We start from the raw sequence: 125,797 nt of genomic DNA, 5'->3' as shown, positions 1-125,797 counted from the left end.
ATGTGACAGGGAGAATCACAGAATCACAGAATAGTAGGGGTTGGAAGGGACCTCTGTGGGTCATCTAGTCCAACCCCCCCGCCGAAGCAGGGTCACCTACAGCAGGCTGCACAGGACCTTGTCCAGGCGGGTCTTGAATATCTCCAGAGAAGGAGACTCCACAACCTCCCTGGGCAGCCTGTTCCAGTGCTCCGTCACCCTCAGAGAGAAGAAGTTCCTCCTCATGTTCAGACGGAACTTCCTGTGCCTCAGTTTGTGCCCATTACCCCTTGTCCTGTCACTGGGCACCACTGAAAAGAGAAGGTCTGGGTGATGCTCCCAGAGCTGGCCTGTGTTTCCAGGAGGCTCTCTGCCCTCTTCCCCCTCCTAGGTTAGAACAGGAGGATCCCGCCGGTGTGTTTATCCCCAGTTACACTGAGTGTGTCTGCAAGGCAGAGCTGCCTCCAGACTGCCGTGGCCTGGCAGCACGGCGACTAATGACTTGCAGACCTGCCGAGGGAGGGGAAAGCAGAGTCCTGATGGGTTTTCCCAAACACTCGAAGCAGGAATCATGAGCAGCCATGTCATCCCTTGGGAAGAGTGGAAGTGCTGGAAGTGTGATGCAGTTTGAAGGCGGCAGGGGAGAACCCGAGGCAGCGCCTGGGGTGTGCAGCACTTGGGTTTCCCCTGCATGCTGGTACTACATGGTATTCACAGCTGGGACGAGGTGCTGAGACATGGCAGCTCTTTCACATAGCCTGCAGCATGGGCTACCCAGCCGGAGCTTCTGACCTGGAAATTTTCCTTTGCTGCTGGGCCCATCACAAGGGCAGGAGAGATGTTTGTTATCTTTTGTCTGGTGGCGCCAGCAGTTGAGCAAGAGGAGCGGGAGGCGGGCTGCCAGCGTCTGTATGCGTGCCATCCGCAGCTCCCACCTAATCCTGCTGGGCGGAGGACTCACAGGCTTGGTAACGCTCCTGGTGTGGTGTATCTCGCATTTTGTTTCAATGTAATTAGTCTGAAATGGGAGCAAGGATGTAGCATCTTCCACCTCAAGCGGAACCACCAAAGATTCGTTATGCTCCCAGAGCAAACGTGATTTGTGGGTTTGGCTCAGTCCTTCCTAAGTGGTGAAGCTAGCAGCTCCAGCCAGCGTGATCGGCCCCAGCAGCTCTCGGCCATGCAGACCCCGCAGCTGGGCGGCTTGCAGGGCGCTGGGAGCGTGGGGGTCATGGCTGCTGGGTCAGTGCCGCAGCTCCTGGTGCCTATGTTCAGGCAAACAGAGAGGAACGTGCATGATGCCAGGTGAACAGAGCAGGGTGTGTGCTCATCAGCCAGACTTCCTCACTCCCTGCAGCGCCTGGGATTGGTGCAAGTAGATTTACTTTCCCCACAGCCTCTCTGGTGGCTTCAGAGGGGTGGGCAAGCCTAAGCTGCAAGGACCACGTGGGCAGCACCGTGGGCTTGTGGCTGGCACGGTGGAGTTGGTGTTTTGCTGGGCGCAGGAGAGCATGGCACATTGGTTGCCTGTGGCTGAGGTTTTGGGAGATACGTGTGAACATCATTTTTGCCACAGCAGAGAGTGAAATGGGAAAAACCCTCCTGGGCTGCTGTGCTTGTGGCGGTGCTGCAGGGGCTGGGTGAGTCACCTGAGGAAGCACAGGGCACAACCAGGCTCAGAAGAAAGTCCGTATAGACTTTCTCATCCCTAAGCGTCACTGTCAGGGCCACGTTTTGATGTGGGGACAGTTATTCTGAAAGCATTTGCTCAGAGTGCCTCAGGGTGCCAAACGTACGCAGGTCAGGGCCTTCCCTGGGGACCTTCGGTGACAAACCCCTTCTCTGCAGTTGTGTGCAAGGAGGCCAGGCAACGAGGCCAGGATTTCTGGTGATCGCTCCTGGACTGGCACAGCCTGCCTCATTCTGTCCCAGTGCCACGGGCTGCCCATATTAAAGGCTTCATTTTCCTTTGACCTGTTGCACAGTGCAGGGAAGGATGGGCTTGCACTAGAGGTGTTTCTAGTGTGTTTGAGCTGAAGGGGGGGTGGGGGAAGAAATTAAAAAAAATGCTGTGTGAGGTGGCTGAGGGCTTTCCCCACCCAGCCAGCAAGCATGTCCTCCTGCACCCAGCTCCTCTGCCCAGAGGAGCCAGGCTGTGGCCCCGCCGCTGTAGGCAGGTAACTGTCATAGAGAAGATAGACACGAAACTACTCAGCTCCTTCTGCCTCACCCAGAGCCAGAAGGGTTTTTTGAAAACAAAAATAAAGGGGAAAATTCAGTCTCCACCCATCCGCCCAATTTGGCTGGCAAATCAAATAAAACAGTCTTGGAGCTGGCACCACCGGAGCAGTGAATGCCAGCTCCCAGCCTCTCACACGAGGTGTCGAAATAAAAGGAGATGAACAAACAACCCCCAGGTGCCCAGGGACAGCAAACTGGTTTTAAGATGTTGGTGGGTTGTTTTTCACCCACGTGGTGAGACCAGTCCCTCATGTCCACCCCCAGGACCAGGCAGCTGCCCCCCATGGCACTCAGCCACCTTTGGGCCATGGACACATGTTGCTGGGGCTCCATGAGAAGGGCTTCATGCAGAAATGCGTGTCACCACAGATGGTTTTTGTGAGCATCCTGGCATGCGGCAATGCAGCCAGTGACTGACAGCATGGTGAAGGGGATGTTAGGCTTGGGTACCACCTCAGCTGTGCCCAGCTGCTGCGGAGAACCCCAGGGGTGGACCCGGTGCCAAGGTGCCCCACGGCAGCTTGGGCCCCCGCCCTGGACAGGCACACTTGTCCTGTGCATGTCCAGTTACTGCAACTAATATGAGGCTTTTAAAATACAGGGCATTTTCTTCAGCCAAAACTCCCCTGTTAGAGCTATGTACGCTCAGTGGTGGCTCTAGTTTTGCTGTGAATGGGCCTTGCCACAGGTGAGGCAGAGATTCTTGCAAAATTTGCCACAAGGGTCCACATTATTCTCTCTATGAGGAGGATCATAAGAGAGTTTCATCTCCACCTTTGCTACGGTCCAATTAAAGCACTGTGAGTAGCAGCGAGGTGTCTTGCAGGGCATCCACACCTCTTTTCAGCTTCTGCCTCACTGCAGTCAAGCCAGCTAGCTTTATTTCTTGCGCTGGAGCTGCCCAAAGCACACTGGTGGCAAGCAGTGGCCTGATTTCTCACCAAGGAAGCAGGTGCCAACATTTAGGCCAGCACTTCAGCCAGCATCGGGTGCGGACGCACTGCAAGGAGGGGATGGTGATGCTGGGCTGTACTGGGAGGTCAGCCAATGTTTCTGGCATTGCTGGGAGCAGCCAGTCCAGTCCAATGCAACAGGTTTCCCCTGACCTTGGGAGCAAAGCCACCCTAAGGCCATTGCAAAAAAAGCCATGTGTGATAAAATGGATGTTTTTTCTGGTGTTTTTCCCCGTGTGCCAGAGCCGTTGGGCTCGCATGCAAGGGAGCGCAGGAGCTGCTTATCAGCTCACCCCATCGTGGCAGCAGACTGATGGTGCCTCTGCCATCTCTGTTGTTAATCTCATTTCAAATATAGGAGGGGTAGAAGCTAAACTGAGCTCATATTAATTCCCCTTGCCCTGCCTTGCTCAACCTAAGGAAACACCTACAAGAACTGCCATTGTCATTATCCAAACCACCCCTGGAAACGATCATTAGCTGAGTTGCTCCTTTGCCAAGTGTGTCCACTCGCCAGCCCGTTTGCCCACAGGGCCCTCCCGTTGCCTGCTCCTGCCATGGCACGCACTGCGGTTGCCTGCACCCGTGCTCTCCTGCCGCAGCCTCGCACGCTGCCCGCTGCTGCCCAGCTGGACCAAGGCTGAACCCTGCTCCCCCGGGGCTCATCGACGCTCTGCCGTGCCCCAGGAACAAGGTGAGGGTGGCCAGGCAGCTCTCCGAGTTGCCTGTTTGTTTTCTCAAGTTACTCTAGTGTGCTGGACTTATTTTTGGCAGGTTTGGATGGTGGCCAGAGGGTTGGGACATGTTGACATTGCTGATTTTTTTCTTTATGATTTTTTTTTGCATAACAATGTTTTGCTAAATGAGAAGGAAACAAACCCAGTGCCAGCTTTCACCATGTGTTTAAAATGAGATAAAAGTAATGCTGGGCTGGCCATGGCATCCACTAGACCTGTGGAGACAGCAGTTTGCTGGTGCAGCATGTGGTCCAAGGACAGACGAGTGACCCATGCACAGTACGCCGTGCTCTGGGAGGATATGGTTGTTGGTTTTGGGGTGCTAGGGCTATCACTGGCAACAAGGCACCCTAGACAAAGGGCCTGGGTGCCTGCTGTGGAAATGGTGTGGCAGGAGGAAAAGCACACATATACATGTGCCCATCCACACCTGGGGAAGAGCACAACGTCATGGGACCTGGCCAGGGTCATACCCTGATGTACAGACAAGCAGCATTTCTCGCAGGAAAAGGTGGCTCTTCTGGTGGGGTGTGGGCATAGGAGCAGTTGTGGAAACAAAGCATTCTTCTTTCCTTTTTTAATATAGTTCTTCCCCAGAGCAGGACTAGCCCATTTTTAGCTCACTGCCAGCACTATTAGAGCTGTTTTGTTCTTTTTCCCTCCAGGCTGGGCAAGGGTGTGGACAGGAGGAAGCAAACTCTTTTTTTAATGACAGGTTTTCATGGGAAGATGTTCAGCTGCCTGGGAGTGCTCAACTTGGCTTTGCCCAAGTTTAGCCAGGAGACACGATTGGTGCTCAGCACAGACTCCATCTCCTTTCTCTGCTCACATCTTTCCCCTGGCCAAGTCCCTGCAGCCCACAGGCTGACAGCAGCTGTAATGCAAAGGTGACAAACCAGTGCAGGCTCTGCTCTCACCCATGACCAGTGCTTCTGAGGTGGGGAGACCCTTGCGCAGGGACGGGTCAGCCTCAGGTGCAGCAGCTGGCAGGGATGGTGCCACCCAAACTGCCCATCACTGGGACAGAGACCAAACAGCAGGGTGGGGAGACGGCAAGAGGGAGGCAGCTGCATGGTGGGATGGAGAACAGGGTCTTCAGCCAGGCTGGCTGCTTGCAGGGCTTGCCACAGCGTCTCCAAGGCTAATCAAAGCTGCTGTGTTTTGGGCTGTCAGTCTAGATCCTGGGAAATAAAGTGGACATACAAAAGGTCCAAATACACCATCTTTCATAAGCTTATCACGCCCCAGGTTGGAATCAATGGGGATTAGTCATCATCCATGGGAGTTGCTGAAGACTGGCTTGTCCACATGGGCATAAGCTTCCACAGCAATACTGGTAAGGTTCATTTGCTTAAAATTCATGCCTCAAAAAGTCTTGCAGGCTGGACATACCCAGGTTTTACTAGACTGTAGCCACTGGTCATAGTGAGCTATACATATTACAGCCTGTGGATTCAGGAATTTGTAAATACTCACAGGTGAGGTTTCAGGGATGAGCTTTTGGCTGGAGGGAAATTTTCAGCAGCTGCTTTTAGTAAGGCATTTACAGCCCGAAGGGGCTCAGCCTCAGGCTTTCTGCTGGCCTCCATTGGTGGTTCTTTGCTTGTACAAGGTGTTTTCCATACTCCTACCCTCTGCATGAGGCATTGGGGTCCTTGCTGGGCTACCGTGACCCCTGCTAGCTGCTGCTGCTCCCCACACCTCGGTGCTTTCGCTGCCACCAGCTCTGCACGCTGCGCTGCCACATCCCTGCCAGTGAAGTGCACTGATTCATCTTCTCCTTAGCAAAGGCATCCATTTCATCTGTACTTCTTCCTGAAACATTACAGATATCCCGTTGCTGAAGGCGTGCCTGTGGCACAGACCAGGGTCCTCCAGTCCCCCCACAACTCCTAGCAGCAGCCTTGTGCAAGGGGCAACCAAACCTGGCTTGAGCCCACTTCAGCGTCAAAACTAAAACAAAGCTCCGTGCTAGTAAAGATCCCCTGGCATTGAGTGACATGACACAGGGCTTCACTTTCACAGCAACAGCCACACCCAAGTTTTAATTCTATTACATTTCCTTTATGAGCTGTTTTCTTTTTTTCTTGTTGACTGTCATAAATCAACCCTGCTAATCCCACCCTGCACATAGTGTTAAGAGGGGCACAGCAAGAGTTAACAAGGAACTAAGACATGGTTGAAGCATCTCCATCTCCAAACTGCTCCTATTGCCAGTGGTAGAACTGGGACAGATATAACAAATGGCCAACACGTTAAGCAGGTTGTGGCTCCCTTCAGTAGCCAAGCCTTGGCTAGAGTTGCTCAGAGCTGGCTCAGGAGCCATGAGGCTTGTTCTGAAATGTGCATCAGCTTTATTCTCAGTGGTGTGACTTCAGGCACTGCCTCCTTAGGGAGCTGCTTCTGTTGGGGCTTTGGGAAGCAGCAATTACCAGACTGACAGGGCAAGAGAGGAATAACCAATGTGAGCCAATGTAGCAGGAAGCAAAAATGTTAGTGCACCACGTTGTCCCTGGAGCATCTTTGTCCAAGCAGGAGTGTACGTGTTCAGTATTGCTGTTAGCTTTATTTTTTCAGGGATGCAGGTGCCCTGTGGGCACTCTGGATGTGACCCTGACAGTGCTGGCAGATGCCAGCCCGCTACATCAAACCTAAGAGTTAAAAATAATTTCTCAGAGGCCAAGTCACCTTGGTGGCAACCCATCCCACTCAGATACAGAAAAGATCCAAAAGCCTATACTGTATTTTGGTGCGTGTCCCAAAGAGCTCTGTAACTTGCTCCTGCGAGGCTACAGTGTGCCAGTAAATTTGGCAATCACCTCTGCTGTTGCAGCAGAAACACAAATCTACTTCTGAGCTAGATTTTGCCAGAGCAGAGAGCTGGAAAAACAAACAAATAGGAAAAGTGCTTTTGACTCACTGCATTCCTGTTTCCTCGCTTCAGCCTGGCATGGACTGCAGGCAGGTCTCGGCAGCAGAGCAGCGTGGTGAGTGGCACGGCCCAGGCAGCCCGGAGTCTTTCGCCTTCTTGAGGATTTGGTGTTCATGTTTGCAACTGAGTCCCAAAACATTGCATCCTTCTGGGGCTGCTCCACTATTCTCCACCAAGGCCATTGTTTCACCAGGAGCCAGCCAGCACCCTGCTTTTCTCCCCAGCCTACTGCACACCCCAGCAGCACACAGGGGCTGCGACGCCCTCCTCCTGCTCTCCAAATTGCCTGAAGTGTGCCAGTGGTGCGTAAGTTGTTAGGTGGCTGGATGCAGAGCAAAGGAGATGGACAGGCAGGCAAATGCACACACGTAGCTTTGCTTAATCCTGTCCGCATTGGTGTCTCTGATGCTTCTCCAGTATAGGGGATGTGTGCTCTAGGGACTGGGGCAGGAATGCCTGAAGCACCACCATGAGACAGACCGCATACCCCTCAGTCCCCGCTTCTAATATTTGGCTAAAGAAAGACAAAGACAGGCCCAGATGTTGTGTTTATTTATTTCCCCTGGATTTAGACACAGCTCTGGCTAACCACCACAGCAGCAAACAAGCCCCGACTTGCGATGCCCTCCACCGCCTCCCTGCAGGAGGAGCTGCTGGTGGGGTCCATGCAGCCCCCAGGAGGGCAAGGGCTGCCCCGGGCTGCTTGGAGGGGGCAGCTCGGCTGGACGCGCTCGGGCAGATGTGGCTGTCAGGGCGGTGGCAGCACAAACTCGTGCTAAAGGTGCAGCATGCAGGACTCAGGCCTTGGATGCAACAGAGTGGTGCAGACAGAGAACCACACAACTGACATTTCAGACCTCCAGCTGCCCTCCCCTTCTTCCCTCCAGCTTTTCCTCTGATTATTTTAAAAGAGGGGGGTTAAGCATTTACAGGGGTAGCATTTAAGAAGGGAAGGCTCTCTGAGGGCAGAGACATGGGGGCAGTTCTCTGGGGAGCCAGCACAATGAATCTTTTCAAGAGTCTATGAGGAAGGGAGATAAACTCCAAGAAACAAGCTACACCGGTGGCTCAGAAACCCTCAGCGCTTTCTGCCCCGCAGATGCCACATTGGAGGAGGTGCAGCAAATGACCCTTCCATCATTTTCTAGGCAGTAACGGTACCCCCCCCCCCTCACAGTCTGGGCATTTCTTCTTCCAGATGTGCCAAGTTCTCCACTGTCTTGCCCAGGACCAGCTTTTGAGGAGGTCTCTACAGAAGGACCATCCCTGTCTACAGCCTTTGCAGCCAGAGACTGAATGAGAAGAGGGTGCTGCTGAGCCTGGAAGATTTGCATTCGCACAAGCTGCATGAACAAAGAGAAAGGACAATTCCCTGTTGCAGATTTCAAGTCCTGGGAATGCCACAGCTGGCAGAAGAGAAAAGGACTGAGAAAGTGCCAGTGCAGGAGGGAGCTGAGCAAAACTGCTCAGGGATGCAGACTCCAGACAACGTTGTTGCAGTGCCTTCTGGAGAGACAGCAGCCTTGCAGTAAATTCAACAGTAAAGATTGCTGCAACCTGCCTTTTAGGAACTGCTTTCTAGTAGCAGAAGCAGCTGTTGGGTCAAAATCAAAGCTGTTCCTATACCTGGGATGTGGGCAATTCTGTGACTTCAGTGCTCGTTCTGGTTGAGGTAGGGGATTCTCTGGTCCCAAGCACAGGAGTTCATTTAATGGTGGTAGTGGGACAATTTACTAGCTTAGCAGTAGTTACTGGCATAGTAAATCTCTTGTGATTGATAAGCAACATGTGCTTTCACTGCAACACCCTCAGATCAGGTCAGACATACTCCTGAGCAAACAGATGCTCCCACACCATGAACACATCCGCTGGTTCTGTGCTGTCCGGATGGGAAGATGCAGCCAGGACATCTGGAGTACAAAGCTGCACCGTGATCATCCAACAGCATGGCACTGTAACACTCCTGAGCCTTTCAGCTGCTTTCCAACATGGACCTGGAAATGACCACTTTTAACCTTGGGTTTTACCAGCAGCAGCACTGGGCTGGAAGCTCAAAGGACGTGGTGTTTCTTTCATGCGTCCCAGGCCATTAGCAAGAGCAGGGATTGAACATGAGTGACAGACCCTATTTCACCAGAATCAGTTACAAATCAAACCCTTTCTTGTCTGTGCAGAGCTCATGCCCCTGCCCAGCAAGTGATTTCTGGATGCTCTGCTCAGAATTAATGCCCAAACGCCAGCATTGCATGGCTACAGAGAGATAAGCATTTTGCTAAGACCTGTGCTTTGCTTTGTTTTTTCCCTAAAATACATATTTCAAATGGTGAAGGACTCTGAGATGGAAAGGACTGACTTGTGCTCCAGTTTCCCACATGGCAGCACTGCCCGTATCTTCAGCTAGCACTTCGCAGGGACAGGAAGACTGGTCTGTTAGCACACCTGAGACATTTCTCTAGCAGAAGCTAGAGAGAAGCAGCTATTTCTTGTTGAAGAAGGAAAAAAAGAGGTCCTCCAAGGGGGTACACTGGGCCTGAATGAGTCCTGAGAAGTTCTAGAGAAGAACAGGGAATGCTGGAGGCAGCAGGAGATGCAGGAAATGCTGGCACAGGGACGAGGGGTCTCAGCAAGAGCTGTGCTAAACACAGGAGAAGCACACCTGAAACTCCACAATCATATTAACCTGTTAATTTATACAGCAGCTCTGTACAAAAATAGAAGGGTTCTAATAAGATTAACAATATTAAATAAATATTTAATAGAAAAAGTCTTTGGCCTAGTTCATAGCTCATCCTTTGGATTGATACTCATTTCACTGGGTCCTAGATGCTCCTGGTCCAACATTGCGATCACTTCATCTGCCTGGATTCGCTCCTGCAAGAGGGGAAGGAAAAAAACCCATAAGAGCAGAGCTTCAGTGCCTACTCTCAGCTTATTCACAATGACTCAGCTGGGAGCACCTACAGCAAACACTTTATCCGAGGATGAGCAGTGTAGCTGAGAGGACAAGGGACAGCCTGGGACTTGAGCTGGGATTTGCTGGGCAAAACTAATCAAATCACTTTGCACCTCAATACCTAATTCCCTTCTCCCTCCAGAGGCTGCAGTGTTTGGGGCAGAGCTGACGTACTCCAGTTCCCTTTTCACACTTCACCAGCACACACTGCCACAGTGTACCCTCCTCCTGTCCCCTCTGCTTGACATGGATTTCCAGCTCCCTGGGCAGGGCTGATGGCGTTCCACACATGCACCAAGCATGGAGGCATTTCAGCTAGTGCCAAAAAGCAGAGACAGTAAAGTGAAAATAAGCTTCTCCCAAAGCCTTGCAGCCCACCTGCATCACAAGGTAAAGGCGTAAGGGTTTTGTTCTCCCCCTGCATTTAGAGTTGCTTGGTCTTTTATCTTTTATTCTTATAGACCAGAATTGCTACCAAAGGGAGACAGGGGCTGGTACATCAGGCTTTTAAAACAGAATCTGGAGCTTGCCTGGTGAAAGGCACCACAGCCCACATCTCCCAAGGCATCCAGGTGCCCAGACCCGCGGACTTCAGGCTGCCAAAATGCCTTTGAGGTCCCGGCAGCAGACGGCTGTGGCGGATGTCACCATTCATCAGATTGTTACCACGAGGTGTCAGAAACTGCCAGCCCAGCCCTGCACAGAGCCCTCCCACACCCCATCAGCACCCCCCAGCCCAGCCTCACACCCTGTGGGCCCAGGGTGATGGATGCCCAGGAGCCTGGCTGGCAAGGAAAACCATTTGGTCCCGTGGCCACCAGCTCATGTCCCTGTAGTGCAGTGGATGGGAATGCTGCTGTGGGTGGTGCAATGGGGGTCAATAGATGTGCTGGGACCAGAGGCTGAAGGTGGTCCTGGTTCCTCTGGGATGCTGGGTACCCCACAGCTCCCCTCACATCACAATGGGGGGACTCACCAACTCTCTGTAAAGTGGGTCCAAGGTGAACCAGAGAGCCACGGCGCACCGCTGGCCTTTGGTGACCGCCTTCACGCCATGGGGGTTCTCACCACCCGATGAAAAGCTGATCATTCGCCCACACTTGGGCTTGATGGAGGCCTGTGGGAAAACGGGTGACACCAGGGTGTCAAGGAGCAGCATGACTGCACGCACTGGCCCTGTCTGGGGTCACCATGGTCCAGGGCCTGGGGCCTTACTGGGCATCTCTGCATTGCCCCAGGACCCAGTGAGCTGCTCTGGAGAACATGCAGAGCTGTGGGCATGGCCACAAAAACATGTGGGGTAAGTAGGGAGGTGTGAGGCTTGATCCTGATGTGCAGACATCATGCAGAAAGGAGATGATGGCATGGAGTCCTTGCAAAGCCTGCAGGTGACCACCTACAGCAAAACAGGGCCACAACATAACTCCAGGCAGGTTCAGGTTAACCATGGCACAGGCTATGAAATTCCTGCTTCTCCTCTCTCCTGAGTCCAGAAGCAGTATCCTGCAGGACCTCAGGGGTAGAAATGTCAATCAAATCAACCCTCAGGCACCCAAGGTAGATGCAATCTACCCTCCAGCATCTACTGGACTCCAGAGCCCCAGCATGGTGCCCAAACCCTCTGTCCAACCACGGAGGGGATGCCCAGCTTCCCTAATGGGCCCATGCAGAGGTGGGGGCTCGTGCCTGAGCCCTGTCCCTCTTAGAGACTGATGTCCATTGCTGTGACCCACTCTGGAGCAAGAGACCTGGGCCAGGCACTGCATATAAATGAAGGCATCACTTCATGTCTGGCCACGAGATGGGGTGGGAGTTCTGTGGTCCTCCAGTCAGGGAAGACTATCACCCATCCCTCTGCCTGCACAGGGGTGGTGAGAACCCCTGATGTGCAGGTTTCCTGCTCAGCACAGCCCCTGGGAAGGGAACTGAAGCTCTGTACACCTCTGCCAGCAGGATTTTGTATGGGCTGTTTGCAAGGTAGGAGCCACAGGCTGCCCGGGGAAGCCCAGAGCCTCTGAGCATGGGCTGCCGAGGAACAGTGTTTGGACCACAGCATTGACTTACTGTCACAGTTTTGGCATCCATCTCAGTGAAAATGAACTCTCCTCCTTCGAAATCAGCATTCATGTACAGGAGTGCACTGTGGGAAGAAGCAGGAGACCCCCCGTGAGGTGAGCAGCGGGGAAGGCTCAAGGTTGAACCCTGCCTTGGGGACAGTTCCCACATTGCTTCACAGAGACATGAGTGGGGGACTGCCAGAGGGGATGAGGCCCCACTCTAGGGCTGACTGGGGCCACCCAAGCTACCCCCATTTCACAATTTCAGTTGAGAACTAGGAGATCTCTCCTTGGCCAAGGAACAATTCTCAAAACAACCCCTGGGTCCCACCAGCTCTCACCCTCCTGTTTTGCATCAAAACACCTGACAGAGACACATCGCCGTGGGCCACAACTGGGATCTCCTGACCCTAAAATATCACAGACCAATGAGAGTTAGTTAAACTCTGGTTTGAAGCTTAGCCACAATGCTTGCTGCCAGCAGAAACTACCTGCTGGGTCTCATTTCTGCCACAGCGGGGATATACCAGCTTTAGGTCTGTGAAGCAAGATGCCTTGCTTTAGGGAGAGCACCTGGTAGCCCTTGGGAGCAGCTCCCCCTTCCTTCCTACCTGTAATCCCGAAAGGTGTAGGCAGGAGGCTCCTTCCAGCACTCATTGGCCTCAGGGTCCAAGAGGCAGTTGTCAGCATGGATGGGGTGGCTCAGGTCGTTCCTTCTCTCCTGCTGGCCTAGGCAGGACCATGTGAAGGAATGGGGAAGGAGAAGGGGATGAGATGGAAATGCCATGCTTTGTGGGGTCCATCATGGGGTGGGAGCCTGCCCTGACCCCAGTCCAGATGGTGTTCATGGGTGAAAGGAGCAAAGGAAAGGCTGGGGAGAAAAGGCAACATGGCAACGAGGACTCAGATATGCACAGCTCTGCTTGGTCCTTACTGCGGGGAAGCCAGATGGAGAGCTGGGGGTGGGGTGGAAAGGAGATGGGACAGTAAGAGGAGGCAAGAGAAGAGGGAGGAGAAAAGAGGAAGAGCTGGAGACATGAAAACCAAGAGACATCCCAGAAAGGAGCTTCTTCAGGACAGCGGTGCCCACTTTTTGCTGCTGTGGGGATGGTGACTTTGCCCAGCCGTTGGCCGCCAGTTTAAGCATCAGGCAAACCAGAGATACTCTCAGGCTTGGGTCCCCCACTCGTAAAACCCGCTGTGGGGAACTGAAGCCCTTCTGGCCTCCCAGCCCTGCCCTGCCGCCAGCCCCCAAGCCCTCACCAGAGAGCGCGGTACGGCACACCAGGTGGGTGTAGGAGAAGTAGAGTGTGGAGTTCAGCATGAAGTAGGACTCGACGATCCTGCGAGCCTTCTCGCTGATGTCGTAGAAGAGGCGGGCGCTCTTCAGCGGGACACGGCCTTCATAGCCATACTGGACAAGGAAAGGGGGCAAGAGAGGGTCAGTGCTGTGCATCGGCTGGGAGGAAGGGCATGGAGGAGGAGGAGGAGGAGGGAGCTGTACCTTGAGGGCTTTGAGGACGGTGGCTCCTTCAAATCTCTCGTTCGGAGTGTGGGGGGAGGTTTTGCCCCTGTAACCGTCTCCAGCTAACATGATCCCCTGAAAGGCATAAACATGGGTGAGGGGTGAACTGGTTCCCCAGGAGAGGGGGAGCTGCAATGGAAGCACCTGGCACCCTCTTCCCCAAATCCCCCAGGACTGCATACACCGGGACAGGTGAGTTGGGTGGGAAGGCACCACAGTTCTCCAAGAACATGGTCCATTCTGAGATGCTAAAAACAGCCACCCACCTCCCAAATGTGGATATTCAGGCACCCTCAGTCACTTCCCAAGCTCAGTTAATGATGAATGAGAAGGCTCAACGTGGCTTGTGGATGAGCATCCTTTGGGGTTGTGTATAGCATGGGGCAAAGAGCTATTTCTGCACGGGCTCTGTCTTGCAGCATGTTTCTAAGAATAGCCCAAGATGCAGCAGCAGCTCCTGTGCTGCAGTTACGGGTGTGTTGTGGGGATAAGTGTCTGACTGCTGTCCATGGGCATCCTGGCAACAGTTGCCATGCTCAAGAGTGAGGCATGAGCCCAGGGCCTCTCCAGGGGCTGATCACACCTTCAGCTCTCACAAGCCAGATGCTGGGGAGAGCATCAGGCACTCAGCCCACATGGCAGTCATGTCCTCCCTCAAGGGCACTGCCTGCTCACATTGGCCACCCTGTGAAGCTCTCGGCACTGCTCCTCTGAGATGACGTTATCCAGTAGCACTCGCTGGGTGCCGTTCAGCTGCTGTGAGTTGTAGACAAATTTCACGTCACTGTAGAGAAGTGGACCTCCTGATGGAAAGAGAGACACAAAATGACCCTGCTGAACATGCCCTGCCTTCGCTGACATCTTGTACCATGGCCAAGGGCCAGTTGGTGTCACCTGGATGTGCTGCCAGGGAAAGAGCTTTGTAGCAGAGAGCAGAGTTTGGCCTCACATCAGCAACAAAAGAAACAGAAGCATAGGAAACACCTGCAGATAAAATCAATTTGCTGCAAGAGCATCAGCATTTTCCGCCTTCTCATTAGCTGTCCTGCAAATGCAAGGACCACAGCCTGAAAATGCCAAAACCTGATGGGACATGATGAGAGACACAGACACTGGCTAACCTGGCTCTCCTGCCCAGCAGCCAACATCAACGGAAGCCTTAATTTTCCATTGCATTTGTTCTTTGTGGATCTTGCTGGCTTGGCATGAAAAGCCACTCTCTGCAACTGTCATCAGCAAGGCGTTTTTTTTGTCTTTTGCCCATGTAGAAAACCTGACATGGTGCTGAGATTGCAGCAAGCATCACTTGTGCTCCACCAAGATGGGGGGCTGGGAGTGGGCAAGCCAGAGGACCCTGAGGACAATCCTCCACAGAGGCAAAGGAGCTGCCATGGCCATCCCTGCCATCCCTCACTCACCAATTCTGAGCTGCATCTCTCTGCCTGTCAGCAGCCAGGGGCTTGGCTGTGTTTTGCAGGTGCCAGATAGCATCCCTTTTAGCCTGAAGAAGAGAAGGCTGAGAGGGGACCTTATAAATGCTTATAAATATCTGCAGGGTGGGTGTCAGAAGGATGGGGCCAGACTCTTTTCAGTGGTGCCCAGCAACAGGACAAGGGGCAATGGGCACAAACTGAAGCACAGGAAGTTCCAGCTGAACATGAGGAAGAACTTCTTCACTCTGAGAGTGACGGAGCACTGGCACAGGCTGCCCAGGAAGGCTGTGGAGTCTCCTTCTCTGGAGATATTCAAGACCCACCTGGACAAGGTCCTGTGCAGCCTGCTGTAGGTGACCCTGCTTTGGCAGGAGGGTTGGACTAGATGACCCACAGAGGTCCCTTCCAACCCCTACCATTCTGTGATTCTGTGATTGGAATATAACCGTGGCTGGGCTTGCACACTGCCGACCCTCCGCCTGGTATAAGGCAACTGAGCCTCGCCAAGTGCTGCGTGAACAGGCAAAGAGAAGAGAGAGATTAGCTCTTTATAAGAAGTTTGGATCCATCCCCATCAAATCTGCCTGATCACAAAAACATGGTGAGGCCAATAAATCACCACCTTCTAAAGCCCATCCCCTCATCTCTTCAAAAACAGAGAATGCAAGAACTGGCAACAAACCTAAACCAGATGTTTTTTCCAGGAGGAAGGTGAAATGTATCTAAATTGTGGGAAAAATTATCTATTGTCACGGAGCCACAATAAAGCAGGAAACATGGACACAGAGCTCCTCTTACCAAGTGGCACAAGGAAACTTCTCTGTTACACCACTTTTACCAGTACTATTTTTGCTGACCGCTGAAGCACACTGTGTGTTTTTGGAAGGTCTCCTTGGCCTATGGAGGACTTGTAACCCTGAGGGCAGAGCCCTGCCACTAGCCTACGACTTTATTTCTGAAGAGTTGTGTTTCTTGGAAACAGAAAAGATGGGATGTTCCTCATGTTGCTCGATAATAGCATTTATTATAAATGCAGCTGGATGAGAAACATGACTCTGAAATCCAAACTCCTGGCGCACTCCAGCTGAGGGCTGAGTTTTCCAGCTCAGATGTTGCTCTTTCCCAGCCGTAGGCACATGAGGAATGAACCTGGCAGGCATCACTCACCACTTCCCCACTTTGTTCTGTTCCTCCCCAGGAACCAGTGGGGGCTGCCCTGTGCCGTGAACATCGAACCATTCTCTCACACCAGCAACGCAATGAGCTCCTGGCTGCCTTCCTCGCCCCCACCACCTCTAAGGACCAGCAGAGAGCGAGACCTGTTTCCCGTGTGTATGCTCTGTGAAAAACACCCCAAAGAAATTGGGGAATTCTTTGGACTTTGGCGAGTGAAGGAATTAGTGGAAAGGAGGAAAGAGGGGGAAGAAAGGGGGAGAGGAGAGCAGTACAGAAGAGTACAAAATGAAAAGGCGCATTTAGTTTTCTCTTTCGGCCTTTTATATTCTTTTTCCAAGTGAAAAGAGAGAAAGAATAACAGACAACAGAGAAAGGAAGCAGCTGGATGGACAGAAATCACATTTTATTTTTTAATGGCTTCAGTTTTCTTTGTAAACCTGAAAACATTCTGCAACTAAACCAGAAAAAAAGCATAGAGAGAAGAAAAAACAGAGAAAGACACACACTAAAATTATTTAGTTATACAAGGAAAACAGGCCAACAAATATAAATCCACCAGCTCTTGGTTTAAGCAAGCTCTTCAGGATCTTCATGTGGTATTTGCCTGTTTTATATATGGCTAGAGAAAGGATAACAATACTCTGAACAAGACACTGAGCAGCTGGAGACAACCTGGGCCATAGAAAGCTGTGAAATTCCCCAAAAAGCATGACCATCCGTTGCATTGCAGGGAGGTTTAAATGCTGCTGCTGTGGAGGCAGGCCCACTAGAGACACAAGACACCTCCCGGCTTGAGATCCCTTTGTTTTGCAGTGAGGAGCATGGTATTTGGCCACAATATAGTTTTTCAAAATCATTATGGGTAAAATCTTGTCTTTAGTACAAAATGTTATGTTATTTTCTGTGGCTGTCGAGAATGTGCTGAAACCAGTTGAAATCTCTGTTGACAGGCTTTAAAATCAAGTGATTTGATGTAAGCCAAGACATGAAATCACAACCCAGCCTGCAAACAGAAATGGTGTGGTCCAGTGCAACACATACAGTGTGGTCCAGTGCACTTAGCAAAGCATCAGGACCAGAGTTCCCAAAACTTAATGCCTCCAGCATACATCCTTCTGCAGCCTGGACAACAGCTAACATTTTAATCTTAAAAGCACCTGGGGGAAAATCTCCTGTCTGTTGGTGCCACCTTCTCCGTGGTGAGGAGGAACAAGCCTCCCAGCTCTGCATCTCGGGGCTCTGCTCTGAGCAGCTCAGCAGGTGGGAAAAGCAAGTCTAAGAGCAGAGCAGTGCTTGTGGAATCCAAAGACCAAGAAATGCTATGGCAGCATCAAAGGCTTCTCCATCTCTTAAACAAAGTATCAGCCCCCTCCGGGAGGACTGGCCCTCATTGCTCAGCTGCGAGCCTTTGCAGTCTGCAGTCTCTAGCAACAGGAGAAAAACCTTCTGATTTTGCTGAAACATTTTCATCAGACTTACCTTCCCTCAACTCTCGATCTGGTTTTGGCATGGGTTTCTTTGCCAGGGACAGCCGCGGCCCATCCTCTGGTTCACTGCTAATACTTGATGGGACACTGAGGAGCAAGAGAAAAGAGGAATGTCATGACTTTGGCCACAGGTCTCCAGTTCTGGGAATTGTGTTGTTTTGCACTCCTTGGTAATCAATATATGAAAAAAATGGGCACATTGGTAGTTTGTACAAACGCCACAACTGTACAAGTGGAAGCCCACACCCTGTCCCATGGAAAAACGTGTTTTTATGGTAATGGGAACAATGATTTCCACCAGCAAAGCACAGACACCAACTAAACCTGAACAGCACCACTTGTCTCATTGACAAGGTTCCCTCTAGACTGTCACTGGTTTTGAGGCACTGGGCTAAAATAAGGTGCTTGTGGGAACATTTGTATTGGTAAGGGGCAAATGGCCCTAATTCAGCCACGATGGTGTGCTGCGGTGGATGGGCAGCAACCCCCAAGAGGCAGGCGTGTATCCCAGCACAGGCACGTCCCCTTCACATCCCTGCTGTGGGGACCAATGGGGCTGCGGGCGCAGGCAGGGTGATGGTGCTCACCTGTGCTCATCCTGGCGGGCGCCGTACCTGTTCCAGTAGTTCTGCGGGAAAAGAGAGAGGTCGTGCTTCTTAATTTAATGTTCCAGCCAGGGAGCTGCCTGCTCTGCCTCATACCCAGGGACATCAGCCAGCCTCTCTGGTATGGATCCATCCCACACAACTTCAGGCAATTGTCTGGGGTGGCCAAATGGAAATTTTACCCCAAAGTGGCATCATATGATGAGTACAGAAGGCGGCCAGCTTGTCCAGCCTTCTCTGTGCTACCCCACCACCATGGCAGTGGCCGAGACATAGCCAGGCACCACATCAGGAGAGCTGGATGAGGCTGTGTCTGTCTCTCCTTCACTCTGGGAACGGCTACTTCCTTTACTTTGCCATCAGCTTTTTCCCATAGGGAACAAACCGGGCCAAAACCCAGCTCCTGAGTGACCTACATGGGACTTGCTTTACAGGAGAGAGAGGGAAGCTGGTCCTATAGCTGTGAACTCCTAAAGGTCCTCGCCATAGCAGACCCAGGCTTTACCGGCTCCGTGTAGGTGTATCCAAGGCCGGCCGCAGCCACCTGCAAGAGGTGAGATTCCAGCTTATGGCGCCGCAGCAACGTTTTTGCTTCCTGAAAAGAAGAGGAGAAAGGGAGTAGTTGCGTGTGTACCTTTCACAAGACAAAGTCAGTGCACCTCTGCTTCAAGAGGGGTTTGCTTTTCATGCAACACCACAGACTCCTATGGGGCAAGGGATGCTTGGGTGATGCCTTAGAACAACCCTGGACACAGGAGTGAGCCACTCACTACATTACAGAGGAGAGGTTTTCAGCAAGTCATTCAGGAAGGTTGAGTCCCTAAAATACATGTCCACAGCTGGCAGGCAGTGCTGAGCACCCTGGAAAGCCTCTAAATGTCTGAGCAAGAGGCTGGCCAGAGGAGCCGCAGCTGCAGAATGGGTAGCAGGTTCAAGCTGGTGGAGCAGGGACCCTGGCTGGGCCGTGCCTCCATTGCCCCCTGCAACGCGGAGCCCATAGCATCACAGCCTGGGACACGCTCAGGGCACTGGGATGGGGACCACAGAGCACAGGTAGCTGGAAATCGTCCATCAGAGGGCCTTTTTTTGAATGAAAAAGTTGTAAACAAAACACCGGGTTTTCTCCTAGAAAATTACTTTGCAAAGCAAAAATCCAATTTTTTTACAGAAAATTCAAAACACAAAACAATAAAATGTTTTTGTCAAATTCAGGTTTTTCCTAGATTCACCTTATGAGGAGAAACAATAATTGTCCAATAATTGTTTTGTTTTTCATCATTTCCCTTTTCTTTTTGAGCATTTTACCTAATTCACTTGATTTTCCTGGAAATCAAGGAATTCCCAACGGAATGAAAAATCCAATTCCTGCCTGCCCTCTGCTTATGGTGCAAGGGGAATGAGCCTCAGCAGGGCTGTGATGAGACAGGAGGAACTTCTCCTCTTGTGCATCGTGAGAAAGGCAGGCCCAGGGCTGCAGATAAAGGCTGCCCAGACTGGAGAGGAAGCCTGTCCCACTGGGTGACTGAACCCCTACTGTTCGGTTGCTTGGCCCCAGCCGAACACTGTGACAGCAAAGCTGCTCCTTGCAGAACAGGCTGACCGCTGAACTCCAAGTTCAGTGACTCGAGAGTAATGCTGACATCCCAGCCTCCCTTTGGGAAAATATTTCTGAGCCCTCTCTTAACGGAGGTTGCCCTCTGCTCAGTGCTTCACTGCATTCCTCCTCCAGGTCTCCTCCCGAGCATGGAACAAGGGGAGGGTTGATGCTGAGGCATTCGGTCATTGCCCTTCCTGCCCTTGCTTGGGCTTGGTTAAGCTGAAGTCCCCATTTAAAGAAGATCCTGACCTCTAGCTTCTGCCCCACAACAGTGACTCTGGACTTGCACCCTGATAATTAGCATCGTCAGCTAGACCAGCATCTCCTCGTCCGTTTTTAAAGTGGTCCCACTGTGGGAAAGCTGCCAAGCTGCTTTTATTTCCAGTTGATAATTTTATTAAAGCCTTCCACCAAGGGTTTGTAGGTGACACTCACTCTCACCTTTCTGGGTTTGATGGTATCTGGATCCATCGTACCTTCCAAGAGGCCCTCATAATAACCTGCATTCTCCAAGACATCTTCATCGTCCGGGTGGAAGAGGAGGTAGGACTTGGCACACTCCAGGGCTTTTACGTAGTCACCAACTGGGAGGCAACACAACAGTGGTCAGGAGGGTCTGGGAGGTCACAGCCCTGCTAGCAGTGCCGGGGGCTTGCGCAGAGCATGATAAGGCAGAGCCGAGGAGGGAGCCTGCAGAGAGACTCAGAGCTCTCAGCCTGAGCTCTCCATCAGCTGAAGGACAAGCCCGACATTCTACAAGTCTCACTTGATGCAACTTTGTCTTAACCACTCCATTTCACTAGCAGGGAAACTCAAGCACAGAGACACGACTTCTTGGCAGTCATGCACAGGTCGGATGGTATCCAAATTGGATCCAATTGGATGGGCAGGATGTGGATGCTGTCTGGCAGCAAACTGCCTCTCTCGTGCAGCATCTCTCAATGCTCCAGAGGGTTTTACCCACCACATTAAACTTCTAATTGGGCAGAGGAATAAAAAAGCCTGTATACCACACACGAAATGCTGCTGACTCCTCCAGCTTTCTTCCCATTGCATTGATGAATGAAGAAGCTTTAGGTTTGAGCAGCAATTTTGACCCTCCCACTTTCTGCCTTTTTCAGGAAAGAGCTCTTAGCACAAGCCTGAGGTAGCAGAATTCTGCCTAGATTTTCTTTTATGTAACAGAACATACTAAAATGCCATATCGGACCATACAACTGGCAATATTTTATAGCACTGTCCACTCCTGATATTTCGCAGTGTTGCCAACTCCTGCAACTTCATTGTGAATCTTAAAATAATTGGTAATTAGCAAAAATTGGCATCTTGGGATAAACTTGGGCTAACTTGCATTATGTCTTATATATTAACTTAGAAAATCTATCAATTGGCTCAGGAAATATGAAACATACAAATCCCCAAAACTCTAATATCAAAGGCAAATGAAAGGACCCTAAACAAGCATGATTTATTTAAAGAATTATAATGTTTAAGCTTAAGGTTGGGCTTTTAAAACTTGACTGATGATTGAAAACACTTTTAAAACAATACTTAACTCTGCATTTCAGTGAACCTGAAAGGAAAAGGACTTTCAAAGAGATAAGTTCCAAAGTCCTTTGCTTCCTAACTCTTTCAGACCATGCCACTACATCACTGTAGCACAGACATCATGGAGAAATATCTTGATTTCCCCATGAAGCAATTCAGACTTCTACAAATGTATCAAAACTCAGCAAGCGCGGAACAGAAAGCCAGCCTTTACCTCTGTAATAGGCAAACTGCAAGTAGTCATAGTGGAGGGGAAGAAAATTTTCGATGGGCGAGATACGGCCCGAACGCGTGGCGAGCTCTCGGACGCAGTCGTGTTTGCAGGCCAGGACTTGCATGTAGTGATCTGCCAAGAAAAGGAGCAGATGGTCAGAACTGAGAAGGATGGTGATGGTGCTGAGACGATGGCAAACAGAGGTTAGATCTCCGCAGCTGGAGGACATGCAACTCACGCTGCTCTGGTCCAACAGGCAACTGTGCATCTATTAAAAGAGCTCCTTCCCAAAGCCAATGGAGAGTTGCAGTCACATTTTTGTCCCCCTTGAGAAATGCCTTCCTCCTTCTGTCAACTGTAGAGGGAGCCTGAGCATCTCTTTTGTGCGCCGGGAGCTGCCGCCTCTGCCCAGGACAGCTGGATGGGTGCAGGGAGGTGCGGGTGGCAGGTAGCTCTGCAACCCCAGGAGCCAAACCGAAGGCGAGGACACCCACAGAGCAAGCGGAGATGTGAAACAGGGTGGCCACATGTGCCCCACGAAAGCCACCTCCACACTCCCTCCTTTCAGTTCATGTGTAATCCTTTTTTTCTGCAGCAAGAAAGATCCGGAGGGCACTGGGAGGCTTAGATACGAGGGGTTGGTGCTGCTTCCGAAGCACGGCCAAGCCAGGCACCTACATCACTAGTCTAAATGGTCTAAGGTGCAAATATCGGCAGCAAAATCACCCTGTCTGCTGCTTCTCAAAGCTGAGATACCTCCCAGGGAAAGGCAAGCACGTGGTAAACATCTGCCATCAGCAAAATTTCTGAATTGGTGGGAGTCCACAATATAGGCGTTGTATCAGCTATACAATTTTGAAGCCAACGCTGACATCTGATTCCACTTTGGAGCCTTTGCTGCAATGTACTTACAAATCTACTTTGCTTGCTCTGTCTCTGTACACCACTAAAAGGCTTAAGACACAAACACAGGCTTGAAAAAAACATGTGCTCGGCTACCAAAGCATTTCTCAGAGCTGCCAAAAAAACAGACTGAGGAATTTGCAATGAAATCAAGTGGAAACTCAAAACGGTCCCCATTTGCTCTGGGCAGGTAGTCTGAGTAGTTACCTGATTTACCATACACATCCAGGGTATTACATTAAGGAAAGCAAGTAGAAAGGGACATAAATAATTTTGTTGTAATTTAAACCTATTTAAGCATCCTAGACCTGGAATAATCCATCACTGAGAAGCACTGCTTTTTTTTGGTACTGTCAAGGTGCCCTAGAAACAGGCCATATAGACTGGAATCAATTCACTGAAATGTATCTGTCCCTGTGGTGGACAGGTGAGAGCATTTCAAACCCATGCAGCAGCACAGCAAACCAGCCTGGGACTGAAAAAAGAAATGCATTCTGAACAAACTTAAACTCTCTTTTTTCTTGGTGTATTAGCATCCCATCCCTCGCTGAAACATCTGGGATGAGTGCCACGGACCCAGGGGTAAATGCTGGATTATGCTGTCCTGTAACAAGCCGCCCCGTTTCCTACAGGAAAGCAGGAAACCTGATTTTCCTCCGTGTGCCGTTGCTTTGGGTGCCTGAATGGCCCTGGGGGTTTTATTCCCAGGGATATCTGGCCAAGCCAAGTCACCGGTGCTTGCAGTGACTGTCTGACTTGTTCTCACCCCCAGGTGACGTGCTGCATTGAGGACCACCACACCATGACCATGTCTACACTCTGCAGGGTCCAGCACAGAAACACCTGCTTGCTGGGCTGTGTGCGACGTGCACAGCATAGAAACAATTTACCAGAGACCAAAACCTGTTTGATGAGCAACAGCTTTCAGTAAGAAGAAAGGTGGGTTTCCTTTGTCATTGAAGGCTGCTCTTTTGGAGGGCTTGATATGGCACTTCGTGTCGTGGTCATGGCTATAAAAGCAGGAATGATCAGCTGACAGCTATACTGGTACCAAGTCAGCCCTTACAACACTCCTCATATTTTTTGCATGGGTAAATAAACCCGACAAAGGCAGCTTCCCATCTGGTATGTTGGTGGTTTCTCATCTTGGTTGTTTCAATTAGATTTCCTGTCTCAACACCAGCAGAATTACATAAAACCAAAAAAAAAATCTGCATCTGAGTGAAGTATTTTCCACACAAGAAGCAAAACTCCAGAGCCTGATGCAACTCCAAGACCATGAGCAGATCAATAAGATTTGTCACCAAACAAACCTTAATTTATTGCTCTTGTTTCCCTTTTGACTAACTAAATGTAATCTCATTTCTACTGAGAACGAAACATTTTAATCCACTCTGGCTCAGAGTCACACATGCAAATCTGAAGATTACATAGCAATGTTCAATTCTCTCCAGAGATTTCAGTGAAGATCATAATTACGTGGGCCTCTGCTAATGACAAATCCATCCCTTCGGATGGGGAGGAAATCTATGTGCTGAGCCTTTTTGGCAATTTTTCTAGCCATCTGGAGCATGGCCAAGAGTACTCTGCTGCTCTCTTCATATGCACTGAAAAACAGAGGAAATACAAACAGGGGCCAGCAATGTCCAGATTCCAGTGAGGTGTGTGAGACTGTGTGCAGGGCAAAACCGAGGCAGTTTATGTCAAAGCACCTGTCTTTCCAGCTCCTGCAGAAAGCTGCAAATGCTCCACACATCTGGAAATGCAATTCTTCCAGCACAGCTTCTATTCAGGATCAAAATGAGATGTTCCAGCTCCCTATCTTCTGAATTTGCGTCTTCTAGCCTTACAAGTGTGTCCTGCAGCATTACTCACCAGCAGCAGTGATGGGAGGGAAGACATTTCACCAAATCCAGCCAAAAGCCAAAACTCAATAGTTAAAAGCATTGCAGAGCCAAGGGTGATAATCCTAAAGGTGCAAAAAGATCTCACCTGCAATAGCTTCATAGAGGCCAGCCTTATATTCCAGGTACTCGTGCTCCTCAAATCTCTGTGGTCCCTCACACATGATCTGACAATCTTCATCCTCGGAGTAGTACCCTTTCAAAGCACGCTCCAGGAAGTCAATGGCCAGCTCATACTCCTCTTTGTCATAGTGCCTTACTCCGGCACTGTAGTCCTCCTGTAAAGTAGGTAAGCAGAAGACAAGACCGTGAGTAGGCTATGCTGCTCGGACCACAGCATCCTACCCTTGTCAGCTACAGGTGCTTCTCCAAAGAAGGTACAAGCAGGCAGGGAGAGAATGATCTCCTCAGGTATCTACCAGGTGGAAGCGATTGTACCAAACCATGTTTTAGCCATCAACAGACTTTTGGACCAGTGAAACCTTGCAAACCTGCTTAAATGTTCTTCTGAACTCCTCCATAATTAGGACATCCTCAGTGCCACTGCTGGACTATGCATTATGTGAAAAACCACTCCTTTCCTTTGTTTAAACCCTCCTAGGCAACAACTACGCTGAATGCCAAGGGAAAAGACTGCACCGAGGCAGACCTGTCTTAGAACCTCCATTAATTACACCAAATGGCCATTCCTGCTTCCTTGCATCTTGGAAATCAGAAAGTTGGGGGTGGCCCTGGCATTTGTGTTGGCCTTTCACTTTGTCACTCTCCTGCCTGCCACCCTGCACCCTCAGCAGCACAGTCACTCAAGTGCATGTACCCTGCCCAGGTGGGAGAACCCAGCTCAAAAGAAACACACATAAGCGAAGATCTGTCCATCAGTGCCAATGGAGGCATCCATCAAAGCTGCCTGCTGGTGTGGGTTCACAGCTATGGATGACCCCACAGTTCCCTGAAGAGAGGGACCACGTTCAGGATGTAGCCATTAAACAAACAGCAGAGAGTACCTTGAAAAAGCAGGAACTTGCTTGCCTTACATGAGAACTCTTAAAGGGAGAGTTTGTTCTGCTGTGTTGTAATATCCACTTCAACAAGAATCTCCTCATTCACAGATGATGCTTTCCTGGCCTCCTAAGTCTCTTCTCTCCAGACTGCCTGACACTTAACTTGGGCACCTCTTTAGCTCTGACTCACCATGTGCTGCTTGGCCTCCCGGTCAACCAAGCTGACCTTCCCTGCCGTGGTCTTGTAGTTCTCGATGTCCTGCTGTATCTCCATGTGCTCAGGGTTTGCCATAAAGAAGGTGTGAGCTGCATTTGCTGCCTCCTCCAGCTTGTTCAGCTGTAACAAGAAAAGAAAAACCAATTGATTTGGTGATGCAGGACAGTAAATATGTCCGTTTATGCTGCACCCTCTGACACCCTTTTGACTCCACTGGGCTAGGCAGTGATGGGTTAACCGAGGAAAACCTGAAACACTGGTGCTAAAGGAAGCAGCTGAAATGAAAGGAAAGCCCAGCGCAAGGGAAATTGGAAGAGATGGACCTCCCAAGAGCCAGACAGGTAACTCATCTGTCTGCAACATGGTCTATCGGTTATTTGGTCCAGCCTGTTCTACAGCTGAACATCCTCTGAACTCAGCTATTTCAAACCCCTGCACAGTACCAGGTGGAGAGATGCTTTTGTGAGATGTGAGACAGAGCAGGCAGCTGCTTTCCCTACAAGCCTTGAAGGCTGACTGATGTCCAGGCTAAGGGCCTCTGCCTGTCAGTGGGGACCTGGGATGATTTTTTAAGCTCAGATCTGTATAGCTGCAAAAGGCCAGGCTCTGCTATAGTGGCAGAGATATCAAGTGGAGTTTATCTTGGTATATCAAGTTACTTTGACTGTAGACATTCAGAACTGAGACCAGACATTAGTTTCACCCTGGAGAAAGCCTCCTAAACAAACAAATGCCAGCGCTAAACATGCCCACAGCAGCTGCCCGGAGTGCAGTGAGCAGGACAGATGTTCAGGTGAAACATCTGCATGACCTAGCAGGAGAGAGGCCACTTCCATGATAATGCACTTACTCCTGAAAGCAACCCAACTCCACAGAGTACCAGCAAGGTGCAGAGCTGTGCCTCTGGGATACGTCTGCAGGCTGAGCTGGCTCACCCGTGCTTGTCAGCCAGGACCAGGCTAATGCTAGCCCTGGCAAGGCTGTGTCCAAGTGTTCTCCTTGACAGTGAAACCCACACTGAGCCTCATGCAACTGCTGCTAGGCTCCTCCTGAGGCACTGGAGACAGCGAGCTCAAGCATGTCCAGACTACACTGCTGTCATGGTATGGCAGCTCACCTGCAGAAGCCCACACACACACACTCACTGGACAACTCAGCTGGCAAAATGACAAGAAATGAAAAAGAGACTGCAGAGAAGCATGAGCTTCACACCCTGTTATCTTCTGCCTGGAGCAGGCCACAGAGGCCAGGTGAGGTGAGGCCGTGGTTGTCCTCAAGACCCTGCTAATCCTCGTGAGACAACAGCAGCTTCCTCAGGGCTCCTTAACACTGGATTAATACTTGCCTGCACTTAACAAGCATCAGCTATCGCCTGCCTTTCAGCCAAGCCATGAGAGGCACCCAAGATGTCTTTCAGTGAACCCCTGTGAACTGCCTAGTACCCTGCGCTTGTCAGGGGCTCAGAGAGAGCATACAAACACTCATCACCAGGCAGGCGTATAATAACTAGTTTAATCTCTGACATCTGATTATCTTCAGAGATGTGGTTGAACTGTCAATTGTCTGAGCACACTCCTCTTCAGCAGCTCTGCAGCAGTGTTTGCAACTATCTTTAAAATTAGAATACACATCTGATAACACATAAACTCCTGTTTCACCAAGTGGGATTGACATCTGGGTGAAATCACGGGACTTCCTCCTTGAGAGATGCCCCTGCATATGTATATCCTATGGCAATTTTGCATGCGTGACTTCTGAGAGCTCTGCGGTGAAATACTAAGGGAAAAAATGCAAAGGGTTTGCTCAGGCCACATAGTTACAGCAACAGCATGGGAAAAAGCCCTTTTTCTATGCCATACACTGCTCTGAGCAGGAATAGCTGGAGTGGAGAAAGAGCAACAGCTTCAGTTCTGCTGGACAAGGAGAGTTCCCCCGGAAGCACTGAGTCCACACCAAATCACTTGGCTAATCTATTCCTATTTGGAAAGTGGAGCTGTCTGCCAGCATTAATAAAATACCCCTGTTGTTTAATTGGCAGAATGATGCCTCCTTTCCTACTGGACGTAAAGCTTGACAAGACTCAGGAAAGTACAGGGTGAAGACATGCATTATTTTTTGCAAGGTAACCTTGCCCAGCAGTGCGGAGGGAGCGTGTTTTGACTGCCAAGGAAGCAGCCAGTGCCCTTCGAATCTGCACACTTCAACACAATTTCCAAGTGGCAAATATTAAAGAATTATGGTAACAAGTTTCTCTTGGCTTTTCCTCAAAACAAGATGGAATTAGAAAGTGTGGCAAACTTCTGAAAACAATTTTTGCATTAAAAAAAGGAGATAGATAGATGACAATGATTGGGAGCCCGGCTTGAAGGTGCAGAAAGTGAGGAAGATGTGGAACATTTTGGGACACATGCTGAGCCTCCTGGCATGTAGCAAATCCCCCAGACAAGAGCCCAGGGCTGTCATCTGCACTCCAGGGCTGTTTAGATTAGCAGGAGTGCAAACACAGACTGCAGAGCAAACAAGGGGGCTACCGTGAGTCAAACTGGTGGCAACTGGAGACATCACGGCTGTTGAAAATCACTGGATGAGCTTGTCAGGGATGCCTGGGTGATTCTAATAGGGAGACACTGAATGAGAGCAGACACCCAAATCTACCAGGGGATTTGTGAAACTGTCACTTTTGTATCAGACGAGTCATTCTGGACACACTCTGACATTGCTCGCTGGGGCATGGAGATGTTTTGAAAGCAAGTGCCTGGATACATGAAGACCTTTTGGAGGAAAAGCCCCAAAAGCCATCCCCGTGGGGCCAGAACCATGCCAGGCTGGTGCTCTCCTAAACCCCCTCTGCCTCTTCTGCTGCTCCAGAGAAGCCAACATTGCTCGTGCAGTTCCCAGAAAGGCCAGCGCAGATCTGGCCGAAGAAGCATGTGTGAATACTTCCAATAGGAATATGAAAGCTCTGGTCGGACTGCATCTCAGCCCGCTCCCCAGATTTGCCCTTCGAACAGCAAAGCACCGCTGTGCTGCAATGCCCACAGAAACGCAAAAAATTTGCCTTGTGTAAACTTCAGAAAGCTTTCAGGAATAGCTCTGTGCTGACAACATACGCAGGAAAGCCAGCTATTACTGCAAAAACAAGATCTATTCCAGTCCTTCGCTTGAAGTTTTCCTAAGGACACCACTCTCCAGAATAACCCCTTAGCTTCCCAGTGGGTGAGCAAAATGACTGTAAGAAATTTTTATCCAGGACAGCACCAGAGCATCTTGCAACAGAAATTTTCAGGTCATGCTGAGTGCAGGTGAGACTGCTGCTGCAGCTGGTAATTAGAGAGGTCGAGATGGGGCAAGAGGTTTGTTGGAGACACATGAGCTGATGACCTGATCCAGAGGGCTGCTACTAATCCACTATTTGAGCTGCTCGGGAGAACTGCATTCTTCCAGCCACACCACAGATTTCTATTCACAGACAGCATCCTGTCTGTGCAGACTTAAAAGGGACCAAATGCATCTCAGCAAGGGCACTGGTCCCTTGAGACACAAGCTGCAATAGCCTGTTGTGGGATGTTCTTTTTTCCTTTGGTTCTAGCTCCTTTTCAGAAAGCTGTCAAAAACTGTGACAGATCCTTGGATGGGCTTAGTTCTTCCTGGATAAAATCCACCCCTGTGAGATGGGAAGAATCTGATTTCTAGACACGACAGAAAATCCCTTGAAACAAGGCTCATACTGTGTGTAGTCCTCCTGGCTCTTCACAGCAGAGATGATCTTTGGATTTTGCTAAGTGGACTCAAAGCAGAACATTTCAGCTCCACACTTTTCAATTTATCATGCTGCATATTCGCCTTAGAAACATTCAAGTAACACAAAGAAGCCAGCAGCTGCTAAGTTTTGGGGAGTTTTTAAGTGGATGCATGTATATAAAAGCAAATTCCTAACTGGTAAGACACATTCAGAGTCTAGCACTGACATTAATTATGAAATACTCTGGGGAAACTTTTGCCAAAACACTCTGAATTCACAGGGAATGGGATACTTTGGTCTTTAAAGGTCTGGGCTGGGACTCAGGACACCTGGACTCAGTTCCTGGCCCAGTCGCAATCTCACTGTGCAGCTATTGGAAAAAAACATTTTGTTTTCTTTGTGCCTGATTTTCCGCTGTTTTAAATGAATAACAATAAAAACAATAGCATTTCTCCCACAGGGTAATAATTTAGTTTATTTACATGGCAAGCAAGGGACCATAAGCATCCGCAAGCACGTAACACAAGGGGATTTTGATCTTTGTACAACCATTGCTGAATGAAAATCAGCAAGGAAAAAATGACAACTGTAGAATCACAACCTTAGTACGTGCTTTAAGGTCTGCTTGTTCACCCCACTGGAATGAGACGGCTGGGCTATCACTGCAGCTTCGCACCAAACCCTGTGTATTTCGGCCAGAGAGGACACACGAAATCAGAACTCCAGCACAGAGAGCACTCTGGGAACACCCTGTCCATTTTGATCTTACCATGCCAAGGGCTAGAGCTAAGAAGGGGAAAACACCACACTTAACTCCTTCTGGGTTTTGGTGCTGAAAAATATTTTTTTTCCTCGTTCAAACGTTAGGAGTGTTTCATTTCACAGAAAACCAGGAAAATTATTTTAAGCAGCAAAACCTCAGATTAAAGAATTTCAGCAAATTGCAAATGCTTGGTTTCATTCCTATCTGGGACAGTGCTAGCCTGGACTTCAACAGGACTGTGACTTCCAGCCTGCGGGAGTGGCTTGGATTAGGAATGCTGTTTTAAGTGGAGCATTAGACAGGACCAAACGCAAGCTGGAGAAAGGACCTTGAGAGAACCTCACGAGCGCCACTATAGAATCAATGCCAATTCCCATTGAGAAGCATTGGGAAAACCCCTTATGAAGCTTTTCTGGCTGCATGATGAAACATGTAATTTAGTGTTAACCATCCCTTAATAGCTCATAGTCATTTTGGCACTTGTCAAGCTATGTATCAGCCAGTACACTCTATGCCGACCAATCTAATTTGTACCTGTAAGGCCACTGTCACGCTTAGGAAATAAACTGTCTCACTAGAATATGTCTAACTTGCCGTTTCATTTTATCATCACTTTGGCTGCTGTGTCCCTCAAAAAGGAACACAGCAGATTCATCTCATAGCTAATGCCCACCCGAAAACAGCTCGGACTGGCTCAGCTCCACATGCAGGCACGTGCTCTGAATTCACACCCTCACTATTTGCAGATGAATGAATTCTGACCAAAGATCCTCTCGTGCCAAAATGCTCAGCAAGCTTGCATAAACCCCTTGCCCCTTCCCTAGGAGATACACCGCACAACAGCACCACAGTTTCAGCTGCAATGACCCTGAACTTGCAGTCCTTAAAGTTTGCTCTCTGGTGCTTGGCAGTGGGGCTAAGGGAATGGAACAGGCATCGTGCCAGGTCTGTGAGACATCACACAGCTTTACAGTCTGCTCGTGCAGCCGGGGACACAGTGCTCCATACCCCCACCACTTTGCTTACATTGAACGCTGACACAGGGCTGTTTATGAGGGGAAGCAGCTGTAGCCAGAACATCTACAGGTATTCAGGTGCTCCCAGCTCACTCTGAAGTTTTCACAGCAAAAACAAGGATAAAAGAGGTGCAAAAGTCAGAGGACTTTAGAGAGAATGTCACCAAAGCAATATCAATTCTCACTGCCTGAGATAAGGGGTCACAGGGTATGATATAACGAAGACCTCAGACTATTATTGATGATGATTCCCATTTCATTGAACATATTATCAGATATTGGTAACTGTCATGCATTCTGTGTGACTGTCTTAATCCAACCTGTTTCTATATTAAGGTATCTTCAACACATAAGACATAGCTCAAATTATAACTTTTGTGAGAGGGGAAGAGAAGTAAGACTTCTACACTGGAAAATGTGTCAGATCCCTCAAAACCCCCAGCATTTCTTGCCATGCCAAGACTGTACCTACCTGTACATAACCTCCATTAATTGCTGAGTGCGTAAGCCTGGCACGGAATATGTGAGAAAAAAATTAAACCATTCGGCTGACCTAGAAACCAAAGTCTCAGGCCTTCAGACAACTCCTGGTTTGCTGAACAGATATTGTTTTTATAAAATTTTCCATAGCTCCACTACTGCTGTGTTCTGTCAAAGGCTTAGTGCACTGGGCTCCGCAGAGAAGGGAGGATTTGGAGTCGGTGAGCACAGATAACAAGGGAAATAAAAGGTTCAGTGTCATGAAGGATTAATCTCGTTGTGTCTATGCAGAGCTTACTGCCTGGGTGAGTAGAAGCAAGTAGCAGTGAGACGGCTATAAATAGCACGTGACCTCATCTCAACTATTTTATTATTGCAAATGGAAAAGGAAGGAATTCTCCAGAGAAGTTAATCAGGAAATGTTCCCTCTGCTGATGGGATCACACATTTGTGGACAGATGCTTGAGCTGTCTACAACCCACAATGGCACCCGCTGACCCTGCAGAAACAGTAAAATTCACGAGCAAGGCAAGCACATGGCAGAAAAGGGCCTTTGTCAAGTGTAGGGAATAGGTGCCAGGTGACAGAGATATGAAGCAGCCTTTGAGTTCATTAACACATCATCCCCTGCTCTCCAAAGAGTTTACCAGTTTCTTGTCCTCTAATGGAAGATAAATAGTAATGGTCACCCCTCCTTGCTACCACTGTGATGGAGGGAGAGATTTGATACCTTCCTGGAGGCTCCACATGCATCTTTTCAGAGGTCTTCTCCATTTTCAACATGCAGACAACCTCCAGTGTGCTTTGGATGGGTCCTTTCAGACCACTGCAGTGTGGCTCGCTGTGTGCTGCTGCTCACCAGTCGCGCTGGAAGACCCAAATCCAAACCAGAACAAATCTGGAGAACTGGCACAGGGAAAACTTCTCACGAAAAAGGAAACTTAGGAAGGGTTTGGGGTTTCTTGTTATTACAACAAGCAATTTTTTAGTACACAAACATATGTGGATTGGTAGGTACGTGGTCAAAAGAGCTGACTAGACATTGAATTAGTCTCCAGAAAGTGGCAGATACTTCGAAATTTAAAACCAAACTGAACAAACTGCTTCATTATTCTTCATGGAACAAATTCTTTCAATTAACCAAGACAGAAATTGGATTTCCGAACAAAACTCTCACTTGGGCCATGCTGGCAGTATTTTACATAAGTGTACACACGTATGTGCCGAGCAGACTGACTGCATCCCCCAGCCTGAAAAGGCCATTTTGCACTGAGAAAGCAAATTAGGCTGAGACATGTCCTTCCTTCCCTCTCTGACATGCTCCTCTTAAACTGGTCCTGGGCAGGTAAGGATGAAGATTTTCACACACTTCTGGCTGTGTGTTACAAGCTTCAGTGCGCACATGGTGTAGCAAATACTGCACAAGGAGCAGGGCATTACTCACAGCAAGTGACTTGCTAAACCACTTCCCAGTAGGAAGGACCCTTCCCACATAAATCTCAAACACGTTGAGGCATCACAGGATTCATCTGTGGAGCAAGCAGTGGGAAATGTGTTTGTGTTTACTGAATCTGCAATGTGACTGATTACGAAAAACACTCCAAGCCAGATTTTGTCCTGTGTAAACACTCAGTTCTGTCTAACATACTCTGATGACAGTTAAGTTGTGTGTGAAACAGCATTTTCAACACAGAAAAATTCCTAGAGTATGCTCTCCTGGCAAAAAACAAACCCCTAGAACTGGGTTTTTAAAGCTTGTGCAAGAAACCCCTTGTAGATGGGATTCTTCCCTTCTTGCCAGTACATGACAGCCGAGAGCACAGACAGGAGCTGGCAGTACACAGATTTCAGCACACTACTCTGTACAAAAAAAAAGCATCTTCTATCAGCAGATAGCTGGCCAGCTGTCCCCTTCCCTCCAGCTGCATATACACAGCCGTGCCGCCAGCACACGATGGCCACACCACAGTCAGGGCTGCAAAACACCCTGGACCATGGGAGGGCTCTGAGCAGCTGCTCCAGAAGCCGTGTCTGGCTAGAAATGGGCTACTTCTCTATTTTTAAGGATGCTAGCATAATTTGAAGGCTAAGCAAGAGCTTCCCTTATAATTTTCCTTGGAAGAAGTGGGATGTATTCAGCCCTCAGGAATCTGTGCAGATGGTTACCCACGAGGCTCCTATACCCCAGAGCTCATCTCGGTCAGGTAATTAGAGATGAGCCAGTGGCCCTGGGAGATGAGTAACATGGGAGAAGTAATACACTTACAGACTAATGGCAACAAGCAGTGCTAGATACTAAAAGGCAGGGGGGTGTAAAGCCAGGCTTTCCAGAGCAGAGGCTTTCTCATGCACGTCTTTCCTCCTGTTGTTCTAGCACCCCTGTGGCAGCCCCAGTCGCTGCACACCTGGGAAAGTATCAGTCAAAGATTAGCCTGTGCGTTTTAAGCTAATGAAATCAAGCAGCTGGAAATAACCAGTACATGACTATCCCCTCCTGATGGACCACCAGCAAGAGTGCCGTGGGCCACAGCCTGTTAGACAAATAAAGAGGTTTCATCTGATGTATTGACTGATAACAGACAGAGAGGCAGGTGGTCCCCTGCAGAGAGTCTCAGAAATACCTGGGAGGAGAGAGGTAAATCTTGCTAATTCCACCAGCAAGGAGCAAAGGAGCCCTTTGCCTGTGAAAACATGAAGGTCAAGGCTAGAATGCTTCAATCTGATTAAAGCTAAAACCTATTGAATGTTTTTAGAGGAAAAACAGAAAAAAACAAACTTGGCAGGCAGTTAAAACGGCCGGGGGGTGCATCACGTAAGTGTGAGTCACAGGAGGATGCAGACAGGGCACTCTCCAGCAGCAAAGATGTCACGGGAACACAACAATATTCTGAGTTTCCACAAACTCTTCCAACCTCAGGAACCTGAAGGCATTTGATTTGAGCCAGAAACAAAGCAAACTCATCTGTGATGAAAGAACTGATGACACAGAAATGGAATGGGGGATGCTTGGGAGAGGATCACTGGGCAGCGCTTTTGCAGACAGTCTTACCATGTCTAAGGTCCCAACACAAGTACAATCCACAACACAGAGTTATCAGCACAGAAACAAACTTCACAGTGTTTATTCTAAGGAGGACGAAGGCCAAAGCACATTGCAACACGTCTCTATCAAAAGACTTCCCATCAGTAAAGGATTTAATTAAAATAACAGCAACACACAACCTCCTCTCCCAATGAGGGGATGGGGAGTTATACTCTTGTGACTGATTAACGAATACTATACAGGTGACAGTGAATAACCTGGGAGCTCTCCCTGACAGGCAGATGCCATCCCTGTGCCTACAAGAATAAGGAAAAGCAGCTTATTCTGGCAAACTTACGGACATCAGTACTTCTGCCTGGAAAGGATCGATGGCATTTCTGTGGTATGTTTGCAAGTATGCAGCAATGCAAGTTGGACAATGGATCCAAAATTAACAGAACTGTCATATATTCCCTGTTTTCCATATTCTGCGATTTTCCTTCTTTTATGTATCTTCCCTCCCTGAGACCCATAAAGCAGCAGCTCTACAGTTTAGATGTGAATTTTCTCTAGCATCTTGCCTCCCTGGACATTGCAAATAGTCGAGCTGCAGTGATTGATTGATAATACCAGGCACTGAGGCAGGCTCCTAACTAAGCTGTCTCCACATTGATATCTCTATAGAAATAATTACTAAAACACTTAAGAAAAACACAACAGAAAAATCCGAGACGAACAGAAAAATTCTTACAGCAGAAACTCTCCTCCCTTTCCAGGGTTTAGCAATGGCTCAGCACCTTTTAAAAGAGCCAGACATGATGAACTGTTGAATGTCCTTTGGGAGCCAAAGTCTCCTGTGAAAACGCAGATGCTTGTTCGCTGTTACTCAACATCATCCAAACAGCTACACGTGCCTCTAGCAAATGCCTTCCTGAGAGGACGCATGGATTACTTGTGACCATCCTGGAGCCAGGAAGCCACACTGATCTGGTGATAAAATGATCCTCCTTTTTTTTGCAGCCCTTTTCTGGTAAATAAGAGTATTGTAAAATGGCTTATCTAAACCTTGTCTCAAGCCTTAAGGCTGCCTCTCCCTACCTTTCCCCTGAGCCATAGAAAGGTCATCTCCTGAAGAAGGTACTGACTGACCCTGATAGTGATTACGGTCAGTTTCTTTTATTAACACCAGAGCATCTGTTTGAAAAGCAGAGTGCATAGCCCTGAGGGTGGGCTGCAAGCAGGTCTGTGCTATCTGAGAAAGGGTTGTTATCTCCCTCTGCCCTGAGCCACAATGAGACAGCAAAGGGAGAAGCAAACAAACTGTAAATCCCAAGGAAAAAAGAGACTCATAGCGTATCATGCATCATCCCCTCACCCAAACCCTTGACAGCCTTCAAGGAAATGGTTTTAATTACCATGTTTTTTTCCAGACACAATGTTTCTGGAATGCCTTTTCCAGGGCTGTAATCACAAACCAATGGATCATGACTGGCAGCTGCTGAATGCTTGGAAACCATCATGATGGTGATGAACATTAGGGCACTTCAGACCTGATTAAATAAATCATCAGATCATCATTCCAATTCAACATGCATTTTGCAAAGACTAAAGAAGATCCGCAAATCAGGGGTGGGCTCTGCTCACCATAAGGGGAACTGACTGATTCCAAGGGGAAGCAAACCGAGCTTATGCCTTGGGTGACTTTGGAGAAAACTGCTGTCTTTGCAAAGAAACTTCTACGCTGATCTAACAGATTCATCAATACTGGGCCAGCATCAAGGAATTGTGTTTATTTTCTGCAAGGAAGCAATGCTTGTAGAGAAAGGGAGGGAAGTGAAAATGTATCTAGAGTTCAGCAGTATAATCTCAGCTGGTCTGAAAAGCAAGGGTAAGGTCTTGGCAAGGGGCACTACCTTTACCAGCTGCCAAGCTAGTTCAGGCCAAAGGTTCACGTATTCCAGGAACCTTCCCCCAACACTGGCCAGGGGTGGACACTTGCAGGCAGAGCGTAAGGACCTGACAGGTACACAGTGACCCTCACACACAGGGTATCATCAGCGAAGGCAGCAGTTTACAGGCTTCCTGAAGCAGGATTTGCGTCTGGACCACCATGCTTAAAAGCCACCGATGGCCCTATCCTCTGGGGAGCTGTGTAATCCTTTCTGGAACATATGTATACAAGCTGCAATAAATAAGGGATTTGAGAGATTTTAAGACATCAGTGTATTATTTTCACCAGAGTAGATGTGTGGCTGAAAAAGACCTACCGCTAGGCTGTATTAGGCTTTTCAGAAGACGTGGAGGTTGCTATAAAATAGACCTGCACACACGTTTACATGGCTGGACAGCAAGAGTCATTGCAGCACTGCAAAATTCCTCAGGTTCCTCCAACATTTGTTGCACTAAAACTCAAACCCATGTGAGTAAAGCAGGGATGAGTTTTCCCACAAAAATGCATCTGCTGAAATGAAGGCAGATGAAATAGCGCAGGGGAGGGGGCCCACAACCCACCCTCTCAGCCAGGACACTAAGAGCACATCAGGTCTCAAGGGTGATCTCTTGGTGGACAGGATGAGTATGCTGACATGAGACTGATTGTGCTGATTTCGCAGTGGAGCAACTGCCAGACACGTTCTCAACAAAACCAGACCCTGCAAACTCTGGAGGAGAGGTCCTCTTTGTTAAGAGCTTCTAACTGCTGCAGATGAGGTCGACATATGGTACGACAGCATGCTGAAGAACACAGCTTCATGCGCTTCCATCTTCAGTTTATCCAGCACTACTGAAGAAACATGTATTTCATTTGGAAAGGATGTAATTCTACCCGTGCAAATGTGACTCTTACCCTACTCCAGCTCCCCAAGCTTAGATGAGCACTGTTACTAATTTGAGAGAGGAACTGCTAGCTTTGAGACAAGAGTAACACCAGTCTCCAGAATGACACCTCCGACAGCCCACAGGCACGAGATGGAGAAGTGTTTGCTGCTGCTCAGGCTCCTGGTGCAGCTCCAGCCTCTCCTGTGGAGTTACACCAGGGCGAATTTGGCTTGTGCTTCAGTGAGCGAGGCCACATACCATTTGGACAATTGCCTCCATACATGACACACACCACAAGTCTCAGCTGGATTTGCTGCTTCTGAAACAAAAACACTTTGCTCGCTTTCCCCAGCCGTAGCTTGGTAATCATTACTAAACACTTATCAACTAGACGGCCTTCATTTCCTGAGAGTCTGGACCTAATTACACCAGGAAACACTTCGCTTTTTCTTCAGACACTGAGAAATGTTGGTTTCTGAGCCCTCCTTCTACAAAGTCAAACTTTGCTCTGATTAGTAGAGGGGAGGGGAGGGGAAAAAGTGCAGCCAAATCTCAAAAGGCAAACTGCAGCGATTATTCACAGAGATGCCCTGGCTTCACTCTACCTTATTAATAATAACAATAAAATGTCACAGCTATTTCATCTCCTCTCCCTCCCTTATTAATCTTAGCTGAGCCCTGCGAGGCCCCTGCAAAGAGGTATCATTTTCCCCAGCTTGCAGGTAAGGACTCCGATGTCTCACGGCAAATCAGAACCAGATCTCAGGGTCGCTGGCTCCTAACATCGTTCCTCAAAGGAGCGAAACAAGCCCCCTCGGCTCTGTTTCTCTATCAGGACATTTGATCCAGCGGTGGGACGAAGGAGCCTTTGCCAAATGCACTGCGCACAGAGCAGCACTTTCAAATTCCTCCTTTGTGCCACGGGGCTGGCTGGGATGTTGAGTTACAATAGCCTGCTTGTAATAGAGCTCAGAATATCGCCATCAAATCAAACTGTTGGTTAATTAGTGTACAAAAAAAACCCCTACAAATGCACAGTAATGGAGTTATAATGCCAGTAGCACCAAATCGTGAGATCTGCTGCTGGAGCAGCATTAGTTTTGCCCTGTGAGCTGCCCAGGAGCTGCTGTCCGTCCCGGCGGGTGGCCAAGCAGGGGCTGTGGGTGCTGCAGTCGGATGGGAACCGCTTACAGCAAACCTGCCTGGGTAAGAAAGCGGAGGAACACTTGTACTAAGGGGTTGTGCTTCCTCCGACCAAGGTTTCCAGGCAGTCTCACTAAACTTGTTGTCCTGGCTTGGGAAAGAGCCTACAGAAAGGCAGAGCAGAGCTGTAGGCCCTGCCAGTGCTACAGTTTTCCCTTTGCAAGAGTTGATGGAATAGCATAAATGTCAGCTCCCAGTCTGGCCAGTGCAAATGCGGCCCAAGGGGTGACCCAGGAGTAAGTGGGCACAAGTCTCTCTGAGAGCAGCCAAGAGACGTGCCCTCTGCAAAGGGCTGAGCAGCTGCACATCCCACATTTCTGACTATGACCTTCACCTTTCTTCTTCCTTGAAGCCAAAAGCTGGAAATCAGACACAGAGCTATAACCCTGGACAAGGCCAGTTCAAGGACTAGACTCCTGGGGACTGGTATCACAGAATCACAGAATGTTCGGGGTTGGAAAGGACCTCTGTGGGTCATCTAGTCCAACCCCCTGCCGGAGCAGGGTTCAACTAGAGCAGGCTGCACAGGACCTTGTCCAGGCAGGTCTTGAACACCTCCAGAGAAGGAGACTCCACAAACTCCCTGGGCAGCCTGTTCCAGTGCTCCGTCACCCTCAGAGTGAAGAAGTTCTTCCTCATGGTCAGATGGATCTTCCTCTGCTTCAGTTTGTGCCCGTTGTCCCTTGTCCTGTCGCTGGGCACCCCTGAAAAGAGTTTGGCCCCATCCTCCTGACACCTACCCTTGAGATATTTATAAGCATTTATTAGGTCCCCTCTCAGCCTTCTCTTCTTCAGGCTGAGCAAAAAGGAGGCTACAGCATGAGATCCAGCCCTTCGCATTGATCGATCCAGCATTGGTGACCGAGCACCAGACTGGAAGCACCAAACAGCCTGAATGAAACAGCTGAGTTTTTTTGCACCACTGTCCTCCCTGGCCTCTCTCGCAAACACGCTGCCAGTGATGCAGCTTACTTATAACCCACAGAACACAACACACGTGGCTCAGAGATTACAAGAGAATACAAGCACATGCTTGTATTTCCTTGGCATGCCTGCCTGGACTTTCCCTGCAGATCCAGCACACCAGGGAGGTGCTGCAGGCTCAGGATGCTTTGGCAAAGCACCTCTTACCCCCGGCACATATTCAGTCCTGACCCTGCAGCTCTGCCGTGCTTGTGGCAACTCCTGTGGCCCCTCAGCAATGCAGGTCTTCCCATTTTGGGCCGGAAGATGGTACTTTCGGGAGCACAGTGCTTTGCCGTGGGGGAAGAGCTTAGTCCTTGGGCAGGGAGGCTGCTGAGCCATTACTGCTTGCTTTGCTCTGCCTGCTTGAGATGGGAAAAGAAGCTGCTCGGGGCGGCTCCAGCGACAGATGGGCAGCCCTCCGGAGAGGGAGCCCCGCCAGCAGCTGCGGGATGAACAGCAGCCCGGAGCCTGCGGGGAGCCGGACACGAGCATCGCACGGCGGTGTACACGGGCGGTGGTGGCTCTCGCAGGGATGCTGGCAGGGATTCCCCCCCAAGCACAGGCTGTTACTACTCACAGCGCAGACACGTTCTGCATCCCGGCTCCCGGCTGCAGCCGCACCACTGATGTCAGCCTGGCGGGCTGAGACACGTTACCCGCTGTCTGGGGCAAAACTGTTTTCTAGTACGCAAAAAATGAGAAGCTGTCTGCCCTCGCGGAGGACACAGCTGAAGTCATGCTCCTGCCAGAAGCCAGTGTTTTTTGAGCACTTCAGAGGGGAGTCTGGGTTTCTGCTTTTAATTTCTGGCTCTGGTTCTGACTTACTGGGAATTCTTCTACCAGCCACCGAGCTTCTCCATGACTCAGTTTCCCTGTGAAAGAGAAGCACAAACCTTCTGGACCTGGCTGCTGGGAGGCTGATTGACAGCATTTAAATACCTCAGATGACGTTTCAAGGCTTAAGACATTGCAAGATTTTTCTGTTGATTTTAAAATTATGCGCCAGTCTCATGTAAGAGCTCACTCAATCCTTCTAAGTGGCTCTTTGTCACTGTTCCCATCCACACCCTGGTTCCTCTTTGAAAGGCAAATACCATAAAAGGCTGTTTACAGAGACTGAAATCTAGAAAGGAGAAGTCAAATAGGGTCAAGCTCACTACAGCTTTGCTGCCCTGAGCTGCGGCCAGGGAGGGGTGGCTTCCCACTCTCCCGCGATCTGTGGAGAACAGCAGCCCTTCTGTCCAAGGAGCCTCCAACGTGGGTGGGTGTCTCTTGCCCCTTTGCAAAGAAGTGTTTCATCTCCAGTGGAAATAGCTAAGATGGAAAAGGCAGATGATGCCAAGATTAAGTAAGAGAATTAGGAAAATAGCAAGCATCCCTAATCAATCACACTTGGACAGTGAGGGTTTTATGTGCACAAGGACTTCACTTAAATTCTTTTTTGCTTTTATCCACAAGAAAGAAAAAAAAAAATATCTGGTGGCTGAGGAAATTGCCAGATGCTCATTCACCCTTGTTTTCTGCAAACATTTCCATTTTGTTGCAAACCCAGGAACCCTCAAAAAAGAATTTTTTGCTGTTTTTTTTAGAAAATAAAACCTGCAAGCAACTCCAATGACAGCACATGACATGGATGAAGGCAGAGGAACTCTGTCATCTAGCAGACTTCATGCTGCTAACTTTTCCCTGGCCTGGAGCAGCAGAACCAAAATGGTCGCTCTCTCACTGTCTGGTACCAAGTCTGGGTTTTCTCTGGCATGGAGAAGAAAATGCTTAAAGATACAGATACATCAATGCAGGGATTTTTAAAAGAAAATATGGCTAACTATATTAATAAACCTTATTGGTAAGGATCCTAATCATCATCTGATTCACAAAGGTCCTTACACTTGGTTAAAAATGACCCAGGGCCACAACTGAGAGGGGCAGAGAGTGAAACAGAAGGCAGCCAGGTAGCCAGGATGTAATGACATCCTACAGGACTCATCCCAAACACCTGGGTGGAAACCACAAGCCCTGAGAATTCCATCACAACCAGTGAGAAGGATCTGCACTTTGCTTCTCAGTCCAAAGACAGAATCAACCAGAACAACAGTAGCCCCTTAGAAACAGCTCAGGGGTTATTCCAGTATTAACTTTAAAAAGACATCACTTAGGAAATAATCTATAACTTTGTACCCCATCGCTCATCAGATCCAAAGGACACTTGCTCAGCCTGAGTAATCCACAAAACCTAGAGCCTAACCAGCAGGTACAGCTTCCCAGAAAAACTAAACCTATGTTCCGGTTGCAACAGGCAATGGTACACCACAGACCATGCAGCGAACGGTGGGTTTCCTGGACCCCGCACACCATCAGGCACTGCTAACAACATCTCAAAGCATCCCATGCTGCAGAATGTGGGAGCTGCAACACTTTCCAACACCTCTGTTCTAAACATAAATTTACAGCCAGCAGTTGATGGATTAAATATGAGGGGGGAGACCAAGACACAAATCTATTGTCTCATTTACTCACTTAGCCTCTTGGCACATACACCTAACCATAACATCGCATTTAATTTTGTTTTTGCATTTAAAAAGAATAACTTTGGAATTGCTTTCCACAAAGTCCTTCTGTTTGATTTAGTGCACAACAGCTGTTCATTTCAAGAAGCTGTTGGAAAAACATTCATCTGCTCCCATCCCAGACTATTGTCAAAAAGGCAAAGCACACTTCTAAAATTAAAAAAAAAAAAAATAAAATAAAGATGCTTTAAAAAGTACAAATACAAAGAACTTTTGACAAATGTGTTTTGGTCGTTGCTGAGGCTAATTCAAAATATAAATCACCGCAGGTGTAACTTCATTGGAAATATGCAGCCTTCCATCCAAAATAAATCTGGGTCACAGGATAAAACCCGCACGACCTAAATCACAGAATCACAGAATGTTCGGGGTCGGAAGGGACCTCTGTGGGTCATTTAGTCCAATCCCCCTGCCAAAGCAGGGTCTCCTACAGCAACCTGCACAGGACCTTGTCCAGGCGGGTCTTGAATATCTCCAGAGACGGAGACTCCACAACCTCCCTGGGCAGCCTGTTCCAGTGCTCCGTCACCTTCAGAGGGAAGAAGTTCCTCCTCATGTTCAGGTGGAACTTCCTATGCTTCAATTTGCACCCCTTGCCCCTTGTCCTGTCTCTGGGCACCACTGAAAAGAGTTTGGCCCCATCCTCCTGACACCCCCCCTTGAGATATTGGTAAGCATGTATTGGGTCCCCTCTCAGCCTTCTCTTCTTCAGGCTAAACAAGCCCAGGTCCCTCAGCCTTTCCTCACAGGAGAGATGCTCCAGTCCCCTCACCATCCTTGTAGCCCTCGGCTGGACTCTCTCCAGTAGCTCCTCATCTTTCTTGAACTGGGGAGCCCAGAACTGGACAGAGTACTCCAGATGGGGCCTCACTAGGGCAGAGTAGAGGGGGAGGAGAACCTCCCTCGACCTGCTGGCCACACTCCTCTTGATGCACCCCAGGATCCCATTGGCCTTCTTGACAACAAGGGCACACTGCTGGCTCATGGTCAGCTTGTCCCCCAGTACACCCAGGTCCCTCTCCACAGAGCTGCTGTCCAGCAGGTCCACCCCAAGCCTGTACTGGTGCATGGGATTGTTCCTCCCCAAGTGCAGTACCCTGCACTTGCCCTTGGTGACTTGGTTGGCAAACAAAGGCACGGGCAGACTTGCATAGCTAGCCTCAGTACTGCATTCAGCCCTCTGGGTGACTATTTACAGATGCTTCCTATGATGACAGCAGCCCTCCCCTCCTGCTCTTCAGGAGTGCTCCCCTGGCACAGGACGCTCCTGAGATGAAGCACGGCTCACCGAGCTGAAGCCGCTCTGCAAGTCCACACAGCAGGGAACAAGGCACAGGTCAGTGTTTTATTGCAAAGCCAGCAACATGTGGCACAGCAGGGCTCAGCCCTGAGCCTATTTCGGGGCCCTGGGCCATATCCGCGAGCCCTCAAAGTCTGGCAGAGCGTTCTCAGCTCATGCTGCGGCACAGGGGCATGCAGCAGACACATCCTAGGAATGATGCAAATGTAAAAAAAAAAATAAATAAAATGGTTTCCAGTGACAGCAGCAGAAAGCGCTCTGGCTGCCAGACCACAAATTAGCTGGAGACATTTCTCTCCCTCATCCCACTTGACACGAGACCCAAGCCAAGCTCCTTCTTCAGCAGCTCTCTTTCTGGTTTAGCATGAGACTGTCCATATGTCTGACACCTGGTTGCACATAGACCTGTCCTCCAACTGGCAAGGTGAAAAGGCTCTGATTTATGCGGCACTGGTGGCAGCAAAAGCACTGTCTTGTGATGGGTCAGGAGGGACAACACCAACCTCCAACTTTCCAGCAGCCCCAGGCTGGATTTTATACCAGGCCAACAGCAGCAGCAGCTTTCGACTCCTCTGGAAAAACCAGGGATGGTTTGAGCGAAGCACCAGGAAGGGTCAGAGCCCCATTTAAGCTTCTCAATACCCTGCACACCTTGGTTTGCCTGGGCATAGAGGCAGGACAGGGTGGGCATCATGCTACAGCTCAAGATTCTAACTCTCCTTCAGGTATGGGCTGAGGGCTGCCCACTGTTCCTGGACACCTCAAAACAGGGCTGCAAGGCAATTGCTGTATCTCCCTCGTATGCCATATCACACGCTTTTCTCTTGTGCCCAGCAGGTCAACTGGCTTGCAAGCACTTCTGGTCCCAGGCTACACAGGCAAAGAGGTCAGACTTACACACCCATTAACTGCACAGAAGAATACTCCTCTTCATCAGCCCTACCACAGAAAGGCTGTTACTTCTGTATCTGATGACAGTGGTCCGAAGAGCCAGCTCAGAGCAGGACCCGCTGTTCCAGGTGGCCAGTGCAGCTCCGAACACATACAAGCAAGCGGGTAACTCCTTCTCCCATGCCAAGTCAGCTCAGGGCTTTAAGATGCCCTCACCTCACCCTGGAGAGCTCGTGAACAAGGTTAAGCGAAGGTGCCAAGAGACCAAGTCTGGAAGAAGCGGACAGTGAGGAATGAGAGGGATACAATAAAGCTTAGCTTTTGGGAAGCAGATGGGCCCAAATCATGCAAGAAGGCTTTACGATCCCTCAAGCAGGAAATAAGTGATGACATACTGTCATGTTGCTGTGTCAACAGCTGACACATCGCAGCAGGAGAATTTCACGGACTCCCACGTTATTTTAAAAGCTCTCTTCAAAACTGCAGAGCTGTGGCAGAGGAGCTTCAGGTCTTGCAGAGCAATGGCTCTGAAGAAGACCCACTGCTGTGGGAGACCTAGGTCCCTCAGGAACCAGTCTGTGCAGACGATCTGCAGCCAGCAGAAGGCATCTGGGGCTCACCAGACGGCTGCCGATACAAGACCAAAGCACCAGCCTCCCTTCCCTTTCAACCTCCAAGAAAACAGTATTCTGACCCAACGTGTGTTCAAAGGGTTCATTGTTGTCTGGCTGGCACACATGACGTTTGAAGCTAGCCTGGAAGTCCTCAAGGTTGTGGACAAAGTTCTGCATGTCTCAAGCAGGCTACAGCACTTCTGAGAGTCTCCTTTATCCTTAAGAGGGTCTTTTCATTTGCTTTTAACATAATGCCCCAGAAACAAAACATTCCCCCTCCTGCTGCTCTCCCTCTTTTTCTTGTCAGAAGCAGCCACTGGCATTTTCACTGACGCAACCACCCGGCTGTTTTTCCAATGGTGTTCATATTTACTTTCTCTGCTTTCTTTCAGCAGTGGGACTCAGGAGCCAAATCCTGGAGGACTGTCCCACAGGGTCCTTGCCGTGCTGGAAACCAGGAGGGATATCTCCACGAAACCTTGGATTTCATAGCGCTGCCAACTGGAACTGTGTCTCTGCTTCCAGCAGCGGGTTTGGCACAAAGCATATGCTCAGATACCAGCAGGAAGAACAAAACCCATGTTCCCTGCGACCCTTATGGAAAGGCTACCCCTATTCAGCTCAAATTCTGCAAAACCTATTAAATCTTTAAGGAACAGATTTGTTTACAATCTGGTTCCATTTTCCAGGCCATGATGTTAGAGATCTCTGCGTAGATGCATCTCCCACACAGTTTTGCTTTTCAGAGTGATCCTGCCTTTGGGACCAGTTTGCTGGAGTTATCAAGTGAGCACACACAACCCTCTCCCCAGAAAACAATGTGTTAGGAAACGGTCTGGGCTCATACATCAGAGTAAGCTTTTTTGCTTGCTAACCTATTGATTTACTGACATCAGGAAAGCCTCCTCCCACCCCCCCCTTTCCAGGTTAATGCCCCTATCTCCTGCAGCCAGCAGATGCACGCAAGCATCATCAGCAGATCTGCCCGGAACCAGCTGCTGTGCTGCTGGCCAAAGCAGGAGGCAGGATCCCAGGCCATGGCTGTGACTCACTCTCCTGGCCCTGCCAAAGAAGTAGTTCTGGAGCAGGGAAGTGACAGGGAGACTTAGATTAGCAAGCTGGTGAAACAAAATGAAAGAAAATCCTCCTCAGCTCTCCTTGCTTGGGTCCAGCAGGGAAAAAGGGGAAAGGATGCACAAAGCACGAGAGGTGTTGGAGCACGGCATGGCGCAGCACTGACACAGAGATGGGCTCTGACCGAGCAACCTTTTCTTCCACATGAGTGAAACACCCTTTTCAACATTTTACCACCTGCTCTAATGGAGCGATGACTGTGCCCATGCTGCTGTTTGGCACACAGCATGTGAGCCGATGCGCTGTACAGCCATGTCAACATGCTCTGTAGGGTGCTGCCAACCACACTGGTGCTGGGTGGGTTTCCCTCAGGACCCTCTGGCATAGAACACTGGAGGAAGTACAACATGCTATGAATATTTCCCCCACCACTACATATAAGGCTGAAAGCTTCTGAGTCCACATACAGGTGCAGGAAAGCATCAAGACTTAGAACCACTTCAGTCAATGGCAAATCTCCTAGCACTAAGGGGGCTCAAGATACAACCACAGGTAAATTGGCCCCAAAACCAGATGCTCCAGGTTTGCCTATTCCTTCACAGCCACTCCCCAAGCCCTCTCTCAATTTGGCAGATTAAATCCAGCTGTTCCTTACATACTGACTACATGGCTTGCCACTGTGCTAGCCGGGCTGGCAGTCCTGCGGTAGCACAGGCATGGGTGCACAGCAGCAGGCAGGATGGTGCTCAGCCGACAGCTCTGGTCCCCTCCAGCTCACGCTTCTCCCTTCTTTGCCACAGGGACCCTCCCGAGAAAGACACAGTCGCCTCTGAGCATCATCTTGGACAGGCTGGGTCGCAGGGGTCCTTAAACACCTTCTGCCCTCTGTGGCCAAGAGTTAACTCCACAGCTTGCTTAGATGGTTATATCAAATCTGCAGATGGGGAGAGGGGAACATTTTAAGTTTCCCAGTGAAAAATCCATATTGCTCTTACTGTACTTAGAGTACCATAATAAATGTCCCTGACAAGGCTTAACCATGCATTTAGTGGCAAGGAAGGGTTGGAGGTACAGCAGATCAGTGTGAAGCACAGGCCACAAACACTAACAGAAGAAATCTGAAACTAGGACAAGTGCCCTGCCCATAAATCACATCACTGCTGTGAAGAAAGCCAGAGGCATGGTGATGATGGTTGAGGCTGGCATTGGACTTGTAAGAGAATTTCCTTCTTTGTGCTGGTTTAAAGCAGACCCCATTTTTCTGGCCCCTCTGGTCAAGATCTGCTTAAGCAAATTAAATATATAATGTGCTATTAATAAAGATTAGAAAAAAATATGAGTGCCAGTGACTTGGACTTAGAACCATCACACTGACCCAAGTGACCACTGCGGTAGGACCCACCCAGCCACGTCCACAGCCTCAGTGCACATAGAGCTGAGAGGGGTGCCTGTGGCTGCAGTCAGCACTGAGCATAATGCCAGCCCACAGCAGCATCACTGTGGTACACACGATGCCAGGACATGTGCTGGTAAGCCCTAGGAGCTCCTCTAACAGGACTTTGTGGCATCAGCTCGACACCAGTGAGGACAGCGTGCAGAGTAAGCTCAGCCCTGACCAGAGAAGTGCTGCATCTCCTCACCTGCCCCAGCTCCCAACATAAACCCAGACAACTCCAGCATTTGCCAGTATAACTTGTAGTTTAACATGCAAAATAAATCACAACAATTAATTGCACCTCTAAGCATCAGCAGCGAGAGTTTCCAGGGCAGAACCTTCCCCTACTGATTCTCCCAACCAACTTTTAAGGTAAAAAGCTATTATTTGGACTGCTGGGAAAAGACAAAGAATCACTCGGGTTGAATCTGCAAGCCAAGCAGAAAGTAAGCTTGGCCATGGGAATGGGCCTGCACCAGCACCAGCTCTGAGCTGATGGATTAAGCAGACCCTTGTTTTGGGGGTTCAAAGTCAATACATCATACATATCCCAGAGTAGCTACAACTAAGGCAAACTTGACCCCTCTTCCTGCATTTTTGTCCCTGATCCAGGATGCTTCCTACAGGAAGATCCATTATATCCTGTCCCACACACACACACTTCGCCCAAATACCTTCTTTGCCAAGTTTCAGCCCACGGATGAGATTTGGCAGCCAAGTTAATAACCCAGGGAGGTGTCAATTCAGAGTGAGGAGGATGACAAGGTCAGGCTCACTTTTTCTCGAAGCCTCCTGTGCTTGGTAAGTGGGAGAAGCACCAAGAACAGGAGGACAATGCCACGCTACGGCCCTTGGGAAATCCCACTGCACAACCAGCTGGGCAGGCTGGATCAGCTCCCAGGCAGGCAGGGTAGATATTGTCAAGGAAAAAAAAAGGTCTGAGTAGGCCTTTCTACCACTAATAATATCAATATAGCATATGCTTTTATTGTCAGTCTAGCAGAAAATGAAACGGTGCAAAAAGGAGAAGGCGCAGGTGAACTGGAATAATGTGGTATCGGCAGGAATGACAGCCAAGTGCCCTTAATGCTCAAGCTTTTCTCTTGCACATCGGGAGGTCTGTGAGGTGCAAGCTATCAACTCCTACTCGCCACCCCATGGGAATCCTCCCACGCTCCTGCCTTTGCATTGCTGGTAAATTGGCAAGTGTCTCCTCCAGGCTACAGCAAGTCCCTGGAAAACATGAGCCGGATGGTCCTCTCGCCCACTCTGATGTGCTGGAGGAAGGACATCCTCACTTTCTCCCTCTGAGAGCCATTAAAGTGCACTTGCTTCAGTGCAAAGGGGAGCAAAATCTCTTTTGGCTGGCATTTAACCCCGATAACGGATTGTGGCTCAAGAGTCTCATCCGTAGGCTCTCAGCTCTTAAACCAAAACCTGCAGAGGTCATCTCCTTGCTGCTACAGAGAACGACAGCTTACACTTTGCCAGACTTCGATGCCTTGGCTCCCCCGTGCTGGATCCTTCACACCCCACCTGCCCCACAGCCCAGACAGAGCTGGGGCTCTCTGGGGCAGGGAGGGTTTGGTAACATGCCTGTACACTGATTAACAAACTAAAGCACTGACCTTTTGTGACTCCCCACTGCTATGGCAGCAAAAATAAATACAAGCAGGAATACCAAACAATTAATTGAAGCAACTTATTGGAACTCTCTGAAGTGTTCCTAAATTAGCTTTTTTTTTCCCCTGCAGTTCTTGTGCAAAACCCAGAGCACACGATAGGAAGGAAGCAGCATATATATAAGAGCACATAGCTAACAGGTGCCCTGCAGTGGGGGATAAAGGCACTGTAAATCTTCAGGATGATGTTTCCAGGCTGCAGCTTCCTGAAAGCATTAGAGCTCTTACCACCTAAACACACAAGCATGCTCTTACACAGCAGCAGGCATGTTGTGATGGCATGCAAAATATGTACAATGTTTGTACAGACCTACACGCACTTATATGTAATGCATCTATCATAACAAGGGCAAATTGTATGCCTGGAGTCAGAACTAGCTGGAAAGGATCAGTTTTGAGGTGGTGCGATGCAGCTCAGCTCCAGAACTCAAAGAGCTGGATAGAGTCCAGAGGTATTTTTCCTTTTTTCTCTCCGTCTCCTCCCCCACCACCCTTACCCTCAGGAAAGGCTGAATATAAGTTGTCTGCTAATTCACAAGAATAACTGAACAAACTGGGCTGCAGCAGGGCTTAGCACACTTCTGAGCTCAGCTGCCCTTCAACCCAAACCGGCACCAGCAGCGCTCAAGAAAGCGACTGGAAACACCCAGGCTGTAAGGCTCAAACCTCAGACTGAACCCACAGCCCAGCGACTGCTGAAGTGGCTGGGATGGTGGCCAAAGGCTCGGTGAGTGACCAACGCAGATCTGCCAGTCTCTGTAGGAAGGGGGCTACAACGGGTTAAAGGTAAGGACACTGGCGGCTGTGGGTGAGCAGGTTGATGGAGCTGGCAAACGCCTGAGCCCTCCGCTTCTCTGGGATGCTAAGACCACATGGCTTTCGGTGCTTGCAGTAGTCTGTGCAGAGAATAGATGCTTTTTCCATACCCAAACGAAATTATTTCCTTGCTCTCAAGGAGAAGACACTTCCCTCCCACACATCCATCTAGTTAATGTACATTTACAGCTCCTCAAGAGAAGGGAGAGACCAGGGACCCCCATCCCACTTGGGCTGCTTGGCACTTAGCCTCCCATGAGCAAGCAGCCCCTCTGTTGCTGCAGGGCAGCCCAGCAGAGCGGGGTCCCCTGCGAGGTGAAGGGCAGCAATAGGGGCCAGCGCCCGGGTGGAGCTGACTGCTGGGAGTGCTTCAGCTGGCTGTGCCAAGCAGAAAAAAAGAAAAAAAAAAAAATAGGAGGCTGGGGAGGTAGTGTCATTAAGTATCTGACAGCTGGAAAATGTGAGCAGCCATTGTTCGCAGCCCCCCTACAGCTCCTCCGGCCAAACAAGTCTGCTGAAAGCAGCAGTGACAAAGCATAAAAATCAAGAGTGGAAACACTGACTCCCCTCTCCACCCTGCTGCTGCCACCGAGGGAACGGGATGGCTCTGAGCCCACCCTGCCCCAACTCTTGGGCCCATGGCTTCCCCATGCCCCCTGGCCCCTGGCTTGCCCCCCCTTGCTACTTCGAGGCAGACTCCAAGATTCATGCCCAGAGGCTGGGGGTGCTTTCTCACCTCTCACCCGCTCAGAGCAGCTGTGCTCCATCTCCACACACATCTCCATGGGGGTGAGCAAACGGCTCCGAGCGTGGCTTCTGTCCCCACTGAGCTGCCGCAAGGAGGGAAAAGGCAGGCCAGCTACACCCCACATCACCAAAAACTCAGAAGCATTGCTCCTGCCCCTTCTCCCAGCTCCACTGATGAGAGATGCTGGAGACCCTAGGAACTGCTGGACACCAGCTGAAGCAAAACTAGTCCTCTGCAGCCTGAGAAATGACCCTTACCCTGCTGCTTCAGTGTCCATGAATGTTTTAGCATTGGCTCCATGAAAAGAGAAAGAAATCCAAACTTTAAGACATATTCATGAGCTTCCACCAGCCAGCAGTGCTCAAGAACTCCAGGGATATCAACAGCTTATTTATCCCTTAACCTGCAGCTACTTTCCCTTCCAGTAGGTGAACCTGAGCCCACATCGTGCTCCCCACGCTCAAGCTGGCCATCAACCTGCTCCCAGCAGCACCCTGAACCTCCCCCATCATCAGACTGATCTGGTGCCAATCCAAGTGGGACCATGCTGGAGAACACCGCAGGGAAGAACCTAGATCTGGGGAGAAGATTTGATGGCAACATTTGGCTTTTTTCCTTTAAAGCTTCCAGAGGAACTTCATCAAAAATTCTTCACAGTCTAATTCTGAAAGTACAAAGCTTGGGCACTGAAACTATATCCACTTCACCTCCAAAAATGATGGGCAAATAAACCAAAGATTCAGTTCCAGGAGGTACTTTCAAGCAACTCCAGCTGGTCTGACATTTCCATGGGTGAGGCATAGACAAATGTTGTCCGACTCTTCTTCCTAGGTCCACACAGCTGACTTCAAGTTTGCATCTGCTCACAGGCAGGCACCAGGCTCCATCAGCCAAAGTACTCGAGGGAACCGCTACTGGTTCAGCTCAATCTACTCCACACTTCAACAAGTGTCTTCACAGCAGCATGAGAATTAGAACTGACCTGTGTTCATGCGTAGCTGCTCTCTTTCATGTTTTGACTGGGTCCTCCTGCATCCCACATCAATAACAAACTCGTAACCTATCCACCATTTTTTCAGTCCCCCCTGCAAGAAGGCAACCAGCAGTTGGGAAGCAGAACTTCCAAGAGATTTCATTCTCTTGGTGGAAGCAAGTAGCTTTAACTATTTTGCAATAACTAGCCACTAAGAACAGACTCTAACCACATTGTTTCGGCAGGCATAAGCACAGCTCCTTCCCTCTCACACCCCTGAAAACTCCTGTGGAAATGTAAAGGAGGACCTTGCATGGTGTGCAACTTCTGCATTACCAAAAAACATATTCCCCAGCACATCCTGAAAGAGACAGCACGTAAAGGGATGTTCAGCTCAGGCTGAACCCACTGGCAGGATACAGAAAGTACCCCCATGTTTCAAGTAGTATCCTTAGAACATCTGACAGCATATCCACCTTCCAGGTTTCAAGCCAAATAACAGTGCAAGTAATGATGCGATGGCCAGCCAGACACCCACTGCTGCTTGGTCACAGAGGAGGAATTATTTCTAGGCACAGCAGATTTGCCTCTTTCCTGCAAATTTGCCAACTACTGGGTTCTTGGAAAAGACCAAGGTGGGACTATGCCTCCTCCTTGTGCTTAGACGCCGGTACAGACCCATTCTAGCATGCAGCACAGAAAACAACTCTACTGCAACCCTGCAACTTGAAGACTCAGATGCTGTTTAAATGGAATTGCGAAAAATGGGGTGAGGTAATAATTGAGAAGAAACCTAGACTTCTGACTTGATCTTTTTCACCTCATTGTGTCTCTGTGACCTGGCAGTGTCCTTTAGGAGTCTGGTGACCATGTTTCATAAGCAATCGGTGTCCTGGAGTGATAACACACAACGAGGTATCTCATTAGCTTACTCATGTGGGTCAAATCCTGCAAAACGCTGAATGACACCAATTTTCCTTGACCTTCAGAGCTCTTTGCTCAGCACCTCATCAGATGATACAACTGCAACAGACCTACAGCAACCGCACATGTACATAACACACACACACATGCAATAACAATAACTGAGATCCCAGAGACATTCATTTTCTCACCGCTTCCTCTGCTGAGTCCCACACGCTTCCACAATGAACAGGAGGATTCTGATCAAGGCAATTCACATGGGTATAAGCTACATTTTCCCTGGCATCTTTCTCACTGGAAACTCACTAATTCCAAAAAGAGCACCGGAGCACCTCACAGCAGCTTGTTTCAAATCTTTTGTGTCTCCTTCCAGACCAGCTGCCTTCCTCTCACTTGCCTTTGTCCAACTGGAAAACACACATTTAATTACATTCATTTATGCTCAAACAGGCCTACTGAAAAATAAGTGGATTAAAAGCTGGTCTGGAAAAATAATTAAACCCTATTGTGGCACAGCGCAGCCAGCGTACTTGGGCTGTAATGTAATGCAGGCAATGGGAATTCTCCCCTGCAAGAGGCATTGGGAATTTAAAGTTGCAGCACCGCCAGCCCTACTACCTGCGATGCATTTAGCAGATGGCAGAGACCCACAGCCTCTTCCCTCTACCTTTCATCTTCTGTTCCAGTCCTTCCTTTCAAGTTTAAACAGCCCTTTAACCACTGGAGAAGCTCAGTGCATTTCTGCAGATGGATCTAAACTGCTCTGTGAACTGGCAAGGGTAGGAGCTGCGCATGTTGATCTCTAGGCAGCAGCACAGTACACCCACTCATTCACACCCTCACTCACTTCACTGTCATCCAAGGTCCACATACGCATATTCTGCTCAAGCGTGGCCTTTCCATCACAGCAGACAGTTAATGCTATAAACGAGCTGGCTGGGAGCTGGCTACTGAGTTTGAACATCAACAGCTTCCTGTTTGCGCTTCCCACCGGCGAGCGTAGCCAGGCCAGCGCTGCTCAGCCTCCAGCTTCCCAAGAGACGACCCCGCCGTAGGCAGTGAAGAGACCAAGACCACGCAAGCCTCTCCCACCTCTAGACCTCAAAAGTCCAGTAGCACAAGGTAGTAAAATGCTACCGAAGAAAGAAAATCCTACAAAATCAGAGCCAGAGAGTCAGAACGGTGAAGCGTCAGGCATATCCACCCCAGGGGCGCAGACACATCTGACAGTACATAACACACACTAACCACACACCTGGAAGCAGTGGGACGGCTCAGTCCAGACATCAGGACAACGCAGCTGGGATAAAATAAGCACATTTCCAGGATGGTGCGCTGAAACATGTGAAGTTCTGCCCGGAGCGTTTCTCAGCTGAGGGCGCAGCGGTACGCAAACACAACCGTACTGCTTCCAGACCCACGCAGGTGACTGCACGGTGCCGCGCTGCTCCATGCTGACTTGCTCGCCCAGGTGCTGGCTGCCCCAGGACGCCCACTCCTCTCGTGCTCAGAGCAACCAGGGGAAGAGCTAGAACAAAATCTCCAGGTGTTGCAAAGGCCAACACCTGCCCAACTCATTTATACCATACCAAGCTGTCGGTTCTTGGAGTTGCCTCTGTGTGGGGAAGAAAATAAGGGACAGGAGAAAGGAAAATTCATAACAGCTTTTGCAGCCCAGTGAAAAAGTCCAGCAGCATTTTGTAGATCATTAAGACCCGCACAAAACCACTTTGCTCCAGGCTTCCTCTGAGCTTTACCCCTCCCAGCTTTGCTTGCCTCCCTTTCCTACCACAGGCAGAATGCAGAGCTGGCATGCTCTTTCGTTTAATTAAGCAACAGTAACAGCAATTAGGCAACACATTTTTAAGCGGTTCTCTCGAAGCTGAGCTTGCTGTTCCTTGGGATAAAGGCTGGCTCCAGCATTAAGCCAGCAGCTGTGTTCAAAGTGCCAGATCACTGGGTCAGAAAGAGGAAGCTTGATATGTAAACAGCCTTGTCACTAATTACCCCTTGCCTTTGAGTGAATTGCCATCACTTAGCTCCATTGGAGCTGCGACTTCCTCAGAGGCAGGGCGAGCACGCAGCGATGCTGCGAGCAGGAGTTTGACTGATGGTTAAATCAGAGCCTGGGAGACATAATGGGAACAGCCTCGCTGAACACTTAGTGTTGTATAAATCCAGCCACCAACAGCCATGGAGTGGTCCCTGTCCACAAGGGCTTGGAGGATTTATTCATCTGCCCCACAGGCTCTGGGCTGATGTTTATTACAGCAGATTGCACAGGACAGAGGTTTCTTTTCCGAGTCCTTTGTAGCTGTACTCAGAGATTTGTAGCTGTATTCAGAGATTGCTGCTCCCTCCGAAACTCCTCGGGAGGGACCTAGCAGATCAGGGGGAAGGGGAGGACTCTGTCACGCTGGCAGAGAATTGCACCCAGCTTTCCTCCTTGCTCCAGCGGGAACCAGGGACTTCATGTGATTCACGTGGTACTGAAAACATGCTCCAAAATTCCTGAGAAAAATGCTGAGCGACTCTCCCACAGACAGCGCTCAGCAGCTGCAAAGTAAGCAATGTCTGGGGGACGGCATCCGAGGCACCACAGCTCCGGCTGTGATCCGCCGGGAAGCAGCATGGCTCCCCAGGCAGCACCACCGCTCTGTGCCTCCTTTGCCTCGGCGTTCGCTGGGACATAAGAGCAAGGCCATCTAATCTATGTGTTCAGAGACTCTGCAAGAAAAACTCAAAGAAATTTCCTGTTGTTTTTTTTTTTTTTTAAAAAAAAAAAGTAGTGGCTGTTCCTTCTCTGCTTCAATAAGGACAAAGCTTGCCAAGGGCACGCAGTAAATCTATCACACACACATGCTCCTCTTCTCTCAGCTGAATATTTACAAATTTCTAAAGTGTTGAACCTCTTCAAGCCATTCAGCTTCTGCTTTCATCTGCAATATCTACTAGTGCTTCTGAGATTTTCCTGCAGTTATCCCAAATTAATAAAGATTGGAAACTAGGCTTCATCCATAATCCTAAAGGTCAATTACATCATTTTCTTCAATATGCCAAACAAGCAAGAGGAAAACAAACATATGGAGTTTTCCAAAGGAAGATGAATGAAGAGCTCTGTCCCAAAGGAAATAAAAAGCCCTAAATTAAGAAAGATAACTTAAAATACTTCTTCCTATCTGTCTATATAGTGGCACCACATGCAATGCCTGGGTGCTAGCAAGATACTCCGAGGTACTCAGGTTTTTTCTGTATTTCCAAGGGGTGGTAAAACATACCTTGATATTTTGGGAGAATACCACCATAAAAATTTTGCATTCAAAATTAAATGCAGCTTTGCACATCTAAAGGGAGTTTGGCAGCCCCAGGACAGCCTCAAGAGGCTTCTCACCCAGTCCAGTCCACAACACCCATGTTATGCTGAGAGCACAGCTGCCAGGGCAGATATCTCACCCAGGGAATGGGGAGGGCTTCATGGCCTGAAATCACTAAAAACCAAACAGCAAGTTCGAGATTAAAAGTCACTTCACTGGATAGCCACCAATGTGGGCAGCAGCATGCACCGCATGTCCTGTGCTCCACAGGTTGCCCCATTTGCCCCATGTGGTAGGCATCTCATACCACTCCTTGGGTTCAGTTCCCAAGGAAGCGATGCGGAGCATGGAGGACTTGCCTTAGCTCTGAGATGATGGCATGCAGCCTCCCAGCTATCCAGGGATGGAAGGGACATGCCCCACCATTCGCATTTCAAGGCTCCAGTACCAGCGAGGCAAAGGCAGAGCCACATCTCCAGCTAAGAGACTGGCTAGTTCTGCCCTTGCCACTCGTGCAGCCCAACAAGGAGATGTCAAAAGATCAAGTGAAGAGAAAAATATGGTCACCAACAGTTCTACACACGAGCTATGGTGCTGCAGGACAAAGATAATCAAAATTAGTATTAGTGTCCTGAGGGCACTGCACACAGCTGGAAAGTTGAATTTTCTTGTTCCTGCCAAGGCAGAAAAAAAGTCCAGCATCCCTTGGTAGCTTCCAAAAGAGTCTCTTTTTCTAACCTTCCCCATTTCCATCTATACGTGACCAGAGGCGAGAAGTGGCTGTGTGTCACCACTCACGGACCACAACCAGCACCCAGTCCCATGCTCCAGACCCTGCGCAGAGACTCAGATCACAACCCCCACAAGCACTGCTCAGGCTCTCGGTGCAAGATATGGAATCATACTCCAGGTGAAAGTAGACTATGGATTTATGATACACATTTGCAAGCTGTGTTTTCTCGGCAGTTAAAAATAATCAAATATAAAGAAGCATCGTGAAAGCTTCTCCAGGGACCTCACTTTCTAGCCAGACTTCAACTCTCAAAGTAACATCCCTCATTTCTAATTCATGTACAGCTTCATAGCCTTTAACAGCACTTTTCCCCAGATCTGCACTCTCTCTTCTGCCTAAAGCACTAATTTCCATTACCTCAAGAGGTATCAAATTCCAAACCTTTGCTGCAGCTTCAGGTTTTCACACTCTGGTTACAGACACCTCATTAACCTCCCCACATCTGGTCCAGGCTACACGGTGTTTGTTCTGCAACACGCCAGAATCAGTCAACACGACTGTCTGATTACATACAGGCTCCAAAATGTCTCATGTATAAAAAAACAGAAGAAATTAAGCAGATGGCCTGCAGAGCACTGAGAATTGCTATTTTCTTCCTGGAAAACTTCTGGCAACCCCAGTTCCAAAAATAATACTAGGAATAGCCCTCCCATGTGGGAAGGAAGCATTTTCTGAAAACCTTTGATCTCTGTGTTCCAGAGGAGGGAACTGACACATTAATTAAAACATATTGCTGAATGGCGTTGCTATCTCACATCACCGGGCAAAACCAAAGCGGGTATTTAAACATTGGTGGCTGGTTCCTGATAGAAATTTACTGTGGTTTTTTTGTGGTTTTTTTCTCCCCAGGATCTTTTCTCAATTAACCAAGCAGGAACATATCAGTTCAACTCTTGCATAATCCCTACTGTCATCTCTCCCCTAAATCACTGCTTGTCTCCTACTAAAATTTGTTTCCGACAGTTCTCACCCAGAATTTTATGCAGGTTTGTATCTGCCCTTTTTTAATATGTATGTATTATGAAACTTTCCAAATATAATGAATTTATCTATGGAGACAAGCCTCATTCTACAAGTGAGGCACTGCGACCCTGTGAAGCGCGGGCATGCACTTGGTGAGAACTTCAGTGGTTTACATCCAAAGAATAAATCCAGGCAGTCGACACTCCAGCATTACCCCAGAGTGCCCCAAAACTCCCCATGCTACATGTGACACCCACAAGTGACCTTTTCCCACGTAGATTTCATTGCAAGCCAGAATTTACAGGAACAAACGCCTTCCAGACAGGATCTCCTGTATGCACCCTCTTCTCCATGACCGGTCACCACTCTCAGAGAACATCTACGAAGGACACCCATTCCTCCCCAAATCTTTACCTAATCAGCATGAAGGGCCCTTATCATCTAATCCCTCCTCATGAGGAAGCTTCCTCATTTTGGAAACAGCATCTTCAAGTTATCACTGGCCCCTTCTCACCGTGCTCCAGCATCAGCAGAGCCAAGTCCCCAGACACAGGAGCACGTTGCAGAGCTCACGTCCGCTTACAGAATTGCCTCTTAAAGGCCACAAGCTGACAGCACTTGTTTGGATTCCTTTCTTGGATCAGACCTTGCTTGAAACCCTAGATTTTCTTCACTTCTTCCACTTTTCCTTCTGTAACATGAAGCAATATTTTTTCCCCTATAAAAAATGAAATTGGGAGCATACAACCTTAATTTCAAGGTATTTATGATTTTTGGCCCATGCAGTCTCAGAATCATCCTGCCAAGCAGCACTTGCTGCTTGGAAGGCTGACAAAATGTGCTCAACCATAAACAAATTAACTTTAACTTCACTACAGGAAAAAAAAAAAAGGAAACAGGAGGAAAAAAAAAAGGAAACAGGAGAAAAAAAAAAAGGAAACACGAGAAAAAAATAAAAGGAAACACGAGAAAAAGGGAAAAAGGATGATGACTCTGCTGCAGAGTGACAGCACACTTACAGGCCGGTCTGCTCTAATGTACCAGCAGCTTATGGCAAGTACAAAGCCAAGATGAGAGGAAGACGGGTTATCGGCTCTCTTTGGGGTCAGAAATAATGGAATGAGAGGGAAAAGGTGGAAAACATCTGCGGTTTTCTAAAGAGCTCAAAGAGCTTCAGCCCAAAGGAGCACATATTCTGTGTGACTTTATCCATAGACGTGATTGTAATAGAGACGCACGAGTTGAGCTGTTTAGTGATGCTTACATCTGAGAAGGGATTTAGGAAAGCTGAAAGTCAGTTACCCAGTGTGGATAGTTGGAATTTGGCATAGCAATCTGACCTATATTAAGTTTCCATCCACTTGCGTACTCCTTGGAGGAAATTCTTAACCACTGTTCTGGTATCTTGTGCTTCCAGTTTGTAAAACAAATTAATTTACAAAGAACCTGAGTTACCTCAGAGGAGGAGAATGATGAGAGGCTTCCTCTGTCTGGATCTGATAATCCATTACCCAGTGGAAGGGAATTTACTGCTAACAGTGACCACAGGACACTCAGTAAAACACTAAGGAACTCCTTGTCTTCAACAGTAGTTGCAGCTTCATGGTGCTGCACAGTGGCTCAGACCCCGTGCTATGATCGTATCCATTAACCAGCTCCCTGCAAGAGGCTCCCTGAATGGCATCCGCTTCCAGCACAACACCCTGCAGCTCTGCCCCTGCTCTCTGGGCTCCTCCTTACAAACTGAGCCACATTTTCCAATTTGCTTGACAGGCAGCATCTAGCATCTCCCATGTCTGCTGGCACAGCAGAGCGCACACGGCTGTCGCACCGCACACGATTAAGCAAGGGCTCAGCACCATGAACTCTCTTGCCCTGAGAAATGGAGAATCCCACTGCAACACTGAACAACAGGAAGTAATCCCACTGCAACACTGAACAACAGGAAGTATTAAATCAGCATCTCCTCTGGAAAAATACCACAAGAAACCACCCACAGGACTCTTGTGCTCTTGCTCTTTTGGCCCTGAATACAACCTCCTCAGCAAATTAACCATCTCTAACAGGAAATACTGCCTTTGTCTGTCCTGTCGTCTCCGAAACATCTGCGCATGCTGTCAGCGTCCTTGAGTAGACGCCATTGCCCCTTGGTCTGTATCTGTCACAGGTCCCTCAGAAGGAAGAGCCCCTTCCACAAGTATTCTCCTCCAGGAAAAAATACCTGCATAGTTTTTAACCCAGCCTTGGACTTCCAGAGGATACATCTGCACGGCAAATAATCTGATTTCTGTAGAAATAGAAGTGCTAGAATAACTTGAAGAATGTGGGCTGCTCTTGCAAACAGCATATCTCCCAGTAACGTCACTCTTAGCAGTCCCACTGCAGGACACGAGCAGCAAGAAATGCAGTCTGTGCTTCAGGAAAACTGAACACAAGCTGAACAGAGTGGCAGAGTTAGGGCTGGGGGGGGAGGGAAGAGAGATAAAATGGCTCTAGAAGTTCTGGCCCAGGAGAAGGGCTGAAGTTAGTGGATTTCCTCAAGCTGGAGTTCAAAAAACTGAGAGCGGAGCTGAAAAGAGCCTTCGAATGAATAAAAGGCTGATATGTAAAAAGAGGAGCCAGGGTCTCTCCACTGGTTTAGCTTGTACCATGCAAAATATTTATCTAGGTGTCAGGAAAAAAATTTCCAACTTCAAGGACTAGCAATGTCAGGGACACTTTCCTTTGGGAATTCAGGATTCTTCTCCTCAGGAGGATTTTAAAAACGTGATAAGTATCTGGCATGTACCTATCTCGTAGCAAGTGGCTGGACTAGGTAAGTTTTCAAAGTGCCTCCCGATCCAACATTTGCACAAATCTGTAACTGCAGAACTAATTTAAATTTCTGAAAGATCTTGAGCACTTTTAGTTCAGAAAATTTCCCAGGACATATGATTTGCCCAAGCTCTTAATGAATCACTGCAATAGCTAACTGTCCTTAATATTAGTTCCAGCTCCCAGGAGACCCTGTTACGGGTTTCTTGAGTGGACCACAGAGCTTTCTTCTAGTATTTTGATTTTCCCACACTGCTCTGTGACCCCTCCATCCCACCAACCCCCCCATCCTGCCTCCTTCCCCCACACAAATACACATGCACGTTATTAATATGGCACAGAAATCTATAGATCAATTATCTGTAATGAAAGGACAACTTAGATACCCTGCCCTACACAGTAAGCCCCCTCTCATCTTTGTTTCTTTAATTGTTTTTTCAGGTCATTTTAGACTTCTGAAGGAGTTGACTGAGTCACCAATAAATCAATGCATTTGAACGAGAGGCAGGAAGGAGGAGGTGACAATTTCAGATCAAAGGCAAGGTGGCAAGTTTTCTTGTCAAGCATCATTAAAGTCCTTGCTGAAGGAGCTGTGGATACAGCACTTCTCTGAAAGTTCAGAAGCAATCAGACAAATTGATAGAGGAAAAATCCAGTTGAGGTTGTCACAGGCACAGACATCAACCTCAGATCTAGGCTGTCCCACAGCCACCAGTCCTGGAGGCTGGGGAGGCACTTGAGGCAAGTGTCACAACATTTTCTCTGTTCTTCTGTCCTTCCTTGACTGCCCAGTGCTGGCCACTCCTAGGGACCTTTACTCCAACTGGATACAGATGCTCCTGTGTCAGTTGCCTACAAACAAAAAACAAAAACAAACCTCCCCCTTCCACTGTACCATTAATCATCTGTTCTCTAGTGCACACAATGTTACTAAGAGTAACAGCAGCAATAACAAAAAGCCTGGGACAAATAGGTTTTCTCATTAGAAAATCTAAATGTGGTTTCTGCACTGTATGTCAATAGTCTGTTATTGCAAGGAGCTTCAAAGGAGCAGAGTTGCAGGGAAGAGTTTATGACACATCTGGTATGGGGCTCGAGTTTATCTGGAAGGGATCTTAATCGAAACAGAAAATTCCTAATTAAGATTGGAATCCCTAACAACCTTCCCAGCACCCAAACAGGAAATTCCGGGTGGGAAACTGCTTCTCTTCCAACTCTGCCTCCTCCTGAAACTAGAAGTCAAAGGAGGCCTGTGTTGGCCAGGCAGCGTGTCACCTCTGATTCCGTGCTGCTCCTTGGCACCCTATTGAACCCAATGGTACAGACCAGGGAAAGGGGAAGATGAAAAAAGGTTGCTTGACTGATGTCATGGGTATTTTTGAAAACACAGGAGCAGAAAATCAATCTGTAGTGCAAGATCAGTGCATCAGGCATAGGCAGGCAGCCACTCATGTACCAGCGCTTTCATCAGCCTTCTCCTCGGCTGGTACCCCAAGCTTCAGCCTAACTTACTGCTCTCCCCCAGAGTGCTCGTAGAGCCTCTAACTGTTTCCTCATGCTGGGATATTTCAGCTGAAGCATCTATTGCGTGAGCAGCATCAACAAGTTCCTTGATGAAATTCAGATTAGCACTTCACACCTTGTAGGTGTTGTGGTTTCGGCCGCGTGGCGCTTTTGTTGCCGGTGGCAGCCGAAACCAAAACAGTAGGATAAAAATAACCAAAGGAAACTGGGATTCAGCCCAAAACACACTAGACAATTCACATTAGCCAGGGGATGATACACCTGTCTCATTTCCAACTCTTCACCTCCTCTTCTCCAGCAAGATAAATGGCAAAGAAAACAAACCAACAGCATCTACATATTTCTTCTGCAAGGATTCAGTGTCCATGAGACTAGTCTGCCTTGGCTGTGAGCTGTAAAATAAACCAGAGTTCTGCTCTTTCTCAAGGGCCAAGATGAAGAGGCTGTGTACAACGAAGAGTGAAAAAGCCCACGAGACTACATTTTCCAGGCTCCATTCCAGGCTGGTTGCTTCTAACTGAAGTTATGAAAGGTATAGCTACCCTCTTCCTGGTAACAATCTCTTTTGGACAAGTGTCACAATGCAGGGACCTTCTAGCATCTTCCCCATCTGCCTTTCTGAATGAGCACCACAGTAAGTTCCCAGCCCAGCAAGTTTTCCCAGCTCCAGATGCCACAGCACCCAGCATCACAGCCTGAAGCATCAGAGCCAGAAAGAGTCCTGACTCCCTGAGGCTGAAGCAAGAAGGCGATCAGCTCACCAAGAGGCCTACACCAGCATTTGCCTCTGGAACTTCATTGTGAGGTTTATGGCAGCCGTCAGTGCTTGGGGCTTCTCAAAAGTTAGTTTGTTGGTGTCCTACAGGATGAGATGCCAAATTTCAGGCTCCTGATTTCAAAGTGGTGTGACCAAATGGTTCTCAGTGAGGGTTTGGTCCATTCTGTGACTTTCTACACAAAGCCACGTTGGTATTTCTACTCTGACCTAATCAGTGTCTCTTCCATTGACACAGTGCCAGTACAGCAATTCTCAATATCCCAGTAAGGCGTGAAGAGCTGGGAGCAGTTCCTGGATTCCATACATCACAGGGCTTCAGGTGATGAGCTCCTGAAGCCATAGGATCAACCATGCTTCCTGCATGGAAAAGACATAAAAATCCAGGCCCTTCCTCTGCTCTTTCCCTGAAGGATGAATCAAGTCCCTTATATTCTACTTTTGGCTGAAACCATAATGACCAACTAGGAGGTCTGCAAGGGTGGAAAAACCTGGAAAGTCTAAGATGCAACCTACATCATCTCTGGGCTGCATCTGCTTGACTCAGCAAGATGTAAGGGGGTGAGACCAGCATCTGTGGTAACCGAGAGCCTCTTCCTCCCCTTGCAAAAATGTGCAGTTGTGGCACAGCCAGATTCTTAGCAAGCAGTATATACAAAGGTGAAAGGGAGGTGAAATAAAAATACTTTCCTTATCTAGCAGATTACAGCAAGACTTTCTCAGTAGGGAGTGTAAAACGTCAGCTGTCTCGGGGAAGCAGCTCTAGCACCACATCTTTTATGGTAAGATGGTTTCGTTGCCCTGTCTGCTGCATATCATGCTTGAGACAGCCAGAGAGGGACCCAGTGGCAATGCCAGCATCCACTGAAAGACATGGCAAACCTCTATCTTGGGAATATTAAGGGAAGACCAAGAGTCGTTTCCCCCTTACACCCCACTTGTGGATTTGGTTAGGTCTGACCAGAAGAACAGGGTGGAAACAAGTGGCTGTGTTGATGAACCAGGTAGCATCTGGCATGAGAAGTAGATACGGAAGAAATGCAATATGAACTGCAAGAGGCAATTCACACCTGCTGCCCCACAACAAGTCTAGATCAAACATTCACAGCTTGCTAATGAAGAGATAATTCTTGTCCACCTGCCAACACACACAGTTCAGCCCAATCCCTACGGTGCGGTGAAGCCTTCTTCGTTCTTCAGTTATCTGCAATGAAAACGCGTAGAGCAAAATCTCCCACCTGCACGTGAATTTAAAAAGCTGTACCTACATGACTGAAATTAATTTCAAAGTGAGGAAAGAGGGATGGACTTCACGCCATTGGTGAGACCCATACCATCTGAAGCAAGGTACAGAGCAGCCTCGCCGGTCCACTTGCCATTGCTACCCTTCTGTCATATGTTGCTTTTTTTATTTGCATTTTCTATGGGAAGCAATTTACTGGGGCCTTCTAGACTTCTAAAAGGAATAATTCTAACAAGTCTTGGTCTGATCTTTGGCAAAGCACGTGATCAAACTTCTAGCCTCTTCATATCTTTTCATTTTATTGCGGTGCTGGGTGCCTGATGCCCAGCAGATTCTGCCCACAGTCATAAACTGAGAACAGGGAGCTCTCGTTCCTCCCTTCACCTTGATGAACTTGTACCCTCAGTAATTTATCTACCGCATCAGTGCAAGCACTGAACGCTCTTTGAGATGAAAGTCCATCAACTCTAGAAGTTTGTATGTCTGTTACTGGCTCTAAGCATCCCATCCGCTAGCACGGAGCAGAACCACACACTGGCTCTGTGCAGATTACACATTAAAAAATCGTTAGCTGGAGGAAAATAAAAGCCGTCACCACCATGAAAGAGGAAAGCTGTTAGACAAGCTTTGTGTGCTTATTTGCTCAGCTAAGGTAAGCTTCTTGCCTTAGACCCCCCACAGCACACACAGAAGTAACAGCTTTTCTTTCTCAGGACCGAGAAGTCTTATCTTTTTTTCATGCTCCAACAACTTTGTATCAATCAGATATGAGTAAATAACATCAGTCATTTCTGTCTGATTGTTACCTTGCTGCTTAAGCAACAAATAATGTGATTAATGAATCTCTGCGGAAGAAAACAGAGGCTTTGCTAAACATAAAACACCAGCTAAGCACTATGAACTTTGCTTAAATTCCCTAGAAATGAAGAGCAGCTGCCTGGCACTGATTCCCTCAGCAGCAGTAACTGCAGTATTCAGAGCAGCTCTGGATGCTTCTGAAAATAGGCATGACCTTGTGCCAAAGAAAATAATCCCTTAATTTTATAGGTATCTGAAAGAAAAGAAAAAAAAAAAAAAAGGAAATGCGAGTGTCTGGGGAGACACATAAAATGCATTGCCTGGTGTCTAAAAAGGTCTTTTGCTTTGACTCTCTCCAGGCATTGGCAAGTGGAACTTGACCAGATTGAAATTTAGAGTTCAGGGGGTTCAAATCAAAAACTTTTTCGCTTGGTGTTCAGTTTGCCATTGATTTCAGTTGTCTGGGGTCAGGCCACTCAAAAGGGGGGGGGGGGGGGGGGGGAGGAAAAATAGAATCTTTTCCAACACTAAAGACTCCTAACAGTATGCCATAGCAAGAAAAAGTCTTCAGCAGCTCCATGTATTGGCTTCTGGCAGAAGTTTGCCTAAAATTTTTAAGAGGAGGTTTTAGGCTCTCTACATAGCAGTGGCATACATTGTCACTGTCTCCTGATGTGAAACCAGCCGGGACGAAATGCTGGGCATTGCTGGGGCTCGGTGGTGAACAGGGGAAGGGGATACTCGTGCTAAGCAGGACATGTGCTGTTCTGGGGAGGGCTAAAGACCCTCTGCCAGGAAATCTGCACCCAGGAGAAGCAGCAATAGAGAAATCTCGTGACTGCCCATGCCACGATGTCCTGTTAACCCAGTGGTGAATCCCTAAAGCAACACATGAGCCTCTGGAGGTCTGCGGGGAACAACTTCTAGAGAGAAAGCGGTATGGCGTGAAGCAAGAGCTCCCACCAGAACACAGCACGACGCTCTGGAGTTATTTAAAGCATGGAAAATACCAAGAACAGCCCATGAAACGGCAGCTGTTTTGGACTGGTCTTTTACAAGCTACTCTAAAGAAAGCATTGAATATCCTACTTATGTTGAAAATTATACAGGTCATCTTCTATATTTAGTGCAGAGATGCACAGACATAGCCAGGGGACAAGGCACATCCACACTCCGTCTTTAGCACGACTGCCACCCAAATCCATATGCGGTCTTGGCCTCCTACCCTGTATTTAAACTACAATAAGCTGTGCTCTGCATTCAAGGAAAAAGGGGAAAAAAAGAAAAGAATCCAGACCTTTGTGGGGAAGGTTTCAGTGAAAAGACTGGCTGCATTTCTGTGGTTACTGAGGTAATGAAACTTCAACAGGGGCTTACACAATGTCAGAGTGGAAGAAATTCTAAGCATCTACTAGAAAGGTTTTGAGTTACTCAAAAGCCTTACTGATAGGATTTCAGAGCCAGCTACTCTATTCGGACACTAATGTGCAAGCGAACACGTCTTTCAAAACCATATGTGGCCAGGCTATTCATACTCCCCGTCTTGTTCCCTACCATTCATAAGTAGGAGTGTGAAGCAGCAGGGCAAATCAAATAAATGACTTCATTCCTCTGGGAATATGAGCAAACGCGAACAAAGAAGCAAACATTTACAAATTCAGGATGCCATATTTTTGCCAAGTTTTCTTCCAGTGGGGAACTCTGAAGGATTCAAGGAATACAACTGCTATTTTCTTTCCTAAAACTCTGCGCCCATGCGTGCAGACGAGTGTGTATGCACAAGCAGTCTCTGAGATTTCCCAAATCCACAACACTCCCTGCACAGCCCTGCGGAAGACATCACAGAGCAGTTTAATATACCAACAGTTGTGTAACTGGATACAAAGACGTACGCCTCAGGTAAAGCAGAGTTTGGGGTACTGTATCACGTACCAGGTAAATGTATCCCTTTTGCTAAAGCAAAGGCCAAAAGCCCCTGGAAATCCTCACTTTGTAGTAGAAAGCGTGTTTATGAACTGGCTAAGATGCTCCCAACTGCCAACCCGGGAGCCATCAAAAGACCAATCAGCTCCATTAGGAATTTTCTTCTGTAAAAATACATGTAACTGTAGCTCCAAAATGAAATGCGTCTATGCCTGCTGCCAGAGACCAATGTCCTACAAAAAGAAAGGTTATATTATGAATATGAAATATTCATAATAATAATGAAATATCTAGTGGGGTCTAGACAAAAAAAAAATTTTGGACATGTTTCAGTGATGGGAAAACCTGAAGTGCACTACCTGAGAGAAACCCTGGTTAAACCTCTCTGTCCTCCTGGCCTGGAGCACCTGTCCCTCCCAGGGGAAGGACCACATCTCCCATGTGACAGCGCTGGCTTTGCCAGAGACCTGGCACACAGGCTTTACAGGGTGGAAGCAAAGCCACACGGCCTTCACAGCTGTGATGCAGACAAGACACCTAACCATTTAAAAGACACAAACAACAGCCATTTGCTTTGTGCAGGGTCCAGACCCTGCAAGCTATTACCATTCAGCTCCCTCTTTCCCAGCTGCAGCAGAGCCCGCCTGCTGCTTCGGTCCCAGCACAAACTCTTGCTCCGGTTTTCCACACAAAGGAGTTAAAATCCAACCTTTTTGCAAGTTCCTTCTTTCAAGACAAGCCAGGCCCATCACTGCTCGTCCTCCTCAAAATGGGACGGCATCCTTGTGAGCTTCTGCTCCAGTTTGGTGGAGTCTGTCAAGCTCATTTGATGCTGTGACTCGTTTCCCCTCGTATTCCTCTGCCGTTTGTGTTCCTTGCCCCACTTTTCTCACTTACATTTCTCTTTTGACTCTCCCATGGGAGGAAGACAAACTGAAACATGCTCCAGAGCTGAAATTACAGTTCACTCCATGGATTTGAAATTAAGCAGAATATCAGCTTTCCAAAAAAATCTCAATGGATTTTGAAGTAATTATTTTTCCAGCAGTGTTTTTTTTTTTTTTTTCTCTTTTAAAGGAAAGCAATAAGAAAAATAGATAAAGTCTTGCTGCAAAGGGAGAGTTACGCTCAGCAACTTCCCTCAAGAAGCTCAGCTGCAGACAGGACGAGCTGTCAGCCCTGCTCAGCCCCATGGCTGGCTGGGCTATGAGGATGGGTCTGACTTTCCCTACCCTTGCTCGTGCTAATTGTAGGGGTTTTGCTGAAGAGGTTCAGCAGGAAGAAATACAGAGGTGTGCAGAGTAGATCCCCAGGGGAATTTGTGGTGTGTTGATGGGATGGGATTTATGGCATGGTGTGGTGATGTGACAGAGGGATGGGACTGGGTTCAGGACATTGAAGACCCCCACTTCACCTTTCATCCTCGGCCATACGTGTCCTGCTCTGTGAAATGAAAGCTGTTGCCCGTGGATGAGACAGTTTGCTTTCCAGATTCAGTCCAGGTCCCAACCAGAAACCGGTTGTAACTCAGGAACCACTCCAAAAAAAACCAAAACCCTTGGGTCACATTTCCTACAGTGATCCTATCAGTCTTTAAAGGTCTAAAACAAGGAAAACCACTATTCTGCAGCCTGGTAACAATTTAGGGCTCCCACTCATCGGAGATGCTCAATTTCCTCTAGATCCCAGGGATGTCATCAGGTTTTGGGGGCCCTTTAAACACCAGCAGCTCAGGGAAAAATATCTGGAATAAAATACACTGAAGGTCCTGAAATCACAAAGATTTCAGCAAAGGTAATAAGGAATACTTCACCACAAATGTTTGCTCTATGAAGTCCTGTGCCACTGATACACAGACGCTGTACTGCTCCCTGCAAAGAAGCTCTAACGAAGGGTCACATCTGAAGCTGACGTGTCCTGGACTCGCATGGCTGTCATGCCTGTCTCCTCTTTCATATGTAGGACAGTTGTGACCGTTCATACTGCTATTCTGTTTCCACTGCGAGGACAGTCAGCTCATGCTCTGCTAAAACACCAGGCAGCACTATCGACTCTGAGCAAACCGCCTCCCTAATTGGGCTTTTCTTTTGAAGTACAGGACATCTTTAATTAATCTGCTACTGCTTATGTGTGCTATTCCTGTTTGAGCCCACTTGCAGTGCACAGACGTCATGCAGCCCATCTGACACTCTCCAAACGTAATGTCAGTTATGACTTACAATGCAGAGTGCCTGGTGTGTAATTACAGCACATCAAACTCATTCCACAGATGGGCAAATCAGGGCATGGAGCACTGGGCTGGACCAAACTCAGCCTTTTCTGTCCTGCCTCATGAACTGTTGCCAGTGGCCACAGCAGCACTTATCTGGGTCACACCCCCCCAAATAAAACACAGTTGGGACCATCAGGCAGCTGCTACGTATAAACGTGAGGTCTGCCAGACCGTACTCGTGTGCTGTGCAGAATGAAAACCCAGCACGATGGATTCAAAATACATGGTTCAATGCACAATGCAGTTGTGCTTTAGTAAGTCACCAGGCATCAACCCAAGCCATTAGAACTGATGTAAATCCACAGCAAGTATAGGTACCATCCCAGCTAACTCTTTTTCATTCTGCATAAGCTAAGTTGCACTCCTTTCCATTTATACTAACAACCTTAAGCTTAGTGTTCTCAGATTAAAGGACACAGACACCTGCTCCATTACACAGTATAAACCTGCAAGCTTTGTTGCTAATATAACCAGATTTCAAACCCAGACACCTGTGAGGACACCCTGCTAAATCCATAATCAGCTTTATGTGCAGTCTGGCACTCGGAGGAGTGTCCTCAGGATGGACCAAGAACAAAGCATGCAGCTTGGGAGGCTCCAAACCCTGCTGTTTTCAGCAGCATTTGGTATGTATCTCTGCCTGAAATTCCCTAGCGCTGACATCCTTCTGTAGTCACCGGTCACTGGAGGGACAAAGTCTCTGCTTGCACCGAGCAGCACCCTGGCTCTGAAACAGGAGATAGCTGAGCACTGCTTTGTGACTCCCGATGGCAAGTAAAAGCAGATCTAGTTCTCCTTGCTCAGAACTACTAAAGCACTAAGCACATATAAGAGCAGAGGGCTCAGAACTACTAAAGCACTAAGCACATATAAGAGCAGAGGGCTCAGAACTACTAAAGCACTAAGCACATATAAGAGCAGAGGGCAGTGCTTGCTGGCACATAAAAGGGGGAGTATAGAACAGCCTAAATCTACTGCAGTTTTGCAACAGGAGAATCTACAAGTATAACCTCCAAAAGGCCTGATGGCCCTCTTGGCACACAGGAAACATTATGAAAAGAGAAGCAGCTTCTCCCTTCCTTGTTTTTCCTCCAGACTCTACTTTTCCTACCCCAGGCCCCAAGATCAAACAGAGCAAAGTTAATCATGTTTGAGAGCTCATCTGTCTGCGCTCAGGTCTCCTCTCTCAATAGTATAGGATAATCTCCAAACTTGGCGTTAAATAGCTTAAATAAGATGGACTGTGAAGTGGTTAATATAATGCAGTATTGACCCAGCTATACCATGGCACCTAGAAGCACTGATAGCTACACCAGTGCGCTGCTTCACTTGGCACAGTAATCCTGAGCACTTCCCAAAACCGCCTCCTCCTAGGCTTGGGTACATTCTCATCCCAGTGAAACAACCTCTTACGTACAGGGCCAAGCGTTGCTGGCTCTTACACCTGAGCAGTCCCTCCCATCTCAGGTGTGCAGCACAGGCAAACACCAGTGGGGTTTTCCTGTTCATCACTCCAGCTCCACGCTTGTCTGCGCAGAAGTGAGAAGAGCCTGTGATGCACACCCAGAGCATGCAAGCGCACAACTGTCATCCCTACTTAGGACTTGGCTATTCAGCACAGGCTGGCTGCAACACCAAAGCAACCCAAAAGAGTGGCACAGAAGGTACCTAAGGACAGCCCTTTCTGAGCATGGCTCCACCGCCCCTCTCTCCGCTGACAGTTCCACTTGGGAACTGAACTGTAACATCCACCGCATAAAATAACAGCGGAGGAACAGGAATGTAAACAATAAGCCTGAAGCATGCAAACTTCTCCTATCTAATAATTCTCAAAAGCATCATGAACGACAGTATGGTTTCTACACTGCATTTTCCAAGACAACTAAGTGCATTGATTGCGGGCCGGTCAGTGACAGCTTCAAGTGCTGTAACTTTCAAACAAATGTCAAGGCAAGTGATTACTCAAGTCTCTCTACCCGGTTTGGTTCGATTCAAAAAACAATAGCGGCTAAAAATAGTTTATTTATGAGTCTATAATCTAGCTAGATTTCACAGCAAGGATCCAAAAAGAGATTTGGAAAGCAGAGGTATGCTGATTAATATAACAATGATTTGGAGTTTAAAACACTGTTGTGGGAAGCCTTGTGCTACAGTGCAAAAGTCATTTTCCAGGGACTGCTTTGCTGAACATCTAAAACCCAAACAGTAATCAGGATGGAATGAGTCCCCCAAGATGGGAAAATTTCTTTTGTTAAGCTCAGACCTGAGCTTGAGAACATTCAAAGAATCACAGAATCATAGAATAGTTCAACTCCCAGAGCTTCAGCTGTCACCCGGGAGAGGCCAGATGCCAAAACTGAAACTCTCCTGCATATCCCGGGCAGCCGGGGAGCTACAAGCCTTGTCCCCTACAAACCATCGGCTTGCAGAGCTGCCTGCCCCAGGCACCTCCTCTCACACTGCTCACTGCAGCCTTCCCATCATCCAGGCTTGGACTACCCACTCGGACATTGGGGAACAACCAGGCACTCATGTTGCATGTTGTGCCTTAGTTACACCCAAGTCACTGAGGTTACTGCAATGAGACCCTATCCAGCCTTAAAGCACTGAATGTATATAGGATCTGCCCCTTCACATGGTGGTGAGTCAGGTCTAGGGATGCTCAGGTCACAGCGAGAAAGATTCAGCCAGTTTGGGCGGTGGAGGGCAAACCAAGCAGCAGGAAGGATGGCTGGGAAAGCACAACACGCAGAAACAGAAGTAGCAGAAGAGCTCGAGGATCATGCTGATGGGAACCAGGGATGCAACACCTTCAGTTCCCCATGCAGGTGAAAGTGCTGTGTGAAGTCTGCCCAAGCCGGGCTTTAGATGTAACCCAGGCTATGTGCCAAAGCATGGCCATTACCTGGGGAAGGAGCTCCGCTTCCTTTGAAAGAACACTAAGCTGCCTAGAGCTGAATTCAAGTGACCAGTGGATGCACGTGTGGCTAAAATAGGGCACTGTTGGTCTGCCATAGTAGCTGCATGAAGGGGACTGCAGGATGCACGGGCAGCTCAGACACAGGCAGGTTGGAGAGGCAAAGCTGTCTGGGTACTGCTGGAGCTGACCATCTGATGTAAGGAGGGCTGGGAGCCCGAGGATGCCCTTTGCGTCCTTACAACATGCAGAACATGCTCGCAGACAGCTACCAGAAGCTTGCAGCACAGCCTGGGCTGTACAGAAGGGACACGTGGTTGACAGCTGCTAAGTGGGCAAACTGCTTCCTAAAGCGGTGCACTGCTGGTTTATTTGCTATTTGCCTGCCTTAGAAAAGGATCCAGTCTGAAATCAAGTTTTATTAGCGTACCCTAGTGAGCCAAGGTGGCTGGCTGGAGGAAGCGACAAATTCAAACGGGCAGTCACAGCCAGCGAGTCCGCGACTGACCCCAGAGCAGCAGCAGAGCTGCCAGCATCTGGACATCAGGATACAACGCTTATGTTAAAGGAAACGGAGTGAGACTGCCAACCAAGGCATGAGGGGAACTACCAGCTGCCAAAAGACATTAGTATTTAAAGCAAAGGGAACAGAAGAGACCAAATGCAAGAGCAATTCCACTCTTGCCATGCTATCTGCTCGAGGAGGCTATGCTGGCGGTTAGGCACCCCAGACTGCATTGACACCAGCGATGCTGATGCTGGAGGCTGCATTTTGGCCCACTCATCCCCCAGCTGAACCCATTCGGAGACAGTGTTTTCGGAGGAGCTTAACCCCTTCTGCACCACACCGACCAGCCTCACGGCTGCATGGAGCTGTGTGAAATGGGGACCCTCCGCCTGCTGCAGGGCTGGGAGTGCTGGAGCAGTCCCTGCGAGGCTGCAGACCAGCTTCCCCAGCAGGCCACAACGGCGATTTGCAGTCACTGCAAATTGCACCCCAAAGTGCCTACGTACAGCGTGCTGCCCGCACCACGGTAATTCATAGCACAAGATGCACCAGCACCACTCGCTCAGGCTGCAGCAAGCCCTGCCCCAACCTCCTGCTCCCACCAGGCATCAGCAGGACTCAGGAACACCACCAAGCAATAAAAGCTCTTCCCAAAAGCGATGTGAGGGCCCTCTAAGCAAACAGCCTTCCCTCACTCACCTCCGGACAGGAGCGCATCTCACAACTCTTGTTTAACAGCCTGCAAACACATCCCCAGGATCAGTGCTGTCCACATGTGAGACAACTCCTGCCTGTTCTCTGCACCTGCAACAGAGACCAGCAGTCCTGGCAGGTAGGATGCTTTGCAACACACCTGAAAGGGTCACGGGTAAGGTGAACTCTCTGAAAATAACGTTTTTTAACTAATTCTAGCTTCCTTAAGATAGAATGAGGTTTAATAGCGTCCTTAAAAAAAAAAAAAAAAAGCAATCCCTTATCACCTACTTATACATCTCCAAGATTATCCCTAGAAAGACTCTCAAGAACTAAACGAAATGTTTTGTTCAATGAAGCATCTCAGGAATACCAGTGCATAAAATTCCACTTATTACACAGCGCTCTGAAGAAGAAAAATGGGGATAAGACACTAGGCGTTTTCCTCCCCATCACTAAAAGGTTTTGTTCAATCACAGATCCTTCCGATGAGGCTGGCAGCCCTGGCCAGGGAAGTGTTTTCCAGCAGCAGCGCAGTGCAACGTACCGCAAGTCAGTGCTCTTCCTCTCAGACTATTTCAACAAAACTTTGCAGTTTCTCATCTGCTTCCAGAGAGACAGAGTAACTCAGGACACGGATGCCCCAAAATATATATAAGCCTTAGAACAGGCAGTGCCTTGGCAAAAACCACTTTAAAAACAGAGTTTTCTAAGCAAGGGAACCAACAGACTCTGCTTCAGTCCCTGGGCAGTCACAGCAACACCTTCAGCAAATATTTTGCAGGATATTTTCCAAGCTCTTTCTCTCTGTACCACACAGATCTTTTCTGGGAAGGGAAACGGCTGGCTCCATCTTCAAAAGAAGTTGCACCCACAGCCCTGGGCTATGAACTTCAGCACATCTCCCCATCATACCCTCGGGAGCCCAGCCCCGACCTCAAAGAGCTGTGGGCTTAGGCAGTGCCCCACCTGCAATACTCTCATGCAAGATTTGCCCACTCTCTGTTTTTGCAGCAAAACTACAGGTAAAAGGCTCTCCAGATTCAAGTACTCCTGCTTCTAACCTTGAAAGGACACAGAAGGTTTCAGGCTCGGCTTTCTGCAGGGACACGATGTGAGATCAAGGCCACCGCTGCAGCTGGTTTGCAAAAACCACGGTGAAAAGCAGCACATTGGTGTCTAACAATCATTTTGGTGATTTTTCTGATCTTTTTTCTTAAATTCCACTGCAAAATCTCTGTGTGATGGGTGCAAGAGGAGCACGTGCAAGACCCAGGGTGGCTTTGCACCGAAGATGAGCAGAGGACCTGGCAAAGTGTCTCCATGCAAAGAAAGGAGTGATGCCACTTGGCAGGGCGGCAAGCAAAGGTTTGGCTCTGCCAGGGCAGTGAAACACCAGTGTCACATGGGTCAGCAAGCAGCCACGTCAGCATCAGTTGCCATTTATTGCAGCCACAGCTATTCCCGATGGCTGTGTCGTGTCCAGCCTCGCTGACACCGGCTATGTGCTGCGGTACCCCTACTCACAATGCTACAGATAGTTGGGGCACGTGTGTGACAGAGCATGACTGCACACAGCGTGGTATCGCCCTGAACACTCCCAGTGAAGGGAAAGAGGCAGCAGACCACCTCGCACTGCTCCCTGGAGCCAACAGCATCCCCAAAACATGCTCCTGATCTGTGACCAGATTATAACTCCCTACCCTAAGGAAGCAACTTGCTATTGTGAAAACAAGATTTTTTTTTTAAAAAGTGCAAATGGGAGTTTGGTTTTGGACCTAAATCTCAGATTTCAAGCACTGAACGTATCTCCTGTAGAAGCCCCAGTCATTCAGCACATTCAGGGAAACCATTCTCTGCACAAATCTGGTGTTAGTGCCTTGATGCGAAACTCTTGGGAGACAGGCGCATTTAGTGGTGCAGACATTCTCTTTCTGACAACATCACTTCATTTTCTTCTTGTTCAAGGGTTTTCTGCCACCTCCCAGATGTTCCTTCCACCCTTAATAAAACCTTTAGTGCTATGGAGACAGAAATCTCTCCTGCCCGTGGCTACTCCACATTTAAAGCCTCCCGGCTGCCCTGTGCCCCTGCTGCTAACAACATTCTCCCGAGCAGCCCGCCTGTAAACTCTGCCTGACCTGAGAACCAGCATCAGGGCAGGGAGAGGAGGGCGGTGGCAGCTGCCCCCAGACCATATCTGAATGGCCAGCCTGTCACCTCCACGCTGCAAGGGGACACTTTCCTCCACCCGACAGCATGGTCAGCATGCTGTCCTGCACCCTATCTGCTTCCCATCTCCGCAGGAGCACAGACTCAGCCTTTCACCCAAACCTGAAAGAACGTGTTTTTCTCCTCTTTTTTTTTTTTCCCCAAATGAACAAGAAGCTACAAGCGAGTATTTGGCCTTCACAATCGATGGGCTGCAGCCAAACTCTGCCATATGTTCCAGCTAATACATGTGGGCTTTTCTTCCCATCCAAGAAAGGAAAAAAAAGGACATTTATGAGCCGGGATTCAGCAGGAGCATGTGGGAAGGAAGGGGTGGGGAGAGGATGCTATTTTTGTTGCTATAATTATTCAGTGGCCAAATCCCTGACCCTTGACGTCAGCTCTGGAGGGTCTGTTTAACTGACCAGTTGTCAAGGAAAGGAGGAGGACTGGTTGGGAGGTACAGGCTGATGAGGATCAGCTCTTTGCTGCCTGAACCCACCCACAGGCAGACCCCCTGCCTTCATTAGTCATCACCAGCTCACGGCCAAGAAATAAAAATGTCAATACCTTACTGCCAATACGTTGGTTGGAAACAAAAGCATCCAGGGAAATCTGCGCCCTCATTCCTGCCACCAGTTGAAAAGCACAGGCCAAATCCTGATCTCAGTTTCCCCAGTGTAAAGGCAGAGAGACTCCACAGCCCTCAGCTGGGTCACCCCAGGTTCACACCGATGGATCCAAACCCAGCCCGGCCCCAGTCCAGACTACACACATGGAAATATGCCATGTGCAGAGTGCAGGGGTCCTTGCTCCTCGGGAACAAATTCAATCACAATGACTAATTCATACCACCTCCAAAGGAAAAAAACTAAGATTCATAACCCCTGAATCCCTTGCTCCAGATGTCAAGCACTGCCTTAAGCCCATAGTCCTGCTAGTAAGGCTCCTGCAATGCTCTGGAGGTTGGCAGTAAACGGCTCAGTTACTGACACGATGGTTTCTCCTTACTGCCCACGCCATCCACGATGAAATCACCAGTTGTATGAGGAAACGGGAAAATCCTTGTTGAAACCTCAGGCACAGCTAGTGAGTACTGGGCAGAAGTTTGCTTAGCAGGGCTAACTTGCATTGCTCATTCACATGCAGTTCATTATCAGCTGCCATTAGTTAATCCTGTGGCCAAGGACAACAGAAGGACTCGGCAGAAACCAGAGCAGAGCTCCGTAGGACGTATGGACGAGAATTAACAGACCGCACAAAAAGCCATTTAACAAGTCCCAGAGCAATGCGGCACATGGACGGGGCAGTTCAGCAGCAAGGCTCTGCCAAGGAGCAGCCAGCGGAGGAAGCCATCGTGAGACAAGTGAACCGCAAGGTGCAAAAACCCATGGGAAACTAAGGAGACAAAAAAACAGGGAAGGGGCAGGTTCCCAGGCTACAGCACAGCAGCAGGAGTCTGTTCTCCAAAGGTGATCGGCTCTCCTGCACTACTGGTGCCCAGTTTTGTGCGAGTTGGGATGTTAACCTGGATCATGCGTTGGGATGCCTTTAGATCAAGACCTCAAAAGATCCAGTGAAACCATGTGAGTCACACCACTGTCTTCTCCAGCATCCAAGCCACAGGAGCAGGGATTGCCAAAAAATAAGACTTATCTTTTTTCTCCAAAAGACTGAGAGATTTTGAAGGCTGGGACCTGCCACCAGTATATTTTGGAGCCCTGGCATGACTGTATAGCTATGAGGTGAGAAAGAGGAACTGGGCAAAATAAGAAAAGTAGCCTTGGCCATCAAATGGCTGATTACTAGCCCGTATGAAATGAGCTTACTGGGTCTACGACCAGTCTGTGCTAACTGGTTGTGTCCTGATGTGCAGCTGTGAGCAGAGCTGTGCTAATTTACTATCAGTTGAAACGACGTGGAAATCTGCAAACTCCATAGTTCTGCTTTCGGATTTGCTGTATTAAAAAAGAAGAAAAAAAAAAAACAAACCACAACAACAAACCAAACCCAAACCCATCACAAATCCACTACAACCATCTAGTCTAACTTTTAGTAGAGCACCAGCCCAAAGTCAAGTCCAAAAACTCAAGACCAAGTCTCTGTGAAGACAGCGAGGGAATCCAGTGTCATTCCTGGTACATTGGTTTCAACTGCTAGTTCACCTTCACCACAAAAATATGTTCCTAATCTGCATTTGCTTGTGTCAGTATTGAACCACTGGGTCACCTCTTTCCCTCTCTGATAATTTTCAATCCAAAATGAAACATTTCAGAAACATTTCTTCTGAAGTGGTTGGCAAGAAGAGGGGCAAAGGCAGTTGGGTCAGTGTCCCAGGTTCAGTGCAGGTCCTACCCTAAACCCAGGACATTGACCCAACCATCAAGACCCAGACTTTTCCATCCCATAAACTGAGTTTATTTTTGTCTACATAATTTTAACCTTCCGAGCACTAACATTTATCCTCTGGTGAGGACTAGGAATGCTCTCTCAGAAAATCTAAATAAAGAGACTTTCCAGAAGATTAGTTCTGGGATCTATTTATTTATCCAGTATCTGAGTAATACTAGCTCTCAAGAGTAAAGACAAACAAGCACTGTTAATTGTAATAATCTAAATAATAACGATTATCTGACAGTTCTGCTATAGATCTTTGTCTGGGATGTGTCATATAAATCCTACAAAAACAAGACCAACTGACCGGGCAGACCCCGCAGGACAGGTGGTGGCTGTGGTGAGAAATAGCCTCAGTAGGCTGCTCCCACAAAGACTTATAAGTCGCAGAGTTTTGCACATTATTCTGTGTCACTACCTATGTGGTGCCATAAGCTAAATCACCACCTTCCCCCCAAAGACTTCGGTTCACCCCAGGACAGGACCCTGTTATCCGCTTAAGTCCGTGCAGCGTTGTGGCGTGAAAGAAAATGGAACAAAACATTCATGGCAAGTATCAGCCCTTGAGTGAAACAAACCAAATTCCCAAAGCAGCTACGTTGGTGTGACTCCAGAGTTATTCCACAATCCCTCGGTAGGTAATCCAGATGTCTGTCAAGGAGACAAAATACTCTGGCCCAGTGCAACAGTGAAGAGATGGGCAGCAGCGAGTAGTTACTTGAGGTGGAAAGAATTTGGTGGAGATGTCTAAACAACCATCCTAACGCTTGCTACAGGCACTCAGAGACAAACGCTCAAGCGTGGCTGGTGGTAAGGCTAACGTAAGCACTAGCAGAAGACAGAACAATCAGTCTGGAGTGGTTAGAGGCCTGGTTTTCCATACATAAGTCTCCTCCCTTGAGTTTGGATTCTTATAAACGGGGAGTTTTCAAAGCCAGAACTGGAGTAGGGCAACAACCTGTATCGCAAAGGTTTCTGAAGTTTCTTTTTTTTTCCCCTCTCCTATGGTCTTTTATCAAGTCACTATGGTGTCTGTGCTGCATTTCAGAAATCTTGCTGGCATTGGTGGGCAGGACAGCAGGGTGCGACCCAAGGACACACTCCCAGCAGTGACTCCAGCACTGCCCCATCAGCTGCAGCACAGAAGACCCAGCAGAGAAGATAACAGTGAAAAGTCAAAGCTCGCCCCAAACAAGGCCATTCGAAAGATTAAGCTGCTTGTATAAAGTTTGTGTGACCAGAAAAAGGTTTTTAAAAAAGAAACAGCTTTAAAGAAGAAATAAACAGCCTCTCCTACAACACAGAAAATTTAAACAATATTGTTTTATGCTAGCAACACATGAAATTATGATGATAACAGAACTGAAGCAGATCACAGACGTGGCAAGGGGGAACTCCAGACGAGGACAGAATAAGCCAGACAGACTCTTGCACCTTTTGCTCCACCTACAATCTCACATTACTAAGCGAGGAGCTTTTTGCCTGTGCTGACGGCAAAAATGTGCTGATGACTTGTTTTATTTATTGTTTCAAACTCAAGCACACATTAAAAGGCTTGTCCTCATCTAGATCCAAGGCTGGCGGTTACAGACTACATATGTACAACTCCCGCCGTGCTTCACTGACGTGCAGTGGGGCATGCAGGCAAGTGGGAAGACGAGACCATTGGGTCAGCATTTACAAAATGGGAGCAAGTGCTCAGCAACAGCACACCAGCACAGAGAGAAAATGAAAATGGGCTACAGCAATCAACCCAGCAAACAGGCCAGGGGATGCAGTGGGTGGGAACAAGACAAGGCAAGCGAAAGAGACCTCGAGGGAAGGGTTAATAGGGTAGAAGAGAAGAAGACCTAGTTTTGTAATTGATACAGCAATCAGCTTTCCATGGTTACTTGTTATTTTTGGACCAAGCTGACTTGCAGGAGTCAGCACAAGGACTGGAAGCAATGCTCTGTCACAGGGTTCATGGCAGATCATCCGCAGCAAGCTCCAGCACGGCTACTGAGTCAGCAGCACGCAGCCCCCAAATGCTCTCACAGTGTACATATTGTTTCCTTCTTCTCCACTCACTCTCAGAGCCAGAAAATCCCTCAAAAGGGAGGGTTACAAACATCATGGCCTGCAGGCTAGGTTTTAACAGAAACAAGATGACTAATGCAGCAAAGTGAGGAGGATGTGATTAATAAAACCCTTAAGAGATCCCCCCCTGACACTCACCTGCCAAGCCTAGAGGGTGTTTCATTGATAAAGATCAAGCAGCCAGCACACAGCAGGAAGCCACCAGCACAAGGCAAACTGCCCTTCTGCACATGGGACATGACATCTGAAACTCACTGAAAAACCTGAAGGCACTGACATCATCTGCCCGCACTGGGGCAAAGCATTTGACACTGTTCTGCATGACATCCTTTTCTCTAAATTGTATTTGATGGATGGACCACTTGGTGAATCAGGAATTGGCTGGACAGTCACACTAAAAGAGCTGCAGTCATCTGCTTGATGTCAAAGTGGTGACCAGTGACAAGTGGCATTCCTCAGGGGTCGGTATTGGGGCCAGTGCTGTTACCTTTGTCAGCGACATGGACAGTGGAATTACAGAATCACAGAATCACAGAATAGTAGGGGTTGGAAGGGACCTCTGTGGGTCATCTAGTCCAACCCCCCCGCCGAAGCAGGGTCACCTACAGCAGGCTGCACAGGACCTTGTCCAGGCGGGTCTTGAATATCTCCAGAGAAGGAGACTCCACAACCTCCCTGGGCAGCCTGTTCCAGTGCTCCGTCACCCTCAGAGGGAAGAAGTTCCTCCTCATGTTCAGACAGAACTTCCTGTGCCTCAGTTTGTGCCCATTGCCCCTTGTCCTGTCACTGGGCACCACTGAAAAGAGCTTGGCCCCATCCTCCTGACACCCACCCTTCAGATATTTGTAGGCATTTATAAGGTCCCCTCGCAGCCTTCTCTTCTTCAGGCTGAACAAGCCCAGTTCCCTCAACCTCTCCTCGTAGGGGAGATGCTCCAGTCCCCTCACCATCCTTGTAGCCCTCCGCTGGACTCTCTCCAGTAGCTCTTCATCCTTCTTGAACTGGGGAGCCCAGAACTGGACACAGTACTCCAGATGAGGCCTCACCAGGGCAGTGTAGAGGGGAAGGAGAACCTCCCTTGTCCTGCTGGCCACACTCTTCTTGATGCACCCCAGGATCCCATTGGCCTTCTTGGCAGCCAGGGCACACTGCTGGCTCATAGTTAACCTGTCGTCCACCAGGACACCCAGGTCCCTCTCCGCAGAGCTGCTCTCCAGCAGGTCCACCCCAAGCCTGTACTGGTGCATGAGGTTGTTCCTCCCCAGGTGCAGGACCCTGCACTTGCCCTTGTTGAACCTCATCAGGTTCCTCTCTGCCCAGCTCTCCAGCCTATCCAGGTCACGCTGAATGGCAGCACAGCCTTCCGGTGTATCTACCACACCTCCCAGTTTGGTGTCGTCAGCAAACTTGCTGAGGGTACATTCTAACTCTTCATCCAGGTCGTTGATGAAGAAGTTAAACAAGACTGGGCCCAGTACTGACCCCTGAGGGACACCACTTGTCACCAGCCTCCAACTAGACTCAGCGCCGCTGATGACAACCCTCTGAGTTCTGCCATTCAGCCAGTTCTCTATCCACTTCACTGACCACTCATCCAGCCCACACTTCCTCAGCTTCCCCAGGAGGATATCATGGGAGACTGTGTCGAAAGCCTTGCTGAAGTCAAGGTAGATAACATCCACAGCTCTCCCTTCGTCTACCCAGCCAGTCATGTCATCGTAGAAAGCTATCAGATTGGTCAGGCATGATTTCCCCTTGGTGAATCCATGCTGACTACTCCTGATAACCTTCTTTTCTTCCACTTGCTTCATGATGGCCTCCAGGATAAGCTGCTCCATCACCTTTCCCGGGATGGAGGTGAGGCTGACCGGCCTGTAGTTCCCTGGGTCCTCCTTCTTGCCCTTTTTGAAGATTGGAGTGACATTGGCCTTTCTCCAGTCCTCGGGCACCTCTCCTGTCCTCCAGGACCTCTCAAAGATGATGGAGAGTGGCTCAGCAATGACATCCGCCAGCTCCCTCAGCACTCGTGGGTGCATTCCATCGGGGCCCATGGATTTGTGGACATCCAGATCGCTTAAGCGATCCCTCACACAGTCCTCCTCGACCAAGGGAAAGTCGTCCTCTCTGTAGGCTTCCTCTCTTACCTCCGGGGCCTGGGATTCCTGAGGGCCAGTCTTAGCACTGAAGACTGAAGCAAAGAAGGCATTCATTAGCTCTGCCTTCTCCGCATCCTCCGTCACCAGGACACCCGCCTCATTCAGCAGCGGCCCCACATTGTCCCTAGCCTTCCTTTTGCTGCTGATGTAGTTGAAGAAGCCCTTCTTGTTGTTTTTGACATCCCTTGCCAGCTTCAATTCCAGGTGAGCCTTGGCCTTCCTCGTCGCATCCCTGCACGCTCTCACTACGTTTCTGTACTCTTCCCAAGTGGCCTGTCCCTCTTTCCACATGCCATGCACCTTTCTCTTCTGCCTGATCTCCGCTAGAAGCTCCTTGTTTAACCATGCAGGTCTCCTTCCTCCTTTGCTAAATTTCTTTCTCAGGGGGATGCATTGCTCCTGTGCATGGAAGAAGTGTTGTTTAAAAAGCGACCAGCACTCATGGACCCCCCTGCCTTCGAGAGCCCTGGCCCACGGGATTCCTCCCAGTAGCTCCTTGAAGAGGCCAAAGTCAGCCCTCCTGAGGTCCAGGGTTTTGATCCTGCTTATCGCCCTGCTTCCTCCACGCAGGATCCTGAACTCGACCATTTCATGGTCACTGCAGCCGAGTCTACCTCCAACCTTCACGTCCTCCACCAGTCCCTCCTTGTTTGTTAACACAAGGTCCAGCAGCGCGCCTTTCCTTGTTGGTTCCTCCACCACTTGCATCAGAAAGTTATCATCGATGCTCTGTAGGAACCTCCTGGATTGCACCTGCCTAGCTGTATGGTCTTCCCAGCTGATGTCAGGGTGGTTGAAGTCCCCCATGAGAACCAGAGCCTGTGACTGTGAGGCTGCTTGCAGCTGCCTGTAGAAGGCTTCATCAACCTCCTCCTCCTGGTCGGGTGGCCTGTAGTATACACCCACCGTAATGTCACCCGTGTGAGCCTGTCCCTTAATTCTAACCCACAAGCTTTCAACTCCTTCTTCACTTGCCCCCAGGCCAAGCTCAATGCATTGAGTGCACCCTCACCAAGTTTGTGACAACACCAGGCTGTGTGGTGTGGTTGACACGCTGGAGGGAAGGGATGCCATCCAGAGGGACCTTGACAGGCTTGAGAGGTGGGCCCGTGTGAACCTCATGAAGATTCAACAAGGCCAAGTGCAAGGTCCTGCACATGCGGTGGGGCAATCCCAAGCACAAATGAAGTCTAGGAAAAGAATGGATTGAGAGCAGCCCTGAGAAGGACTTGCGGATGCTGACTGATGAGAAGCTCAACATGACCCAGCAACGTGTGCTTGCAACCCAGAAAGCCAGCCGTATCCTGGGCTGCATCAAAACAAGCACAATCAGCAGGTCAACTGAGGTGATTCTCCTCCTCTACTTCACTCTTGTGAGACCCCAGCTGAAGTACTGTGTTCAGCTCTGGGGCCCTCAACATTAAGAAGGACATGCACCTGTTGAAGCGAGTCCAGAGAAGGGCTGCACAGATGATCAGAGCGCTGGAGCACCTCTCCTATGAAGACATGATGAGAGAGTTCGGGTTGCTCAGCCTGGAGCAGAGAAGGCTCTGGGGAGATCTTATAGCAGCCTTCCAGTACCTGAAGGGGACCTACAAGAAAGCTGGATGGCATGTAATAATAGGACAAGGGGTAATGGCTTCAAGCTGAAAAAGGGTAGATTTAAATTAGCTATAAGGCAGAAATTCTTCACTATGAGGGTGGTGAGGCACTGGAACAGGTTGCTCAGAGAAGCTGTGGATGCCCCATCCCTGGAAGTGTTCAAGGCCAGGTTCGATGGGGCTTTGAGCAGCCTGGTCTGGGGGAAGGTGTCCCTGCCCACGGCAAGGCGGTTGGAACAAGATGATGTTTAAGGTCGCTTCCAACCCAAACCATTCTATGATTCTATGAAATTATCTTTTCTGTGTGGGCTGGAGAGCCCACTACTTGCACTACAAGAGTTAAATCCCATGTTCTCGCCACCTTCTCTGTTTCCACACCTTCTCAAAACCTATCCCATTCTAACTGCCTCAGCTATCTGTATCCAGTATGTGTCTAAATTATCTGAAAACATCAGCTATCCTAGCAAAAGGAGAAGTCTTCCTACTTACAATACATATTTGGAAGCTGCAAAGAAGACTTGTGAGCACATTTGGACTTAAGCTGCTTGTTCAATGCAGTTTGTCTACAGTCTCTCTAGAGACTGCAGTCAACCTCAGAGGCCTGATCCAGAGTCCAAAGTCCATAGAAACCTTCAGCTGGATCCACAAACTGTACCAGTCCTGCAGTGCACCACAGCCTCCCCTCACATCATGCTAGAGTCACTAAAAACACTCAGATCACACCTGTGAAACAGAACAGTGGTCTTCAGAGGATCACTGTTTCTATTTCAGAAAAGTACAGAGAAAAAAAAAAGGAAATAATTTAGGGAACTGATAGGATGACGTAGATTTAAAGGTTTACAGGACTTGTTCTTATAGAGGGATACCATCAGTATTTCACCTAACCGCATCATCACCTCCCTGCCCCTTTACAGTGTTCCATACAGGAGTATCTCGAGGATCTGCTCAGAAGCAGGAGCAACACAGCCCAGGGCAGCTGCTGCTGCGGTCCAGGAGGCAGCAAAGAAAGTCCCAAACCTCTCATTCTAACACCAGTTTTCCACTAAGTCACTGCAGGGGCCAATTCCCATCACCCACGGGTGGGCCAGGTTGTGCTGGCGCTCGCTCTGCAGTGAGAGACCGGAGGCAGCAGGAGACCCCAGCCTGCTCCAAGGACGCATGGGGTGGCTCCGCTGCCCTGAAAGCGGCAGAGGCACACGGGGTGCTGGCCAGCATTTGGCCTGTGCATCGGTCCAGCAGGACTAAAAGCCTTTGCTTTTCATACCCCACAGGAGTGTTGCAAGGATTAGCTCATGTTTATTCAGCACCGTTTTTCAAAGCACTGCACCAGAGCCAAACCCTTCGACTTCTTTTTAATCTGCTCCTTGCTCTGTCGCTCCCTCCTGAAGGGATGCATTTCTCCCCTCCTGAGAAACAAACAAGCACAAGGTCAGCAGGAGTGGGAGGTGGGAAGCACATTCCAGGCTGCTCCTCCTCTCTCAAACCGCAAATGCCACCAAACCAAACCCTGCCGTCTGCCCAGCCCGGCTGGCACCTCGCGCAAGTGCCCAGCATCCAGGTCGCCCCACGCAGCCTGGGAAGCGGCTGGACAGGGTGCGCAGCACGATGTTGAACCTCATCTCCTTTCCTTTGCTGTTGCAAGGAGCAAAACAGAGGGGTCAAACAGCCGCCCCTGGAGCCGTGCAGCCTGCCCAGGCGCCCACGGCAAGGCAGGGGGGCTCTGCGCAAGCCCCTCTTTGCAGCTCCCCGGCTGAGACAAAAAGCTGAGCGGATGCTGCAGCCGAGGTCTCCCGGGAGGGTGCGTGTGCCAACGCACCCCAGCCCTCGGAAGACATGCCAAAGCCTTGGCATTCAGCCTTGGCACGAGAGGATGGTTCACATCTGAGAGCGTGTAAGTGCTAGACATTAGACCTCGAGTTTTGTGCGAGTGCAGGCAAATCTGATGTGGGGCATTTTCTTCTGCACGCAGACTTGTTGAGCCAAATCGAAAGCGCAGTCCTGGGATCTGACCTGCTGGGCGTGCAGCAGCAGGGTGAGGATGTGGACAAACCACTACAGGTTGCTCTGTGGGACAAAGCTGATCGGAGCGCTGCTTACAAAACCCAAGAGCATGAGAAAGGGTTAAAGAAAAAGGTACTAAAAACATAAACAGCTCTATTCAAAGTGTACCTTCCCTCGGCTCCAGCACCCAAAACCCGGGCATCCATGCAGGTAACAAGAACATCCACTACTCCATCAGAGAGCACCAAAATCAGTGTTAGCATGAATATAAAACCTCCAGACGTTGCAAAAGCAGATTAAGATGAGTCACACATAAGAAAAAAGACTGTTTTCAACACATTGCTTTGACAAGCTTACAATGCACTTTTTAAATGAGGAAAACAAAAACCCCAGACCCAGCAGAAGCAGAAATGGAAGAACAGACCATATCCCAAAATCATCTGGGGTTTTGCATCTCGCTTTTACTGAACTGGGAGACAAAGAAACCATTCCCTAATTTAAAGGAAAATTTTTCAATGAGCCTGACATGAGCAAACCTTTGTGACTCTGGGAAAAGCTTTGAATTCAAGAGAAGAAATCACTTGACTTTTTAGCATGACAAATTTAGTGCCACTTCCCACAGATGGTAACATTACATAGAGCATCTTTCAGGGCAAGGACTGCAGGAAAATCCTGCCAGCTTCACTGGGATCACATACAAGCCAAGTTACAGTCCCACTTCACCCCAGGATTTCTTTCAGGAACTCTATGCAGCACATGGACACTAGTAATTAAACCAATGCTTAGTCCCCAACTTGTAAAAATGACATTAAGGCAATGGCAGAAAAGAAAGCACAGAAAAAGCAACACAGCTTCTATTTTCAAAAACGTTTTAAAATGCAGTAGCTGACGATCTGCTTCCTCGATCAGCTGCTGTGTAGGCACGGCACCACAGGCACTAGCATTGCCTAGGACAGAGGTTTGCTTTACCAGCCAGAAATGGATTTCAGCAGAATCACCCTTCCCGTGCTCCGCTGTAAAGGTCTTCACCTATTAAGTTGCATATAGCAACTAAAAGGTTATGAACGAGCTCAAATAACCCAGAAATCCAGAGGGAAATGTTCCAGGAATGTTTTAAACATTCAGCTTGACATGAAATAAGGACAGTTTCTGTCCTTACTAGTCATGAACAGGAAGACTTACTTCAGGTACCTGGCTTGACAGAGCACAAGTCTTCAATTAAAAGAAAAATATCCTGGTGTGGGTTGGGGGTTTTTGGTTGGTTTTTTTTTTCCTCTTACTCTTTGGCAAGGAAGTTCAAAGAATAACACTATTCTCCTCAGGGAAGGTAACAACTACAAGGCAGAAGTTACTGGGATAAGAGGATGATACTCCGGATGTCAGTGGCTGCTAAATATTGACTGTACAGTGCTCTGCAAAGTATTTCATATCACACAGCAGGATAAAGGCCACCAGATCCCCACAGCAGCAGATATATACCTCCCAGCTCCGCGCACGCTCCCAGCTCCCGGAACACAGTTATCGGTTCAGCGTCTGAAAGGGAAACACCGCTGGCAGAGAGCATCGGGGTGCTACTGGGGGGTTTCTGGGGGCTTTTCTCAGCAAACTGCCCACCGAAGGCAGACCGTTTTCAGAATTATACTACGATACACTAAGAGACAAACAAAAACATCCCTCCCCAAAAACAAAAATCAAAACAGGAAAAGCCAAGGCTGGACAGAGTCCGAATTGTCACCGGGGATGCTCCGTGTCGGGAACAGGCCATGACCACTGACCGCACGCACCAGCGAGAATGGAAGGGGAGGGGGGGACCATACCTGGGTGCGTGAGAGAAACGGAAGCGGGGGGGGGGACACCCCCCCACCCCGGGGATGTTTCGGGAGGAAGGAGGAGAGGATGGCCTCTGGAGGGGGGCGGCCGGGAGGACAGCCCTGCCCGGGGGGGGTAGGCGGTGCGTACCTGGATGTAGGCGCGCTGCAGGTAGCTGTAGGGCACCCTGCGCTGGAAGTCGGCCCGCACCTCCTCGGCGGCGCGGTGGCGGGAGGCGGCTCCCAGGCGCGGTTCCTCGCAGCGCCGCACGCAGCCGGCCCTCCGCAGCACCGAGCCGAAGAAGGGCAGGTCACCCCCGGCACCGGGACCCGCAGCCTCCAGCCGCACCTGCCCTCGGCACCGCCGCCGGCACCGCAGCCGGGCGGCCCGCAGCTCCCGCCGGCTGCGCAGCGCCCGCTCCAGGCACCGCGCCGCTCCCGCGAAGTCGCCGCCGTAGTAAGCCTCCACGCCGCTGGCGTACAGCGCGTCGAAGGGCTCCAGCGGGCCCCCTTCCCCCCCACACCCCCCTCCCGCCCGGCACCCCGCCGGCAGCAGCAGCGGCAGCAGCAGCAGGGTCCCCCAGCGCCGGCTCCCGGGTGCCATGCCCGCCGCCCCGGCCGGCCCCGCGATGGGGGCCGGGGATCCGCGGCACGGCGTAACGGGGGGGTGCGGGGGATCCGGGGGCCCGTGCAGCAGGGCGCGGGGCGGCAGAGCCCGGGGGGATGGGGGGGGCGGGTCCCGTGCGATGGGAGCCGGGCACCGCACAACGGATCTCGGCGCGGCGGGACCCGAGGGTCCGGACGAGGGGCTCGGCAGCGGCTCTGCCCGAGGAGGACGAGGCGTCGGGCCGGCGGCGCGGCTCCCTGCACGCCCGGCCCGGTGCCGCCCTCCCGCCCCGCCGGCACCTCTTAAAGGGCCCCGCCGGCCCGGCCCCGGCCCCCCCGCAGCGAGGGGGTGGTGAGGGGAGGAGGGGCGCAACCAGCGGCCGGGTCCCGCTCGGAGCATCCCCGCTCCCGCGGCTGCAGGGATTTTTCAAGGACGTCGTGAAATTTAAAATTGCCCCCGGGGTGATTTAAACGGCAGCCGCAGCCTTTCCTCTCTCTCTGCCCTTCTGTGCCCCGCACCTCCTCCTGCTTCCCCGCACCGTTATCCGCGGGATGCTTTTCTTGTCCCTCCGCGGGATGCTTTTCTTGTCCCTCCGCGAGGCTGCTGCTTGGAGCCGGTTTTTGCTAGATTCTCCACCCTCAGCCCCTCTTGCCCCCCCCCGGCCTCCCGCCGCTGGGAATTCTGCAAATCAATCATCTGGGACGGGCACTGTGAGTGGCTGGTGAAGCCTTTTTGGCTCCCAGCTGTGTGCTTGTCTCGCTGCCTCCAAGGTTTCTCTCTTCCCATGCTGCAAAGCCCTGCCCGGCCAAAAAAGTTGCTCTTTTTTTCGCACGAATTTTGAAGGCATTCTTATGACAAGACGTTTGGCAACACAGCCTAGTGACGCAAGAAACAAGGGTGTCTTAGTTGGCATTTTAAATAATCTCGGTGTACAACACCTGTCAGCAAGAGGTGTTCATATTAATACAGTTAATTTGGCTGAAATCCGCTGTTCCTGAGTGAGAGGGAATGGGCAAATCCTGGATCCCATGAGACACTTCACTGTAAGCTGTTCTGGGCTTGAGTACTTCAAAGTCTGCGTGTACGGCACGGTGCTTGGTGGGCTCTCTCACCAGGCATTGCAGCTTTAGTTGTTTCAGACATTTCAGGAATATCTCTATAAGTGTTGGCTATCTTTTCATAGACTAAAGTAGCTGCAAATGGGAGATGCTTCAAACCCATTTGGTCCAGATTTCGTTGCTGCACGGAGCCAGATGTTCCTCACGGTCATGCCGGGCTTTCCCCTCTGCTGCTCTGGTGGCTTTGATCAAATTGTTCCTAGTTCACGCTGCTATGTCCAGAATCAGAAGCAGGGCTCAACACCCACTTTTTGGGCAAGTGATCAGATTATGGAGTCTGGTTTACAACAGTTTCACGTAAGTGAAGTTTTTTCCCACATGGTTAGAGATTTACTAGAGTTCCTGGTGAAGAGCTTTCCCATCTGGCAAAGATTTCGTAACACTCTTCCCTGTTGCTTTCCTGCAAACTGGCACAAAAATGTTTCGAAGGCTTGAGTGTCTCTCTGTCCTCCTGCCCTGCCAGACTGGCGTGCTGGGGAGGGTGCTCACAACAGGGGAACGGAACACTGTGGAGGGAGATCTGTTTGTGCTGTGACGACTTGCCCATGCAGTGAGAGTTCTCGGGTCCAGAAAAAGCCTTTCATTATCAGCACTCCCAGGGAACCGAGGCAACGTTGTGAGAGGGCTATTTCAGCCTTCTCAAGGGTCGCTTGAGGATTTGCTGCCTAGATCTGACAGAGGTGCCACCAGTGACTGCACAAGTGTAGAGTGGGAGTCAGCTCTGCCCCAAATCACAGCGATAAAGCGCCCAGCCCCTTGGGTGCAGAAGGATACACCTCAGACGATCTATCTGAGGAAGTGCTGTGTGTGATTCCATATTGTGTCCACGTCAGCAACGTCTCTGCGCGTGCAGTAATAACATTGAGGCCCTGCATCAGAAGGGGTGCAGAAGGTACACAAACGACTGGAGAGAGAACAAAGACAAACAAAATGTTTTATTTCATCTTGCTGCATTTTCTAATCCAGATGTTTCTTTCATTGCAAATCCTTTTCGAAACAGTAAAGGTTCTTAGTTCTGACACTCTGCTGCACTTGCTCCGGGGGTTTCTCTGTAGGCACCCACTCCCTCTGGGACCAGACCACCGCTATCCCCGCCTTGCAGTCCTCCTGCCTTGGGTCGTGCTTTCTTCGCTCACAAAAGCTCATGCTTTCCCTCACCTTGATGCTTCATTGCTACCTAATTGAAGCAAGAGCTCATAAGTAGTTGTCACACACAAGGCACTCAATCCAGGGTGTCTCTTGGTCATTCCAGTGCAGTTGCTTGAGCAACCACTCTGCTTTCTATGCCCCTACTCACTGCCTGAATGAAAAGGTTGGAAAGCAGTTTGCTGGTCCCCTGATTGGGGGTCTTTTGTTCTTGCAGAAGATCTGAACCACAATAATTCAGTCATGCAGCTGCTACAGCCAGCAGCACGGTCGGCAAGGTGGGCTCACCTGCTTAGAGTCGGAACGGAGCTGGATTTAGAAGCCTTGCACATATAAAGGCAGGATTTCATCCAGCAGAGCAGTTACTAGTTTAGGATGTTACAACTCTGAATCAGGCCCCAAGATGCCTGAGATATCCTCCATGCCTCTCATGAAAGGAATAATTCTAAAAATGTAACAACTCAGCCCGTGTTTAGATGTTGATCCTGGCCCCTGTGCAGTTGTGTTGAAAGACCTTTTCCTGCGTAAATAGATTCATCTGAAGATTTTTTTTTTTCTTGAGGAGAACTCTGATATGTGGGTCAAACCACTGATGATTTGGCAACAAGATAAGAACAAATTTTAGAATGTCTTTCAAAATGGCTTTTCAACGTGCACTTTACAAGCAGACCTAAGTTTCAAGCCCTCTCTGTTTTGTTTGTAGGCTTGCCCTCGAATTTAATTCATGGACAAACTTTGTAATCCCCAAATCAAACACAGGTGACCTCTTCAGCCATGTACCTTAGTGAGAGAGAGAGCTTTGAATCAGATGGAAAAGTACAACACACCCTCACTGAAGGGCTTTAGTCCTTCCCTCATATACAACAGTACAAGTTTATTATATATACCAAACCCATGACTGAAGTACTTAATGATTTAGATCTGAAAATAGATCTGAATTTTGTAGAATGCTTGCATCTACCCATCACCTTTTTTATTCAAGGAGGGGTGGGAGCAATTGTGAATGTCAGTGGATGATAGGAGATGAATACAAAATAAATAGACGTGCTGCAATAATAACTTTTTGCCACAGTTTGGAACTCTCCTTCTAGGAAAAACACATGACCAGAGTCACATAAAACTATTCTAGGCTCAGGAGGGGTGAAAGGATGAGTGACCAAGGAGGAATTTTCTCTGTAAATTCTTATTCTTGTTTATAGCCTGATGAACGCACATTGCAACAGAGTAGGTTGTGGATGGAGAGGATACAGGGTGCGTGCTGGGGATGCCACCCCACCTGCTCCAGGTTGTACCTGTTGTTTCTTTGCTGCTGACTTACAAATGCGCTTCCCCACAGCTGCTCCACTGTACGTTTGAGCCTATCTCTGACACATTGCTCCAGATGGGTCACTGAAAACTTGAGGTCAGCACAGGTGAGCAGGAGGTCTTTAATTTTAGTTCCTAAACCTTTTCACTTTTACTTCCTGCTGGCAACATTTCTGTAGGCTCTGGACCTGAGAGCAGCTGACTCTATCATTTTCTCCCGAACAGACACCTGACCTGTGATGAAATGCTGTATGTTCTTCTTCCATGGCCCACAATCACAAGAGCCCAGGATGTCCTAGCAGGCCTCTATCCTGCCATCTCTCCCAGGCATGTCCGTCTCATATGTTGCTGATGACAGCCTCTTTTTTTATTATTTCATCTTTTTTATGACTTCCTCTTGACATCTGGAGAGACAGTACCTCTGCAGACGGACAAATTAATTGCCAGCAAAGCTTTGCTTACAATGTTGCTCTAAGTGCTTCAGCCACTTGTGTATCCTTCCTCACACACACCGTCAAGGCCATCTCTCATATCCTCCTTTGCACCATCGCCTACAGTTGCCTTGGCCCAAGCAGAAGGCACATGCTTGTCCAGATCTCTTTCTGCTACACTCCACTGTTAATACCAGCCTCGATGGATCATTCTTTTCTTTGTCCTGGGCTAGCCTGTCTCTCTGCTTCACTTAATATGTGGCTTGTTGTATCTCTGCCTGTTTTGGACAAGGTTTTGTGCTCTAGAATGTGCCATCACTTCTCTACCACGGCACAAACTGAAACTAACTCCCCAAAGCCATCTCTGCAACGATCCCCCCATTGTGCCTCTCAAGGCTGTGGACACGTGCTTTAGTTTGCAGGCGCTTTGTGGTACGCAGAAACCCCTCTGCTGGAGCTGGTACGAGAACCTTGATACAAGAGCACAGACAAGTACAACACAAGGCTGGCTGCCAGCGCTCAGCAGAGAAATACAATCATATAAATCACATAAGCAGAAGATCCTTGTGTCTTTCCATGTGTAGGCAACAATATAACCTTATTAAATTCCAAGTGTCTATGCACTTTGCTTACTCGGAAACTTGGACACTACTTTACTACCGTTATAAATGAAAAAACAATGAAAATAAAATTCAGGACGTACAAAATACACAACCACAGGCCATGGTGTATTGGAAGGGTTGGCCACACGCCTGTATTTTTGAGCTTGGGTTTAAAATACCTCCATGGCCTATATTATTTATGATGACAACAGTTAATAACACTGAAGAATTATTATATTGTGCTCTACATAGCACTTTTCCTATACTGACTGCACAAAAAGTTTTACATATTTAGAGAGAGTTGCTGTTATGAACAGGAAGGTACCTATAAATGATATAAACTGAAAAAAATTAATCAGACTCATACGACACAGCTATTTTCAATGCACAGTCCAGAGTTAATGAGACGTGTGAATGGTTTCATTGTGTAACAGTCTGAACTTTAGCTGTAAACTGTGGCAGTTTCAGTTTCAGAGCATGAACAGGGTCCAATTCATGACTGCTGTATTTGGACCAAAGTCGGTGCCATTGCCAAAATGATGGGTCAAATGCAGAGTGTGTGCACCCACAGCTGGAACCTGGCTGTAGCTCTAGGAGGTCCCACGCAAGGTGAATGTATGGTGGTGGGACAGGCTGGATGAAGTGGCCTGTCTGAGTAAGGTTAGAAGGGCATTAAATTCATCTAGGAGGGGCTGAGCCACAGGTGATGCTTCTCTCCAACGTGACTCTAGTACCCAGTGGTGGTGTGTGAAGGGAGAAGACAGGGGATGGAGGAGACATGCCATACATAGCAAACCTCCTCTTCTGCCCAAAATGAGGTTGTAGATGGAGATGAGAGTATATGGATGGAGTGGCCAGGGCTCCCATGCAGCTGCTGTGGATGTTTGTGGGCCTATCACCTCTCCAGGGAAGAGCTTCTCATGAAAACCATGACCATGAAAACCTTTGGGATAAACATCTGATGGGTTTGACTTCCAGGTTTCCTTGTGGTGGCAGCTCTATGGCCTGCAATGGGGCTGTTCATGCTGAAAGTGTGAGGACTGAGCTGCTGTTGAGTGACATGGGATAATCACAGTTTGTGAAAGCAAGATGTGGCGACTGAAGTGGGACAACAGGGAAAATATCCAAGGACTCCTCAAGAGCTGTGTGAAGCAGCTTGTATCTTAGTGGAAATGTCAAACGAACCCCCCATTAAAATCAATGTAACTATCCCCAAACCCAGTGTGGCCATATTTTATCTGCGTGTTCTCATGTTTATTTTTTCTATGCATTAACTCCCAATCTGGGCACCTTGATGCATTTATTATTTTTGTCATTCCCTTTATCAGTTCTTGTGTGGTCTCAAAATATCATTCAGCACTCTAGAAAACATTTAAAATTAAGATAATGTGAAAGCCACGGTGCTGCTGAGCCAAGGTAGGTGCTGCATCCCACCCCAAAACCTAACCTGCAAACAGCAAAGTTTTATCCACACACCTTTCTCCCCGAGTTGCCCAGCAGTGAGAGACTGGATCTCCAAAAGTAAATATTTCTTTTCCCTGCAGAGCTCTCCTCGTGAGCCAGACCCCGACTTATTGTGGGAAGAAAGAAGTAAACATCAGGCGGAGGGAAGAGGCCCACTAGGAGGGCAACCCAATGGCAGAGAAAGCAGAGTTGTCTCAGGGGGAAACCCAGTGTCCTGCCCGTGGAAGCAGAGGAGGGGAGAGAGCCTCGGGGGAAGCCCAAGAGGCAGGGGAAACCCACCGAGGAAATTAAAACCAAATTTGGCAGTGGCAGGACAGGCGCTGTGGAGAAGAGCTCCCTGGAAGAGGCATAGCCGAGCGCCAGCGGTGATAACCAGGAGCATCCCTCGGCGGGCACATGGCAAACACTAGTGGCTCTCGCTGCTGGCAGCACGGCTGAGACAGAGCGGGAGGCCCTTGTGTTGCCAGTCTTCTCCAATTTAAATTTTTATGATTCAGCGAAAAGGCGGGGGACTGAGAGACTATAAAAAGTCATTGAGCTCACTTCTTTCACAAGCGTTGGGTTCCCTGTGGCTCCCCTTTCACAGTACATCTTTCTTGTACATTAATGCAGTTCTGAGTAATCCAAGCAAGAGGCATAGATCAACATCCACAGGCCGATCATCTGCAACACAAAAGAAACTGGAATAAATAGTGTGCAGTTAAGTCAGTGTAGCTCTGTACCTGCTCCTTGATCTCCTCAAAAACCTGCTCCTGTTAAAAGCCAGAACTCTTTGTGAGGGTGAAGTGAAGTTGGGGCAGGTCATGGACATACTGCGCAGACAGAGATAGAGGCCCAGACATGGTTAAAACTAAATATACTCCAAAGTGCATTTAGCTGAATCATTTTTACTGCAAGGCGCTAGGTTTATATGGCAGTAGTTTTCATCCTAGAGAATCCTAAAATGCTCTGCTAATGCTATACACATAAAATTCACTTCACTACAGCTGCTAGGCAGACCGGTTGCTGGCATACTGCTTCCCACCCAGATGTGAGAAGGGAATAACCAACCCAGGACATCTCAGCAAAACCCTGTCTTAAGGGAAATTACCCCTGGGAAAGGAAGCAGAACTTGAATTCTTAGCATTTTGTGTAATACGCAGACCTCTGTGTGCTGGTCTCTCTTCGCTTGGATGTAACTCTAGAGGCGGAGTGCTGAAGTCAACTGTGCAGCCCTGGATCAAATGAGAGACAAAACTCAACATTTCAGAGTTGGGCTGTGCGTGTTGAAGGACCAAGCCTGGATTCACCTGGGGGTGGGTCTACAGCAGCTTGTCTGCCTTGCTTGGTAGCAGATTAGTAACACACAGCAGCAGGGTCACCTCCTGACCCCCAACCCGTGAGAAACTTCCTATTACTCGATCAGCCCCAGCCGAGAAGCCTGGCCAAAGGGCTCAGGAGACTGAGGGTCTGTGGCCAGCCGTGGCATGCAAGAGATTGTACCATCATTACTCCTCTCACCTCATCCTTTGTACCTGTATCAGTAACTAGGGAAATCTGGATGCTTCACAGGTGCTACACAGGGCTCTTCCTGCTGAAGGAAGATTTGGGAGGGATGGAAGGGGTGAGTGGAAGAAGGAGACTGGAATGGGTGGCTGAAGAACAGTGTAATTTGCAGAGCTGCTGCACACCGGTGGAAAACATTCAGTTTGGAAACAATTCTGCCAATCCAAGCAATGACTTGTTCCCTCATTTCTTTTCCTCTCTCCTTCTCTTCCCGCATGGCCAATTTTTGGGCTTTGTTAAAGCTGAAGTAAAGCCAGACAAATTCCCCTGCAGCAGCATATTTACTCTGGTTTCACAGCAGTATAAATTACAGAAAAATTGGGCATTGAAAGTGTGGGTTATGATGGAACAGTGGTGTAAGGATGCAGAGTGACTCCAGTTTGCTCAAGATGAACTCTGAAACCTGTGAGATCAGAATCTGCCTTGAGGTCCCCTGTGCCACCCTCTCCTTCCCTTCCAAGGGACGCCAGGCTCCAGGGATGCCAGCTGCATGCCAGGCAGTGGTGGCACTGCAGAGGGTAACAGTAACATCAGCTGGGGAACATATGGCAAAAGCAGCAAATCCAGATGGTGATAATGGAGAGGAGCAAATATCCTGTCTCATTAAAGTGTTCCCTGTAATTAGAGAAACTGCAGAAGAGAAACACTGCTGAAGAATGGGAAGGGAAATTGCCTCTATGTTCCCCATGGTGAAGTGTTCTGTGAAAGCTGGTGTTGCTGTGATTAGTGGCTGTTTCTCCAAGGGGAGCAGGAGAAGGCTTGGGAGGGAGTAGGTTCCCAACAGACAAGGTGCTGTGCACTCAGGCAGGAAAGTATGCAGCCTGAAATGACTTGGGACAGAAGAACCAGCTCTTCTGACTCTCCTTCCTGAGACCTGGCGTGGGGACACCCTTCGCTAGATCAGGCACCAAAGACGAGTGCCCCAGCAGAGAGGGTGTTCAGCAGTTTCTCCAGGGCCTTTTTTGGCAGAGGATGGATTGCGGGGGGAGCAGATCTCAGCCTTACTGTAGTCACTAAGAATAGACCCTAGTGTACATTCGCTCCCTCTCTTCTAAATTGCATTACCTTTGGGACGTATCCAAAAAAAAATTTAGGAGGGTAGCCAAGAGGAGACGATCTCTGAATACGGTAGCAAGGACTCTGTTTTGCTTAATTTTCTAGTTTCTGTAATATAACTTCTAGTGAAAAATACGTAAGCCACAGACAGCACTGCTTTTGTGTCTGTTCCTTGCATCGAAGATCTCAGCTGTTAGAAATTACAGTGTGGTTACTTCTTTGACCCCTGTAATTTCTGCAGAGAACAGTGATCTGGTCTCACAAGCATCCCCCCAGCCAAGCCTGCAGGACTAGGAGTGAAATTTGCTCAGTATGCCAGGCCAAGGCTGCTTTTTTAAGTATACGCCCAGAGAAGGAGAGCTAAAAGCTTCAGCAGCCTTTTGCTGCATTAATCGATCATACGCTGACAAGCGGATGGCTTGAACGGGCTGGATCCTTTATGGAAGGAGGAGGGGGGTTTCTCATGAGAAGAGGGATTTTAATAGCAAGAGAGATATGTGAAAGCTTTAATCTTTGTGCCAGGGTGTGTTTCTGTTTAAGAAGATCCTGGCCTTATTTTGTCAGGAAAGATTGCTGTGAACGTGGCTTTGCAACTGGCAGGACAGCATATTTATTTCTTTAAACAGCCTCCGTTGTCATAAGCCAGGAGGGTCACTTGGAGCAGCAGCTGCTGAAGAGGCTGGCGGGCGCCCCAAAGCAAAGATCAGCAGAGCATTTCCAAGCAGAGTGTAGGGCATTTCCAAGGGATTAGCAGCTGCTTGGGTGGAGATGCAGTCCTAATAAGCATCTCAGAAGGTCCTTGGCTGCAGCTAGATGCTGATCTGGGGGTGCCTCTTGCCCATAGGGCTATGAATGACTATAAGCTTTTGAAACAATGCACACTTCTACATGCTGGGTTTGCTGGTTTGGAAAGGGGCTGCACGAACAACAGCCCTAGAGAGTGTGTTTCCCCACTGACTCACAGCTGTAATCAAGGGCAGCATTGCTGTCATTTTCTACCATGCTTTTTGCCATCCTGTGTTTCAGGGCTTCAGTTCAGCTGGCATCTGCAAAGACACAATTGAGCCTGTGCTCGTCGGTGGTCCCCGGCTGTGCCACCAACAGCAACACTTATGGTGCCCGTCGCTGCATACAGGCGGAATATAAAGCTCAGGCCTTATTGTGGCATTTCCCACTGGAACAGCCAGCAGAAACCCTTTTCTGCCAAGAGTAAGCGGGATGTGAGAACAAGAGGGGGATTGTACCCCATTTTGGGCTCAGACCCCTTCTTGCTGCTTCAGTCAATACAGAACTTGAAATCCGTTCTTTATGGCAGTCCCTAAAGGGGTAGGAAAGAGCATCCTCATGCCTACGAGGTCTTTCAGATGGAGCTCCAGGCAGGCTTTTGAAGCTTAAGACTCAAATTGAGGCAAGACACCAGACAGCACACTTCTGAGGGCACAGGGCTCTTAATTCCCTGCTATCATCAGTTTCCAGGGGACATGAGTGCTCACTGTGACATAGCTAGACTCCAAAATCCTCCTTTGCCTCTACAGAAGAGAGGCAAGGCAAGACAAGGCAACCAGACATCACTTTGAAGGCTCAGAGATGCTCTCAACTCCTGGACAGAGGTGGTAGAAGAGCCATTCAGAAGGCAGAAGAACAGCACAGCCTCCAAATTTTTCTGAATGCCAGTGTAGATAATGCCATCAAATGCCTGACCCCTGGATCAGAGCAGGTAAAGAGGCAAATCCTTTCATCGGATGAAGTCCTGCAGTATTTCACACAGCTGGGCAGGGCTTTAAAAATGACAGAGCCCAAAGAGAAAAGAAATCAGGGACAATGGAGTATGCGATCAAACCTATGCCCCTTTGGAAGCCTTAATGAGTAGTCGGTCTGCTGTTTTGCAGACAGCGACATACCTTGGGACAAGTTACAGAATTTTCAAGCACATCTCGTGCTAATTTTCCAAGCTTCAGGGAAAAGGAGAGCGTATGGGGGATTTTGTACCTAATTAGTTTTATGGAGTGCATTGAGTAAGGGTGGATTTATTTTCTGAGCTAGACATCATTTCAAACATTGTTTTGTGTTTCTTCACTGGGGACACAGGGTACAGTTTTATTGCCTTGTGTAAATTGCTTGGGTTTTTACTGAAGCATAAAAACACTTGGCAAGGCTACAGCATTCCATTATCTTTCAATCAGGTGGGCAATAATTCCTTAAACAAACACAAAACCTTATAAAACTCTCAAATACCTAGAAAACAAAACTATTTAAGAACAAGGACATCCAATATGTTGCGGGTAACGCAGAAATGAATGTGCTTTTTTGCTATTGAACACAATTAGATCTGGAAAACCGCCTTGAAAACTACAATAAAAGCAAGTCTGATGTTAGCGCTGCCTGCAGCATTTCCTTGTTTTTCTTTCTGCTTCCGTCTCTGCCCCTAACCATGCTATGTCACTAGTTATTAGCACTGACCAAATCCCAAGGAACTGCTGGTGTTCTGCTTCCAGACAAGTGTGCAGATATTAATCCAGTTGGGAGAGACGGCGAAGGAGAGGCTGGCAGAGTTTCTTGCGTTTGCTCAGCCCTTGGAGAGGGATGCGTGCCAGTGCTGGACTCTGCACTGGGGCTGTTGCTGGTGCCTCTTTGTACACACATGGGATGGAGACCAAGTGCACAGCTAACCCCCTTCTGCAGCATTCATGCTTCGTGAAAGCTGACCTCATCCCAGACAAACCTCAGCACATTCATCACTAGGAATTTGTGAGTCATCCCTGGGAAACTTTTCTCGCTGTGCACTAACCATCTGAGCAGAGCAGCTCATACTGCTTTGACCAGAGCTTGCCTGCCAGGTAGGGCTTCAGGGGATTTTCTCTGACTTGCTATGAAAGCAGCTTGCCCATCAGGATCGTGCATATCAGGGACACATGGAGATGCTGTGCCCACAAATTTTTCTTCAAGCCTTCTCTCCCCAAAGAGCAGCATCATGGTAGAAATGCAAGGGTCAGTCCCTAGGCCATGTGGGATGGCTCATAGAATCATAAAGGTTGGAAAAGACCTCTAAGATCGTCAAGCCCAACTATCAACCTAACACCACCACGCCTGCTAAACCATATCCTGAAGTACCACATCTACATGGTTTTTGAACACCTCCATGGATGGTGACTCAACCACTTCCCTGGGCAGCCTGTTCCAACGCCTAACCACTCTTTCATTAAAGAAATTTTTCCTCATATCCAACCTGGTCGTCCCCTGATGCAACTTAATGCCATTTCCTCTCATTGTATCACTAGTTACTTGGGAGAAGAGACCAACAACTGCCTCACTACAACCTCCTTTCAGGTAGTTACAGAGAGCAGTAAGGTCTCCCCTCAGCCTTCTCTTCTCCAGACTAAACAACTGCAGTTTCCTCAGCTGCTCCTCGTAAGACTCATGGAGAGCACAGCAACTAGAGACAAAGCCTGTAGAGAGGAGAGCGCAAAATCCAGCTGTGATGAGAGTGCTGAGGGTTGACATCGGGATCAGTGCCAGCTAGCAACAAGCAAGGACATCTCCCCAGGCCTGTGGGCTTGGTAAGCCACCATCAGCTCCCCAGCTGCTTAAAATACTGCCACCACCTTTGGCTCCTGTCCTCAGCATGGCACATCTCCAGCTAAAAGTTACACGGGAATGAAGAAGCCTGTTTTGAGCGTTGCTCTCCAGAAAAGAGTAGTCAGCAGTATCTACCAGGAGCCCAGTGCCCCAGCTGAAATTAGGGGCTGCATTGATTTTTCAAGCTCATGATGGTCAGGTTGACAGGAACACCAAAGGTCCATGGCCCTTGTCCTCCCTCCCTCATAAACTGTGGCAGGTCTCTGCAGGGCATTAACCATGGCTTTGCAGAGACCTTAGAGGCCCCCTGCCTTAAGAACAGAAGATGCAGATGAAGACTGAAGAAGAACCTATGTAAAAGCATACTTCAGCTCCGGGACAAACTGAGCATCACATTGACAGGAAGAGATGAACAAGCAAGCAGAGAACCCAAGGCAAAATAACAGTGCCCACATTACAGTGAGGGAGATATTAAAGCACACAGCCCATCCGCTGGGTCTAGATTTTCCCTAACTGATGCTGTATCCATTACACACAGACTTTGCGCTTCCATGAGGGGAAACGCTGCCTGCTAAAGGAGCCCAGGGGAGGTGTTTGGTTTTCCAGGGGGGCTTGAGCTAACATTTATTTTAAGAGAAACCCTTTTATATTTGAACCCTTCCCCACAGGCATCTGCAGACAGAGCCTGCTCGGTCAGATGTCTTCCCCAAATTTAGCATTTAGGAAGAAGGAGTCTAATTCCTGCTCTCAGATGGGATGATGGTGTGGAAGGAGTTCAGGCAGCTGGAGGAAAAGGCAGTAACGACATCAGGAATTCTCATAAATCATCTGTGAGCGTCTGGATGCTTCATTTTATGCTTATGCCAACATGCTCACTTTCTGAGCCAAACATCACTGATTTTGTTGGAGTTTCCCCAATGAGGCTTGGCCAGGAGAAAATGGGACCTTTTTTTCTATAACTGTGTGTTCACTTTTTCAATACTAAACATTACAGCAACTCATTCTTCCCTACACTGTAACCCCAGCTTTGCACGTACACAAACATTTCTGTGTGAATAGAGCAAGCTTCTGTGCTCAAGAAAGCATTACTTGAGGTTTGCGTGTATCCAGCCTAGAAGCTATGTCAAGGCTGAGCTCCTTCTGCCCTGAACACAGAGCAGGGTCAATGTAGCAGTGGGGCAGAGTTGGTCATGAATACGAAAATCAGCTACTGATGCTAGGAGAGCTTCATCTCTCTGCAGTGATTTGGCCATGGAGATTTCAGCAGCACTTAGCACAGCAAAACTAGAGACTGAGATATTTCAGTGACATTCAGCGATCTGACATGGAGACAATAAATCCTTGCATTTGAAAACTAAGATGCTGCCTCTCGTCATACCAAAGGGGAAGTGCCTGGGCAGGCACCCACATATATAGAGCTCTCTCTTCTACCCACATGCCTCCAGGTGTCCTACCTGTCTTCTATGTGCCTTAGATATTTTTTTCCTCCTCCTTTATCCATATTCTCTCTCCAGGAGAGAAAAGATCAAGGTGAGGTGTCCCTCTCCTAAACATATTTTGAGCCAGACTTTTATCTTATATCAGTGCTACCTGTTTATTTCAAAGAGGTTTCTGCTGATTTCCAGCATGGTCCATAAGGACAGTAAAATGCCGAGCTGAGACTGGGTCTCTGGGGTGGCCGCTTCTCCCTGAAGAGCTGAGAAGAGATAACCAGCACTGCCCGGTACCAAATGATCTCTCACAGTGACAGGTGAATTTGAGAAAATTCAGACAGAAATCTCTAGCCACATGTAATATTTCAGTGACTTTCAAGTGAAATGTCATAATCCTGCTACCACAGGACAAGAACCGGGCATCTATGTTGTTTGACAACAGCTACGGAGCTGGTCCAAGTGTTAGATGTATAGGTTAATCAAGCATCTCACCACAAGACCAGGAAGCAACATGGCCTATTATATACACAGGATTTTTTAGAATAGGTGTGCCTTATAGCAGCACTCAGGACTTGTGCAGAATGCTGTCCAAATGCAGAATAAATAAAAAAAAATACCCCCTTCTCTCAGGAGCTCACAATATAAAACCAGAAAGCAGCTAGACACAGAGGAGATAAAGAAATCTATGATTTTTAAAAAAAAAACCCACAACAGTATTAATCTGATTTACTTACCACATTTATTGGCACTCATTTCCTTGTGTCTGTGGTCAGGTCTAGTTTCACAGGACAACTGCTAATTTCACAGGACTGCTGGTGAGAGCAGGTATTTTGGTTGAGAGCATTGCATAGGGGCTGGCCTCTGGGTGTTATTTAAATGCACAGATTAGGGACACTGAAAGGCAGAGAGCAAAAGCTTTCTAGGAATACTTTTAGGAGGAGATCTGACTTATTAGCATAGCCATTGGATGTCAAGTCTTAAACAAGTGATTTTCCATAAGGTTTTAACACAAAAGGAAACAGAGATCTTCCAGACTCTCTCAGGACCAAGGAAGTTGCTGCAATGGGGCTGCCCAGATTAGTGGCTGCTAGCTGAAGGCTGCTGCTCTCTGTGCCACAGCTGCTGTGATCAGGCAGCCTGACATGAGCTGGGAAGAGGAAAATCATGGTTATATGGAAAAGTCTGCTACGTGCGCCTGAGCCAGCAGACAGGGGGCACAGACTCAGGGCCAGATCCCAAGAAGAGCCTCTTACCTCCCTGCAGCCACGTTCCCAGGACTCTGGTAATGTTTGAGCTAAACTATGAAGGCTGCAGGTGCTATACATGTGCTAAATACTGTTTCTAATTGGAAGCCAATAGGTGTGATATTGCCTGCATTTGTGCCAAGAAGCATAGGTGATTGCATGACTTCCACACCAACCTGTAAATCAGCCCAGGATCTTTCAGAGCTTAATGTGAATTTACTCAAAAGTTGGTCTGCCTTTGGAGAAAGTGAATAAAGGTTTGCAGTCCATATTCATGGGTTCATGACAAAAAACAAAGAACGGGAAACCTTCCCCCTTCCCATCACCCCTCCTAGTCCCAGGTTATGGAGAAGGGACCCAGGTGATGCTTCCTTCCCCTTGGTCCCAACCTGGCATCTCAGGGTGGGGGGAGAGAAATGAAGCCCACAGTGAGTCACAGAGATTAGGTGTTTTCAGTGTTTATCTAGTATACCAGAAAGCTGAAGGGGCATCAAGGTTGAGCCTAGCCAGGTCTCTGAAAGAGGCAGAGGACCTCAGAGATCCACAGGATTAATGCAAGCTTGAGGGAGGTTGAAGAGCCAGGGAGGCTAATGGCAAACCACAAATAAATGGCTTTATCATTCATGCAAGGAAGTTCTCTGTTGCTATATTAGCTAAGCAAAATGAAAGATAATTTTTCTCCATCCCACAGTAATCCAGAAGACTGGCAGTTGTTTGTTACGAAAATAATCTTTGTGTTGTGCAAAGGTGGCTTCTTTGTGGGAGCCACCTAGTCAGGGCTCTCACAAGGGGAGGAGAGACACAACACAGACTCCACTTTGCAGACACAAACCTAGGGTGGATTTTTGGGGTGAATATAATAATGAAAGAATAATGGGTTTTATACATCTCCAGACAAGTAAACACATATTTTCAGGAGTCATAAGCAAAGAGCTTTGACTGTATATTCACTGAATAAGAGTGAAAATATTATGAGAATGTGGCAATCGTATTACCAAACACTCTGAAATTAGAGGGTATCAGAGCTAAGGCTGCTTTATTTTGCTTCCTGCTGTACCCATGAGACGAATGCACTACAGGAGGCCTCCAGGGCATATTGTTCATTATTTGCTCTTTCTGCCTTCTTCCCCCTCAGCATTGTGGTTTCCTCAGACCGCAGAGTAGACGTGCAGGTCATATGAAATAATGTTGTGTTTTATATTCTCTTCATTCTTCAGCATGCTGCTCCAGGTCTTCTTTAGTGCAAGAATTTAGATATTGCTCTGAGGAGACAGCTTCATTTTAAGCTTTACTCTGACGGTTTTATGCTGTCCCTAACTGCTGCTCTGCCATTCATTGATTTCTTCGAGCAAGAAGGAAATACTTTTAGCTCCACGTTAGCTGTATAAAATTAATCCACAAAAAAGGAAGATCATATACAGCAACAAATTTTAGTGTGCCTTCTGAGCCATCAACTTGCAGATTCTTCAGCATATGGCATCTTTAATACATCTAGGACACAATTTCTATTAACATCAGCCATATTAATGAGCATCCACAAGAACCATCATCCTCAGCAAGTTCTACCAGAAGGTTTTCAGACACCTGTAACTCACCCTATTTGGGGAAAGCAGCAAACCTCCCACTAGAGGTGGGCATCTACTGCAAAATCTCCAGGCTTGAGCAGCAGTATCTTTTCTCAACAAGCCAGAGACAAGAATGCTCAAAACTACATATATGTCCCAAATCTTAGCCACAGAGAATAGGACAATCATAGACGAAATTTTCCAAAAATCGTGGAAGTGCCGGAGGTGGGCAGATGACATAGAAATCTTTAGCTCAGAGTGTTTGACAGAGTTGTAGAGGAAGGTCTCCTGCTGGGAGGTGTTTTCTGTAAGTTCAGGTGGGCAGCGAGCCCATGCTCTGTGCCTATGGTGCTTATACGGGCAATGTCACAGTGGTCACCAGGGCTGAACCCTGCTGAGGGTTGGGGTCCTGCGTCATGGCTAAGGTTTGGCATCCCTCCCAAGCCAGATGTTCCCGCATTGCTGCCCCTTGCTGAGACAGAGCTTTGATGAGCATGGCTAAGCCTCATTAAAAGCAGCATGAGTAGGAGGTGGCAGTGGAGGTCCTGTACAGCCTCTGTATTCTCCTTCTCTGATGCTGAACAGAAGCCTGGATGGATTATTTTTAATATCAACAACTATTTACTGGTCTGGGAGGGACTCTGCAGGATTGCGGCACAAACTTTGTTGTCACAGCATCCAGTCCCTGCTCCAGCGAATAACGAAAGAGCAACTGCTGGAAAGAGAGAGAAAAAATGTGGCATAGCAGAGGCTGGTGTGCAGCATGCTGAGCCGGGGCCACCACCCCTGGCAGGGGCTGTGCTAGGGTGGCCCTGTGCCCAGCTACTGTGCAATGGGAGACGCACAAAAGATTGTGCTGGACCGAGGCCTTGGCATGGGTTTAGAGGGGCTGTAGGACTGGACATGCCATTTTCCTCTCAAATGTAAAGCAACTTCTGGCCATTTTTACTCATTTGAAATAGCAAGTGTTTGAGTGCTGGGCAAATTCCAGGTCAGATGGCATCATTATGCCTAGTTAGATGGTCAGGATGGTCTTTAATCAAATTCATAATTCTTTTTGATTGCCCTCCCCAGGATTTTGTGCAACATCACCAGACACTAGCAGACAAGTGTGAGATGGGATGCAATGAGCTCTGAGGTCCCTGTGGCCATGCTGTAACTGTCCTTGCTATGGTACCTTTTACAACCAGGTTAACTGTCACTAAATCATTTGCACAGCAGATGATGGCTCTTCTGACTGCCAGCAGGTGCTTCTGCCAGAATGGTCAGTCTTCTCCAATGAAATCTGAAGGATGATGGCTCCAGAGCAAGGGTAATAAGCTGTTAGGAGTCCTGCTTGGACTGCCTTGCTCTGGCTTGCCCAGAAGTATGGAGAAAAGACAGCAAAAATTAAACTGGTGGGTAGGTATTTGTATGAATCTCAGATCCCTTGACGGCACTTGAGTCCAGAAAGACAGAGGTTCAGCACAGTTTCCTGCACAGTATGCATCTTCATCACCCAGGGTCAACAGTGTGTTGGGTGGGCCCATCTCATGTTCAACTCAGTCACCGGCGTTACTGCTGGGACTGCCCTCAAGCAGCCAGGTTTGTTTTTGTTCCCTGGGCAAGGGGACCTGCCACGTGGCACAAGATTGAAGACATCAGGCTCATTTTGCAGAGCAAGCACTTGTCTCCTTCATGATGGTCTTGCACAATGTTTCCCATGGAGGTCCCCAAGGACATCTCAGGACACCATGAGCACAGAGGGCTTGAGGTAGCCCTTTTCCTTCCCCATCCTGGATGGATTACAAATAGTCTAACTAATGTCCAGGCATTATGGGGTTCACGGCACCGCTTTCTAAAAGAAGCCTGTTTGATGCATGGTACATTTGGGGTTGTGGAAAAATTTATGAAGTGTGCTGTGCTTGACAGCTTTTTGCAGGAGGGCTTTGAGTCGATCTTCTTCCAAGAATCTGCATTCAGTTACAGTTTAGAATATGTGATCTCATGGTGTTTGTATCTATACCTCTCACAAAACCATTTTTACAGCGTCAATATCTGTAGGTTACTGTGAGGCACCGAGTGAAGTCATTGCAAGGTCACTCGCAGGATACTGCCTCCTACGTGGAGTACATCAGTTTGGCTGCAGGATGGCTACAGCTGAAGCTACTTTCTGCAGCTATGAACTGAAGAAATACAAGCAAGGAATATTAAGTTGATGAAATAACACAATATAAGGGGAAAATATGCTACAGGGAAAACATCCCCTAGCTGGGGTCAGTTATAAGGTTTTGACAATGCAAGGAGGCATTTCCATCACCTATTCCCACATTAGGAAAACATGCAGTTCCCTGAGTAACAAGCTCAAAGGGCTGTTTCTTTCACGACTTCATGATGGTCTTGCACAATGTTTCCCATGGGGGTCTGAGATATTTCTGTATCTACTCCAAGATTCCTAAGCTCTCCTGGGAATATCCCCCCCATCACACAGGTCCCCTTGTTACCTCTCAGTGTAACAGGAGGTGGCAAATTGGCCTCACACCACACAAGAGGTTTGGCTTTTGCATGAAGAGCCCTTCTTTCCTCTTCTCAACTCATTTTCAGAGTGAAAACAGTAACCTCCTTATTGGAGGAAGGGAAAGCATGGCATAACAGACCAGAAGAAGAACAAGTGCAGCAAAAGTTTGAATTTCAGCCTTGACTCTGAGGTTGCAGCCTTCCCTGGGTAGCTGAGGAAGAGACACGATCTTCATGAGTCCAACATGTGAGCTGGGGGCATGGAAACATCCATGATGTGGGAAAGTAGCACCCCATGGGCAGTGTGCAGCTCCTGGAAATCTGCATCTCAGAGGTCTCCCGAAATGAGCTCCGCTACATACACAGCTGTGTGAGTCAGCAGAGTGGGACTTGGACCTTATTGTGCCATAGGAGTGGGATAAGCACAGGCCTTTTGGGTGGTTTGGCTCATTTGCCAGGTAAGCTCTTTGCTCAGAACAGAAACACCTGCTTGTCTGACCTGGTCTGCATGTTCCTGTAAAAAACTGGGGTTAAGAAACACCCTGGTTTCCAAACTGGTCTGTGGTCTAAGGTGGCTCTGAATGCCCAGAGCTTTTAACAAGAAAAACGTTCCTTTTTTTCTCTTTTTCCTGCATTCAGGACTTTTTTTTTTTGTTTTTTTTTTTTAGTATTTTGCATGAAAGACACCTAAGTGATAACACAGCTATTTCCAGAGCTCACTGCTGCTGATTATTTTATCCAGTGGAAAACCTAAGCCATCCTTTGCTCATTAAGACAATTGAATTTATTCTGCCAAATAGCTCAGAGGCATTCCAGCACCCACTGGAAGTGGTGGTAGCTTTCCCACTGACTTCAATGGGCACAAAATATTCCAGAGACTGGAAACCCCAAATTACCTGCATCTGTTCTGCACATTTCTGAAGCCTTCCAACTACTAATGAGATCATCATGTTGCAAGAATAAGTACAGCTATGTGAAATATTAGCAAGATTGTGTGTCTCGGTCTAAGTCCTGGTCTACTCCAGCTGATTGGAAAACTCCCATAAGTAAATCAGGATTTGGTCTCAAGTGTGCTGAAAACTAAGGCCAGGTTCTTCAGTCTGCTGCACGCACAAGGAGCAGCCCTTGGCTCGGGGTGCACGGGAGGGTATTATTCAATGTTAGGACTTCTATAGCTGCCCAGGGAGTTCGAAGACTTCCCACCCACCTTGTCCTCAGCCACTTGGCTATGATGGGTGCAGGGAGGAGAAGCAGGATACAGCACTCTGTAAACGGGAGCAGCGAGGGTCACTTCTCTCCTTGGAAAGCGGAGTAAGGCAAGAAGTAGAGTATGGGAGTATTAGAAAGAGAGTATAGGAGTATATGGGGAGTATCTGGGGAGTTGTTGGAGGATGTGGAGGGTAGCAAGCAAGTAAGAGGTCTGCATTGCAGAAGAAATTTGGAATGCAGTGAGATGCGTTGATTGTTGCGGGGCATGGAGAGAGACTGAACCACTGGAGAGGAGCTATCATCTCTCTTGTCTTTCTCTTCCCTGATTCCTGCCTCAGCTCATTGCTGCCCACCTTGCTGTCCTCCTCCCAGCTCTTCCTCCACTGCTGGAGCACAGGGGAGGATTGCTGAAAACTGATGCCATAGCAGAGGAGGAGGATAAGGATGGCCAAGAGGAAGGTACGAGGGTCGAGCTGGGTGCAGGCAAACCCAAGAGGACACAGAAAACCCAGGGTGTCACAGGCAGGAGACGGCCATGAGTGAGACCTCCCCGCTCCTAAGTGTGGGGGTGCTTGCCCAGGCTCCCATATTGGAAGAATTTAAGGCTCTGTAATACAAGATCAAAAAATAACAGCCCATGCTAGGAAGTCCCTCCCTTTCCCTTCCCATGCACGGTTCCACCCAGCACTGTCCTGTCCTGCCGGAGTGGTAACACATCCAGCAGAAATGCCGCTGCCCCTCGCATCCCCTTGCTCTCTGGTATTTCATCCACTCCCGCAGAAAAGCTGCAGTGCCTCGGCACTGAATTCATTCCCTCTTGGAGGACTAAGATGACTCCTCGCTGCCTGGAAAGCATCTCGCTCTAATAGGGAAATATAAAAAGGAAAATTAATTTGGTGGAAGGATAAGGATGAAGTTTGCATAGTTCTTGTGTAAAAGAGCTAGATGCTGCATAGGAAAAAAAAAAAAAAAGGTAGGGGGGGAAAGAGGAGCAATAGCACAGGCAAGGCAGAGAGGGGCTGAGCCATCTTATTTTGATGTCTGGCAGCCTCTCGAAAAGGCCAGTCAGCATTTCTGGGGACAAAGCTGCCTGGCTGTACCGAGGAGGCAGAAAACACGCTTTGAGAACACAGTCACGCCTTTTATTGACAAGTGTCGGCTCCGGGGGATTAGCAGGGTACAATGCCTCCCTTCTGATTCACTTGCCAGCCTCGCATTCCCTGCAAGGCGGGTAAGCAGCCGCCGCTGCATTCAAAGGGGGGAGAAAGGGGCAAGGGTAGGAAGGTCAGAACCCCCTGGCTCGTAGGCGAATTCACGGCATCACTCCACACGTTCGCTCGGCGAGAAGCTGGGCGACAAACGAAGGGCACTCAGCAGAACGAAGATGGGCTGTGAGCAGCACACTCAAGGTTGTTTGGAATACGGTGGACTTTTGGGGCTCTGGGCTTCTTGTAGCTGAGGGCACAGGGCTCTGCATGGCAAGATTTTGTGCTAAGAGCCCGGTGACTCGGGTAATCGCTTCTGCTCCCCCTGCGATGGTCCATGCTGCATCAGCGCCGTGACGGAGAGGTGCCAAGATCATACCACCATCTACCGGCCTTCCCTCACTGCACAGCCCGGCTCGCTGCCTCTCCCCAGCTCCCTCCCGGCTCCTCAGCGATGTCCCACCAGCTGCACGAAGCTGTCCGAAGGCTGGGAAGCAGCCCCACATCCCCGGGGTTTCTCAGAGATTCTCTTTGCTCTGCTGGCTTTCCCATCTGCGTGCAACAGCCATTTTCCCCTTGCACGGTACCTTCTTATTGCCCTTTTTTATTTTTGAAGCCATCAAGACATACTCTGCCCCAGACCACACTGCTTGGATTTGCTGTGTTCGAAAGTGTAAGTGGATGGATGCTCTGTATGTGCCTCTTGCCAGCTCACCCAGCATGGCAAGCTTGCAAACCCACAGGTGAGGCCAGGCCGGCAGCAGCCCAGCTGTGCCAAGCAAGGCACCAGGCTTGGTCCAGTGACCTGAACTCCCCCACATCATTCTCTGCGTCAGACAAACGAGCTGATGAAAGAACCGTGCTTGATTGCTACAAAATGAACAGGATCACGGCAGTTTATTTCACACAGACTGGTCACATCAGCCCTGACAGGGTCATATACACAAAAGGTTGCAAAAACTCCTTTGGCAGTCTTCAGGAGAGTAGTCTGCTTGAAGTTCTGAAATGAAATCAACATTGCCTGCATGAAAGGCAGTAATATTGACATTGCATTTCAGATGTCTACAGCTCTTCACAGCTGTAGCAACAGCTCGAAGCAACTTTTGCTGAGACATCACTATCCCCCATTTTACGTATCACAGGTGGTGGGATTTCTCCAGGACTAAACATCAGAGCCAGCAGCTCCCAGACTCTGGGCTGGTCATCAGGCTAACTGTCCTTGTTGCCATCTTCTCCAGATGGATGGATGAACAAGGGCTGTGCTCATAGGCACAAAAGGTGGGATGCAAAGTGCTGGTCTGCCTGACAGGAGGGACCTGGCTCATGTTTGCTTAGGTTAATGGGATCAACACATATCTCATGAGCAGCCCAGTCTGAATGCTCTACTTCAGAGCTGTAAGCCTGATGAACTGACCATCTCTGGCTCATTTTGTCAGCTTTATTTTCATGTGCCACAGAAAACTGTCGAGTTTAAAGCCTTATAGGCCAGTGCTCTTGTTTATCTTCTACAGCAACTATCGTGAAATCTAACCTGGCTAGTCAGGTTAACCTAATCTAGTCAGCCCTGGGCTGAGGAGCCACTTTCTTCCTGGGCAGTTTTTCCTCAGTCTGCTCCAGTACCTCGATCCTCTCACCTGTGGAGACTCTGCCGAGCTCTGCCCACAGACATTGCAGAGCAGGCACCTTCCACAACACACAGCAAACAGGACACAAATTGCATACACAGGCTCCACACTAGGTTTTGTAGAATTGCTCTTGAACAGCTTTGCGTTGCCGTTATTAATAATGCAAGACCAGAAGCCCTCTCCTCAGTCATAGCTGATCCCAGGGTATTGGTTGTAGTTACAGGTGAGGATCTTTAAGGTCTTCCCAATCCTTAAATCCTCTCCTTGTAGAATACTAGTCTGGGCATACGTCCCCTGGGTCAACACAGCAACCGAATGGCTGTGGTTTCAAAGGTGTGCAAAAGCCACTGTCAAGACCACCAGAGCCACAACCAGAGCAGTGAGAGCTGCTCCAGTCTTTGGCTGATGTCGGGTCTCTAGGGCAGCGACTGCCAGCATGCAGAGGGACTGGCTAGAGCCCTGCATGGAGCTGGGAGCAGGCTGCCGCAGTCCCCTGCCTGTCCTGAGGAGCAGAGCGAAGAGGGGCACAAGAATGATGAAATGTCATAATAGGCTCTGGCTTAACTGTTGGCAGACTTTGCACTGAGGCCAAATATACCTTCCTGACTGCTCCAGGGACAGTCACACGCACCAGGACTTAATGTGGGCAGATGGGGACAGCAACTGCTGCACATTTCCCAAACCACCTTACCAGGACTTGCTGCCAATGGCCTTGTGGTCCTGTTTCTCCAGAAAAACCAAGCAGTGAGCAGAGCAACCACCGGCGAGTTTGAAATGTGGATGTCAGCAAGTGGTTCACGTCACACCAGCAGCCCAAGTCCCAGCAGGGACTGGAGCTGGAGATACCACCACACGCCCTTCCTCTCCTCATAGCTAGACGGTGAATTTGCCCTCCGTGTCCCGGTGAAATCCTGTCTCGAGGGAAGATCTGCAGGAGGATAAAGAAGGATCTTACAGACCGGTTCGCACAGTTGGGAGGGCGAAGCGTGAGAACGCGCGGCGTGGTGGGGCAGACAGCGGGACAGCCGGGCGGAGCGGCACCCCGGTGTCGCAACGCGGGGCAGGAACCCGACGGGAAGGGCCAGACGGCAAGGCGGGAGAGGACGCAGACCCAGGCTGCGGGGTGCGGAGCTCCGTGCGGGCGCAGCCCGGGCTGAGCGCCTGCAGAGGGAGCTGCGAGAGCGGCTGCGGAGGAGCAGCGGGCAGCGCCCGCCCCTCCTGCAGCGCCCGGGGCGAGGGGGGGGAGGGGAGGGGCAGGCAGCAGGGCAGGGATGGAGGGGAGCACACTGTCCCTCGCCTGGGCACGCAATTTGGCACTGGAAGGTCGGGGTTCACCAGACTGGGATATGGTTGTTGTTTTCGGAGGAATCTGGTGATGCTCTGCAACCGGTTTCCTAACCGGGGCGAGAAATCACAGAGATCAGTAAGAAAAAAACAGCCCTGCCAACAGCAGCAGTACCCCAACCAACAGCCACTAATCCAGATGTCGGGGCATTTGCTTAGAAAACAGGTTGAAATTCGTGTTCTGCATAGTTAAAGACAGGGAGTGGGACTACCACCATACAGAGCTGCAGAGGCAGCTTCACCTTGCCAGGCTTTTCAGTTAGCATGAATATTCAATATTCACTGACCCAGAAAGACTGACCTTGTCCCCAGGGTCTGGCTACAGGAGATCCTGCTAGACTTTGTCAGATTTCCATCTTTTCCTGCAAAATCTCCTTCCCGAAGAGCAGAAATTTTTGCAAGCAAAAAAACCTAAACACCACCTATCGCCATGAAACGCTCTGCAAAGTTTTCCAGTTTTGTGGAGAATTGTTAGTGTGAGCCTTCCTCCCACACAGCTTCCAATGGAGCAGTGGCCAAGGCAATGCTCCCCCGCTGCTGTGCTACACCCCAGGGAGGATGTGGGGTTCCCTATTCACACACAGTCCCCCCTTCCAGCCCCACATCCCTGCTTGAGGCCAGCTGCTCCAGGAATTTTGGGGTGCTCCAGGAGCCTCTGCCAAGCACTTCCCTGGTGGAGGACAGTCCTCTGACAGCGCTGCTGGCTGCACTTGCAGCTCCGCTTTGAAGCGGAAACTCATCTCGGAGCCGTCCAGGAGCAGCAGGTTCCTGCATTCCTGGCAAAGGAAAAAAAAAAGGAAAAAAAAAATCATCAGCAAGTGAGCAGAGGCGATGGTGCTGTGAGCAGAGGTGGGGGATGTTCAGCTCTAGCTACGTGTGTGTCAGTCCCGGGGGTTAACATCAGGCTGCTACAGTCCCTGCAGAGTGCTCTGCTGGCTGATAAAACACTTAGTCCCACTACATCACAGCACCAGAAAACAGCCCATCCCTACGCAACCCTCCTGAGTCAGGCAATGTCCCCATTTTGCCTGAAAAATGTCTTTTACTCCCTGTCGTTTAGTGTGAGATCACACTCCCCATGAGATGCGAGCCCTACCAGGGGGTTCATTTCCCAGGCTCAGCTGCTCTGAAGTGACCCCACTCCCCGGGAAGGGGCTGCAGCATCCAGCTATCTGGGAGGCCAAACAAGGGAAATCTTTCTTGGCAAGGGAGAAAAAGGACCTGGGAGGCACCCTCAGCTCAGGTGACCCACCTGACCCCCATTGCAAACCGCTATAAATCCTCCTGCTTCCCCACTGCAGCATTCCCGGGCTCTCCCCCTCTTGCTGGAGCCAGGCCTGGCTCTGCAAAGCTTGTCAGTGCTGGCCGGCATTGGAAGGTAAATACGCAGCTGGCTGACTTATTTATCAGAGGGTTTTTCTGGCTGAGAACAGAGCTGACTTTAACCAATGCGTAGCAGAGCCGGGCACAAGCTGGCTGTTTGGCTCTGCTGGGCTCCCTGCAGGACCGGTCCACCCAGATCCCGTTATCCAGCTTCATCAAAGCTCAGTGTGATCCCTGCCAGGAGCCCCAGGGGAGTCAGCCTGACACCAGGGGCTCTCACCCTTCTGCCATCAGCCTGGGCTCACTGGGTCTCTGCACGTGCTGAGTTAGCGGCGAGCGGTGCGTTTCCACTGGGCACAGAAGGATGAGGCATCAAGGTTGGCTCCTGCATGCCCCATAGATAGGCTACCTGCCCAGCAAGTCTTTAGAGAAGGGTTAATTTGACAGAAATTAGACGAAGCTCCTATCTGTCCTCAGAGCCTCTTGCCACTTTTCCCTTCCTCCACTGGCTCTTCCCCCAGCTCCATCCCATCACCCCAGCGAGGCTGTTCTCAAAGCCCCCACATTCCACTGTCACCTTCTCACCCTACACCTTCACCAGCCTCTCCCCACCAGCCAAGCCACCAAGCCTCCAAGCACTCCCCCCTCTCCAAATCCCCCTTCAGTGCAGCCTGTCCTCCCTCCTCCCTCCCAGGATCACCCCCCACTACCTCCTCCCCATCCCAAGCCCTTTCCTGCTGGCTCAGTTCTCTCTCCAGATAAGCCTGCCAGGGAGGTATGAGTATCCATCCGCTCCCCACGCAGGGGAAAGCCCTCTGGCAGGGCTGTTACCTTGGCTCCCTGCCACACAGCATCATGCCTTTGGTTAGCCTGGGGCAGGGGGGAACCCATGGGTGTCTCTACCAGAGACCAGGCACCCTGCCTGCAATTTGTCCTAGTTGGTGAGGGCCCAACACCCTGAAAACCTGGTGTTTGAAATAAGTGATTGCTAATTGTCACCAGGGAGCTTACCCATAGTAATGGCACATGAATCACACCTGGGGCAGATCTCAGCCCCTCCTCTGGCAGACGGAGAAACCAAACACACAGCTTGAGACCATGTGGAGAAGGGTGACACTAACTTGTTCGCACTTCAAGGGAACATACAAGAGGCAGGGTACTGGTTTGGGGGTGCTGCCCTGCGTCGCAGCTGCTGCACCGTCCCGGCACCCACAGCACGAGCTGCTGGCAGGGAGGCCGCAGCGTCCTGCCCCGGGTCTGGATTCAGGGACCATGAGCAGCGGAGGCACGTGGCGGTATGGGGTGTGGGTGACACGTGGCAGCAGAGTCTGGCAGGGCAGTTTCCAGGCAGTAGGGCTGCAACCCATGCGGCGCTCGGGCGGAGTGTCGGGCAGGTCAGGTGAATCATGCCTTCCTCCCTGTTTCTCCCCATCGATTATGAAAGGAGTCAAGATGGCTGCTGCAGATACCGGTCCCCTGCTCCAGCTGCCATGGGCTCTGCTCCATCGCAGTAGCCACGCACAAGGTCACCCACCACCCTACAGTGACGCACTGCAGGGGCCTGGGTCACAGGATTTGCAGCCCTTGAGACAGAAATTCAACATCTCTAAGTTTTTTTTAAGAGGTTTCTGGCACTTTGGTTAAGCAATGTCGCTACCTGCACAGCATAGTTTGCAGTGCAAACAGCGCAGAGGGACTGCTTCTTCTGGAGCTCCTGCTCCAGGGACCCAGAGCCTGCTAAAACTCACCAAACTTCCACCATCACCTCTTTTTTTCCTGCCCAGTCCTTAAGGCTTGATGACTGCCCATGCCTAGCTGCGTCCCACCCAACTTTCTGAGATTCAACAATATTATCCTTGGGAGTGCTAAACTCTAATGCATCAGAGAGTCACATCTAGTTAACCTAAAAAACAAGCTGAGGGCTTCCAAGAGATACTTCCTCACCAGCTCATCCCAGTTACCCAAGATGTGTGTGCCCCTGAGTGACCACATCAGGTAGCATCAGGATATTCGCCACTGTCTCCAAACTTTTCTAATAAACCATCTTCTGGGGCTGCAATGGTTCATCATGGTCCTGTGTTTTAAATGGATGGAAACAGTCTTGGCTCCTATACAGGCAAATATTGCAGCCAGGGTCATATCCGTCACCTCTCTACCCTTGTGCAGTGCCTGCATTCGAGCTGGAGCACCCCAGCGCTCAGATGCACACCCTCATCTGTTTTTTTTTTTCCTGCTTCAAAAGTCGTCAGCTTCCACTGGCAGAATAACCCCCTGGTTTTAGGCAAGACCTGTGCTAAGATTTATTGTGTAGAGGGTGCCAAGTCTCTCCGTTGCTCCGCACTTCAGTCGTGCCCTTCTTTTTTTTTGTTTTGTTTTATTTCAGGATGTTGCAGGTAAATTCACAGCTGAACAACAGTGGGAATGGAAACCCTCAGCGCTGAGGGCTGCCGACGTTACAGGTACGGTAATTCCAAACTGATCCTCCTTTGTGCTGATAACAGGGCTGGCTATTGTTTTCCTGAAGTCCACATGTCCGAAAACACCGCAGGCATAGATAATTGCAGCGAGCATGTGCTTTTGAATCTGTTTCTAAAACACGCCTGGGATTTAAGCTTTTTTGAAATCATGACCCTGATACTGCTATTTTCAAACTGAAACGCAGAAATTCCCTTGGCTTTAAGTGAAGAAGGGTCTAGCTCTTAAATACAACTTATAAGGGGGCAAATGTGCCCCTCTTTTTTCGTTCTTGTGATGAAACAACAAAGCCTGAAAATTTTCAGCATTTCCCCAGCTGCTTTTTTTTTTTACCTTTGATTTGATTTCCTTTTTTAGCTGTAGAAAGTCAGATCTTATCTGAAGTAGCTGGACAATTTGAAACTCTCCCACTTTCGCTGTTTTACTCTGATGATGATGCTTGTTTAGGTTAAGCTTTGTCTTTGTCTATAGCATAGGGTTTTCTTCTCGCTTTTGGTTGGGCACTTGGCTGATGATGGCCGCCCTTTCATCCTTTCACTGGGCAGCCCAGACTGCAAACTTCATACAGCTGAAGAAAGATAACGACTGCAGTGTAGCTTAATGAGCAGGATGCTTCTGTAGGCTATTTTCTGGTGAAAACCAAGGTACATTTTGGCCTTTTTGTTATCTAACAGGGTAGTAGAGGTCTGGGTACTGTTTGCTTGGGCTCTGAACCTTCGTTTTACTTTTGTTGGATGTGAGCTGTTGCTCTGCAGTCTCTTCATCATCGATACACCAGCAAAGTACATGACATACAATGGAAAACAAAGAAAAAATCTGAATATATCACTCTCCAGTTAAATATTTTTAGGACAGGAAACAAAAAAAAGAAATAATAATCACCCTATGTCCCTGTGTCCCTCTTCCCCATCTCCTCTTACACCCAAAAAGATTTTGGCCTGGCCAAGGTACAACGTGCTCGCAGTTACATCATCACGGGGCTGGCTCGGCTGGGTCGAACGTGAAGTCGTAAACATGTTGTTACCTGGGGCCTAATTCCCCTCGGTGTTACAGGGCTGCACGGCTGATGTTTGTGCCGTGGATCCTCGGGCTCCTGTGTCCCAGCTTAGAGGGACTATAATTACATCTCACCTTACCGATCTTTTTGGCTGGCCTGCCTTGAATTGCTTCCACAGACCTGCTCGACTCGTTTGGCTGCTGCTTATTATTCAGCACAAGCCCCCACCCACTGCCCTTTCATGTACGTTCGTGTTTGTGTCTAAAAGCCACAAAGGGACATTTTTTGAGGGGGAAGGCGATGAGTACTGGCTGCTGACCGGACCCCCAGCTCCCTGGGCTGCTGGGGCCAGCCGTGGGGCAGGGATGGGTCGTGTGCTCAGTTCAGCACACAGAGCAAGGACAAAACAGTGGCTGGCTCGGTAAGAGTGAGTCACTCCATTTCAAAATACGGAAAATTTAATGAGACGCTTCCTGAAACTTGAGTTTTGCTCCCACAAAGCACCGAGGCAAATGCAAACCAGAATAAAGCAAGAAGTTACAACGAGGTTGTAGATACAGACTCAATGGGAGATGGAGCCCGGAGCCTTCCTGCTCCTGCTCCTTGTAACTCCAAAACTGGTATTGAACAGGCAGGTGCAGGCAGCATTGATGGAAACAACCTCTCCCAGTGAAACTTCGCTGTCTCCAGTGATGCCAGATTCTATCTAATGTGGAAAACTTGGCGTCACACTGACCCTGTGAGCAGTGTGGTTCTGACACTAGCAGTGAGAATTCCCTCATTGAACACAGGGCTGCTTTTTGACACTAGGCTTGATCCCACCTGTTGCAGCAGGACTTCCTGTGTGTAGAGGAACATGCTAAGGGTTAAGAATGATGTAGGAGATTTCAGACTGCTCTGATTCTGTGTGAAGAAATGGCTGCACAGCTCCACGAGCAGCAATGGAATGGAGCAGCGTTCTTGCAGCAGGCATCTTGCTGCCTTAAACTTTGAATTTTCATGTTGCCCTGTAGACAATGACCCCAGCCTAAGGCAGCAGTTAAGTTTGCACTCAAATCCATAAATCCTAGAGTGACTCCTTCATCGAGTGTCTGATTCACCTCAGTCTGAAGTCACACTGATTTAAGAGGTGCTCCTCAGTAAAGTCGAACGTGAGAGTTGGGCTGAGCCAGCCACCGAGACTGCTGATCGACTGGTCTCAGCTGGTGGGAATGGGCTGGGCTCCTCGGCTGTAGTTCCTTCTTCAAAGGTGTCCACGTACCCAGCAGGATCCCAAGCTTTCACCAAGCTGTGCCAAGATGCCCAAGAGCTGAGTTCCTGCAGAGAGGCAGCTGAAGCTGGACGCCCTAAAGGAGAACTCAAGGGCGTTTCCCCAGCCTTTTGCCTTACGTGTGCTCAAAGCCAAAAATGGGGCCAGCCTGAGCAAAGGCAGCCTGTGCAGGTGCTGGTGGTGGGGGTGTCCATGTGAGAGGTGGAAAATCTAATTCGTGTTCCTGCGCTGGTCAGTTTGGAGGCTGCAAACGTCCTCCCAAGGGAGTGCCCTAACCGTGGGCGGGTGGCTCTTCTGAGTGGCTCCCTGTCCTCCACTCGGGTCTAGGGGTAGCTGGGTGTGAAAACCATCAAGGAAGATGGGACTCGGATAAGACTCCGGTGCTCCCAGTGAGTCAGTCTCACTGCAGACATCTGAGTCACTCAATATTTGCACCTAAAAGCACCCCAGCAGGTGCTATCCCTCCATTCCTGCTCCCGGCACGGTGCTGCTTGTCCAGCGTTGGTGCAGGAGAAGGCTCCGTGGCTTCTCTTCAGGTGGCTGGGTACATTTGTACAAGGAGAGCTGGGATCATTAAGGTTTCATCAGACTTCTGAGAAGCTGGTGTTGGAGCAAGCCTGAGCATGAGTGAGCGAGGCAGTTGGGACAGCAAATTCCAGGGGAGGAGAAACAGCACCAGAACAAAGGAAGTTTGTCTGAGGGCAGAAACACAAAGAAAGGTCCTCGTTGTTGCAGCCCTAAGAGAGGAAACTGTTTCTGAAGCTAGGCAAAGCTCCCTGCCTCCGAGCCATCCCTCATTTGTCACCCAAATTACATTGAGTCCTAGGGCAGCACCTGCTTTTATTAAACTGATTTATTTGCGTCTGAAAAGAGTCGTTAAAAAAAAAGGTTCAGGCAACGCTACTGATCTTGTTCACCTGACCTCCTTTCAGATTACAGTCTGACTTCGGATTTTATTTACACTCCTCTAGCATTTGATTCCAGTGGAGTTATACCTACCTTGCCACAGTAACTGAGCTGATAATCAGATTTCTCGATTCAAAGAATATACTTCCCCGAGCAGTGCCAGCAAGGGGCTGTGGAGAGGCAGATGCTGAGAAGCCTTCCTCCACCTGGACTCTGCTGCCAGTGCTGCCAGCTCGGCTGGCACTGTGCTCAGGCAGTGTGCCCTGCCTGCTCCCCGCTGAAATGGCTGCTGACCATAACGGAAAAGGGGAGAGTCTTTCTGGATGACTCATAACGTTGAATATCATGTTGGGAAATACGCAGTTTAGATCAGTAAATTAGCTTCCTTTCGTTTTCGGGAATGACTGCTCTGCTGGATGGGGATCAGGGAGACAAAGGGTGGTTTGTTTACCCTAAAGGAGAAAGGGCTTAGTCGAAGTTTTGGTGGCTGATGAGAGTCCAGAGCTGGTAGACGAGTATTGCCTTGGGGCACTTCCAGATCTGAAAATCTGATGGCATTTTCCAATAGAAAGAGTCTGGAGAGATTGGGATCATTTCTGGATTTGAACAGACGTGAGCACCCAAATGAAGCAGGGGCTCATCACTAGTGTTGTCAGAAGCTCGTCAACCACATTTAGGACATTTTAGCTCCGAACTCCAGAGCTTTCTATTCGGACAGCTGCAGCCATGAGTTTCTACCATCAGTGGACTTTCCTAATGGGGTCCAATATACCCCTTCCTCCACTAGCGTAAAGAAAGGTAAATGTGTTGCATCTTTGATCTGATGCTTGTTTAATTCAATCTAGATAAAAGCTGGCTGTAGCTTGTTACTGTTTACTGAATGGTAGCTAGAGCTTTGCTAGTTTGAATACAGACCGCAACCAGATGAGAAAAGGGATATGATGACAAAGGTAGCTGTAATAGCAGGATAAAAGGAAAACCTCTTCCCTTCCTGTGTTGTTTCAACAAACAAATGGACCCAGCCTTTTTGCCAGTGGGAACCCTGTATAAATATAACAGAAATTTCCCCACAAATGGCAGCAGTCCCAAGCTTTCGTTATTCTTATGATGCCGCTAGAATCCTTTTCCAAGCAGATGCTGTGATCTTCTCTAACGTTCTGGCATTCGCCCTTGCAAAGTTAACCCAGTATGCCTACGGCACCTACACGTGTGCACACTCACACAAATACACTTCTACTCCTGCAGGTCCTAGAATGGATACCCATTCTCTGCTCTACTGAGTAGTTAAACTTCACCCTGCTGGAAGGCTGCCTGTGTCAAGCTCTGCTGTTACACTGACACATGTGCACAGTGTTTCCCAAAGGCAGAATTATCCTGAGAGTCTAACTTCACCAGTCAGCTTAAAATTTGACTGATCATCTGTAACAGAATCTCGCTAACTGGTTTTCACAGATGAGTAAGAACAGATACTGCTGCTTTTTTTAATTGCTACCATCAAGCTTAATTGGATGTTCAAGCTGAATGAGCGTAAGTATAGAGAGGCGGGTGTGGGAATGTGTCCCAGATTGCACCCACCACATTCTTCTGGTCTGCTCTGGAAGGAGATATCATCATTATAGTAACTATCCTTAGCCATCCCACAGGTTTTGGGCTGGATGGAGCCCAGAGCCTCCCTTCCCCACCTGGCCTGGTCAACCAGAGATAACATGTGGGAAGCTGACCCTGCCCCCAGCCCTTTCCTCTGGTCTGTGCACACAGCAGCCTCCCCAAACAGATTTTAATCTATGTGAGATACATCCACCAGAAAAAAAAGAGATCTCTGACATGGAAGAGATCGCACTGCCGAGGGGGCTCCGAGGAGCACGGGGAAGAGGAGAGCCAGTGCTGGGTTACGGGTGCTAGGAGCAGACCCGTGTGCCATGCTCATGGGAGGGATGCTTTCTCCCATCCTAGGCTGGGTGTTATGGCACTTCCATCAGCAAGAGCACCAGTGGTCTCTGCAAATACGTGCGGCCACCTATTCTGAGAAGAAAAACACTGCTACAGATGCTGACAGAAACAGCCTTTCCTAGGAAATCACCTCATATGCTCTTGAGAGAAAAAGGCATGACTCTGAGAGGAACGTTTCTAGTCTTGATTAGCTACATTGTGAGCTGTTTCGTAGATGAATTCCAGAGGGAGAAGGAAGAGTGTTTATTTAGCTTTTATCATCATTTCTTGTGAACTTCTTTCAGTTCTACAAAAGAGTGAAAACTCAAATGTCCTGCAAGAACCTCCCATGGGAAGTCATGGATGTTGTAATCACTGCTTTTAGCTCCCATTTGTCCAGGAGATGCGAATCAAAATCACCCATGTCACAGGGGAGCCCGAAACAAGCCTTTCTTTAAATTTCTTCATGGAAATAGTCGCACCACTTTATTTGCACATCTCCTCTCAGGCAGAAAGGGAGCAGTGCATGATGCACTCATATGTCATCTGCAGCTATTCTGTAAGAAATGCTTAGCTGACCAAAACAGGGATGGGACCCTCATGTGGTCAGTGCTGGGACCCTCATGCTTCGTTTGTCCTACCATTTCCATAGGTATCCCTTCTTTAAAGCCAGTGGGAACAGCCAGGTTATGTCCCAAAGCCGAGTCCAGGTGCTGCAATTGCCAGTGCAGGCTCAGGGACACTGAGGGCAATACTGCCTGCTTCACCAGAGCTATTACTGCTCTTGGGTCATGCATGAGCAAGCTGATTTAAGTGTATGTATTTGGTTCTGTCCCACTCTTAATACATTACTTATTTTTTCAAGCTCTGAGCTGTTTGTACAGCAGCTGGCACAGCTAAACTGAAGCCACTGCTCAGAGACGCTGGGGAATGATGACGTTTATATAATGGTGAAAGCATTGGGGTTAGCAGAGCACTGATGGAAACCTCTGCCAGTGCCAGTCAGCGTGTAGAGTGTACCACTGCCCCTTTCACACAGCATGGATTTCATTACCCAGGTGAATAATAGGAGGAAAGGGAGGGCAAAGTTCTGAAAGCCAGGACACAGATAAACAAGTTTGCCAATATTAGGAGGGGGTAAGCTGGCTTAGAGCAGGTACTTTAAGAATCAGCTTGAATCCCCTCCAAAGCCCTTGTGTTTCTGGGACCAAGCAGACAAAGCAATGCAATCCTTCAAGTGTTCTCAGTGTTGACACACACTGCTGAGCTCCATGTATGCCAAGATAAGAAGAGACAGCCTCCACTAGTCCATTATTCAGTGCTAGACAACTTGATTATGATGGAAACAAACTACACTTTTGCAATATTGACACTGAACTACAGTAACAAACAAGTTATAAAAGGCCTGTCACATTTTGAACTACTGCTATGGCTGCAATTAATGTTTTTAACTCAATCTGAAACACCTGATCTGTCTTCTTTGGAAGAAGGTTCACGCAAAGTGCGAATCTGTAAGAGCAATTTTCTCCTGCTCCTAACTTGGGTCATGGCATCATCACCTTTCAAAGCTGACCTGAGCCTGATTCTGGGGAAAAATTGTTAGGAAATTCCTATTAAAGCATGGTCTCATGGCGATAAGAGCTGTTCTGCGTTAGGACGAATTCATGCCTTCAGCAGAATTAGGTGTGTGCAAGGGAAGTTTGGTCATTTCTCTGCAGCATAAAACACTAAACAGAGTCTTATTTTACGTGCCAGATTTCTGAGAAATTCTGCAGAAAGCCTGGAAGCTTGGCTGGCCTGCTGTGCTCCAGGGCTCACTGGTGCCAAAAGCATAGTCCTCCCCCACCTCTCCGCTTTTCTCCCATGTCAGTGAGCTGAAGGGTCTCAGCCCTGCTCCCTGCCTTCTGTTGGTCTGACCACCCACATGACAAACCTGGCAGAGAACTATTTGCTCAGCTCAGTGTGCTCCAGAGATGGCAAAAGAAGGAGCCAAGAGCACATGGCCGGCGACACCTCCCCCTTTCCAGGGAAGTTTGAGGACAAAGTGGTCCATTTCTTCTCATGTGCTTGCACCCACAGCCCAACAACTCATCACAGCTGGTCAGTCCCAAAGCAACACACACAGAGCTCCTCGAATGCGTGATGGATTTGTGGAGGAGAAGGAAGGTTAGAGCACCAGTACAGATGACAGGAGACTCCAGTTCAAAGCCTCATAGACCTGTAGGCTTTTCCCTTGGTTTTAGGGATTTAAGGTTCAAGGCTACAGTTTGCCTGCTGGCCATCTGTAAGCAGAGTGAACACACCATCCCAGTCCACCACGCTGCTCTGAGCATAATGAAGACTTTAGGTGTGCAGATAAAACTGTAAAGAGGCATGTAAGTCTTGTGGAGATAAATACTCACTCTGGAGCTGTCTTGAATTTCAGACAAGTACTTTCTCTATCTGCGGGGCTTAGTCCTGCAGACTTACCCTGAAACACACAGCAGACAGCCTGGAGCAGTCCTGTGAGCTCGAGTGCTGCACAGGTGTAAGTAATTATTAATAACAAATCTGCTGGGCAAGCGGGGAGGTGTGTTTGAGCCCTGACAATGTTGTATCCCAAAGTAGACCCAGATCACAGAGCAGTAATTGCTTCCTCTCGGTGCAAGTCTGTCTGTCCAGTGTCCATGCAGGGTATATCACCGTGGCACCTGGGCTGTGCCTCAAGATCATTTGTGTTATTTCTGCTGTCGTCATTGGTACTAACACCAATGTCCTCACCATCTTTGTCTGGACTCAAAAAGCAGCAGTTAGGGGAAAGCTGTAGATGGGGGATGGAATTTGTTTTTTGACACTTTCATCAGTGATTTGCAGCCAGTTAAAAAGCTTTAGGGAAATATTTCTTGATCTAGTGCTGACACTTAGAGTCTAATTAACCTAGGCAGTAGTTCTTAACTGCAGGATTACTGCAGCAGATGCCAGGCTGGCACATCATACCTGGCTCTGGAGGGTTTAGGGGGCTGCACCCATCTCACGGAAGACCCAGCAGCTCAGCCCCAGCTGAGCTACTGCCCTGTTATTTTCAGAAAGACGGTCCAGCCACAGCCCAGCGTGGTGTTTTTGATGTCAATGGAACATACCACAGCTCCAATGTGAGCAAACACGTTAACATCAACAGAGCCTTTTCCCCAAGCTAAACTTATTACAGCATCAGCAAATTGCCGGGCACTATAAATTAGACTCCCTCTTGTGCAGGCTCTGCTTGCTGGGCCAAGGCCACATCCCTCCTGTAAGGAAGGCAGCGGCAGAGGGTTTCGTTACTCCTCAGTCTCTCCAGCTCCTTGCACAGAGCCGTGTGCTTGGACACAGTCGTATTTCTGCTCATGCTCCCGGAGCATCCATCCCAGGTATACTCCCCAAAGGATGCTTCTGTCATGTTACACTATGCCAGGGACCAGTAAACCTCCACAAAAGAGACAACTCATGGGTCTGGGTCAGTGGCAGGGCTTTTTTACCCATTAAAAAAAAAAAGCAGCAGCATATAGGAAGGGACTGTCTTCCTTTCTGTCCCCAGTTTCTGAGCACCTGAAGTCAGGAAAGGTTCAAACAAGTCCCCAGAGCACCTGCTCTGAAATCCTGGACTCAGGTAAACAAGCAGACCTGGCTCTCTGACAGATGTGTTTTGGCCAATGTGCTTTTACCAGACCTTTTCTAGAGAACTGCAAAGCGTGGAGAAATGCTATTGCAGGTCTGAGAAAAACAATGATTAAAATGAACCGTTGAGCTCTGTTTGCTGGAAAAACAAAAAATGCAGCCCACATTCTCCCATCCCCCTTACCGCAGCTGGCAGCTTTGCTCGCAGGAGTAACCCGGGGCCACGGGCTCCAGCTTCGGTCGCGTATGGCAGAGCTCTGCCAACTCCAGCACCGAGACTCTGCCCCACAAACCTCAGTGCAGCCACCCCTCAGGAAGCTGCATTTGAGAAGAAAGGCCCTAAAAAAAGCAGCAAAAGAGGAGCACACACAGGTAAATGATTATTTACAGCTGCTGCGTAGGGAGTGTTACACAAGGGGAGGGTGGAGTGCGTTCCACCGCTCTCCCACAGCTCGTGGGCAGAAAAGCCTATCACTGCTATGGTGTTTCTACTCCCCCAGGATGGAGTTAACGCTGTTTACCTTGTAATAAGAGTGCTATTTCTTGCTATTTTTTTCCTTGGCTGAGCTTGTTTTCATGGTTCCCCTGCTGCTCTCCTGCTGGGGCAGCTGGCTCTGAAGGCAGCCAGGAGTGCTGGGCTGGGAGTACCAGCATCCCACCCCTCCCACCTGCTGAACATTGCTGTGTGGGTCCCAAATTAAAAATCAAAGCCCTTGCCTGCAGCAGGAGTCGAATCCATGGCAGGAGAGAGCACTGATACTAGCACTGAGTCGCTTTCACATAGCTGGGTCGTTCCTAGGGGCCAGGGAAGTAGGAAAGCTTGGCAATAGCTAGTCTGTATTGTTCTTCCCTCCCTGCCTTCTGCAGGATAGAGTCTTTCTCACTTTTTTCTTTTTTTTTTTTTCCCCATTAAAAGCCACCTGCAAACTACACCGCCTTGGCAAAGGCTGTCTTTGTACCCTTCAGTCCTGGGATTCCCTGCTGGGACTGCAGATGGAGGTCCTTAACTGT

General features: G+C 49.0%; 1 protein-coding gene across 1 annotated transcript; it reads right to left on the bottom strand.

Moving 5' to 3' along the window:
* Positions 1-9,573: 9,573 nt before the first annotated feature.
* P3H2 (prolyl 3-hydroxylase 2) lies at positions 9,574-88,150 on the bottom strand. Its single transcript, XM_075418088.1, has 15 exons — positions 87,434-88,150; positions 25,436-25,582; positions 24,333-24,522; positions 21,438-21,569; positions 20,117-20,259; positions 18,584-18,673; positions 18,061-18,101; positions 17,466-17,560; positions 14,053-14,180; positions 13,357-13,452; positions 13,116-13,266; positions 12,464-12,581; positions 11,860-11,935; positions 10,772-10,912; positions 9,574-9,713 (listed from the first exon to the last, which is right to left on the bottom strand). The coding sequence occupies exons 1-15, from the start codon at positions 87,884-87,886 to the stop codon at positions 9,621-9,623; spliced, it is 2,094 nt and encodes a 697-aa protein (XP_075274203.1). The 5' UTR covers positions 87,887-88,150; the 3' UTR covers positions 9,574-9,620.
* Between the last annotated feature and the right edge of the window lie 37,647 nt (positions 88,151-125,797).

Source organism: Opisthocomus hoazin, chromosome 4, assembly GCF_030867145.1.
Source record: "Opisthocomus hoazin isolate bOpiHoa1 chromosome 4, bOpiHoa1.hap1, whole genome shotgun sequence".
NCBI lineage: Eukaryota > Metazoa > Chordata > Aves > Opisthocomiformes > Opisthocomidae > Opisthocomus > Opisthocomus hoazin.
This window is presented reverse-complemented; position numbering and strand designations above follow the sequence as displayed.

Bases quoted from the DNA above. Each gene is read 5' to 3' on its own strand.
- P3H2 (XM_075418088.1), bottom strand. From the start codon at position 87,886: ATGGCACCCGGGAGCCGGCGCTGGGGGACCCTGCTGCTGCTGCCGCTG. The intron at 20,260-21,437 runs GTAAAGGCTGGC...GTTGCCTCCCAG, and splicing joins GCAGTTTGCCTATTACAGAG to TTGGTGACTACGTAAAAGCC. The intron at 11,936-12,463 runs GTAGGAAGGAAG...TTCTTCCCACAG, and splicing joins TACACCTTTCGGGATTACAG to TGCACTCCTGTACATGAATG.